Source organism: Hypomesus transpacificus, chromosome 2, assembly GCF_021917145.1.
Source record: "Hypomesus transpacificus isolate Combined female chromosome 2, fHypTra1, whole genome shotgun sequence".
Lineage (NCBI taxonomy): Eukaryota > Metazoa > Chordata > Actinopteri > Osmeriformes > Osmeridae > Hypomesus > Hypomesus transpacificus.
Genome location: NC_061061.1, coordinates 9,757,822 through 9,899,435, shown reverse-complemented (window position 1 = coordinate 9,899,435; position 141,614 = coordinate 9,757,822). Strand labels below are relative to the sequence as shown.

Here is a 141,614-nt window from a genome sequence, read left to right as displayed (position 1 = left end):
CCAAATTTGCCATAACTAATAGTAGAATAATAATTCTACTTCATGAACTGTACAACCATTTTTTCCCTGTTCTCTTCATCGCTACCAGCAACTGGCCAGCCAATTGAGAATTGGGCCTTTTGACTTGGGTATTATTTTATTTAGTGAATCCAGGCAAATTTGTGTTCAATGTTTCAACAGTCATAGAAGTCATACAGAAATCAGATGACCAAGCTCCTATATTTCGGAGAGTTTTTAAAAATGAGTTTAAGAAATGTGGTCATTTTGTATATAGTTTTTTTCAATGGAAGATCATCTCTAGCCATCGTATGTAATGCTTCTGTCCTTTTGTTTACATACTTTAAAAGAAAAAGTCATCTTCATTGGACATTGACACCACATGATAGCCACGGATTCTCAAACCGACTCAATCTGGTAATTGACCAATCAAGAGTTGAGTAGATTTTTCAGAACCAGAACTCAAATGTTTTTTCTCTCAGCTCTGTTTTGCTGGCCTATCTGATCCATTGTCTTGCGTATACAGCTTGTTTCAACATGGCAGCTGTAGTTCCTTCGACGCCAGTTTTTCTCTCTGCCACCTGGTAATAAGTCTGGATATTGTTTGTAAGCTTTAGCTGTGTCTTTAACTTTTGCTATGTACCTTGTGTGCCTGCTATAGCGTCGGCACCCTTTTTAGAATATACACCTGCTCCGGATAATTTGTTAGAATAGAGTTCTCCTCCGTTCCTTCAGATTACATTAGAAATTATGAAAGATCAAATGGGTCTTGGGGTTGGTGTGGGAGATTACCAGAGGTTGGGGGGTAATGCATTTAAACGAGATGTTTCGTGTGATTTGAAGTAAGTTGAATACGCAAGGCTAACTAAGTTGGCGACCGCACAGCTGTATCGTGTCCTATGTATTGTAAACGCTGCAATCCCAAGGTTGTTGAGCTTGAGTGTCTGTTTTAGCCAGATAATCCTAGTCACTGTGATTGATGCCTCTTAACTCCTCCCACCTCCCCGCATCTGCTGCACCCGTCTTGCCACAGTAAGGGCCATAGCCAGAGTATAGCAACATATTTTTATGTAACAGTCGTTATTACTATGAAGAGGTTTTATTTTTTAATCAAAGGAGGTCTATATGTATATATTAATATAACTATGAGAGTATATTTAAGAAAACATGCCTTTTGAATTCAGCAACATCCCAAAACCAGCTGCATAATTTGAGAAGCAACAGGTTTTGAGCAGCAAAGTCAGTTTGCGTTTTCAAATGGTCTTGTGCATGTTATGTATGACCGTCCGGTTGCCGTCCAAAGCATAGGGTTAGGGTTAGAGTATATTTCAATGTTGCTAAAATTGTACTGTTGTTGTGCAATAATGCAATGATCCAAAACCTTTATTTGTTTTGTTTCCTGTCAAATGGCGATCCTCAATGCTTTGATGGCATGATATTTTTCCTTGATGAAATGGAAGCCCAGCTTGATATCAGTAACAACAGGAAGTGAGAATGCTTTAGATTAGATCATGTATCTAACAATCCTGACAAAGGTTGAAAATGAGGCTTAATTCCCTGTGATGATCCAACATGTATGGAAACTTGAGATTTTAAAGCTATAGACACCTGTTACATCATTCATAATTGGATGCCACACAGCCTAAACATTTAGTTTAAATTGATATTGCAATAATATCAAGTTTCAAGTGCTTGCAAAGCAGTGTTTGTGTGGACTAACTTGGAACTGGTTGTATTTAGTATGTAGAAAGTGGATGCCATTACACTGTAAACAATCATTTTAACCATGATACTTTTAAACATAATGGTAATATGCTTGAGTGTTGGTTGGAAAGTTTGAACCTTGACAAACCATACACCACTGACCCTATCCAACAGGTCTACTAAAGATTGCATTGTGTGCTGAAGTCACAGCTAGCATGATAGGTTTGAGCTGTCACTGTGTCCCCCTTGTGCCTGAACTCATAGCTTGCTGATTGCCATTATGTTGGTAAGGGAAGCTTGTTACTGATAATTATTATGCATTTTGAATATTGCTACGTGGGGGGGGGGGGGGGGGGGGGTTGGCAGGAGAAAATGAAATCCAATTACGGTAACTCAACTGGGAATTTGTTACAAGTTTATTTGCATTGCTTAGTCCTGTGTTTATTATTGTTATCTTTTATGTTCTGATTTACATGATACTGCACTGTGGATCATTCCCAAACAAAACAAAATATGTTTCTGTGAAGTGAGATTCAAATTGCAACAAAAAAAACTAGCAAGATTTGGTTTTGTCCTAGATGGTGTGTCTTGAGTCCCGCCTGTTTTTAAAAGTTATCCAGATGGGGGAAGTACTTTTCCGTTTTGGTCTGAAAGGTATTTTTATGAAGTTATGATTAGAGTTTCAGAGTCAGTGCCGGTAGCTGAATCTTAATGTGAGAAACCATTGATATCCACTGTCACCTGGTGTGAGAACAGACTTGAAAACGTAGAGAATTTTATAGTTTATTTTTCTGCACTTTGCCATTTGGAAACCCATGAGTATCTATATGGGAGGCTTACATTTGGTTGTCCTGTGTGAATTGTTTTGGGTTGAAATGTTTGCTCTCTAAGAATTTATTGTGAATATGTGACAATGTTACACCCTGCCTCATTGAAATGTAGCCGTCACTTTGCCAATTGTTGACGCTTTTTTCAGGTAATTGTCATGATGTGTATTCAAAAATACACTGCCAAGTTTCTGTTTAAACATCTTATTTGTTTCAATGCAATTTTAGTTACTGAGAGAGGGAACACTAGGCTTCCCGTTTCCCACTTCTACATCTGAGGTATTCGGAATATATCTTCATTACAGTTCTGGCATTTAATCAAAGCATTTTTCATTGCTTTTTTATTAGCTCTGCTTTTACATTTCAGCATCTGCCTGTTGGGCAAAAAACCTGGGATTTGGGGAACACTGCATGGCAAAAGCACTGTAGTGTTGAATTCTGCCTGTAGGGTGTGCTGTTGATCAGCGTTGAAGTGTGTGGAATTTGTAAGATGGCCATATTTTTATTGATGTTATTGTATTAATTACTCTCATAATAATGTTTGTTTTGTTACCTTGTAGTTGTATTTGCTCATGTTTAGGGTCAAGAAAATAAATGAACATATGCATTTTGCTTTTATTTCAGAGTAAGTAATTTACTTTTTCCAACTTGTAATAACCAGGGAACCCATGTGTGTTGTAAATAATATTCTTGAACCATAGGTGCTTCTTAAACCTAACAAGAAAAAGATTTTTAAAAGACTGTACCTTCACATTATTTTACAAAAAATAAAGAAATTGGAAAATAGTTTGGCTAAGGCTTCTTGTGGTGTTTCCGAATCATTATTTTCTACTCTCCTCTCACCAAAACTTGATGAATGAATCTACACAATAAGAAAGATGTTTAAATATCACTTGTCCAGAAGAGGACAGCTGTAAACAGAAGGCAACAGCTGCATGCATGCGAGAAGGCCATCTTACTGCAGCTGGCTAAGAAGGGCTTCATTGTGATAAGAAACAGGGAAATGCCTGAATGGAAGAAGAAATGACCTAGTCTCGCTCTACATTTGAAAATTACATGGCGTTCCTTTCTGTCTGAGCTAACACTGGTGCCGCACGAGTGTAGGAGCTCACAGATAGAACCCCTCCCTCTACTGCCTCACCAACACAGCAGCAGAAAGAAGCGGACTGATACTGAAACGGTATCTGCACTGGCTCAGAATTAGAAGTCGACCTCCATAGTGCACAACACGGCAAACATGGACATCAAATGTCTGAATGTGACTTAGCCATGACACTTAAAGTGTGCTATCGGAATTGTCAGCAAGGATTACAAGGTAAGAGAGCGAATTAAATGCGTTGTAATATTTTGTTGCCTGCGTGCTTTGTGACGCCAGTTATTCTAGCTACGCTAGCTAGCAAGCTAGCAGCATACTACTACTGTGCTATGAAGCATTGGGAAATAACGCCGGTGCATCAGCGATGAAATTTTTTGATCCCACCAGGCTTTTGATGAACAGAAATGACTGGACAAACTAGAAACTAACTACGCATAAAACCGTTATGAACGATACTGTTGTTGTCTCATGGCATAGGTTACGAGGTTGGTAATATACCAGCAAGCAACTACTGTTAGCTAGCTAACGTATGGTAAACTCTAGTCTTCAGCCAACCGTGCCTCTGGCATGCTCAACCACAGTCAGTTCGTTGCCTGCTAACTCCATTCGGAAACGGGGGTGTGTAAGCAGGGTATAATTATATAAAGAATTTGAAGTATATGCTGGCAAGAAAGGGCCATATGTTGTTTCATTTTCGATCCTATGCATATTTCTTTAATGCACGACTTACTGTCAAAAAGCGACGCCTTTTAAGATACTGTAATGGAATCTATAGCGACCAATGCCTAATTTGACATATTGACTTGTCACGGTCTGGGTTTATCAACAGCAACACCGAGGAAAGCACGATCACTTTCCCACCATGATGTCACAGGGAATTTCTTTCTTTGCCCCACTTGTGCCAGTTCTCAAAAAATGTGCATTATTGTTGTCTATGTTGGGGAAATACCTTTCACAGGACAGTGTATTTTTTTGAATTGTCAACTAATCAATGTTGTTGTTGTTGAATGCCTGAATTCTAAAACAGGTATTTTCATAAATGTTTAGCATTTCTAAGCCTTATGTGACAGTATCATTATACCAGTTAATTAAGTAGGCCTCTTAGCTTGCTTGCTGTTTTGTTTAACCACTGAACAATCATCTCTCGACTAGAGACAGTCTCTCTGTTTGACATGATGCGTTCACTCAGAGAGAAACAATCATTTTGAAAGTGTTCACCGTAGATGTGTTGGACAAAGGTTTACAGATTGGATGAAACTGTAGAGTCAAGGATAGATTAATACGATTTCACAGAGATAAGAGAAGCACCTGCGAGGAACAGATGACTAAACCTGTCATGAAACGAGCCGCTCAACTACATAAAACACATGGCCTACTTCTAAAGACACCAAATGTGTTGATCTCTGCTCTTGAAGACAGTAACTCGCATTGTTTTCAAACCTCTAGCCTGACACTACAGGAGTCGTGTAGCTGAGATTGAGATCACTCTTGCTGACATGCCACCTCTTGTTCCACCTTGGCAACTTTGCTATAAGTACTTGCAAACAAAGGGGAATGGAACGTCAAAGCGATTCCAGCAATTTAATTTTGTCGACTCGTGTCAGACGAGGTGCTATCGGTCATCATACCAATCTTTTAAATGTAAGTCAAAATGTAGTTTCCCCATAAAATGTTATTGACCTTCACAGTACTTGCCATAACTATACTTAAGATCTGTACAAGTTAAAGTGAGATGTAACGTCTATTAGTTAAGCTACATCAACTTCTATTTAATTATAGATGGTGTATTCTCCAGACCTGGCTTTTTCTGTCACTTCTTAGCTACAAACCAGCTTTTCAACATTCCACCTTTAGTGTTTACTTTGCTTCTCCTAACATGTACCACTATCTTTGCCAGTACATCTCATCTCAGCAGTAGGTTGTTTTCTGTGTGAGGGAAAACTATCAGTGAAGACTTAGTTTGGGATAACCATGACATATGTTAACACAGTTAACCTTGCTATGTTCTGAAATGAAAACTGATGTTGTTTTGAGAAGAATAACAAGGGTTTATTCAGAAGGCTTTTTTAAATTGGTCGACTCAAAGTCAAAGCTGTCTGACACCATCCAAGACTGTCCTGACTGCCCAGTCATCATCTTAGTTCTGCCCTATCGTAACCTTTGGCTTTATTTCCAACTCATTCTGCAGTTCTCAATACCCCTTAATAGCTTGGTCCTATTTCACTTCCCCCTTATGTATTTAATAGCATGTACTTACCACCCTATAGCTGCACACACAGGTGTGGGGAAGGTTAGGGTTGTGTGGGGGGGGGGGGGGGGGGGGGGGGGGGGGGAATAAACCTTTCGCAATCCAGGCTTTGCTATTGTGAAATTGGTCTTCATTTATTAAGCCATTCTTATATAAGATTTGTTGCCGTGGATCTTAGTTAGAATGATCACCATGGAACATTAGGGTCCTGCTTTATGTGGTGTTACAAGGCCCCAGGTAACAGAGTTTCCAGCAGAGGTACCTCCAGCTCATAAAGGTCTGACAAAGAAAGTGAACTTTGTTGTGGAGAGATGTGAATGACAGTTATAGGATTTGGTTGGTCTTGTCTTGGTTTGGAGATCATGCCTCCCTGAAACAATCGTGGCCCATAATATTTAAACTGTAGTCAAACTTATGTGTCTGAAGAGATTGGCAGTGGCCTTTCTGTCTGACTGTCACCTAACTATGCTCTTGGTTGCTCTTCTAGGCTTTTGTTGTGATTTGGACTAGATTCTCCTGACACCGTTGTGTTGTGTTGTTCAACATAAGCCAAATCTGTAAATCAAAGATCACAGATCATCTGTCATGGATCAGCCAAGCTCATGAAAATGTAAAAGGTTTCACCGCTCTTGAGTTGCTGTTCTACGAGTAGCTCAACAGCCGTACAGCCCTGGGCTCCATCGGAAAAAAGGGACAGCCTCAATAATCTATTGCCATCTGGGCTTGATGCTCCATATTTTCATATTAACTTTACACTGATGTACTATCTAATTGAGTCATAACTGTTGAAATGTTGCTCAGTATGAATACAGTTCCTTTCAAAGAGCAAAACGGTAGTCTTTAATTTGTATGTAAAATGTAGGCTGCATGGCATTTTCTGAGGAGCAAAAAAGCGAAGAGTTTCGGGCAGCAGTGCCATGCGTTGCAAGACAATGGATGACCTAGTGTTAGTTTGTAGGCATTGACCATGGAGAAACAGTCCAGTGTCATCGCATGCGGCCACTGCACCAGCGTCATTTATAGACCATGCTCGCATCTCTGCGTCAGTGAATAACTATATGTGTCCACTGAAGCTGTGTGATCGTCCAACGTCTGCCAGCTAAACCCAACCTGGCAGCCGCTGCAAATAAACCAACCTTTTTCTATCCTGCTCTTTGTCTTCTCTCCAACATCCATCCCTTTAATCCTCCTCTGCCTTCCCCTTTTTTCTTCCCACTTGATGAATTAGCAGCTTTCAGGGTATACCTCTATCTAGATACACACGTGCGCACAAACACACACATGCACAGATCCCGTTTCTCTGTGAGAGTCGAACTCCCATGGCAGCAGTGTGTGCTGTAGGGCACTCACTCCTCCCTGACTCCTCTTCTTTCAGTGATCTCTGCCAGCTATAGGCACACTTTCACCTGCATTCAGCATCGCGACAAGTCTCACTGCACCAGAAGAAGGTGCCAGGAAAAATGGCCATACCTCCTCATTATCATTATACAATTTAAAAGTAGGATTTTAACGTTCTGTTTTTGAGTGTTATCCAGATGAACACACTGAACACGTAACACTTTCTCATAGACCAGACCGTTTGACTTTCTGCTTTGTTTACCTTGACAAGTGTAATCCAAAGCGGCAACGAGGTTTAGTCGCGTCACAGACGGTGACATTTTCTTCAAGTTGATTGGAGTGAGCCCTTCTTTATCTGGACTTTGATTAGTTAAGCATACAGGCCTAGCATGCAGGGTGGGCCTATAGAGTCTTGCTCATAAGCTGACAACTGACAAACTGTCATCCTCACACAAAATGATGGGGGCTTTGTTTTCTACCTGGGCAGAATCCTTGTCGCTTGGGGAGTCTAAAATGAAGTTTTAAAAAACCACCTTACTTGGCGATAGCCAAGGAGTATTTATAGCCAACTTCAGATGTTCTAAACTCCCAAGTTTCTGCCGTCCTTTTATTACCTCAATTTTGTACAGTTAGGGCTGCCATATTCTTTGTCTTTTAGCACCATTTTTACAATAATTCCTTGAATTTCTAAGAATAGGAAAAGAAACCCCTAGAGGCAAATTCTCATAGTGGATCATTGTCGATTAAGTGAGATATTGAGGCAGGGATGGGTATCATGTCAAGTTTTCAAACAGAAGCAAAGAGAAAGGAGAGGTGCCGTAGCAGCAGTCGAAGGGTCTCTTTATTAGCGAGCGGTAGTGAGTGTATTTCTGAGTAGGTTTTAAATAGCCTTGCCTGTGTTTGAAATAAGTGCTGCTGACTGTCAGAGGCAATGGGACCCACGCGTGTCTACAAACCCCACTGCTGCTGAATGAACGGGGTTTCAACAGAAAAACACCCAACATTAAGAGGGTAAATGAGGCCAAAGTCTCCGCGAAGCCCGTTCAGTGTGGGCCTTCGGATGAACCCAGGAGAATTTCTAGAATGTTCATCAAACTCAGGAGGCTGCTGTCATCCTTAGTTGGTGAAGACAGCGGTGTTGAATTTCAACACAACAGTGTTGTGTTGCTTCCTGGTAAACCAGCTTGGTTGAGCATGTCCGAAAGCCTAGTCCTGTGTAGAAGGGATTCTTGACCTTGTTTGTTTGGTTGTGGCCTGGGAAAAAGAGAGGGAGCGAAGTGGCAAGCAGGGGACATCACCGTTCCTGATGGCCTAATGTTACTGTGCTCAGACCGTGAACACTAATGACTGGGCTAATGTATTTCCCTATTTGGTTATCAGTGCCAGTCTACCTGAGGAATTATGGCACACTTAATTGTGGGGGGTCTATATTCTAGATGGGCAAATAATGTTGTGTAATGCATGGTGGACAGGGATTTTGATCCTGCCATTTATGCTATCTGTCTATGCTATATATATAAAACATATGTTATTTTCCAATATGTAGAAACTCAAAACTGGCAAAACTATTCAAAGCGGACAAACGATATTCTTAAATCAAATGTAAATGTATTTCATGTTCTAAATGAAAGAATAGCCTGTATAGAGTAAGCCACTCTATACCCGTGTCTCAAAATATCTCTGGCTTTGCTGTGGGTGGAACTCTATGACACAGGCCTTGTTTATCTACCAGGGCAACAAGCTATTTATGAGTCTGCGCTTAGTCACGTTTTGTTTCAGACGTGGGTGTACAGTGTACCACCACTCACAGTCTGAATGGACTGTGTTGGAGCCACAATTCACTTTGCATTGATTAGCCACCTAGATGGGGTAGCAAACAGCCTTCTTGACCACAAACAAACAACCATAAACTCCTGTATTGTAGAATAAACAATTCAGGATCAATTTTGTTTGCACTGAAAAGCCACAGGGAAAATATCATTATTATTCTTCTGGAATTCGAACTCGCCGCGTTTGCTTTCTTAGATTGTGAGACATTAATCCCCTCCAGCTTGATCAGTGTCTATTTGAAAGGAGTACTTCTGTTATTTAGTTACTATCTTGAGAAAATGTAAGCCACTATAGACTGGCATTGGCTTATGGAAACGGGTGCCTGAGTTTGTATAGTTAGACAGTTGGCTGGATCCTCCATCCATAATTGAGGGTTTTTAGTCAAGGGAAAAGTGCTACCCCAGCCCTCTGCTGTGCACTTGTCTGGGTGGATTCTTTCAAAAACGTACAAACGGCCACATAATCATTTGATCTTGGACGTAACCAAAGAACCCTGCCTGCATGGAACTCCCTTCTAGTAAGTTATAGCTTTATGTTGAGAGAGCTATCATCTAAGGTGCTTTTCTGTACCATACAACCATAACCCCAAACATACAGTTTTAGGTCATGAAGTCGTTGTACAGTTGTGAAACAGCAACATGTTGACCTCTAATATTTCTCTTAAAAGTCTAATCTCTTGGCTCTACCGTACGCTAAACACATTGTTGCTGTTCTGGGTGGTTGTTTTAACACGGCTTTCCATAAGACAGGGTTTAGAGTAAGGATTATTTGACTCGACTACAACCCCATTTTCCGACGAGCTCTACAAACAGAAGACAGTCTGAAAGTGAAAGAAGTGACAACATACTCGCAAAACACCCATATTTTTCTGGGTGGCTCTCGTTTCAGGAGTTTTTGCGGCCAGCGTCTGACATCCCTACTGTTGAAACAGACTGGTAAGATAATGCAGTCTCTCACAGTCGTGACAAAGCTGAAGATGATGCCACTTTTTGTTTCACAACTCTTCTTTGTACCTCTGTGTGTGTGTGTATGCGTGTGCGTGCGTGCACGTTGTGTGATGTGTGCACCGTCTGACACTGTCACGTGCTGACCCTGGTCACAAAGAGGTCGTTGTAGGCCAGCCGGACCCCTGTTTGGAGTGACATCGTAGCGAAGCCCCTGTCTTAACGTGAGCATCAGCGTCCCACCCACCCACACACGCTAACACACACTCTTTATTTGGCTCCATTGTTCTCTCACTCTCCCTTTTCTCTCTGTCTATCACTTACAAATAATACCTTCTCTGTTTCTCCAGCTAGAGTTGAAGGTTAGGCTCAACAAAGGAGGTTAGCTTGTCAAGAGCAAAGGCATCGCCTAGCACTAGCAGTCACATCAAGGAGCCTTGGAGTGTTTTTGAGAGTTCTTTGAATTCTTTTCAGAAAAGTCTCATCAGTCTCATCAGTGTGGTTTCTCCGACAATTTTTGCTGGTTGGGAAAATAGTCTGTTATTATTGCCTAAACAATCATCATCTATTTATATACATAAATGACATGAACTTGGTGTTGCTATATATTTTAATATGTTGTATATAATCTCCTTATTCCTCTACTGTTACCATTATACAGTAATTATCTGAACCTTGGAGGTTGTGACTAACATCTCCATGGTGCTGGCATAATAATGTGTGAAATGACAGGCAAGAGACCCTGCCGTGTGTAGGAAGTGCCAGAGAGTGACTAGTGCCAGAAGGGGGAAGCAAGGGTGGCAGGGGGAGGATTGCTAGATGCTAAGCCCAAACAGAGACTCTTTGTCCAGGCTGTTGGTAGGCTGAGGAGTCCTTATCAGGTGCTCACACCTGGGAAGATGTGTGTGTGTGTGTGTGTGTGTGGGGGGGGGGGGGCGGGTTCACCAGTTGTAACACCCTTGCTTCTCTTAGTTCGGGGCCTGGGTGTGCTGCTTGCGCACACGCGTACAATACATCTCTATCTCTCAACTACCTCACAAGATGAAAAATAGTCTAACTTGCCCGCCTCTGAACACACACTTACACATACGCCCACTCACGCACATAAATTCCGTGCCACAAAGAGATGTGTGCACTCACAGCTTCCTTATCACTTATATGGGGTTCAAACTCCTCAGAGCTGTCTAAAACTCTACTTTCGTCAGTTGGTAGTGTATTGAGGACAATAGACGGAGGGAAAAGACTGGTAGGAACGAGGAAACCAACTTGTGATCTTTTTACAGTGACACTAGTGTATGTGGTCATGTCCTGTGTTACAGAAGCATCATCTGAATGTTTGAGGAAGATAATAAATATTGTGGTGGTCCAGGGGTATGGAGGCTCTTGTAGTTTCTCCCAAAGTTGTTAAGACTCTCGGAATCTCCTCAAAGGTTCTTGCTCAAGAAAATGTTCAAAAGTTTAAGATAATTCCATTCCAGAATTATATATAGCCTATATATAATGTATATGCTGTATATTTTTACATATGATCTTTAACGTAGGTCCCTGACTCCAGTGCATAGTTTGTTTAAATGTTATGTAATTACATGCCTCTGGATGTTTTTTGGATGACAATCACATGCAAACTGACACAAATGTAGTTTCAGGTGTGAATGCTGTAGGCAAGGACGGAGAGATAGCAAAGGACCCATAAAGCTGTACAGAATGGTTTTGGAACGTAAAGCTGGAAGCACAGTTTTTTTGATGACCAAGCTTCAAGCCGCAAATGCACTCAAACCCACCATGGTCCAAGCTTCTGGCTCCAATGTCCTGCGCAGCAGGCAGTGGACATGTTCTACTGCCCCTCATGTCTGCTCTTTCCAGGGTGCTGTTCAGCTGCTGATGCCCTCTGAGGTATCCATCGCCCTGTCAGGGGGATACCCCCATTAGCTGGCACTCATCTCTCCCTCTCTCTGTCCCTCTCTCTGTCTCTCTCTTTATCTCTCGTCTCCTTCCCCCCTCTCATCTCTGATTGCAGTGAGCATCATTCAGGAAACTGGATGTGGTGTTTAGAGGAGGGTTCTCAATGGTGAAACTGACAGCTTTCTTCACACGGGTCTTACCCAGAAACACTTTTTGCTGCAAATATGTAAGACTGTGGTGTATTACCGCTGTGGTAACAATGCTAATCGTGACAGGATTGTGTCAAAGGTTCTTGTCGAGAAGGTCACAGAACCTTTGTCTAGCTTGTACTGTCTTTCGCTCTGTCTCTTTAGCTTTCTTTCTTTCTTTTTCTTTCTGTCTCCTATTTCTTTTTCTCGTTGTTTTTCTCATTCTTTCAAAAAAGAAATCATGATTTGGGCTTGTGTATGAGTCCCCATTTTCCTGCTAGAAGGTTACCACACACAAAAAAACATTAAAAAAAATAGATAAGGGAACTATCCGTGAATAGATCAGCAATTTCTTAACATGAAGTGTGACACCCAGTTTTTTGTTGTCTTGGCAAATCTCTATGCACCCTCCTCTCCCCGCACCACACTTACATTTAGCTTAACCCTCAGTGATTTATTGATCATTTTGATAAAAACATAGTCCTCATTCTGTACCAAGAATGATGCATTTCATAGTTTCCTGTGGGAGCCTATTACCACAAGAAGTCACTGATGTTGCCTGGAGATTGAGCAGGAAACAGACTGCCAGTGTCTTATTTCCTGTTTGCCGGTTAACCTATGAAGCCGGAACTTCCAATTTCCTCTACTTTCGCTCTTTTTCAAGGCCTTTTCAAACTTGTCACACGTTCAAAAACTAATACGGCACAAGACTCATTCAGTTGTTGACTCTTTCTAACAAGACCTGATACTCAGGGAACGCAAACAAAGATGTATTTTTTTCCTCAGATTTTTCTCAGTGTTCATTGATTTGAGGCCTAGTCTATTGTCCGCCTCACATACTCCTCCCACTTTTGGCAGGTTGACCTAGTAATGGTTGAAGGCCCTTATTCAATGCCATACTTTGCTTACTAATCATTTCCTCTTAGGGGCTGTACATCCATTGGATACATCCACTAAAAGCAGCAGGGGGATTACTGAGAATCAGTACACATGCTCTTAATTCATGCTCAGTCAGTGCTCTCTTGTGTTCTGTTTCGTGGTCGCTCGCCCACTCTCTTGGTCTCCGCTCATGCTCAGTTGTCTCTCATCTCGTCCCCACCGTCTCGGTCTAGAAAACCTCCCTGGTGGGCTCTCTCACCCACTCTCTTTTTGATTTTTCTCCATCTCTCCCACTTGGGTCTTTCTTCACACACGTGCACACACACACACACACACACTGCCCAGTCAACACAAATGCTTTTTTAAAGCAGGACAAACTGCCATGGCTGCAAACACTTGGATACTGGTCAGTCACACCCTTCCACATGCCCACACACACAGAAAGTCAGACAGTCAGACAGTCAGACAGACAGACAGTCAGACAGACTCACTCACTCACTCACTCACTCACAGGACAGGAAGAAGCCAGCTGACGCACTAATAAAAAACCCTTACAATATGGTGGAGAGGTTAGCGAACAGGGAGGGGGAAAGGCCGGGTTACATAACAGGGTTTGTAGCAGTGAAAAGCCTGTGTCTGACACAATAGTGGAATCCTGTGTTTACGACCATCCTCGCCACAGCCTCGTCTCATCCTAACCCCACCCGCTTTGGTTGGTTTAATCACACATTGATTTTGTTAACATATTCTGTCCTCTCTGTCTCTCTCTCTCTGTCTGTCTGTCTGTTTCTCTCTGTGTCTCTCTGGGAAATAAGCAGGTGATTTATATGCTTCAACAAGACTATCTGTAAACAACCCTGCTCACCCTGATTAATATCAGTACACTTACATACAGCCTATTTACACATTACTATAGATAAGTTATCTCCCCGGGGGGGGGTTGTTTCATGTCAGACCGGGAGGGGGGGTGGGGGGGTCGAAATAATTCAACAACAACAAACAAATAATTTCTGCATGCAGGTAGCGCTAGTGATAAATAACTATTTAACTGGGCAGCTCCATGACGCCGGGTAGCGTTAAGTAGCTAGCTCCTGAGACTTTTCACCAAAAGAACATAGGGGAACCTTTGATTAAGACATGTCCGTAGGTACCTAGCAAAAAGTAGCCTCAAGTTTCCTAGAGTAGACCTTTAGCTACGGCACTTATGCTGAAGGCTCGCTATAGTTGTCGGTTTTACTAGAACGGCCTATGTATGCATCGTTGCTAACGTGTGCTGATGTGGTGACTGTGTGTAAAAAATTTAACCCCACCGCTCCTTATTTCCCCCCTCTTCTCCCCTCCTCTCTCTCTGCCCCCCAGCTGCGGGCAACCAGGCGGCATGACGGAGGAGAAATGCCCCCAGCTGGTGGACTACTTTGTGGTGGCGGGGCTGACGCCCGGGGTGTCGTCGGCGCCCCTGGACGAGGAGGGCCAGCAGCGGGGCGGCCGGGCGGTGGAGCCCGTGACTGACCTGGCAGTGATCGCCCGCGGCCTGGGCGAGGAGGTGCCCGAGGGCTTCACCTGCATCGAGAAGACCCAGGCCGGCCACCCGGCCGAGCTGAGCGCGGGCCTCATCAACAACCCGCACATGTACCTGTGCTACCGCCGCGGCCACGACAAGCCCCCTGTCCTCGACCTCGGGTGAGCAACGCGCCTCGGGGTTTTTTCGAGGGGTCGAAATTTATTTTCTCGTGGCGTTTTGGGGTGACAAAGCCTCTTTTTAAAGGTCCCATGACATGCTGTTTTTGGATGCTTTTATATAGGCCTTAGTGGTCCCCTAATACAGTATCTGAAGTCTCTTTCCCGAAATTCAGCCTTGGTGCAGAATAACAGCCACTATGAGCAGTCCCACAATGAGACAGTCCCACAACTGTAGCTTGAGGAGGAGAGAGGCAGGGCAAGGTGGAGGGTGGGGGTGTGCTGGCCTGTGTAGAGACAACAAGGTCAAATGTATTACTTTGTATATATTCCAGCTAAGAATGTTTAGGCTCGTCTGATCACCCTGGTTTGCAGAGGTGCACACTCATAGTCATTTCAATGAGGGGAAAGGCGGATATCGCGCGCGCCATTACACCAACAACAGCAGAACGGTTATCCAAATAACAAAGAAGTGTACAACTTTCGCATTAGTGTGTGTATTCACACACATACTTGATGCAATCTACCTTTACATTTGCAACAGTAACTGTTAGCTGCAGAGCTAATGTTATAGCCACATTCTAAGGTTAACAAGCTAGGTAACCATATAGAGTAAAGCAACAAAATGATATAGCGTTCGTTGACTTACTTGTCCGAGGTTTGTAGCTAGACCAAGGAGAGTTGGTACTGATCCAGACGGTCAGCAAGGCCAGCTTTGTATCGGCCCAAGTTGAGGAAACAGTCGTCGGTTGTGTATGTACATCCAAACACTGAGCAACTGTTATGCTTCGTTCGTTTGCAAGCCATGATGTCAGTCTTGAGGAAAAAACGATATTGCACTCGCAAGGTCGTAGCTCAGTTTCTCATGGGCGGGTCAGATTCTCTGGGCAGGCAAAGCAGAGAAAGGGGAGGTAACCTTCCCTCTTATGATGATATGGGAGGAACATTTTCAAAACTGAGCGTTTGAACTTTCATTTTCTCAAAGGCAGAGAAGAATACTCAGGGCTTGGTTTACACCTATCCAAATTTCTAGCCACTGGGGGACCAAAGGCAGGCTAGGGGAACTCACATTGGCCGGGTTTCCCAGATTTGTTAAGAAGCGCTTAACGCCAAGAGCTTTTTAGGAACGTTCTAAGAGCGTTCTACAGCGCTCTTAGAACGTTTCTAAGAAGATCTTAGCGTTAAGAGCTTCTTAACGAATCTGGAATACCCGGCCATTAATGTTAAATAACCTCCTAAAGTGAAATTTTCATGTCATGGGACCTTTAATTTGAGGGGGACACAACGAATTCTGGGACAGTCCAATGTCCACTTTTGTAAGCTTGTTTGGTTAAACAGAATGGAACCACTGAAAGCACCACCCACAGTCCCACAGGAGACAAATTGAGATGCACCCATTAACAAGAACCCCCTATCCCCCCAGGGTCCTCTACGAAGGCAAGGACATGGTGAAGCAGGGCTGGTTCGTGATCGAGACCACCCCCTACAGCCGCTCGGCCAACCTGAGTTCGGGGGGGCCAGCCGCCCACCGCACCTTCCTGACGTACAGGCGCGCCCCCGACTCCCAGGCCCTCCACACGCTGGGCGTGACGGACATCTCCCTCCTCCTGCCCAGCAAGGGAGAGGTGGCCCCGCACACGTTCTGCAGGGTGGACAAGAACCTCAACACTGGCATGGTGAGGGACGTCAGCAGCTTCCCACTTTAGTTGCCCCCCCCCCCCCCCCCCCCCCCGCTGTCTAAACTTGAATTGTCTTGTCTCTCGGCTTAGTAAGTCCACCGAGTGCCCTTATTTACTGTCCTCGTTCGTTTCTTTCGTTCTTTCTTACTTTCACTCTCACTCTCTTTGTGTCTCGCTCACATTCTCCCCTCTAATCTTGTGAGCAGCGGTGCCGTCAATTCTGGGCAGCAAAGCATTCGTTTCCTCTCCCTGATTCATCTGTCGCCGTTTCATCTCAAGTCCTTCCCCTTTCTCTCGCTCTGTCACCCTTCCTCTTTCACTGTTTCCTATTTGGGTCTTTATTCCCCTTTCGAATGATTCACATTTGAATTGGCAACCAGGTGGACTGTCGAGAGTATCTCACTGTTATTGTGTTGGCTTCACAGTGGGGTCCAGCCCTGTATCTGTGCTATAAGAGAGCGGTGGCCAAAGCCAATGCCCTGGTTTACGAAGCAGGTGAGTGTGTGTACACGTACAGATATAAAACCACTTGGTGAAATTGAATCACGGATGCCTATTAGTCACTCACTATAAATTTAAAGTGTAATTGACTAAGATGCCGTGTGTGTGTGTTTGTGTGTGTGTGTGTAGGTCTGATCAATCGGTACCCGGAGGCCGACCTGGAGTCGTTTCCTCTGCCTGAGTCGGTGCCCATGTTCTGTCTGCCCATGGGCGTGACAGTGGAGAGCTGGCCCCTCAACACCAAGTACCAGCTGCCCGTGTTCTCCACCTTCGTCCTCACCAGCGCCTGCGGGGACAAGGTCGGCACCCCCCGCCGCCATTCTCTCTCTTTCTCTCACTCGCTCTTTCCATTCATCTTTGTCTTTCCGCTATATCTCACTCGCAACACACACTGTAGTTGCATGTGTAGCATCGAGTTTTGTGAACGTCCAGTGGCATTAAAACACTTGAATATTTGAATATTCATCGTCCATCATTCAATAACAAAATAGCTTTTTTTTTTTTTTTTTTTTTTTTTTGCATGCCTGTAAGTAAAACCAACTTAGCATGATGCTAACGCCGGAAATGCTCTGCTTCTCAGCCCTCGCCTCACACTAAGTGTTCCTCTCCCGGCCCCAGGTGTACGGCGCCGCCATCCAGTTCTACGAGGCGTTCCCGCGCGAGGGCCTCTCGGAGCGGCAGAGTGTGCGCCTGGGCCTGGTGAGCGTGGTGGACCGGCGTCCCATCACCAACCGCATGCTGCAGGTGAAGAAGAGCGTGTGCGTGCTCTCCCACTGGCCCTTCTTCAGCGTCTTCCAGAAGTTTCTGACCTTCGTCTACCGCTACTCCATCTCCGGCCCCCACGTCCTGCCTCTGGAGAAGTCAGTGGCTGCCGTTTTGGCCGATGAGATTTTGACCTTGACATTTATTTACGGTGGTTTTTGTTTAAGGAAGTTGTTTTAGTGAAAGTTTTAAAGCCTGTGAGACACCCTCTGTGAGTGTTCTGGTTACGACTTCTGGGGAGAAAGCGTGTTCATGGTGATGAGCCTGAACTTGTTTAAACACAACATGACCACAAGTGTTGCTGGATTGGTCGACACATCAGCGTCAGTCTCTCATCTGGTTGTCGTGTTTCCTCAGGCACATCTCCAGCTTCATGCACAACGTCCCGTTCCCCTCCCCTCAGAGACCTCGCATCTTAGTGCAGGTATGTGGACACCCCAGGAATGCAGCCAGGCCCCGGCTGACGATTGGCCCCTTCTTCTTACTCTTGATGTGTTGTCAAGTTGGTTACTGTCTGGCATGACCCGATCAAAGGATGTTCTAAAAGTACCTGTGCTGTTTGTGTGTTTTGTGTTTGTGCGTGTGCTGTCGGCGTGTACGTGCTTGTTTGTGTTGCCGTGGCAACATCCCACTGAGCCGTACTTGATATGGACCCAAGCAGCGTTGTGGTATTTCTTACTTCCAATTCCACTTCCTCCCTTACAGGAAATGGGCATGAAGGTTGTGCAGACAGCTGGGTAACACCACCCAATCCAAATTCAGTCAATCTCTCCTCCACTCATTTCATAAAAGTGTGGGTACATTTTGTAGTGGAAGACACAGGTAATTGTGCTGTCTGGGTACTGTAGATTAATCAAATGATAAACTGGGTTTTGAGTGATTCAAGATGAACTTGTCTGTCCCACAAAGTGGACAATGGGCTTTCACCCATGAGCGGGGATTCATGAATGAACATCCAATCATTCGATATCAGTTAGGTGCATGGAAATCAAATCAATGAATTCTCGTACTCCGATTGAGGGAAAACTATGGAAATGAAATCAAAGCATGGGTGAATTCTCGTCCTCAGATTGAGGACAAACTATCTTCTGCCACTTCAGTTTGTCAATCCAAAATGTTAAAGTGCTCGTACTGCATCTCTTTCAGCTGTCCCCGTATGATAACCTCCTGCTGTGCCAGCCAGTCTCCTCCCCCTACCACTAAGGTCAGTTGATGAATAGTCTATTAGTCTCATGCAACTTTGTACGTTTGTAGCGGTAAGTGGCTTCAGTGACAGCACAAAGCACACGTGATTCAGTTGTTTATGTGCGAGAGGAGGAGTAAGTGATGGATGTGTGCGTCTGGGCAAAGCCCGACTTGCTCCCGTGAGATAGATTTGAGTGCTTTAAAAGGGCATCAAACCCATCAAACCAAAACCTGTTTCCCGAGCCGCCAACCTGGATGAATGGAACACAGCCGAAACGATTGAGCAAACAAACGACTGATGGAACCCAAATGATGTTGTGAGAATGTGACCAATGAAATGAAACTGGGACGTCCTGTTTTGGGGGGCGGGGTTCTGACGGCGTTGCTCCCCCTCCCCCAGTGGTGCCAGCTTCCTGAAGCTGCTGCAGAACCTGGGGCCGGAGAGCGCCTGCTCCCTGCTGCTGGCCGTGCTGACGGAGCACAAGCTGCTGCTGCACTCCCTCCGGCCCGACGTCCTCACCTCCGTCAGCGAGGCCCTGGTGTCTGTGAGTGTCCCCGCCTCACAGCCCTGCACACACACACACACACACATTTAGTCACTTAGCAGACGCTTTTATCCAGAGCGACTTACAGTAAGTACAGCGACATTCCCCCTGAGGCAAGTAGGGTGAAGTGCCTTGCCCAAGGACACAACATCATTTTGCACAGCCGGGAATCGATCTGGCAACCTTCAGATTACTAGCCCGATTCCCTAACAGCTCAGCCATCTGACTCCCACAAACACACTCGCATACAGTACCGTGCAGTCGTCTCAGGCGTCCAAGACTTCTTACGTGAATATCGTCTGAAATGTCATTATATGTAGTTTTGCTAGGGGGTGGGGTGTGCGTTAACGTCCCCCTGGTCTCTCTCTCTCCTCCAGATGACGTTCCCCCTGCGCTGGCAGTGCCCATACATCCCCCTGTGCCCGCTGCGGCTGGCGGACGTGCTCAACGCCCCCATGCCCTTCATCGTGGGCGTTCACTCCAGCTACTTCGACCTCTACGACCCCCCGGCCGACGTGGTGTGCGTCGACCTGGACACCAACACGATATTTCAGTGAGTATTCTCAAAGCGCGCCGCACTCGGTGAGGCCCTCGCATTCCTCAAATAGGGCGTGAAACCGCGCAGTGTTGCTGCGAGAACATGTTAAGCTTAATTACAGTTTCAGGATTATTTATAGCTTCTTTTTCTATCTCCTTTTACAGGACAGAGGACAAGAAGCCGCTGTCATGGCGATCGCTGCCTAGGAAGCATGGCAAAATTCTGTTCAACTCTCTCACCAACTTGCACAAGACCCTGGAGAAAAGTGAGCACAGACACAGCTTTTCACAGCTCTTCCCTTCTGTTGTCAATATTCTTTGTTGTTTCGATCTGGTGGGCTTCCAATTTTCCAATCTGGGGCTTCAGAACAAATGTGAGGGATAATTTCTCATGCATTATGGAACCATTCGTTTCAAATATTCCGTTGAATAATTCATAGTTTGAAACATGGTCTTCGTCTTCTGGCTTTCATCGCTCTCTCTTTCTCCCCCTCTGACTCTCCCCCTCTCTCTCTCTCCCTTTCCCTCCCCCCCCCAGTCTGCACCCCGGGCCAGGAGGAGGCCACTCTGGAGTACCTGCTGACGGACTACGACCTGATCTATGGCCGCCAGAAGCAGCTGGAGCTGGAGATCCAGGAGGCCTTCCTGCGCTTCATGAGCTCCCTGCTGAAGGGCTACCGCACCTACCTGCTGCCCATCACCCAGGCCCCCTCGGACAGGACCACCGACTGCAGCTCACTCTTCAACCTGCAGGGTCCGTGTCGGGGGATGGGGGAGGTTACGGGGGAAGGGGGCTACGGGGGTGTGTGTGTCTGTACTAGGCATGAGCACCCCATGTGTATGGTTGCGACTCCCATGGTCAAGTAGATACAGACCTCCGTCCCATTTTTAGGGAAGGAACACTGCTGTTCCTGCCTTTCCTCAGCAGGCGTCTAAATCGTAACCTTCTCCTGGTCTAGGGTTTCTGAAGTCTCGTGAACGCAACCACCAGAAGTTCTACATCCAGCTGACCAGGACCCAGATGTTCTCACAGTTCATCGAGGAGTGCTCCTTCGTCAGCGACCGGCACGCCTGTCTGGAGTTCTTCGACGAGTGTGTCCAGAAGGTCTGTCTGAAGGGGTTTTGCACGTGTCGCACAATTTGTCTTTGCTTTTTCTTGTTCTTTTTAGGTACTGAGAGTGTGTGCGTGAACGTATTAATTGTCATTGTCGCGTAATGTCGTGGTAGAATCGTGTTTTCCAAATGGATTCCCCTCAGAGGTCTATTTTGTATTTGAATTGATCACGGATATACATTCATCACAAATGTGTCATGGATGTCAATATCAGAATTTCATACTGTTTGTGTGTGTGTCAACTGTTTGTTTGTTTGTTGTGTATGCTACCGTTTGTGTGTGTGTGTCTGTGTGTAAGCAGGTAGATGTGGAGAAGCCCGAGGAGGTCCGACTCATAGACCTGGACGAGACGCACAGCGGAGAACACACAGTCTTCATCATGCCTCCAGAGGAGCCCCAAGAACCAGACGGCTCGGAACCTCCTGCTCTCTACAGGTACACACACACACACACACACACACACCGAATATCCGCTGGACACCTACGCGGCAAATTCCACCCAGCCGACACATGGGGGTGTCTGGTGACCGGGCCTCCGCTGTGTTGTTGCAGCTACGAGACCTTCCCTCCTCTGAGGCCGGAGCTGTTCGACCGGCCCCACGACCAGCTCCGCGTCCCAGCCAAGGGCAGCGCCCCCAGCAGCCCTGCCCCCCGGCGCACCAAACAGGTACCCCACCCACCACCCGACACCCACTGGCCAACAGCATCACGCCTACCAACGCGGAAATGTTGTGTATTATGAATATAGGGCCTTTAAAATATATATATTTTCAATCTATTGTTTTTCTTATTATAGGCTTTATTGATATGGACACAGAAAACAAGTCATGATTTAAGGTTTTTAAGACTTGGCTAAAGCCACTTTCCCTGAATTGAGAGTAGGGAAGAAATAATTTGTCTCACAATCTCTTTGTGCTCTTCTAATTTTTATGAATATACATATTTTATCATTCATGTAATATTCAAAGCCCGCAGGCATCGTGTCTCTGTGTATTTTGGGTGAGCACCCCCATGACTGCTCGGCTAGGAGACATTTTATTTGGGAAGTGCTGCAAGACTAAAGGACCAGTTCTCCTGACACAGATACATACTGTTTCAAACAACCCATTTTTATGAAGCTTCCGGAATGTTTCGATAACAACTCGCAAATGAGTAGCATTTGCCGGCGAGCTCGCCCCCTTCAGTAGTGACGAAAGCCCATCTCCCCTCCCCGTTCAGGAGATCAAGCTGGCCCAGAAGCGGGCTCAGAAGTACTCGGCCGTGCCAGACATGTGGTCTAAATGCCTGCTGGGCCACTGCTACGGCCTGTGGTTCATCTACCTGCCCACCTTCGTGCGGGCGGAGAGCGCCAAGGTGCGCGCCCTCCACACGGCCTACGAGGTGCTCAAACACATGGAGACCAGGAAGGTGGTGCTACCGGACGAGGTGAGACGCCCTCACGCTAGCCCACCAAAACCAGACCTCCACCCGCACTCTCACGCATGGTCATGTCGAGAAATTCTACTAAGGTCACACCAGTGGTAATGAATGTATTGGTCTTTGACAACAACCCTTTCCCTTGGTGTGTCTCCTCAGGTGTGTTACAGGATCCTGATGCAGCTGTGTGGTCAGTATGGCCAGCCCGTCCTGGCTGTGAGAGTGCTCCTGGAGATGAAGAAAGCTGGCATCACACCCAACACCATCACCTATGGCTACTACAACAAAGTGAGACTTGACTGTTCTCTGGGATCCAGTCTGAGAGATGCTGCTTGATGTTCATTGCATGTGCTGCCAGGTCATGGGCTTTTACTTTGCAGTGTAGCAAAAATGGTAAATACAGACTGTACAGTACAGTAAATAAGTACAGTTCCTTGAATACTGTACTTTCCTGAAGCTTCAGATCCTTTATCTTCTGCTGTACGTTTTGATATGCTCTCTTAGTACGTCAGTTTTTTTTATGGTCTGCTAACTAAATAAAATGTCAAATGTAATGTTAAGATTGTTAGTGTTAAGTTTGGTCAATGCTGACCGTCTCTCCTCTGGCTCCGCCTTCTCCCCCCAGGCCGTGCTGGAGAGCAAGTGGCCCTCCACCAATCAGGGCGGCCGTCTGCTCTGGGCAAAGTTACGCAACGTCTTAATGGCGGTGGCACAGTTCCGACGGCCAATCAAACAGCGGCAGAAGAGCGATTCGGTTGGCTCGCGCTCAGGTCACAACTTGGATAGGATAAAAAAAATGTGTTTTACAATTATTGTTAAAATGTATAGCTTTTATGGAAAAAATGTAGTTTAAAAAATGCTAGGTTTTTATGCATATACTTTTGCGTCTTTCTAATTAGACTTAGTGATGAACAGTCAACAGCAACCCCGCCCCCACTCCAGCCTGATTCGTCAGTCCAGCTGGAGTGGCCTGAGTGAGAGCTCCAGCCACGAATCCCTGAGCGGTTCTATGGTAAAGAGCAACAGCCTGAACAGCATGAGAGCCTCCACAGACAGTAAGTGACTGAAACATTTTGGAGAAAAACAAATTACTCAAGAAGCAGCAAGTTCCCCATTCTTTAATCATCACATCAAAAAACGACTTCTTCTCTTCCAGAAAAATCCACTCTGAAGCTATCGAAGAAGGCCGTGCTACGGAACACGGGGACCAACGGCTCGAGCAGCGCCTCGTCCCGAAAGCCCCCCGTGGGGCCCAGGGACTGCTCCACCCCTCCTCCCCTGCCCCCTGGTGGAGTCCTGGTGCGCCGCAGCCAGGTGTGCCTCTCCAACTTCTACAAGGAGTGTGACGAGACGGCCGACCCTGATCCTGACTGCAGGTGCCAGCCTGGAGAGAGAGACAGCCGGTAAGAGGAAGACCGATTAGTGGAGATGATAAATGACCATCAAAAATATATATATATAGCAGCAGGTTGAGGGGGTGTGGGGTTTCCACAGCATCAAGCTGAGTAATAAACCGGCACACGCAGTCCAATGTCAATGCAGTTGTATCTTTAATCCTTCTCATACAACCACGTTTCTGGTCATATACATTTTTATAAGCCACCACAAAATCAGTTAACTGCTCAACGAGACACAGCCTGTCTCGTTGCTGCAGGAAGTCCCTGCATGGCTCAAGGGTGGCCAGATACCTTCCCTCAACCACCACTCCCTTCACCTCTCCCTGCCGTGTGCCACAATATATATACATATATATATACATTTATACACACATATATAGATATATATATGAGTCATTATTCATCTACTATAATGATATATATATACCATTATAGTAGATGAATAATGACTCTAAGCAATACACCAAACATGAAATTCTAATATGATCATCAAATCAATCGTGAATACAAGTGTTCAGTAGTCTCTGTGCCAGCAGCCCTCTGAAACGCGGCCCCCTGCCATGTGTGTGTGCTCCCACAGGCCCCCGGGGCCCCGAGACACGGCCAGCAAGAAGACGCTCGACGAGAACTACAACCACGTGTCGTCACCCAGCCGAGGCGGCCTGGCCGGGAAGCTGCAGCAGCTGCTCACGCCCACGCGCCACCGGACGTCTGTCCGACGGGCCGCCAGCGTGGACGACCGGAAGCCCGGGGCCGGGGGGCCGGGGGTGCGCAGGATATCCGAGCAGAGGCAGTCCCGCAAGGCCCAGGTGGCCGAGACCCTGTTGAAGGCAAAGGAGAGGCTGTACAACGCTACCTCAGAGGTGTGTGTGTGTGGGGGGGGGGGGGGAGGGGGCTGTTTCATGGTTTTAGGTTATGCAAATGTCTTGAAAAGAACTTAGGACCCTAGGAAGTTGTGTGTAAAGGCTAGTGGTTGTTGTAGCGGACATCTCTTACCGTTTCTTGTCCCACCACCTCTCCGGTCCTGCAGAGCTCTCTGTCAGTGGGGAGTGACGTGGACTTGGCTGACACTGCCAGTTTGGCCTTTCCTCTACGCAAGTCCTGGGACGCCAACCAGGAGGGGGCAGGCCTGGAGGTAAAACCACCGACACTACAGCATGCCAAGTATCTCAGTATTTAATATTTTTGGCATTATATTGTATTGTCATAAAGAGTATTTATGGTGGTACTACTATTTAAATATAGATGTTTTTGTATTAAATGCATATAGGGCTAGTAGTAGTTCTATTTTGTATTCAAATAGTCTCTATCCAAATACACTGGTACTTTACCCCCGCTGAAATGGTGGTACACTCCAGTTGTCATGCCAACGTGGCGTTACATTCAGGTCATGACCCCCACCCCGTCCCTCCCTGCTCAGGTGTTAATGTCCAGCTGCTCCCTGTGTCGGAGCTGCGACTGCCTGGTGTACGACGAGGAGATCATGGCCGGCTGGACGTCCGACGACTCCAACCTGAACTCCAGCTGTCCCTTCTGCCTGTCCACCTTCGTCCCTCTGCTCAACGCCGAGATCTGCGACCTGGGGCCCATCAACAGGTGTGGCCCTACGTCTCCTCCCACCCCCACCTTGCCCTCTCTCCCTCTCTTCGCCCAATCTTCTAACGAATCCAAACCCCCCTTACGCCTACCCACTCCCCTTCACCTTGGCTGTGCTGTCACTGTTCCAGCCTGGAGCGCGGTAACTTGAACACCGAGGACGAGGTGGGCGGAGCCATGAGGCCCCCTAGCGACCCGGAGGCCTCCCTGCGCCACCTCCACAACGGCGTGACGGACGACTCTAGCTCGGAGACCAGCAGCTACTCAGAAAGCAGCAGCACCACCATGGTAACTGTCTGCCCATCCTGGTGTTCTGGGATCACTGTGGACACAGGGTTATACTGGACAGGGTTATACTGGACAGGGTTATACTGGACCGGGTTATACTGGACCGGCTTGGACTGGACAGGGTTATACTGGACCGGGTTATACTGGACAGGGTTGTACTGGACAGGGTTATACTGGACAGGGTTATACTGGACCGGGTTATACTGGACAGGCTTGGACTGGACAGGGTTATACTGGACAGGGTTATACTGGACAAGGTTGGACTGGACAGGGTTATACTGGACAGGGTTATACTGGACAGGGTTGTACTGGACCGGGTTGTACTGGACAGAGTTGTACTGGACAGGGTTGGACTGGACAGGGTTATACTGGACAGGGTTATACTGGACAGGGTTGGACTGGACAGGGTTGGACTGGACCAGGTTGGACTAGACAGGGTTGGACTGGACAGGGTTATACTAGACAGGGTTATACTGGACAGGGTTATACTGGACAGGGTTGTACTGGACAGAGTTGTACTGGACAGTGTGTGGAGCACAGTTCGGTTTTTATATAGGTTTCATTTGTGTTACAAGTAGATTTTATATTTCCACATGCTTTGCTTCGCTGAAGCTTTTGGGCATCTGTCAGATGAGCAGGATCTGAATTCATTTGAGAAGCAACATCTCACTGGGTTCCTTCATGGTTTCTTCAGGGTTCTTCGATAGGGGGCGCCCCCCAGGTGACGGTGGCCTACCTGAGCCCCCTGGTGCTGAGGAAGGAGCTGGAGAGCCTGCTGGAGAACGAGGGCGAGTCGGTTCTGGCCCAGGCCCTGCTCCTGGACAGCCACTCCATCATCTTCTGGAACCTGGTCTGGTACTTCCAGCGCCTGGGTCTGCCCAGCAACCTCCTCCAGCTGGTCAGAACCTCACCACCATTGGCCAACCAGCTCACGCAGGTAGGACTAGTGGAAAAAATATATATGTTCTGATGAGATCTTTGATCTTTCTAGCTCTTACATGTAGGCTAGTACTTGCATATTTTTGATTGATTCACTTATTTTTAATACATAAGATACCAGATACTTTGTGACAGACTGTAAAGTTAAAAAAAGGTTTTCCTTCGACAAGTCTCAACAATAAAGCATTCTTGCACATTTAAGAAGAAGAATTTAGAAATGCACACACACACACACCCCCCCCCACACACACACACACACCCCCACACACGCACAAACACCCACACACACACACACCCACACACACACACACCCCCCCCACACACACACACACACACACACACCCCCACACACCCACACACACACACAAAATAAAGAGCCACGTCGGAAGTTGCATTGACAGAGTAGCGCCCCACTCAGATATCACGTACTACAGTGTATCATGTACTATTTAGATCCTGTTTCATTTTTGCCTCATTTCTCTTCTCGTTTCTGCGTAATTCAGTCGGAGAACTCTTCTGTGAGGGTGCGGCTCCTCTGGGACACCCTGGTCCCAGACACGGACCACTGGCCCCCCCTCTACATCCTCTGGAGGATACACAGTAAGACCATGCAGCCCTCCTGTCAGACACGGCATCTGTCGAAAGACTCTCGGGGTTGGGTCATTCTTGTGATGTTCCCCGTCTCTCTCCTCTTCTGTCATTCTTGTGATGTTCCCTGTCTCTCTCTCTCCTCTTCTGTCATTCTTGTGATGTTCCCTGTCTCTCTCTCTCCTCTTCTGTCATTCTTGTGATGTTCCCTGTCTCTCTCTCTCCTCTTCTGTCATTCTTGTGATGTTCCCTCTCTCTCTCTCTCCTCTTCTGTCATTCTTGTGATGTTCCCTATCTCTCTCTCTCCTCTTCTGTCATTCTTGTGATGTTCCCTGTCTCTCTCTCCTCTTCTATCACCCCACGCTCCCCTCCCCCCGTCCTATCCTATCCCTAATCACTGTATGTATTCATCCCTCCCCTTCCTCTTCTCCTCCCGTCATCCACCTCCACCCCCAGGTGGCGTGCCAATGCGGAGCCATGCTTGGAGGAAGCACAACCACCCCTTCACCCTGAGCTTCCTGGAGGAAGTGCTGCGCTGGGTCGGCATGAACGAGGTGCACAAGGCTGTCACCCTCTTCCTGGACACCATCAGCAAGCAACCGGGCACGCCCAGGATACAGAGGTGAGCGGTGGATATGGCCCCTGAGTCATTTTCTGCATTTCGTCCCTTCTCTCTATCTCCCCTACATTTCCTGTCACTCTTCACCACTCTCCGTCCAAATAAAGCAAAATGCCCTTTTTTTAATTTTTTTATAATAATTTAACTACACTTGGAGGATGAACAAATGGTTGAGTCTGTATGTAATCTGTCTGTTTTAGGAGTCTCTACAGGGAGATGCTTTTTCTCACACTAGCTGCTATGGGCAAAGACCACGTGGGTAGGTGACACCCCGAGATGGAAGTTTTCTTTACGTTTACAAAGTCCTTGTTTTTTTCCTCATGTCTCCTGTCTTCTCTCCATCTCTCCTCTGCGCCCGCCAGCTGCGTTCGATAAGAAGTACAAGTCGGCGTACTCGCGGCTCAGCGGCACCCTGGGCCGTGACGAGCTCCGGCGGAAGCGGGCCCAGCCGCCGAGCCCCAAGGCCGTGGACTGCCGACGGAGCTTCCTCCTCCCCCTCGAGTGTTGATGTGCCCCCCCCCTCGCCTCCTTCCAGCCTGGAGACCTCCACACAGACTTGCACCTGCCCACTCCCTCCAGCCTGCAGCCTGCAGACCTCCACCCACACCTGCATCCCCCACCCATCCGATGCTGCTGACTCCAACTCACTGGAGCACCGCTGCCCGGCCCTCAGGAGGAGATGGGTAGAGGAGGACGGAGAGGCGCTTGCTAGCTGCAGAATTCAAATCCAACTGCCTTCGTTCGTTCCTTCCATCTGTGACCTCTCCGCTGTCCCCTGTGCAGCCTGGCTACCAGTCTTCACTCACACATCTCACTGGGTCTTGTTTGTGTGAACCCCTGGGAGTTCAGAAGTCTATGAATATCTATGCTAGCAACGCATTAACAGTCTCTTGAAGCCTGGCTTTCCCAGCTACAAAGGTCATATACTGCAGGTCAAACTAAACACATTTCATATCGCCCAACCCTAATCCTAACAAGGCCCTGATGCTTAACTGCCGTCTATGCATATTACTGACCATGTTCTAGAATCTGCGCCGCCTTGCTTTTAAGCAGGATGTTTCCTACTGGTGGGAGCCAATATCAAGTGGACACTTAGGAGATCTAAAGTGCAATTGGGCTGTGGTTGAAGTTTGGTTGGGAACTGCACACTGAAAAAGATCCATAGCGTCGTAAATAGACTTCTAGCACTTTTAGTTCACAACAGTGAAAACCTGGGAATTCGAGGACAAAAACACCTATGTTACTCCATGTTTTAGTTGCCCTCGACTGTAATTCATTATATCAACTGGGCCTTGGTGAAGTTGGTCTCAGATGAGACTTGAGCAGCGCGACTTCGATTGGAAGCTTCTTTCGGGGTAAATATGTTGACTTTGAGTGGGGAAACTCCAAAGTGAAGGAGCATAACGGAGGTCAATGTCTTAAAAAATACAAATAAAAAATTACAGATGACATCAACAGGAAGGACACAACCAGGCATGACCTGAACTGTGGTATGACAGGTGACAGACACAAGTCTGTCTGACGGGTATGAGGACTTTCGACCACAGATGGTGCTCCTGTTGTGGGGCAGTCAGAACCTCTACCTGGTCTGTGCTGGGTGGAAAAGAGGAATGCAGTCCCTTTTTTGGAGGGAATTTATAACAAAAAAGATCCTAAACACAGTGACTCGTCAACTTTTGACAAGCAATGATGTGCTGGACAGACGTTGGTTGAGTCAGCGGCGCGCAGGGAAGGAACCAGACAGAGGCAAAGGCATTTTTCCCGACATCCATGCATCACAAAAGTCATCACAATGACTTTTGACACGCGAAGGATTTATTGTTTTGTTTTTAAAACTCCTTGTTAAAGATTGGTGGCGTGGTTGACTCAACTTTGTGTCAGGCTTGCTCAGTCAGAGGCTGATGAACTTTTGAAAATCGACTGATGTAATAATAAATATAAAAACTAGGAGCGAAAAGGTGGTATGTATGACGTGACAATGACATGTATGATGTTGTGTGTTTCTTCCCTGATTTTGCTCATATTTACCTCATTTCGCATATTTTTGAGTGATTTCTTTTTTCCTTGACTCGTTTGTTCACAGGGTCAGATTTGATGTTTAGGGCCCAGCATAACTGTGAAGGACTTTTAAATTGCTTGCCATCCCCGTCTCTCACAAAACCACACAAGTTAATAAATCCACAAATCACGATCAGTTAAATATTAAAAGATATACTTTTTAGAGGTGTTTTGTTCCCCATGGATTCTCCACCTGCCAGGTTGCTGTCTTCATGTACCCGTGAGGCCTTTCTCCTGAAATGTTGACCCTTTATTTGTGGTTCAGCCTTGTGTAGAAGTTTTGCACTTGAAGTTCTCTCAAGTGCAAAATAAAAGAATATAGGATTTTCATATTATTTTTATCTTCTACAACGCTACACTGTAATGCCAGCTTTCTCATCAAACCTGCAACTTGTTTTATTAGCAGAGTTGTTTTAGCGGAGCATTAAGAGAGAATGCCTTGTGTTCCAGTTTTTCTCCCTTCCTGTATAGACTTGCTAGTTTCCCTGGCTTCCAGCAACATTGTGAAGTAACTAGTTGGGAAATTGCAACGGCGCTCATATTGCTTAGTCTTAAACTGAGGTTGAACATTGAAAATGGCACTGATTCTAACGTTTACTCATACACACTTCTACTTGTTCAGCTGTACATTTGGGATGATTTTTACAAGATTTGTACGAGGGCAGTTTGTACTGACACAACACGGGTTATCTTGTGTACTTTGTACTGACTGACGCTCGCTGTAAGCAGTCTTGACCAGCAGAGGGCAGTAATGACTACTGCAATCAAGTCGGAACAGCAGGCAACTAATTCTTAGGGATTATTATGGATCCAGTCATGGACGGGTGAAAATAAAGTGTGGTCATATTCAGAGCAATATGCTGAGATTTATATTTGGAAAACTAGAAATAAGACATCTGCTAACATCCTGGGAATATGGTGTTAATTAATCTAGTTATGTTACTTTACTCAAAAAGAGAATAAGGAAGTTAGGCTGAAGAAAGGAGGATGAGTTTCCACTCTTAGGCATTTTCACTTGTAAGGCCACTGTATTCAATGCACCGGACTGCAAATATAAGGGAAATTACCATTTATACTGTTGTTTACTTGTCCTGGCTGAATGAACAAAGGAATGATGAGAAGTCTATTTAAGATTTGTGTTTGCTGTTGTAATTTAAATGGCTGTGAATTGTAAATGTTTTTTTTATGAAAATCAAAAAAATACAGACTACGCAGAAACCAGTTTGTTTTATGTGACTTGCTTGTCTTCACACATCCCAAAAGCTTTTAAACTGAATTTTAAGTCTGTCTTCAGGCAATTTGTAGTGTCACTGACTTGGTTAACTGAAGTTTGTCGGTGTGTGAAAATCAATTTGGCTTATCATTCCAATACACACAACATTTTAATACCAGAGGAGACGGTGTGTTCAAGATGTCAGAATGCAGAATGTGTTCATCCGCAGTAGTTGAACAACTACTGCTCCAAGCAAGCTGCTGTATCAAGCTGGGCTGGTGATCCTGTTACCGGTTCTGAAGCACAGGATCTGACATGATCTGTTTGTCAGGGGTGGGTGGTAGTCCATTTTACATGTATTTATTTAGCAGACGCTTTTATCCAAAGCGACTTCCAAGAGAGAGCTATACAAAAGTACATAGTTCACTGACTGTAACAACGAGATAGCCCCAAAACATTGCGGGTAGCCAAAACATGAAGCATACATTGTGAAAATCAAATAAGTGCCAATGGGAAGAACCATAAGAGCATGCAGTTACAATTAAAGAACATCCTCAAAAAAGTGTAAGAGTGTACCTGTAGAAAAAGCAAGCAACAATAATATAATTGACAGCGAGTACAAGAAGTTAAATCAATTACAACTAACCAACAAGAGCAACAAGTCCCTCAATAAGTTTCCCTGGAGGAAACTAACATCAGGTCCAGCAAATCATTCCTAAGTACCGTTGTACTCCCAGAACAAGTGTGTCTTAAACCTTTTCTTGAAGGTGGGGAGACAGTCAGTGTCTCTGATGGAGGTGGGTAAGTGATTCCACCATTGGGGGGCCAGACAGGAGAAGAGATTGGGTTGGAAGCGGGTGCTCTTGAGAGTCGGGACCACTAGATGGTTGTCAGAAGAAGGCCGTGGCGGGTGGGGGTGTAAGACTGGAGGAGAGACTTGATGTAGACGGCTGCAGTCCCGTTCACTGCTCGTGAAGATCAATACCAGGGTCTTGAATCTGATACGGGCCATGATGGGAAGCCAGTGGAATGAGATGAGGAGCAGGGTAACATGGGAGTGTCTGGGTAGATTGAAGACCAGGCGGGATGCTGCGTTCTGAATCCTATGGAGAGGGCGGGTTGCGCATGCTGGAACACCGGCGAGCAGCGAGTTGCAGTAGTCCAACTTGGAGAGGACAAGTGCTTGGACTAGCAGCTGGGTGGAATGCTCAGACAGGTATCTACTGATCTTCCGGATGTTGTAGAGGGTGAATTTACACGACCGGGAGACTGCAGCAATGTGGGCAGTAAAGGACAGCTTGTCATCCATGGTAACCCCAAGGTTACATTTACATTTATTCATTTAGCAGACACTTTTATCCAAAGCGAATTCCAAGAGAAAGCTGTACAAAGTGCATAGGTCACTTAAAATAACGAGAAGAGCTTGTGTTGGGACCAGGCTTGTGTTTTGAGCGGTGGGACCACCAGGCGGTTGTCTGAAAAAGGCCGTAGGTGGCGGGTGGTGGTGTAAGGCTGCAGGAGAGACTTGTAGTCGGCTGCAGTCCCGTTCACAGCTCGGAAGGTCAGTACCAGGGTCTTGAATCTGATGCGGGCCGTGATGGGTAGCCAGTGTAGGGAGATGAGGAGCGGGGTAACATGGGAGCGTCTGGGTAGATTGTAGATCAGGTTCCTGGCAGAAGATGAAGGGATCACCGTCGCAGATCCCAGGGTGATTGAGAGATCGTGGGAGATGGAGGGTTTGGCCGGGATGACGAGAAGTTCTGTTTTGGCGAGGTTCAGCTGGAGGTGGTGCTTGGTCATCCAGGCGGGGATGTCTGTGAGGCAGGCCTCAATCCTAGCTGAGATCCCCGGATCAGTCGGGGGTAACGACAGGTACAGCTGTTGTCAGCGTAGCAGTGGTAGGAGAAGCTATGGGAGGTGATGATTGGTCCAAGTAGGGTGGTGTACAGGGAGAAGAGTAGGGGTCCAAGGACAGAGCTCTGTGGGACACCAGTAGAGAGCTGGCGAGGGCCTGACAATTTGCCTCCCCAGGAGACCTGGTAGGATCTTCCCGACAGGTAGGATGAGATCCACTGAAGTGCAGTGCCAGTGATGCCCATCTCAGAAAGTGTGGCGAGCAGGATCTGATGGTTAACCTTATCAAACGCTGCAGAAAGTTCCAGCAGAATAATGATGGATGACGTGATACTGGTCTGTAGTTCTGGAGGCAGGGTTTGAGTAGAGGGGTAACTCTGGCCTGTTTGAAGGCAGAGGGGAAGGTGCCAGAAGTAAGAGAAGAGTTAAGGACATGGAGAAGAAAAGTTATGATGGAGGGAGAGATGGTTTGGAAGAGAGGAGAAGGGACGGGATGAAGGGGACACGAGGTGGGGTGAAGAGAGGGAATGAGGTCAGAGATCTCTGCCTCGGACAGGGGAGAGAAAGAGTTTAGACATTTAGTTGGGTCAGTCATAGAGGGTGAGTGGGTAGGAAAGGACCAATAGCGGTGGTGAGTACTTCCACTCTGAGTACCAGAGCTGGTGCCTCAGAGCCATCAAATGCTCTGACAACAGCAGAACTACTTAGCTGAGTTTGGAGACATTGTTTATTGATAAAAAATATCTCTTGATCTTTCCTCTAGTCTTTTATTCCGACATTAAAATCTCCCAGCCTTCCTCCATGACTGCCTTAAACAGGCCCCCGTTTCCTGCCCTCTCTCTCAGTCCATCTTCCGGCCCTTTCAAATCCCAAATCCGGCCGTAATACTATTAAGCTCAACAAGCCTGAACTGAGGACGGTGTGAAAAGCTGCACCAAGTGAGGTAGAGGAGGAGGAGGAGGGTACAGCCAGCTCAGATCTGGCCACTGTGGTCGTCGCAATGTGAAACCCCAAAGCCTGTTAAGTGTTTAATGGGATTATGCTCTGCTTGACTGGCAACAAGCTGCCAAGTGTTGGTCGATCTTCCAGGCTCATGTGGTTCCCACTGTTGAACTGAACAGTAGTGGACAACTCTATTAAACTTTGTTATTTCTAATGATGGTGGGAGGGTTTCAACCGTACACCAGGCATTGATTTCCTTGGTTAGTTATATCCAGTTTGTGATGCTAGTGGTGGGTGGCCTGCTACTATAATGTATTGTCTGCTATAGTCTTTGCCATATCGGTCTCTGGGGCCAAGGGATTGAAGTACCGGGACCACTGAAACTTTATTATTGTCTTTTATTGACCCACATGCTGTGTCTTCATCTTTCAAAGTCAATAGGATCACAGTTCCAAAGGATCATGGTTAATAAAGCAGAATCTGGACCTTCTGAGGGCAGGGCAGTAGAACTGAGAAACACATTTTATTGGATCTTGTACGTTATAAACCACGGTAAAGTCAGCAAGAAAGCAATGAGTTATAAGAAGTATATAGAAGAAATAAAAGGGTATATGAGTATCATGTATGTGTGTTGGGTCGGTTGCCTCTTTCAAAGATTGTGTACAGTATGTTGATAAGGCTCTCCCATGCCTTGCTGGTCCTTTGTTCAGCGTGGTTTGATGCATCTCTAGCTATAAGGGCCGTCCCTCATGGATTCCAGCTCTCAATATATTTATTCCTCTTGTCCTTTGGCCCTTTCGCTCTGGGAATGGAACAAAAGACTTTACGGGCTAGATTAAGGAGAAATGGGCTTAGACGCTTCATTCCCAATCTATCTTTTAAGAATGGAGCCTGCGTTGTTTGCGAGGGACACAAGGGCAATGCTATGTACTATAACTAGCCAAGATTAATGTAACTCCCACACATGGAACATTGTTATGGATGCTGTACAGTATTTTCAAGCGTTATGCAGAGCTGTTGACATAATAGGAAAGATGGAAATGGAATGTGGAATAAACGGAAACCTACCAGAGATTCTGGAGAAATGTGTTTATCTTTGTAGGCCAACTAATTAGGGTGAAAGAACCTCTCTTCTGTGGGATTCAGTTTGCCCCTTCACATGGCACGAAGCTCTAGGGGGTTTAATATTGGCCAAACAACCTAAACTAATTCCCCTACGGTTTAGAGGAAGATGGGAAACTGAACAGTGTATTGATATGAACATAATGCCAATACAAATAGAATGATAGCTATTTGACTCTATGGGTTAAATCAGAGTAAGAAAGGTCACAGTCAGGTTAAAATGAAATAAGCATTTAATAACATTGCAAATTAATGAAATCAATTACAAGGCAGACATGTTACAAAATGAAGGTTAATTCTTACCTAAACCACCATGATTATTGTAAACCAGAGATACAGAAGGTGTAGTAAGATGTGAGGAAGAACACAACAACAACCAATCAGATCAAATCTTGACCCTTACTTCTCAACATGTGACGAGCAATGCTACAGTTAGTTACACAATGGGGTGTGAGTAGGGGTGTCACGATGCCAACAATTCAGTAGTAGTGATGGGAAGTTCGGTTCTTTTTACTGATTCGGTTCTTTGAATCTCGTTCAGTAAAATGAACGAATCTTTTTTCGAGTCATTTGTTCATTTCAGGGGGGGGGGGGGGGGGGGGGGGGGGGGTTGGGGGCTATACGTCCACTGCAAAGGACGTATAGCCCCTATACGTCCACTGTAGGTTAGTGCATGACATGTGCACCAGCAAATACTATTTCAAAATAAATTCCTGCATTAAAATAATGTATCATGAGTTTGTATGATTTGGTCATGTATTATCACACTAGCATTTAATTATCACGTCAAACAATTACACTGCACTAAACTGTAAGTGTAAATGTAAAGTGAAAATAACAAAACCAGTCAGTATGATGACTTGAGCGAATATCATTCATTCACGTCTTACTAAAACAGCGGCCACGCGAAAGGGAATAAGGAAACTGTTTCCTCTACTAAAAAATACAATGCGGGTCACGTGAAAAAAGGATCCAAAGACTCGTAGAAAGACCGAGTCGGGGAAGGAACTAATCATTCGTTTCCTCTAGCTACAGAGCCTATGCAGGTCACGTGAAAAATGATCCAAAGACTCGTAGAAAGACCGAGTCGGGAAAGGAACGAATCGTTCGTTTCCTCTTGCTACAGCCTATACAGGTCACGTGAAAAATGATCCAAAGACTCGTAGAAAGACCGAGTCGGGAAAGGAACGAATCGTTCGTTTCCTCTAGCTACAGAGCCTATGCAGGTCACGTGAAAAATGATCCAAAGACTCGTAGAAAGACCGAGTCGGGAAAGGAACGAATCGTTCGTTTCCTTTTGCTACAGCCTATACAGGTCACGTGAAAAATGATCCAAAGACTCGTAGAAAGACCGAGTCGGGAAAGGAACGAATCGTTCGTTTCCTCTAGCTACAGAGCCTATGCAGGTCACGTGAAAAATGATCCAAAGACTCGTAGAAAGACCGAGTCGGGAAATAAACGAATCACTCGTTGAGAGGACTCGTTACTCCCGAGTCCTTATAAGGATTCGTTCAAAATGAACGAATCGTTCACGAACGACACATCACTATTCAGTAGTCGGTGCCAATACCATTAAAATAACACGATTCTCGATGCCAATTTCGATACCATGGTAAAAAAAAGAGGATTTTCTAAGATACCATGTAGGGTACTTAAACCATGAACTTCTTTAAAATATTTGAAAAATAGCAAAATGTCCTACAAAGACATACAAAACATGTGCAATAGAGCATAGCACAACATAATAAAGTGCAATTAAGCCATTCAGCTAACAAGATGAACATGACATGAGTTTACCTTCTAAGCTATGGGCTAACGTTAAAACTACAGCTAACCTAAACTATGTACATAAGCCATTGTAACACACGTGCCCACCATCTCAAACATCATGTAACGTGTATTTTAGAATGACAGATTAAACAAACAGAAAAAGAGCATTCTTTGGATGTATTCAGAATTTCGCCGCGACTTCAACGAACATTGATTTATTTTGTATGATGCCAGATGTTAGCATCGGTGCTGCGCCTCTTATGGAACAGAATCAGAACTTGCCTTGAATTCTTTAAACAAATCCAGATGACGATCTTTCAGGTGCTTAGCTAAATTGGAAGTATTCCCCCTTGGTCTGAAGACTGCGGTAGCATTTTTTGCATAATGGCTTCTGCGGATTAATTATAACGCCACAGTCATCTGCCTCAAACGCAAACTACTTTTTTTGCCTTTCTTGTCAACAAGTCGAAGCGGGGCGATCACTAAAGCAGCAGTTGTTATCTTGTTTTTCTTAATGTAAACGTCGACTGGAACACTCCTGAAGGCGCAGCACCGATGCAAACATCTGGCATCGGCGCTCACGGTACTTACGGTGCTTCAAAAAAATGGGCATCGTCGGTGTTTTGTTATTTTAGCATCGGAAGGTACCGTAAGTATCGGTTCTCGTGACATCCCTAGGTGTGAGAGCCAACAAGTTGAGACCCTGTCGAGCAACTCCAGATTTTAGCATATGAGAGGTGGGGGCAGGTTGACACCCAGCCTTACAAAGCTCTCATCTTCGGCGGTTTCCAAGAAACAGCCAAAAGAGTGTTATTAATGGTATGCATTCCCCAAAATGGACGATGAGAGTTTCCATGAAACTGGAGAAGCATTGGTGAGAACCCAGATGATGGTAAGAATCACCCAAGACCTTGCTAATGAGCACGTTAGGTGTGTAGGCTGTGTACGCATGTGTGCACACGCAGTCCTTTTGTGTGTGTTGAGCAAGGAGACGACGTGCATCTTCACCCTCGGTCCACCAGCCTCGTCTGAGTGCCTCTCCATTTCACCCTCACTCTCCTTCCACACCCTTGTTGCTTTGCATGTTGATATCTTCCTCATTATACGTCCAAGCCAGACGCTACTGGACCTCAGCTCTAATTAGATCTCTTTTGAATGTCCTCATAGAGGCTCCCGAACACAGAGGACCAGCTAATGAAAACCACATGGCCCTCCACTCTGTTGTTCTCGGCCCAGAAGGAGGGGGTTATTGTGTGCCGGGGGCACCCTGCCGTGTACGCTGATGCCAGTTAATTGGCTGTTGGGTCACACCGTGTGCCGCGCTGCATTCCAACAGCCAGGCGATCAAGAAGCTTCCCTTTCTAAGCCCAAATAAGGAACATGAGGAGCCTAGTGACGGGGTGGTGATCGCTGAATATGTTTGTTTTCTTTCTAAACTGGGGGTTTATTGTGCGGGAGGGAATTGAGATGTCCTTTGAGTCGCGCTTGGCTGAGATGATGAGACGAGTTTGGATGTAGCCTATAGGGTGAAAAGGCTCTTTGAATGGACCAGGCCCTCAAGGTTCTACACAGAAACAATTCACGACTTTTTCTCATTCATCCACATATACATTTTGAGAGGCTGTTAATACCACGTATGTACATGTTTATAGATATGGTGCTAATGAGCCTTATGGTAGAAAAACTGCTCTTTTGCTCCAGAAATGGCAATTAATTCAATCTCATTAAAAAAGTTGTCATTATTGTGTGTGTGTGAGAAAGAGAGAGAACAAAAGAATGTGAACGTTAGAGAATTATCATTTTATTAAGCCTTGTAGTTTGGGCTTTGACCAGATTTTCCATTGACGGGTAGTCCAATCATAACTTTAGGATCTAATGAACATGAACTCTAATGCCAAGAATGGTCTGTGTAGGCATACACAGCGAGATCGGTGCTCATCTTTCCATGGTCAAGTCCATTCCATATGAAGGCTACCCTTTTTATGCAGCATCCCCAATAGGTCCTTTGAGGTGTAAGTAGGACCCCGCCTTTTGACTGGCCAACGTCCTGTCATTGGCTCCCTTACACTAACCAGCCTCAGTCGGCCAATTCTGTTTTATCAGTGTCCATTCATTGACGGGGGTGAAGACAACAATACCCTTATGCATAACTAAACGGCTCTGTACCCCGCGAGGGCCCTTTTACAATAGCAAAGAGGACATTCTCCCAGTAGCCTTGAACGAGTCCAGAAGCCAGGCCGTTCGCACTGGACAGGGAAACTGAGAAGCAAGAATGTTTTTTTAAATGTTAGAAATGTCGCTTCAAATTAGATCGTTTTAAAGACTGTGAAGCAGTGGATATATTAGACTTTATGAACGTGCCGAATTTTATTTAGCAATATCCTTAAAGATTGCAGTTATAGAGACCTCAAACTTAAAAAGGATTACTTCCAAACCATGAAGACTCGGAATTTCCAGGTTTTTCTACTAGCGGTCATCTCCACAGGTAATTATTCTTCTATATACTCTGAAATGGTTATTAAATATTGTAGCTTATAGTGAAGCGGATATATAGCCTATATGTAAACGCATGTAACCTGTCATGCTGCTGCGTGTGTCAAGAGTTGTCCGTAAATGACATTAACAATGACACAGTTAAGTGTGTTTTATATACTTTTTTTAAATACTATAATGTAATAATCCTAGCAATGAAAACAATGGACTGCAAAGGAATAGCCTAGTTGTTCAAAATTCAATAGAACGGTCAATTTAAATCCACATTGTTTAAGAACAAAATTGCTCTTCATGATTTCACCCGAAAGCATTGTCAGGTAACGAGAAACATCGGTAAATGTTTGTTTGTTTCACCTTTGAAAGTCAAGTTCACGGTCCTTGAAGACTTACGCCAAACAAGTAAGCTTCATCGAGGTGCGCAGGTAACTGTTCAGTAACAAACGAATGACAATGTGTTAGTGACTATTACCCTATTACGGCCATCCTATTACGGTGATACTATAACGGGAAGATTGAAACACAAAATATGTTTGGATATGTGCACTTTGTTTCATCCGAAGCATGCCCTGGGTGTACGGAGTGGCCATGTGTCCTTGTACACACTTGCAATTTCAGTGCGTAAAACGTGTGTTTTGTCGCTGTTTCCATCAACATATTTTAACGTTTGTTTCTCTTAAAAACAGTGGTCTAGTGACTGTCATTAGGAGTTGTAAATTGTTGACCCCGGGAAACGAATGGCATAATTAGTGATAATCAATGGCCCCATTAAGTCGCGCGTAAAGACGAATGGCTATGTTTTCAACCATTAGGATATTTACAACTATTTCATTTAAAGCGTTTGACCTTCAGAGACCTTGGGAGAGTGGATTTACCTTTAATATTTGTAAAACATGGGCAGCTTAGTCCAGATAAAAAATCAAAATGTTGGTGCTAGGTCTGCATATTATAGCCTAAAGGTGGCAAAGGTACGAATAAAAGGCGTGGATAACGACGCAAGGACTCTATCCAGTTTACACAAAAATGTCAAATAAACTGTTGCCCTTTTTAGATTTCTAGTCTCTTCTGGTCCAAGATGTTCAAGACTACAGTTTCGTTTTCAATGATTCTCTGACTTACTTCTGGCCAGGTATTAACTTTTACCTAATGGACCATTAGACTAATTACTAGCTTCCCCCTTACAAGGAATTGTAATTGCATCATTTATTACATGGACCTCTAGTTAAACACAATGTTTAAATGCTAATTAGATAGTGGCTGCAACTTTCAACAGTGAAACTCTTCATTTACACACCAGCCTGTCCAATACCAAAGTATAGCAGTCAAAGACTGCTGAGTAAATGCAATGCAACATTTGAACTTGTAAGTTGATATTCTCAGACAATCAACCAAGCTTTGTTCCCCAAACTTTTATCTCAAATTTGTCATTTCCCACCATTCTAAAAAGCCCAACTGCATCAAAAGTTAAATAATTGAAAGATAAATTCAAACTTTTTTTTACCTAAACTTGGACATAACCTTGGCCATAATGGTCATTTTGATTTTCAAGGCTGCTTTGAATTCGAGTTGCATTGTCTTCAAGCTCAGACAGCTCTCATGGTCACGGTCAAACAGCCATGCATGATAACCCTAAGGGCCAGACGATGGCTGACCCCCACCCTGACCCTCCACACACCCTCATTTACATACACCAGACAGACCCTCTCTGTCTGTGCAACACCCCCTGATTAAGACCTCATTGTGGATGGTGCTGGGGATAATGATGATGGTGTGTGTGTGTGTGTTTTTGTGTGTTTGGAGTGTCGTCTGTAATCCCCCCACAGCTGCCTGGACACCACCAGACCTCAGCACAATTATCTCTCCCTCACAGACACACACACACACACACACACACCCTCTCCTTTTGCCCTTGCTCAGACTGTGTTCTCTTAATCCTAACAGCATCTCTCAGACCCAGGGTGTTAATCCCAAAGACCTACAATGAGAAAGAATCAGAGCTAAGGCCCCATGCAGCCATCAGAGGTGAAAGCTTGGCCCAGTTCCCTTAGCCTTTTTTGTTACAGGCCATAGTCTCCCATAGCCACCTACTGATATCCTCCCTGATATAGCTGGTCTCACCCTGGGTTCTTGTTTACCAAGTATAGGACCAAATTTGGCTCATGATGGGTGTTGGCTGCCATTCCAAAAGGGATGACAAAGATTCCCACAGATCATTGCTGGCTATGGCTTCAGATGCCTCAGTTGCCGCTTAAGACATGAAATGTAAGGCTTCAGTGATCCTATTCATCAGTAGTTATGAATGGCTATGACACGAGACAGCCTTCTTGTGTACAAGGTTTAACTTCACCACAATGGACTTCAAAGGAAAGACTAAAGTGGAAACTCATATTATCTAGAGAGTAAGATCCATGTCTGTATTTTTATGAAACGTAAGAAAACATATAATGAAGGTTGTCTCCTGCTGTATGTGTCGAGTAAATCAATATAAAGTGCAAAGCGTGTTGACCTAGGAGACCTTCGTTTCACTGTGTATCAGACTGCTCGTCACGGTGCAGACATTGTGTGAATAGGATTACAGTTGGGATGTACTGTGCCTGGTTTCATAACTTGCACCAGGACAACGTGATCTATTGTAAAGAAAAAGAAAAGTTCCTAACTGAACTAAACCTCATATAAAACTAAATGTTCATGGTAAATGAAAAGGGAATAGCTTGCTCAACTCAACCACGTACCCATAAGAGAGTGGGCCTTAACATGATTTAAATGTTCATAATCTGCTACCCATCGGCCACATTGACTTTGATGTGTTACTGCAACATTGCAACCAAAATGCAGACCCAATTCAAAAATACCACCAGCCATTTTCCATTTTATTAACAGAAAATACACCAGTGTGCCCTCAAAACCGAGGTTTGTAATTGCTGCAGAGCCAGTAACATGATGAATGAAGACTCTTCCTGCATTATGCTAATGTACTTTCAATCTAAGTATATATTTGGTTTGTTGCCAATGTTGCCTACTCTGCCCCAATGCCATCCCATGCCATTAATTCCAATGACATGCCCCCTTGCCCCTCCCAAAACACACCCAGGGGTGTGTAAGGAGGTGTTTGTAGGCGTGAGAGTTAATTAGCCTAATTGGAAATGGGCTCTTGGGCACACACCAGTCCCCCAAATTGGCAGAGACCAATTAATAATGAACACTCATTAGACATTACACAACAGCGCTGGGAACTATGTGGTGTAAGATCCACTGGCAGCCATCGCAGGGCCGTAAGAGAGAGAGAGAGCGTGCCACAGAGCCGGTGGAGGCAGAGGGGAGGGAGGAAGGAGGACGGGGGAGTTTAACTCCTATTAGCGGGACAATGGGCTCAGCCCTGCGCCACTGGGTTTCAAGTCCACAACTCCCCCCTCAACTATCAGAGTTGAGCGGAGCACTCTGACTGAAACCCCCATATAGTTGTCAATACAACCCTTGTTTCCCATCCATTCTTCGCTTTAGTCAGTAGGCCCTGTCCAAGTAGATTCTGACAACAAACGCAAACAAAAAAAGAGTTTACACATTTGTTTAGTAGACCAGTGATCTAAGTGAGATTACATTTGATGTTGTTTCATCTTTTTTGAATTACTTGGAGAGCTTGTAACTCAAGCCTGTTCTGATGATTCTGAGATGTTTCGAATGTCCCCTGGAGCATCACGCCCCTTGTCACACAGGTCTGTTAAAGCTAGTGTCAGGTAACATGTATCCAGGGTTTTTGGATTTTTCTGAACAACCTATTTCCCTTTGCATTTTTCATAGTATCAGGCTCCATGAACCCTGTCTGTTTAACTAGTGCGTTTGACATAAATATAACTTCACTGTAAAAGTGCCTTTATGTGAAGTGTAACTTATACCAACATGCTGGAGTTTGCCAAAGTCGGCGTCTCCCCTTCACGGTTGTCACGGTTCCCAGAGTTGGGGGATGACATTGGACGGGACGAGTCAGTTAAGGATTCTGAGACACATTCGCCAATGAGGTCTTTACTCACTAATGACCGAATCCAACCCCCCCCTTGCCCCCCCCCCACACATGCAAACTTGCACCCTCCCATAAAGGTTATATGGAGAACGCAGGACGCAACCAATGAAGGGATTTGCTAGTGTTTGCCTTTTCAGTCTCACCCCTCAAACCCTCTTTTCACTCTTCTGGGGGGCTTAGTCTCCGCTGCGCCACCGGCCTCAATGGAAACCATGAAGTTCATGGCCAAGGGGGGTGAAGACAAAAAGGCAAGTCTGGGGGTTCAGGGGTGTTGGTTGGTTTTGGGGGTGGGGGTGGGGGTGGGGGTGGGGGGGGGTTGGCTTGCACCGGTGGCGGACCGCAAGCTGTCCTCCGCCCTGGTCCCTCCTTCACCCAACTCTCTCATGACCTTTTAGGGGCTGGGGGTCAAAGTCAGGGGACGGGGTGGGGTGGAGATTTGGGATTTCAGGATGTAAAGGGTGTGGGGGATGATAGAATAGGGTGGGGGTGATGTCTGTCTCCAGTGTTCTTGCCATCCCCCCGGCCAGACTCCCTCTTCATAGTACTGGGACACAGATGGGTGGCGAATTTATCCCTAAACTTGAACGCTCAATCACACACCCAGGGTCATAGGGGGCTGGAGGAGGTCGGCGGTATAGATTGGCTTTGAAGCAGGTGCCGGGTGGAATACAACTGGGAACGTGAAGCACAGAGAAAATTTTATAGGGGATACATCTACCTTTTTGTCCTTTACTTAATAACTGTTTGTTATTAAGCAACACCCATGTCTTCATGCTAACACTGACACCTAAAATTATATTTAAGTCAGTGATATTTATCAATGTCATTCCCTATTAAAGTGCCCTTTTTATATGTATAAAAATCTATTTAATGTGTGCCCCCCCTAAAGTGCAGCATTTCACTATAATGCTCTTGTTGAAACATTGTGCTAAATAAACCAAGCCAACGGGGAGTTCTTTTGTAGCTCCCTTTACAGGTCTAAATCCTCAGATATCTGCCAGCACTGTTTGACATCTGACTGCTCACTCACTGTTCAGCCTTAACTCACTCCCCTGCTCTCCACTTACATCACACACTCTCTCACAGCCCCAGTATGGAAGTCCCCAGGTAGCTCTAATCCCATGCTTCGACCCACCAGTTCCGACATTAATCTAATCCTTAGTCCCTGTGACTGATATCTCACTCTCTGTGCGCCCCACGGCCTCACTAGTCCCAGGTATCCCTTAATCCACTCCTTCCTTCTTTAGATCCCACACAAAGCACGGCACCATGTCCAACCGTGGAGAGTTAACACTTTCAAGAGGAAGCCGATTGAACTGACAAAGGCCCAAGGTCTATTGTCCCAGTGGGTGCTGTGTTAGGCAGTGTGTCTTTGGTCCTGGAAGTACGGTTATGCTTTTGATTTGAGGCCCTGGGTCTCGGTGCCTGTGATCTACCCTTGAGGAGGCTGCGGTCCTGGGGTGTAGCTGGGAGAGCAAGGCCTGTCTCTCATCCTCTGGTCCACACAGGGGTATTCAGCTTGTAGTTAGCAGAATAGAAGGGAGGTTGGTTGGCTTTCTGTCGGCTCCAGTCACACGGCTAATATTGAGTGTTTGTGTAGAAGTCCATAGGTCCTCACTTGGCTTCATGGCATGAAAGGGTGTGAAAATCGACCATGTTGACCATCGACCATTGTGCAATCAACCTCATCTGATGCATCTCAGCCCAGGATAGTACACTGACTTAAGTCATGATGTACATGGACAGTATGTATACATGTCTGGAAAACACTTGTCATTGCATTAGCCTCCAAATAAATTTGATCATTTGGGGGAATGAAAGTATAGCTAGACGAGGGAGAACTTAGTCATGCCCCTAAATCCTAACTTTCATGGTTGCTGCTGGCGACATAATATGGTCTGATTAGTAATGGAATAGTTCCCGGTTTGGAACAGATCAAATACTTCACGAGGAACGCCTGGCAAAGTGTCAGGCAGGAAAGTGAATAGTGAATGGCCTGTAATTGGCCCCTCAGATTGAGTTTGTAAGAGAGATAGTGTAGATGGAAGGATTCAAGGGGGAAGGCTCAGCGAGTAAGAAGGGGGAGGCTAATTAGACAAACAAAACCACAACTGGAACTGGTTGCTGTCGCACAGCATGTGCTGGAGCATAGCCAAGATTGGGGCTTTTCACTTAGTGGGTCTGAATGGACTGATGTGTGTAGAAGAGGAGTATGGCTTGGGTTCGGGTGGTAGAAGGGCGGATGGAGGGGTGAAGGAAGAAGGAGTTTGAGAATGGAGGGAGGGAGGAGAGAGAGAGAGCAGCTGCGGGGCGCTGTGGGTGATGGCGGGATGTTTTGCAGCTTACAGGGGTTGTTGTGGTGTTGTGTCTGGGCCTGTGTTCATTGTAGGTGTTTCGTGAGGTTAAAGGAGCCCAGTCCAGACGTCAGGGGTTTGAGGCCCGTCTCCCTTTCACATGTCGCTGCATAAACTCAAGAGATTGAAATGGTGCGAAACCTTTTCTTCCGTCTCGTGACTTTCTGTTCTCTTTATCTGGAACAGCTGGGAACGAGGGATTGGGACATCAGAAAGGGGTCGGGGGAGGGGGGGGGGGAATTGGGGGATAGAAAATATCAGGTATTCCCCCCTCCCTTCAAATGGTGCGTAAAATAGGAGACGGGCGTGTCGGCGACGTCAACGAGGGGTCCAGAGGCGACTGAGCGATGGGGGTGGCATGGGAAAGTCACCTCCAAGTTCAAGTTAAAAAGCAGGAGGGGCAGAAGGGACTGTAAGGAACCGGGGGTGGGTGGGAGTGAAGGGGAGTGGGGGCAGATGTTCAGTCTCCCTGAGTGGGTGATGACTAACAGGGGCAGAGGGTGTCGGGGAGCGGTGCTATTACCAGACAAGTCCTCCACCCAGACTCAATTGAAGTCATCCTAACTTGACCCCCCCTCTCCTCCACTTCTGCCATTGTTTGAGCTCTCTCTTGCCTCAATGGCTCCCCGGCATTCACTTCTGTTGTGGGAAGCAGTTTTGGGGGGATGAATTGTGTGTGTTCTGGGGGGGGGTGAGGTTTGTGGGGGGGGGGGGTAGGGCATTGTGAAAAGAAGAATGGTGGTGGGGTGGGTATAGGGGTGCTGGTGTGGGAGGGGTAGCTAACTAACAGAGCTATCAATCAAGCCAGAGCAAAGTCAAGTGCATGTTCACCCCTCGGAAAACTCTACCCCAGGCAGACTTCTCCACAGCCTGGCTTTGGCCCGTCCCCTCCCTCTGCGCCCTTGTTTCTCACTGTTTCACACTGATGACTCTCCCTACACACACACACACACACACACACACACACACACACAGAGTTCCTGCTGGAGAATGAAGCTGTCACCAGTGCTCACAGTGTGGCCTGCTCTCCGCTGAGGGAACGACTCCCACTTTTCATCCAGCGTCATTGTAGGGGAAGAGTTAGGGCTTCACGCTGTACGCGCTCCCTCAATGAAACTCCCCATTTATCAGTGTGTGATTTCTCCCCTGCAGCCTGTAAAAAGCCAGCCAAGGATGAATCCCACACACACCCTTACTCCCCTGTTAATCCTTCATTAACAACTCCGCTATTCAGCTGTAATTAAGGTGTTATGAAGGGAACGAGGGCCTGGAGTTTGTCCAACACACCAGAGGTGAGTGGGTTGTGATCCAAGCCCTTTGTTGGTCACCAAAGTATAGGAATCTCAACGAATTACTTCGCATAAGGTGTTGGCTTCTTGCCATTTTGGCATCATGCCAGGTGTTTTACTTGATGCAGTTCAGTTGGCCAACTGATTCAATGCATAAAAAAGGAGATAATGAATATATTAACAATGAAAATCTTATGAATGTCTTGGTTTTGGGACCCCCCTTATTCCTGGTGTAAGATTTTTTTACTAAACATTCACCTCACCTCTGAGGTAAAATACTAAAGGCTTTGTTGTTTCAACAGTATTTCTTATAAATGTATTTAAAAGACTGTAGGGGGTTACATTTTGGCCAAACAATCTAAACTGATCCCCTTATGATTTAAAAGAAGATGGGAAACAGTGTATAACATGAACCAAATAATGCCAATACTAATGTTACGGTTAAATCTGAGCAAGAATGGTCAAAGTAAGGTTAAATAAAATAAACCTTTAATAACATTGAAAATGACTGAAATAAATTACAAGAAGACACAAAAAGCAAGATGTGAGGAAGGACAAGGAGTACAAGGACAAGCCAGAGCTGAGGAGAAGGTCTCAGGAGATAAAGAATCCACAGAACAATACTTTGCAATTCCTTTTATACACAAGAACAACTAATCACACCAAATCTTGATTCTTACTTATCAACATATGACTAGCAATGCTACAGTAAGTTACACAAAGGGGTGTGAGATTCATCAATCTGAGACCCTGTCAAGCAACTCCAGATTTTAGCATATGAGAGGTGGGGGCAGGTTGACACCCAGCCTTACAAGACCATATATACTTAAAATGAATGTTTCCTGTATGTCAAGCTACTAAACCTGCTAACCATCCAGGTAATCTATTGCCACACAGGTGATGTAAGACATTGCAGGAAAGGAAACTCATCTTGTTAACTGTCATTGATGGTGGAAAAGGACCATTTACGTCAGTGACATCAGCGTTCTTCCGTGTCCCCATTGGCCATCTTTGAACATGATCCCTTTCACCTCCTACCTCACCTTAACGAGGAGTGATTGTCATGAAATGGAGTCCTCTCAGCATTTATGAGTCAGGACCATCACCTCAGCCTTGTTCTAATATATTTGAGGTTAGTGCTGTGTAGCTGCAGCAGCACTGTTACTTAGCACCAGTTCATATCGTAAAGCCAGCCCATAGATGTGGAAAACACATCCCTCTGGCCCCCTCCATGGAGTGTTCTGGAATCACTCTTTGATTTGTAGTTTGGTGGGAGGTCATAACGTTGATTTGAGTGAGGTTTTTATTTTAAGAGTCTTCGTTTCTGGGATCGTTAAAGCATCGGCGAAAATTTATGTCTGATTGACTGTGAGTTGATTCACAACAGTCTTTGACCACACTGTTTTAGAGTGTGTTTTTTTCTCCCGCAATAACTCTTCTGTGCTTTGGTCACTGTTTCAGTAGCAGTGAATGTGCTGTTATTCCTGGGGGTATCTCATTTTTGTATCAAAGTCTGAAAAACATCACCTCTGTCTCCTGTGAATGATTGCTCCTCCAAGACATTTGTCTCCTCCATCAACACTTTATCATCATCATCACCATCCTCATCATCATCGTCATCATCGTTGACTTCAGTCCGAGGATCACCGGCTCCTAAAATCTTTGTGAGTATGCATCTCCCCCTCTCTCACTCTTCTTCCTCATCATCATCCCCATCACCATCACCATGTGTAATCTGAGGATTTACCAAAGTGACCACACCTCTCAATTTTACTTCTCTCTCTCTCTCTCTCTCTCTCTCTCTCTCTCTCTCTCTCTCTCTCTCTCTCTCTCTCTCTCTCTCTCTTTTCCAGTTCTGGGTGGAGCTTCCGAGCTGGCCTTCCTGCAGGAGCCGAATGACGTGATCGCCGTGCGAGACCGTCCCTTGATGCTGGACTGCCAGGTGGAAGGCGAGGGGCCGATCTCGGTGACCTGGCGCCGTAACGGCCGGCCCGTGGCCACAGGCCTGAAGGCGAGCGTGCTGGCCAATGGGACGCTTCTGATCAAGAACTTCTCCAAGAGGAGGGAGAGCAATGAGACGGACGCCGGCGAGTACGACTGCGCCGCCCAGAACCGCTACGGCATGCTGATCAGCCGCAAGGCACGGGTGCAGCTGGCATGTAAGTGGTATACACAGGCACGCACGCACGCACACACACACCAATTTGTATACACGAATGGAATAACGAATGCATCCACGGTGAGGATGTAAAAAAAGGTTGAGTATTTGCGTGTTTTCAATCAAATGTAAATCTTGGCAAATGTGTCCTTTACCCAAAGCCCTAAAGTTGTCCTTTATCAGACTGAACTCTTGAAAGATTCATTTCAATACTACCCTTACAAACCACTCTACATACAAAACACACTAAATCAGAAAAGTCTGGTCGTAATGTCTCCTGTCCTTTTTTATGTCATCAGCTCCATACTGAGGTGGGCAATTCATCTCCCCTGTAAAACTAGCTCCCATGCTGGTCAATCCCTTTTTATGTGTTGGTGTACAGTATGTGTTTTATTCAACACTGTCCAAGGTGCATTTAAATCATACCTGACGGTTTTACCCCACCACCGGCCCCCTTTATCTAGTGTCTCCAGCCCCCGAGTTTGGATTGGACATTAATAGCCTCAGCCCCCGCCTCTCTTTTCCCCAAACCCCCCTCTGAGTGAACGACCTTTCCCTCACTCATGCCCCTGACCCCTCCCTCTGGCCAAATAAAACCAGAAGTGGCCAACGAGCATGTGTTGTTAGGGGGCGGGGTGCAGGGCAGGGGGTTATGGGTAAAGCGTTGGAATTATAGCCCTAGTGAGGATTGGTGGTGCTGCCTTTGAGCCAAATGGGTTACCATGGTGATACAATTTCATTTAAGAAGAATGCCCCCACTTTCGTAATGATCGGTATTGATTGTGAAATTGGCCTGGTTGTTTGGCTATTCCTCAAAGCCAATCAGAGAGGTCTCAAGGGAGATCTATTTTTCAGTGTTTGGACATTGAGAATGAAAAAAAAAAAACAATTGTCACATATGGTGTGAAAGAATCATTTTAGAATTCTCATTCTCCAATGCTCTCCTCCCTTCTGTTTACCCTATCTCTCTGTGTCTCTTCTTCCTTTTCTCTCTCTTTCTAACACAAACAGCTCTCCCTAAATTCCACACACACCCAGAGTCGATGATAGTGGATGAGGGCGGAGTCGCCAGGTTGGCCTGCGTGGTGAATGGCATCCCAGAGGCTAACATCACTTGGGAGAGAAACCGAACTACCCTGAACACTGACGACGAGAGGTAACACACACACACACACTCATACACCTACACACACACACACACACACACACACACACACTGTCCTTATCTACACGTTTCTATTCCACATTCATACAAGAGCAACCCTTTCTGTTGGACCTAGGTACACCCTCCTCCCTTATGGAATCCTGCAGATCACTGGAGTGAGGCGACAAGACAGTGGCGTGTACCGCTGTGTTGCCATCAACATCGCTAACACACGCTACAGTCACGAGGCTCAGTTGACTGTCACTGGTAAGAAAGTGTTTCTGTGTGGCTGAAATCGTCCTCGAAATCCTTTCACGTCGCAGAATCTGATCTTTGTCATTATCGCGCTCTCTCTCTTCCTTTGACTCTCTCTTTTGCTGTCGCTCTCTCTCTCTCTCTCTCTTGCTTTCTTCCCCCCCGTCAGTGGCAGCCCCTAGGATCTACAAGGAGCCTGTGATCCTGTCGGGTCCACAGAACCTGACCATTACCATTCACCAGACCGCCATCTTGGAGTGCATTGCCACCGGCAACCCAAGACCCATCGTATCCTGGAGTCGCCTGGGTAAACACTTAACATTCTTGTTATCCGACGCATCCGATGAGTCCCTTTCTGTCCTGACGGATGCGTTCCTCTCACTCTCTCCTCAATGACATGTCGCTCTCCCTCCTCCTTCGTTCCTGATCGTAGATGGACGCTCCATCGGGGTGGAGGGCATCCAGGTGCTCGGAACGGGCAACCTGATGATCTCCGATGCCACCCTGCAGCACTCAGGCGTGTACGTGTGCTCTGCCAACCGCCCCGGCACCAGGATGAGGCGTACCGCGCTGGGCAGACTGGTGGTGCAAGGTGAGGCTTCGACCACTTCAAATGAGCTAGAGATACACGAGGACTACTCGTAAGAAGTGCTGCTGTGCTCGATCACATTTTAGATGCATTTAGCATGGATACCACTTGACACTTCATATGGATCACTAGGCCAGATTAAGAGGACTAGATTACTAGTCCTTCCTTGTTTGTCGTTGTTTTTGTTGCTGTTAATTGGGAAATTGTCTTTTGAAAATACATCTAGTGGTCTACACTTACACTACACACACACACACCCACACACACATACATACACACACATACACAACACACAATTCAGGGCTGCTTTGACAAAGCTTTGTCCAGCATATTCCATGTAACACTTATTCCCAGCCCCCCCTGAAGCAAAGCAGTCAACCACACACCTCCATAGACCATCTCCCTGACCCAGGGTCCCTCAAGGGAACACCTAATACTCACCCAGTGTGTGTGAGAGGATAGAGATGGGGGATGGGAGGGAGGAGAGATGTAAGTAATGAAGAGGAGGATCCAGCTTGTGTGTGCGTGTGTGCGTGTGTGGCAGGTGGCTAGAGGTTTTTTTTTTGTGTGGGAGGAGGTCGGACTGTGTTAACCTTTACTGGATTTGACCATGACCTCCAGAGTGAGCTGGACCCATCCCCCTGCTCTAGTCACCTCTGACCTCAGTTCAGATTGGGCCTTTGGGCTTTCTAACCTGATACTGGCCATTTTCTAATGTGATCTGGATATCATATTGAGGGCCCCACTGGATATGGATAATGGACTTGGCGGCGTTTGTAGTTTCAAAACCCCAGCCTCCTTCCATTCAAAGATATTCGACAATGGATCTGCCTTTTCGCTTCATGACAAAGGAGACCATTCTTTGGCTTTGTTTGTTTGACCAATGTTTCAAATCCGATACACTCACTGCAAAGGTGCAAAAACATAACCCTACATACATAATGTTCTAATTCTGTTATAGTGCTCAAAGCAATGTATTTACATATACAGAATAATCATTTTTATTGATAACATCTGTGCCCTATTTCTCTGAACACACATTGAGTGAACATGCTTAAGTGTGTTTGCTCCAGGACTTAACGGCTTCAGGCTCTCAACATCTGGTTGATTACAGTTCCCTCCACCCTGCTCAATCAATACCTGCCTATCCATCCACTCTATCTCCATCACAATCTGGCTTGGTGCTCTAATATATTCATTCATTTATTGATTGACTTTGGAAACAGGACAAAGGTGCTCACTTGACCACTCCTTCCCCTCCCCTTTTGATATAAACAAAAAGTCCAACACAAATTACTATTTGTTTACAGCCTCGGTTTATGGGATTCTGATAATTTATAGAAACTACGGACTATGGTTTATGTCTGGAAGATTGAAGTTGATTACAATGCAGATTTGAAAAGTAAATATTTTATCTTACAAAAATTGCCATTAACCTATTATACTTATATTTAACATGGGAATCTGAAGTGTGCAGTAAATATGTGTGTGACCCTGCCTCCATATCCTTCTGTCCTCCATACACCATCTGTGTCAGTCCATCCCAGGATCTCAGAAGTTCACTAACTCTACTTGATCTTGACCAGTCACTGCTTCTCTGCACCCTTTGTCATTATGTTGGCAGTCAAATCTAGGGTCAATCTGGGCTTGCTAGTGCATATCGCAGGATGGCCTCATCTCCATGGTCGCGTCTGGCCACCCCCTAACCCTTATCTGTCCCCTCTCCCCAACCTCATTTGTGGCCTTGGGGTGGGGGTTAGGGGGTGGGGGTTAGGGGGTGGGGAGGATGGAGTACAAAGTGACTTGGACGGATGTAGACAAGGCTCAAGACAACGGTTAGCCACCATCTGTAAGGGAAATATCCAAAGAGAGAGAATAATTTTGTACATTATAATCAATTGTCTCATATACACATACTATAAGAGTTATCGCATACATGTACGTTGATGTAGATGTGGTGTACTTTACATTGCAAGGGAAAGAAGTGAGATTTAATAAAAATCGAGTGAAGTAAAAGATGTAGTAACATAGGCTGGATAAAACCAAGGAAACACATGGGGGGGAAAAAGAATGAAAAAGAAAATGTGGTTATTTTTTATTTATAAAAATGTGTTAAAATTCAAAGGCATCCTAGTAGCCAAGTAAAACAGACAACACGAGCTGAGAAGGAGAGACGGGTTGGGGAGAAACAGAATAATTGTGTCAGAGTGAAGGATCACCCTTGACCTCCCACCCCTGACCCCTCTCCCAGCAGACCCCCCCCTGGAAATGATGCGTGAGAGAGGTTGGGGGGTGGGGCGTTGACTTACGGAGGCAGCGAGCAGAAGAGGCTGTGATGCAGCCGTGGCAAACTAGTACTGCTCTGCTTTGAAGCTGGAGGCTGTAGGCTTTGATTGACAAACCTTGATTGAAACGTGAGACACACACACATACATGTGAATGCTGCCCTGTGGGGACACTTGTCTCTGTCCCAGCTGCTAGTGACAGACAGAGGCAAGGCCAGGTTCAGGGGACACTGAGTGGCAGGGGGGGACAAGGAGGAGGCTGAGGAACGACAATGGGACACGGCGGGCATTGTGTGTACACAACAGCTTAGTTCTAAGGGAGGTCTTTAAGAACGGGCCCATTCCCATGGCTTTTGGTCGTCATCCTCATGCATAGGGAGTGCAGGGAGTCATTGCTCATTCACACATTTGAATATTATGTGCATATATTGTGCATATGGTTTTGTGAGGTCAGGGCAATTCATGTGGAATTGGATTCCAACCTGGGTGTGGGGTGGTTCTCACGACAGAGCTTGGATGACCACATGTTTTAGAGTGAAGGGGATGGCTGTTGTGCTATTATACAATAGGATGTGCAGTGCTACAGTCCATTTGACAGGAAGATAAATTCTCTATAGCTCGATGAACACATATTATTAGAGAACCTGCCTTTGACAAGTCCAAACAATCACTGATGATTGTAAACCACTGCAATTAGAACATTTATAAAAGTTCTGCACGATAGAAAAAATTGCATTCACATCTGTGTTTTTCGCTTTTTTAGTAGTATGTAGTCTCAGTACATCCCAGATACACCTGATGAACTTGGTATAAAAATCTAGATTTTTCTGCGTCAGATATGTTCGGTTCGGGTTTCAAACAGAAGCTAAGGAGCATTGGGACCTTTCAGAGCCAGTGGGGAAGAACTGTTGTCAAAGAAACCAGGGCCACAGAGAAGAAGCTAAAGAGAATGATAAACTCAGAACAGCATTTTACCTCAGCTCTCTCCTGCTGCTTTATTGAGCAAAATGAGAAACACCAACCCGTTTGGAAAAACAACTTGGGTTTGTGTTTGTCTGAATAGCCTTCTACTCTTGATAAATTGGCTCTCCCAAGTTCAAGTGTGAAGTGTTTTCCAGCTCATGGGGAGTACAGAAAGGGGGTTGTTAGGGGTAGATTGATTGCCGGGCCTACCTACCAACCACACAAACACACACACCCTAGACCTATTCACTCCCACGAGAGGGTGAACCTGCACCCTACCCTTATCTACCCCACCCCTCCTCGGTGGGCTAGTCCGGGGACAGCTGGGGGGCTCCATCTGCAAACACAGTGACAATGACAATGACCCTGTCACCAAGGCTCTCACACACACACACAACCGCCATTAAGTGGTTTACTCGACTCAATTTGAGCTCTCCAAACTGCTCGAGGTTGAAGTGAAATGTACACACTGTTTCACTCTTTCACTGTCACTTTAGGTATAAGGGCTGGCTGGTGTATGTTACTGTGGAGAGTGGCAGTTGTCAGACTGTCCATATTGACTGCTTCAATTTTCCAAGGCCCTGTATTTAAGATCCAGTTTAGTTCTCAGTAACTGTTTTGATGGCCTGAAAATACTGACAAGGTGTGGTTATTGCAAAGATATAGTACCCCTGACACATTTACGGCCATATCAGTCTCCCTAAACTAGCCTGTGAAGCATTCGAAACCACAGCAGTGACTAGGCATAAGTCTGTGAGGAACCAAAGCTGTATTTCAGGGCGGAGGGCTACTCTCTTTAAATCTTTTACAGAGCTTTTATTTTTCCTCTCCTGTTAATGAAAGAGATTGAGGCCCCCACGGGCCCATCGAGAAATCAAATCCATGCCTGCGATTGATTAATGGCTCCCCTTTTCACACGGGCTCCTCCTCGGACACCCCTCCTCTTCTGCCCCCCCCACTCCCTCCCTCCCGTGCCCCCTGCCCTTTGGCCCCTGGAACCTCCCCCCCTCAATCTCTCCTTGGACTCCTCTCAGAGACATCACAATGGGTTTGTGAGCAAGCTCATTTTTACGAGAGTGAGAGAGGAGGGTGGTGGCGGGTGACGTTATATTAATGAGATGCTGAGAGGAGCGGATGGGTGCGGGGGGAGGGGGGGGAGGGGGGCGGGCGCAGGTTTTTCGCGACGCAGACGTACTATTGTGTCCCATATGAGGGCAGGGTGGTGGCGAGACCGCATCTGTCCCCCTTCTCCGTCCCCTTACACTGTCACTGCAGAGAGGGCCTGAAGAGGGGTGTCGCTTTAATTTGGGGACGAGACGCGGCTGTCACGGGTCATGAACCTGTTTTTTAGGCATATGCCTCGTTCTGGTCTACGTCGGACCCCAGTACACAGCTGTGTGGTGTTGTTCCTATGCTGGGACTCAGTGCTTGTGGTTTGGCTATTGTTCTTGGTTTAACTGAACAAAACATGAACGTACTCCACAAACATACTCACTGAACCCACTCCATAGAACCAACTAAATGGAGTGGCGCAGCCCTACTCACAATACCTGAAGTCCATTTTATGCGCGTATGTGCCATTTACACTATGGATGTATTGTAGAGAAGGTTTAAATAATAACAATAATTTAAATTAATATGTTTTGTGTTACACTTTTTCATTTCCACGGGAAAAATATAATCTGAGCAGACAGTTGTACATCTTACAAAGTAAAATTCATTTTCACCTCTCAGTCACTCAGCATGGTCATGTTGTCAAGTTCAATGCTAGCACACCAGTGCTGCCCTCCACTGGACACTCCTAGTAACTACAGGAGACAGGAGACTGCAGAGGACAAGGAACTTGGAGGCAGCCCCATGTGGAAAGCAATCACTGCTCCTTAGGCTCCTAATTTGGGTTACAAGTTAGAACTATATTGCCACTCTGTCAGCCTCCGCATGTGTACATAAACATGTGTGTCTTCACATTCACCTTCTGTGCCCTTGGTGTAACATTTCTTTGTAAGTCACGTTCGAACAATACTATGGTTTCATTAGATGATCCTTCAAATACTAATCAATGAAAAGCCAGGTTGGTTAAAAGCCAAGGAAACGGGCGGAACTCACTCTCCCTCTTCCTCACCAGCTCCTCCTGAGTTCCTGCAGTGGCCGCAGTCTGTCTCCAGGCCAGCAGGGGCCAGCGCTGTGTTCACCTGCACCGCCCAGGGCGTCCCTGAGCCGCACCTCATCTGGCTGAAGAACGGCAAGATCCTGACGCCCGGTGTTAACGTCAAGCTCACCAACAACAACAGGTCCTTACACCCCAGCTGCTTCCTTGTGCATGAGCTGCAGTACAGGATTATAGAACCGGGACTTCACGTAGAACGTTTGTTGGATTGTAAAGACGGAACGATTCCTGATAGAACACCGCACAATTGCTCATTTACTCAAAGACCTTTCCTCTTCAACTCTCTCTACCTCCCCCTGCAGCACTCTGGCGGTGACACGCATCACCTCAGAGGACGAGGCCATTTACCAGTGCATCGCCGAGAACAGCGCCGGCACCAACCAGGCCAGCGCCCGCCTGGCCATCACGCAGTCGACCGAGCTGCCCGAGGCACCTGAGGACCTGAAGGCCACGCCCCTGTCCTCCACCAGCCTGCAGCTGAGCTGGGCTCAGCCCTCCCCCGAGGTCACCGACGGCATCATCGGCTACGTGCTGCACATCCGCATGCTGGGAGGTGAGGAGACGCTTGCTCGCGTTATCTCGTTTGCTGTGACTTACTGAATCACCGCGTCATCAATAGTGATGGCAGACCATGGTGGTGGATTGATATGGAAGCAAATCGTGACCAAAATTCAAATGAAAATGCATTTCCAGAAATGCATTTTCATTTTAAGAATGTGGCTGCATTATTTGACTCATAAATCAAATTAGTATTCAATCATCCTATTTGCATTTTTATTTTCTTCTTTAAGACTGCTCATTCTTTCCCTTAATTAAAATGAAAACGAAAAAGACATTTGAAATTTAATTTTCAAAATATGCCCCAGCAAATAGATACCAAAATTCAATTTGAAATGTAAAATTTGAAAATGAAAATGCATTTCCAGAAATGCATTTTCATTTTAAGAACGTGGCTGCAAAATCGTGACCACAATTCAAATTCAAATGCATTTCCAGAAATGCATTTTCATTTTCAAGAACGTGGCTGCAAAATCGTGACCACAATTCAAATGCAAATGCATTTTCAGAAATGCATTTTCATTTTAAGAACGTGGCTGCAAAATCGTGACCACAATTCAAATTCAAATGTATTTCCAGAAATGCATTTTCATTTTAAGAATGTGGCTGCATTATTTGACTCATAAATCAAATTAGTACTGATTAGTACTGAGCGGACATTGCATTTTAATTTTCATGTTCTGCCCGCAAAGAACTGCCCATAATTCGAAAACGAAAATGCATTCTGAGCGGCGCAGTAGAGTGACGTCAGTAGCCGCTCTTCTTCAGCTCCCTGCTGACCGAGCTACCCATCTTGTTCGGTAGGGGGCGGTGTGCACATACGCATTGCATTACATGGCAAATGTGCCGGGAAATTGATTGAATTGCCGGGTCTTTAGAGGACGCATCACAGATCATGGCGCTCCCTCAAATTGTGCAGACACTGATAGAATTAGCTGAGCTGGTAGAAACTAATAATATATCTGAGTCTGATGCCCGTGACCGAGTAGAACAAGTCACAGAGAGCTTGGCTGCATACTCTGCCGTCACAGACGTACACATTAATGAGGTTGCCATAGTACACCTCTCTTCAGTCCTGGAACGGCTGGATGCTGTGGAACCTCAAATGGGACGGGGACGACAAACCATCCACATCCCGTTCGAGTCCATCGAGAACTATTTATTAAATGGTCTACTTTTTCCTGTGAAAGCAAGCTGTTTCACCTTTGGCCTGGTTCAGACAAAATCTGAATTTCCGCAATCTGAATTTGAATTTCCGCAATCTGAATTTCAAGAATCTGAATTCCTGCAATCTGAATTTTAGAATGTTTTATTTTTGGATCAAAATAATTCAGTTGTATTAAATTTGGCATACAAATAATTCAGATATTATATATTCAACAGCAATATATTTCAGTTTTATGAAATTCGACACACAAATATTTCAGATCTTTCATATTCAAATTCAGATACTTTTGTCAGCTTTCTAGCTCCGTAAATCCGTTGCTTTGCATCCTCCGACGGATGGTCTGGTGGCCGACAACAGCTCCGCTATGTCCTTTATTTTTAAACCATTTAATAAATAGTTTTCGATGGACTCGAACGGGATGTGGATGGTTGGTCGTCCCCGTCCCATTTGAGGCTCCACAGCATCCAGCCGTTCCAGGACTGAAGAGAGGTTTACTATGGCAACCTCATTAATGTGTACGTCTGTGACGGCAGAGTATGCAGCCAAGCTCTCTGTGACTTGTTCTACTCGGTCACGGGCATCAGACTCAGATATATTATTAGTTTCTACCAGCTCAGCTAATTCTATCAGTGTCTGCACAATTTGAGGGAGCGCCATGATCTGTGATGCGTCCTCTAAAGACCCGGCAATTCAATCAATTTCCCGGCACATTTGCCATGTAATGCAATGCGTATGTGCACACCGCCCCCTACCGAACAAGATGGGTAGCTCGGTCAGCAGGGAGCTGAAGAAGAGCGGCTACTGACGTCACTCTACTGCGCCGCTCAGAATGCATTTTCGTTTTCGAATTATGGGCAGTTCTTTGCGGGCAGAACATGAAAATTAAAATGCAATGTCCGCTCAGTACTAATCAGTACTAATTTGATTTATGAGTCAAATAATGCAGCCACATTTTTAAAATTAAAATGCATTTCTGGAAATACATTTGAATTTGAATTGTGGTCACGATTTTGCAGCCACGTTCTTAAAATGAAAATGCATTTCTGAAAATGCATTTGCATTTGAATTGTGGTCACGATTTTGCAGCCACGTTCTTGAAAATGAAAATGCATTTCTGGAAATGCATTTGAATTTGAATTGTGGTCACGATTTTGCAGCCACGTTCTTAAAATGAAAATGCATTTCTGGAAATGCATTTTCATTTTCAAATTTTACATTTCAAATTGAATTTTGGTATCTATTTGCTGGGGCATATTTTGAAAATTAAATTTCAAATGTCTTTTTCGTTTTCATTTTAATTAAGGGAAAGAATGAGCAGTCTTAAAGAAGAAAATAAAAATGCAAATAGGATGATTGAATACTAATTTGATTTATGAGTCAAATAATGCAGCCACATTCTTAAAATGAAAATGCATTTCTGGAAATGCATTTTCATTTGAATTTTGGTCACGATTTGCTTCCATAGATTGAGGCTTCTTAGAATTGTTGTGAACAGGTATAAAGCTTATGATGTTACAAGATAATATATCACTGCAATTTGCGTGCTCCAATTTCTAAACAGTGCAATTGTTATGAACATGAACCGTCTAAGATCATCAGAATATTTTAAACGTTGTCATACATAATTACTAACTTAACTTTTTTGTTTTATCTCTGTTGTTGTGAACTCTACCACTGACACCATTTCTTCCTCACTTTCAGAGCCAGACAGCCGAGAGCTGCAGGAGGCTGTCAGTAAGACCACCTTCCAACATGAGTTTGCTACCCTGGAGCCTGCCACCACCTACTCCATCTACCTCAAGGCTTACTCCCCCTTGGGGGCCAGTCAGCAGTCCAGCACTGTCATTTCCACAACACTAGGGGGCGGTAAGTCACTTTTCATGTGACTGAGAATGTGATTAAATGTGGACAGGAGAAATAATGCAATTTTTCAAACAAAATGTTATTTGCCATCTCTATTTTCAAATCGAAGTCACCTTTATCTGTCTTTTTTTCTCTCTTTTCTCCTCCTTAAATATGTTTTATGCTTATGCACTTGGCAACAAACAGCTTTTTCACAGTTTTCTGTCTCCCAGAAGTATCAAAGCATTTAGATGTTAATTCACTTATCCTCACTCTCTATTTCTACCTCCCTTTATCTCTTTCTGGCTCCCTCTTTCTCCTCACAGTCCCCAGTTCTCCTAGTTTTTTCACCAAGGTTCTGAACAAGACAGCCATGCAGGTGTTCTGGGAGCTGCCCAGTAAGCCTGGCAAGGTGGAAGGCTTCAAGCTGGCTTATCGCGAGGTCCCTCAGCCCGACTTCCAGGGGCAGGAAGTCTTTCCCGGCCACATCAACACCCACACCATCTCCCACCTAGGTTTGTCACAGCAGCTCTTTTGCATGCTCTTCATTTTTTTCAGAAATCAAAGCATTGAAAGCAAGTCTTTATAAATAACGTTCTCCTAACCGTAACTGTAACCCTTCATTGTGCTGTTATTTAGTCACCAGAATTCTTTTTTTTACTCACTTTTAATGATCGATTTCCTGGTTCAGAACCTGCTGCTGTGTACGAGATCCAGTTGGTGGCCTTCAACGGGAACGGGGATGGTTCAGCCAACAAGCGTTTGGTCTCACTGGCTGAGAGTGGTACCAGCGCCAAGAACGGCGGCGGTAAGACCCTGAAAACTACAGTCGTTCACTAGAATCCTGACCACACAGCATGGTGGTTCCTCATTGACTTGCAATGCATCATTTTCTCACTAGGGGGCAATACAGAGCAGCGCAGCACACAGATGGTGTGATGCTCTGGCCAGTGTGTGGCAGTCAGGGAGTACACACATTCCCTCTCCAGCCCGTTATTCTCCTGCTTGTCTCAGCGTGTGTCTGCACAGCTGTGGTGTGTGTCTGAGACAGGACCTCAAGGACATGCTTCACAGAGAGAGAACGTGCTTTTATGTCCGCTTATTCCAAACACACCTCATTACAATAAGTGTTTGTCTGCTGAGCGCCAGTTGTAGTTTGGAACCACCGTAGCACAGGAGGGTAGGCAGAGGTGGGGGTGTGTTATGCGGTACAATTGGAAGGTTGATAGTTGAAATGGGAAACTACTTCAGTGCCATTATGCACAGAGCCAGTGTCTGGAGAGAATGATTGGCTTTATACTCTGCGCTTACTGGATTATCTACAAATGCAAATGCATTATTGGTCTCGTCGGAGGACATATGTTTGCAATGTTTGTGTGCTTGGGTTTGCGGGTGTGTTCTACCAGCATCTACACTGGAGATCAATTGTGTTGCATTGCACTGTGTTCTCAAAGTACCCTTGAAAAAGCTTAACCAGTATCCCTGTGTGTGCGTGCGTGCCTGTGTGCGTGCGTGTGTGTGTGTGTGTGTGTGTGTGAACAGGTGGTCAGGTGCCCTGTAACTGCGGGCAGAGCACGGATGCTTCCATGACGGGTATTGTGGTGGGCATCCACATCAGCATGGCCTGCATCATCTTCTGTGTTCTCTTCCTCATGTTTGGTTACAGACGCAGGTAAACATTGGTCACATACAGCACCTTCTGGCAGTTACAATCTCCTAGCCTTTTATAGTGACATTTCCCCCCAGTAAGAAACCCATATACAAAATATACTGGATTATATTCAGAAAAGTCCTAGCAACGTATAGTTGTCCCAGTATGTAAATATGTGTTCATTGCTTTATTTACAACTCCTGTATATTTGCATTGGCTGGGAAATCTTGCCTGCATTGGGCAGTGGTATACTGCCATAGTATACTGTAGGATGTTTTTTCTTTTCGAGATTTCGAGCTACAGTTTGATGTGTGAACGTTTCTCGGTCCCCAGCTTCTTCTGCAGGAAGGGGACCCAGGACAGCTGGGGGGCTTCACAGGGACGGGACCGGGGTGACGTGGGACAGAGGGCTGCTGTCCCCAAAGAGGGGGTGATCCGCATCCCCGAGGCTATAGAGTTAAGGCCTCAGGTGAGCTCTTCTGACAGGCTAATGCATGAAGAGAATCAAAGACACACACACTTAAACACTCTGTTTCCATCAGACGTGTTACCATCACCCTTAAAAATAACGACCCCCCTTCTCTCTCTCTCTCTCTCTCTCTCTCTCTCTCTTTTTCTCCCCCCTGCAGAGATGTAACTCCGCTGCACCAGTGATGGTGGTGGGGGCCGAACACGCCCCTCCAGCTCAGTGTCACATCTTCGTAGAGCAGGCTCCCCCCTGCCAGCCTGGCACAGGCTAAAGCAAACACAACCACACCTCCACTTACTTCCCCTTGCCCCCCTCTGCCCTTCCCCCTGAAACAAATGGCTGACGGTTCAATGGTTCCTACTCCCAGCCTGCCTGCCTAAGCCTTAGCCATAGTCTGCCTAATAGCAGCTACAAGCCCCTAGTCCTTTTTATGAATGCGAGTGGTTCAAATTCAGTTTGAGATTGAGAGAGCGTGAGCATGTCCAAGTACATCTGTTGAATGCATTTTACCACACAGGAAAAGTCTTAACATACTGTGGCTTCAGTATTGCATTTGCTGATTTGTTTCTGTTAAATGCCCAAATTACTTATTGTTGCCTTCCTTAAAAATGTTCTTATCAAACCAAAGCTTAGCAATACGTATAGTTTACTTTCGTATATATACAAATAGTCAGAAGGGAATGTTCTCATATCTGAGGGTCTCATATCTTGATCTCTACTAATTACTTGTTTTTTTTTGTACAAATTACTTTAAAGTACAGAAAAGTTCAAATTTTCTAGTATAAAGTAGTATTCCCTGTGTGGTATTAGACATTAGTTGGGTTGCTTGTTATTGTTGTTACCCAACTGCCAAGGATGGTTCCTCCTAAACCAAAACCTTACTAGTTCAGCTTAATTTAATTTTTTTAGTTAATTGCCAACGGTGCCATGTTTCAGGTTCAGCCAAACTACAGATACACTAAGGCCTTTGACCAATGTGAACAGTGAACATGGCCTTTCGATTATTAGGTGTTGAGAGCTATTGCAGAGAAGTCCATGTTGGCTCAATCTAATGATATTGAGCCCAGAGCCAAAGTGAGTTCACTGTTCACCAAGCGAATACGAGGAGGTGTTTTCGTTATGTATCTATTCGCTGTGGTCAGCTAGTACCTTAGGGCAACTTAGCGTGTTCTGATTCAGCCTTACTGAACCTGACTGAGTTGATTGTTTGTCTCACCGAGTTAGCCTCAAGGCAGATGAGTAGGAACCAGAGAATAAGTCATTTTTTAACCCTCTCCTTCCCCCCTTTCCTCCATCCCCCCCTACTGCATCCCCACCAAAATTCTCTACCTCCAAAGATAGCTACCTCAGCCTGGCAAGAAATGCCGGAGCTATCAAGGTAACCATTTTGCCTGTTGTGCTGCTGGTCAAGCGTACCTACCTCAAAACCAAAAGGGTACTTTTGTGCCCACTTTCCCCTTTTGCTATTTGGGTGTCAGTGCCAGTGTCCTGTGCCAGTCCCCACCACTCCCTGTTGTCAAGTTTGTTACACTGCCTCCAACCTCCAACCATCCTTGCTGTCAAAAAAAGCAGGAATCCTCAAAAAGAGATTTTATGTCATGATGCCCCCCCCCAACCTTCTGCGGAACGTACTTGGTTCGCCCCACGCTGTCACAAAGAAGTGGAAGTTCATGGAACAAACCAAGTTCTGTACTGTTGTTTTTTTTTTTTTTTACTGACAACTGTAAAACCTGTAATGGTCAACTACTGCGCTTCAACCTGATGAATGTTTCCATGATGTGGACAGTGTCAAGCCTTTACATCTCCACACCCCAATGGTGATTTGGGGATACCCTCACTCTACCTCCCACCCACAGGTTCCCAACCAGTTTATGGAGCATGCTCTGATGTCAGACAGCTTTTCAAGCCGAGCTGTGGAGCACTGTCAGAGTGATGGAATAACATGTGTCCTCCGTGAATGAGAGCAGAATCGGTCAATGTTTAGACACCACTTGTGGCCCCAAGACCTCTGGGAGCTTCGTACCGTCTCGCTTCTCACCAGGGGAGAAAAGACACGGAAAAGTTCATCAGGAGGCAAGCACTGAATGCCTGAGACATGGTAAACAAATAAACAATAACACGCTGGTTATTTTGAGCCTTGAGGAAAAGTATGGACACTATTGAACCTGCCCAAGTTTAGTTTGTGCTCAACGGAAGGAACTTGACAGGTTTTTGCCCTTTTCTACATACTTTTTATGTGTTTTGTTGCAGAGATGGCCATTTACAGAAAGCTTTCCATTACCAAACAAGTGATTGGCTTGCAGTGCCTGTGAGGCCTTTTTCATCATCAAAACCTGCTATTACTTTGAAGGTTGTTAAACCTACAGTTTTCTATTTTGCTTTCCCTCAACATGTGTTCTAAAACTTACATGGCACGATATTAGCTTTCTCCTGTAGATTTCTGTTTCAACCAAACTTTCCAAATATTCAATGAAAACCAAGTGGAACGATATCCAAAGATTTAAAATTGTTACGGTTTTCAGTCTTTATCTTCATTACCGGTCTGTTATTGGTGAAATAATGTTACCAACAGGATTCCTGTTTAAATGGACTGCCATTAAAACAAGACAAACCAATTGTCCCTAAAGCAACAAAATAGTGGAATGTGAGCCAAAATGTAAACACTAAACAACAAGAATAGTATACTTCCTATCACACTAAAGTACCAAGGTTGGTTTTCTTGTGTTTAACTGGCAGACTTAAATGGGAATGCCACATTTATTTTCCTTTCATTGGAACATTTTGCTTTGAAAATGGGATATATATTTTCATATATTATTACAAGAAGATCTCTCTTTATAACTAAATGGAGTTGAAATTGCCAAATAACTGTCTTTCGAATTTTAGAAATACTATTATAACCAAATACCTCTTGCCTATTTTAGCATACACTGTATATTCAGATAAATTCAAGTTACATATTCATGACTTAAGCACATACATTTTAAATATCTTCATAGAGTATGTGTGTCTTCGCTGACTGACTGACAGTTGGTAAACCATGAACATGTGCAGCCACTTATTCTCAATGTTTTTGTGAATGTTATATTCAAATTTTAAATTGTATTGGCTGTAAATGACTAGACTGCACTTCTAGCGTATGTTTGTGATTGTTTATTTGTTGTGCAACTTTTGTTACACTGCTTGTATAAGACGAAGTATTGAACAAGATGAGCAAACACATCCGCCTCACAGTGTTCAAGGTTACAGCACAACTGTCAGTTGCCCAGGATTCACCACTGCCTTCACTATTACTGTGAATACCTCATTTAATACACAAACACATTTGTTTGTGATAATTTTTTCTAATTGAAACAAATGTGATACCAAAAGGCAATTAATAAATACTTTGCCATTATACTATAATTTGACTTTAGAGACATAATTTCAGATCCAATATTTCTTTGAGCTAAACAAAAACATGAGGATACATGTGGCTGTTCTTTTTGTAGAATTTTTTTTCATTAATGGATTTTCCTATTACTGCTGTCTTGCTGTGTATTGGAAATGTTGCCAAAATTAAGACCTATTAATAATAATATTTTTCAAAAGCTGTCACTATTATTGTTATTAATATTATAAGTATTGCCCTTTTTTATTCCCTTCCTCTGATTTTCATTTGTATTTACTTTTTAATTGTTATCTAGTTGAATGATGTGAAAATGTTGGCTAAGATTTTTTGAAAAGGATGGTGTGTTGTCTGCAAAGGGTAGGGTCACAAGCAGTATTAGGATGGAAGAATATTTCAGACTCTTACTTTACAAACGTTTAGCTTAATTTGTCAGAACTCGAATTTTAATTACCTATTATGTTATTTTCCGAGTATGTAGCATGTTATTTAAGTTAACTTTTCAAGATGGACACTAGCCATACCATAGTAAGCCATATAGGAGAATTCCTAAGCCATATTCTACACAGCTGTTGTGTACTCTAGTCCATACCTTGATCTGATGCAACTTTACTTTGCATTTCTATGCTTTTGTACAGTACATCGAATACTTGTATTTCAAATAATACATTTGAATTCGGTCTTTTTGTAAAACCAATACTGCATTGAACTTATCGATTATTTCACAAAGCCAGACACACAGCCTACCTCTTGCTAAACTATTGCCCTTGTAGTAAAACATAAATGTAGAGAAATAGTGAATGGATGCTAGAACCAATGAGAAAAGGGATGCTTTAAGGTTCACAATTTTCTTTTCTCTTTAAACCATACATTTTTGTGTGTCATACTTAAAAACCCCAAAGCTTTAAATTGCTTTTAGAAAGTGGTTCCACACCAGAGGAGAGAATTGGAGACTTCATGTAAAAACTATTCAAGGCATAACCAGAGACCTCGATTGGACTCCATGTTGTTGTTGTTTCCACTGTACCAATAGGCCAATGCTTATTGAACAGAAACTACCAGGATTGAGATGACCTAGTTTATGGTTGTAGTCTTTGATTCCATACTGTTGGTCTCTGGGTAATATGAGTGTTGAAATACGCCATCTGAAACAACATGCCTGTTTTTATTTCTGTTTCTCTTTCTTTCACATGAAATGACACCTGAAAACCAAATAAAACTAAGACCATTAAAGTAGACCACAGTGTTTTATGAGTTCTCATTTACAATGCCAACTATAACACAGACTTTTTAGATGGTTTAAAGGTCAAATCCAGCTTCTAGTTTCTCAACAGCTCTGAAGAGTTTGAATGAAAGGTGTAACGGTATTTAATCTAACTTGCACCGCAGTTACAAATAGCAGTGTCCCAAAAGTGATGGTATGATTAAAATGTTAAATATGAACACAGATTAAAATCTACTTGGGGTTCACATGACACTTTTGTTTTTTAGCAAACTACTTAACAAAAGTGTGCCTTTTGTGAACAAGTAGGCTTTATTGGCCTAATGCAAGATTAGCCCCAGGTGCTCATTTCATTAAATTCGGCTAACAGTGACACAAATATCGAACCTACAAGAACATTCCAAATTCCAACAATTGAACAGTAATGTTGTGTCAATCCAGTTTAGGGCACAAATTGACTGTTTATCACAGATGCTGTCTGCAATGCAGTTGTTTGCCAGTCTGCCCCAGAGCTGGCATGAATGCATCGTTCCTGGCATCAACTGGTCTGCCCACACATTCACACACACAGTCCCTCTCTGCCTGGGGAGCCCAAGCCATAGCGCCAGCACCTGATAACACCTGCTGGCAAGCCTGATTAATGCTGTCTAGAATAGCAAGCAGAAAAGCTTTTGCCAAGGTGCAAGATACTAACACAGCACTTTTTACTAGTTAGAGACCACGTGACTGATGAGCGGACATGCTGTTTTGGTCCCATCCCTAAAATCAAGCAATAAAAAAGAAATTACTTTCTTTTTGTGTTAAGTTTGATGACGTGCTAATTTAACAAGTTTAGGATTAGGTTTTTGTTTAATGTTAACAAAACTGTGCTTTGTTTTACTTGGGTTTAAACAATGTTCTTGAAACATGTTATTTAGTTAAAACTTAAATTGAATACATAGTTTGGATTGGTCATCCTATACCCTGGGGAAAACAAAAAAAAAAATTCAATCTTGAAACCAAATCTATTTCTCCATGATATTGATAACTGGTTGAAAGTCACGGTAAATACATTGGTCCTGTCATAAAGTCTAGGCCAATGCTCAGGGGCACTTGCAAATCAATACTTTTTTTTGTAGAGGGATAAGATTCAGGCATAGGGTTCGTCACAGTCACATCTGACGAACACTCCCGAGGGAACAAGAGAAAGAGTTGTGTGTGTCTGTCTTTGTGTGTGTGTGTGTGTGTGTGTGTATGTGACAGAAACAGAGAGAAATTCAGCTGGACATTAAAGGCATGTTTGATGTCTATTCCATGTCTCTCTGGTGTCTTGTTAGCCCTGAGGTAAACTGCTGCCTCATTACCCTGTATCTCCACTCCCTTCCTTCTCCTTTCTACACATTCAGAGATCCTATTAATTATTCATTAAGCTATAAATACACTTGAGGGATCCACACAATGTGAAAGTCATTACAATCTATTTGGTGCAAAGTAATCTAGACGAGACTATATCAACTGAGATCACACTCCGCTAACTCGGTCTTCGTCTGAAGGTCTGGTCAAGTACCATATAACCAGTAAAACTAGCAACTGGTAACTGGTAAACAAATGAAAATTCAGCATTTTGTAAAATTAATTAATTGTATTATATAAATATGTATTTCATGTGTTTCTTACGTTAAAATGTTTTATCTGTGGTAAGGAAAATCCTTCCATGTTCATTCACGTTTACATTTACTGTTGGTTGTTACCAAGGGTCGCACTCTAAGACAGAATGCCAATCATTTGCATTTGTGATGAAAAAGTGCGCAGTAGTTTTTCCTTAGGGACCCCACCCTGGACTGAGATAATGAAGCATATTGGAGGCTTTTGGGTTTACTGTCACAGCAATGCACCACCATATACACACGCTACAGAAGGGATGCTATCTTTGGGAGATGACTGAAAAATCACAGCATGCACTTGCAGATGAGATGGGGATCTTTGAAGATAATATTATTCTTACATTTAAATGAAAAAAAAACATCTAAGTGGAGCACCACAAAGGGGAAGTTAAGATCTCATATCTCACATTCTAAATCCTAATAGTTTCGAATGGATGCCTCTTCTTCATGTTGAAGCTCTTTCCCTTATCGTTAAGCCTCTCTGGGCTGATTTGTTTATAGTAGATGTCAGCTGTTGGAATGATACCTTTACATAATGAATCATAGTCATATGCCTTCATACAGATGCAGTTCTGCTTCATGCAGTCAGGAACCTTTGATCAAATTAGTGCTGGAGGCAGGTAAGAAGTCGTTAAGAAATGTAGGGTGTCATTAGAAGGACGAGGAATAACACAAAAGGTTGTTCACCTTCAGTAATTTTGGTTCTACTGCAAATTAAATCCTTTCTGGTGATAAAACCGTAGAGTCTAATCTTGGCTTGCAGGTCATTTACCGATTCAATTACCTATGGATGAACCTAATTGCTTTCAGCTCTGCACCAAGGTGTGATATTATCTGAACCGTCAGCATGAGCATGGCACACAATACTTTCCTATCTCCCAGGGACAGAGCAGAATGTTAACCAAAACAATGCTGGGCATTTTTTGGATCATTTAATGGAGGCCTTGTTTAATAGGTTGTTACTTCCTGCCACATACATTCACATTCTCCAAAATACACAAATTAATGTATGCAATTTTGTCTGAAGGAGGAAATTACTCTGGCTGAGAAATGTGTCAGCTTTTGGTATCAATTGTCAAAAGTGTGTATCCTACATCACCCTATTGTTTATGAGTGAAAACTGTGCTGTGCTGGCAAAATTACATTATGGGGCAGCCATCTTTTATTCATGACTGAATACAGTCATGAGATACAGTAGCTGTATGTGCAGTAGACCCACCACAACACCTGTATGTAACTTGAAATGTGTCAACTCAAATTTTCTTCACCTGGCAGATAATTGACAAAAACTGCAAAGTCAGATAACAAAAAAAAAATGCATTCAATCATGTATCCTCTCGACCAAACCAAGCTTGTGTTCATGTCTCTTAGGTAAAGATTTCCACCACCGCATGGAGGCCAATTTAAGTGTGGGCTCTTATTTTCCCCTTCCAGCCCTTTGCTTCTTCCCATGGGGCAGCCCTGTCATTGTAGCTTCATTCTGGCATTCATTTGATCCGCTGTTGCCAGTGTGATTACTTCTGACAGCATCCAGTGCAGCTCATGGCTCGGTGAAATATCATGGGACTGCAGCAGTAAAGCCACAACACTCCCCCCCCCCCCCCCAAGTCCAATGCTGCCGTATAAAGCTGGATGTTTCATCCCTGCGACAGGGCCTTGGATGGGAATGAGAATAATAAGACATTGCAGAGACTGATTCCGAATTGGAAATGTTCATCCTCCAAGATCGTTGAACACCCCCCAAATCCTAGACCAAACCATCCCTTTAGATGGCTTCTGTCATCCAGACAGTTTATATATATATATGTATATATATACGTACAGTATACCTCCAATACCAGAGTGTGTTGACACAATGTACCATGTTGCCATTTTACAGATGACAAAAAAAGGAAACTAAAGAGGTGTTCTTTGTTTACAGATAAGCCAGGATTCAGAGGGGTTTCATTTTTGTCTGGTGTGGGTCATTGTTGTGAGTGTTTGTGGCTTGTAACCTCTGAACAGAGAGCAAGGGTGTGTGGAGGTAACAGGATCCTCTGCCTTGTCTGCTGTTGTAATGTTGACCTTTTGTTCACCGGACCTGGGTGTGCAGTACAGAAGTATTTGTGACGTTATTGATTTTCACTTTGATGTCAGCCCTCATGTCTTTGCCTATCATGCATTTGTGAATAGAGGCAGTGAGTGCAGAGAATACTATAGGATTAACAGACATATATACGCACGCAAACACACCCACATCCACCCAGCCTGGACATCCCCACCGTCAATAGAAAATAAATTCTTCTGATTCTGCTCTGTGTGTTAGTGCCTCTGAACACGTCATGTGGAAGACAATCTCTAGCTGCTCCCCTCTTTCAGACCCCCTGTCAGCTGTTCACTGTTTTCCATCTCCAGGTTCTTGTAAAGGACAGGGTCCTCTGTTTATCTCTGGTTGAGTTCCAAGAATAACCCTCCTAAGCCAACACAGATCCATATCTCCGACCTCCCTCTCACCAAGAGAGATGGGCTACCTCTCTGACACAATCTTACAGGGGGCCCATGGGTGCAAGGTCATTACTTTTGACACCTACAGTACCTTTGCAATTATCGGGAATGTAGAAAGTGCAATCGCAACAAAACAGAGGTGAACTTTACCCATGCTTTACTGTTACTGTATGAAAAGATTATATTTTGAGGTTTTGTGGTCTCAGTGGCACCGAACAGGGATAATATTTCCCTAGATCATTAAAAAGCAGAGAAAATAATAATAAAAAACGAAATCAAATAATGTTCACAAATCTTTTTACTGTAAATAACTCATTTTCTGAGCATCGAAAACACTTCTTTGAAATCGTATTTGCATATTCTAATTGTGTCATTTAATGGATTCTATTTCCTCCTTATCTCACAGAAATCACCATCGTCAGATTAAAAAACCTGTTCAGTCATCTGGTCTGATATCTTGTCCAGGCTGCCTTTTACTTCATTGGCAAACAAGGAGAATTGCCCTCATGGGATTCAGTTCTTTCTGATTATGACTTTGGCATTTCCCACATCCCCATCTCTTCAGTTACACAGGGCGCTGCACCTGCAATCAGCCTCCTCACTTACTTTCTGAATCTCCACCTTTGTTATCGTCCTATCAAGTATCAACCAGGAAGCTTGTGAAATACACATAAAAAGATCCAAGTTTTTGTCATTTTAAAATATTTAAAAAATATTTTAATACTTAGCTTTGAAGAAGTCTGGTTATATGATTATTCAGACCTGTCAGAGATTTTACCGTAAAAATGCCCAGTGTATTTCAGTTAGCTTGACTAGCATGCTACTTATTCTATTGAAGGGAGAAGGATGTATAGGCACCATGCTGAGTTATTACTAAGACAAGGTTCCACGTTCTCCGTTTGATGACGACTGTATAATGATGGAACCCATGCCATGCTCTCTCTGCAGGTGGTTGATAAGGAAGAATAAGCAAATGGCTCGAGTCGTTCCTAAAACACGTAATATCAGCATCCATTACCATTAGCTCTTAGAAGACACTGATATGGTCCAACATGTTATCATTAATATGTATGAGCACACATTATGGATATCGTCCATTTTTCTGCTGATAACAGACTGTAGGCGATACATCTCTTAAGTAAGCATATTACAAGTCAGGATATAAACAAATTCAAATTTGGTTTCAACAGCAGATGTATTCAACTCTGTTAGATATTGTATACCGTATGTAGAGGCTGTGCACATGTCACAGCACACAGCTAATTCTGGAATCAATGGATTAGACGTCAACTATGGAACAGGTTACCATGGAATCCACTAAATCAAGAATAGCATACTGAGGTGAACTCTGGCATACTAATGGTCTGTGTGTTTGCATGTATGTGTGAGTGTGTTTGTTCGTGTGTGTTTGTGTGAGAGAGAGACATAAAATTGGATATGATTGTTTGCTTTTCACCCTGTCTGCAGAGAGAGAGAGTCAGAGTGATAACGAAAGATATAAGAACATTTTCTATGGATTTATATTATTTTTCTTGTGAATTATTGCGTCTTGTCAGAGTGAGAAAGCAGGTTTCTTCCCAACAGCACAGCTTGCTGTTCTGCTCCATGCCTCCTCTAGATGTCAACCTGAAAAACAACACAGCAATAACACGTTAGTGAAACTTATTTTATTTTTGATTAAACACAACTTCAATTTAAGTTTCTGTAACCAACCATTTCCTTCTTGAATAGCACTCCTCCAAAATAATAATATGTACATTTCTGTTTCTTGACGTCAAGCAGATCTTATTCGAAATGAGTGGCATAGTGTTAGTAAAACATTTTTGTCAGACAGTAATGATTCCTTTTATCTCAGGTTTCACTATTCCATGTGTCCTTGTTTGTTCTTTTCTGGCAGGAGGTAGAACGTCCTGGGATTGCATTTCAATTTTCTGTAAAAAGATCTACCAGATAATTTAGGAGCATGAGGCATCCCATTGTCTTTCTCAGAAATGAAGATTATTTACATACTAAAGCGAGAATAAAGAGAGGCGTTCACTCTCTCACACACACCAGCTGTAGATACATGTATGTGCCCATGTGCAGCATAGTCTCACAGATGTATGTGTGAGAGAGTGTTCGAAAGAGAGCGAGACAGAGAGTGCAAGAGAGAGAGAGAGAGCGAGAGAGAGAGAGAGAGAGAGAGAGAGAGAGAGCGAGCGAGAGAGAGAGAGCGAGCGAAAGAGAGACAGAGAGAGCGAGAGAGAGAGAGAGAGAGAGAGAGAGAGAGAGAGAGAGAGAGAGAGAGAAATTGGGTAAATTGGGTAGCTAGACATGGCTGACCGTGAGGCCCCCTGCTACACGGAGTTGATGTGGACAGCGCCCGCTAGATAAGAAGCCTGTGAGAATCCTCTGTCGTCTCTGTCTCTGGTTGATTAGACACTGATGGCCCTGCGCTCTCTGTCTGTTGCTGCTGCCTTCACAAATCCGAAGATCGATGATCGTTTCCTCCCGAGTCCCTCTGCCACTAAAGTTTTATTTCTGGTATGCCTGTATGCCACCCTGCCTGTATCTCTCTCTCTCTCTCACTGTTTTTCGCTCTCTTTCTATATTCTTTTCACTTGCCTCACATAAAACATTTTTTAAAGAAGCAGACATGCTCATGCAGGCGTAGTGTAGAGTTGTAGGAGCACACATTTTATAGTTATTCTTCTGTTATTTTGGCCTTTTATTTTTTATTATTGTTGGGAATCCTATACAACAGCAAAACATATGACAGCCACTTACATGATATACAGACTGATAGACAGACAACACATTACACAATTCAAATAACATTTTTGTTTGATGGAAATATTTTACTAGAATACCAGATTATTTCAAATATAGGTCAGTCAAAAACATTGTGAGATGAAATGTATCTTCTTAGATAAGTTCCAAATGTAATATGTTGTGCTTGTCTTGCTTACAGGAGAAAGTAGATGTTCAATTTAAATACACTTAAATCTTTAAAAAGAGAAACAAAGAAAATATTTTTGATATTTATTTAAATTTGGCAAGTGTAAATAATAAAATATTACACTTGCGGGTCTGATGATGAATACAGATATCACTCTATCATGTTACAACAGCTTTTTAGCTGAAATATGCAAAGCTATTGAGGGAATGCAATAATTCTAAATGAAATTCATAGCTCTGAGCAAATGATGACATTGTCCTGTATCAGAAGGTGAAAGTATACACCCCGAAGATATACACTAATACCTAACGCCTGGTAGTTTCCTTCATGTGCTGAATCTTTGTGACTCCCTTGCTTATATAAGTATTGAACTGATTTACAAATGTAATATAATTGCTGCATAACAATTCAAGTTTAATTCAGCTTCAGTTAAACCTTTATGTCATATTCGATCCACCATTGACAAGTTGTTGACTTACAAACACACTTGGAATGTGATACCAAACATGCACTTACCAAACATAAGATATACAGTACAGCAGCTGGATCTTAGCAGTAAAGGTTTTTTACATTTCAATACAGGTTGAAAATAAAGTGTAAAATAAAGTCCGGCTATCTATTCAATAGTTCTGCACTTTGGTTATCAGTCATGAACGTCCTGATTGAACGGACAGTTCTGTATGAATCCTCACTACAGAGTGCAATTGACATTTTAGAAATGTATAAATGCGTTTACACAATGCCCATAGCTGCATGGAAAAGCAATCTGTGGGGAGATGGTGTGTAAAGTCACACAGCCAGGAGAGTTGTACTGTAATTGGTTTGCTAGAGGTAGAGGCGGATCTGCTGGTAAAAAAGAAACTTTATTTTAGGATAATTGGACCAGAATGAATGTTAGATTCTGCAACTAATTACAGTAATGTAATGTTCAAAGACAGTGAAATTAAATTGTGTCCGATGTACAGTATCCCCTCAATGCAGCTGTGAAGATATACTGGCGTCTAAAAGTCACCTTTGTTTGTAGGGCACAGTCTTATTGACCTGACAGATGTTCTCAAACACTCCAATTGGCTGTTTCTGCGATTTAACTTATCAGATTCCACCTAAATACTGAAAGGTGAGTCAAATGGCTCTGGAGTTCCAATGATAAATTCCAGCACCTTCTCAGTTCAGTGATTTATTTTGGAAGTGGTGATGGCCACCATGAGACTCAAAGCTCTCACCTACTGCCTATTGAACTAGACCCTACAGTATGGAGAAATAGGAGTTTCACTCTCCATTGTGTAGTTTGTCTACCTCCACAATGGTGGTACCCAGGAATTTCAGTTGTTTCATTCAATTCTCCAACACTTTCCACAAATTGCCAAACGTATTATATTGATGCTCTGTCCACATATCACACGATGGGTTTAGTTACATTGCCCTGAAAACGCAAAAGTATTTTCACTTTACTTCAAGGCTTAAACACAAACTCATTGGGTGCGAGAGGATGAAACTATCCTGCAGTGCCTCGGGTCTGGTCCCCACTGGGGCCGTCAGAGTCGTGCTCCCCACTGTGAGGTCCCTGCCGGGCGGACAGGCGGTCCAAAGACCTGGGAGAAGCAGCCGAGTCCCTGGTCCTCTTGGAGCACCAGCACGTAGCCAGGTCAGCTCTGAAAGAAGGCGTGTAGAAACCATAGATGACTGGGTCGCAGCATGTGTTCAGGTTGCCGAAGACAAACAAGGCGTGGTGCACGTATTCCGGCGTGACCTGCAGCATCATGGGTTGGAACCAGTACCAGATGCCCAGCAAGTAGTAGGGTGTCCAGCAGACGGTGAAGGATACCACGATGATGATGGTCATCTTGAGTGTCTTCATACGGGCCTTGGGGATCATGTCTGTGCCACTGCGTCTAAGGCACGATTCCCCAGCTGTAAAGGTAAGACATTGTTCAATGGACATGAAAGAGACTGTGGTTAGATTATAAAAGACCTCGGCAAAAGATGGTCACATTGAACTCAAGTGAGGGATTCGCTTTTCTGTACTGGGGTACCTTTGTTCTTGTGGTGTTGACGGTTGATCTCGATGAGGATCCGGGTGTAGCAGCAACTCATTACCAGCAGAGGGAACACATAGAGGGTGACGAAGTGAAACATGTTGTAGACTGTCTCCTGCCATCGCTCTTGGAAACTGCCATGGGTCACACACTGGGTGAAGTCCACGCCTTCTGCCTTGATGGCGCGGAAGATAAACAGCTGTGGAACAGAAGGTGGAGAAATATCGTTGTTAACAAAGACATCACTACACTGCCTGTGGTGTTCTTAGACCCTGACAATTCTTTGTCTGTCAGGGTGGTCCTAGTGTTTTTACATTATGGATTTAGTTTGTGTTGATTCCAGTCCAATTTACATGACATACTTTGGCACTATATCTAGTGCAAACAGTCATTTTGTACTGCAGCAGTTTTTCAGAATTTGTGTTCTAATAAAAACTGGAAAGGCTGACTCATGTCTACTGTGGCCATTTCTGTTTAATTAAAGAAGTTGGCTTGCAGCAACCACCTGACACAACTTCACTGACGAGCCTTCTCTTATTGAATGACTGTCACAATTAGAATGAAGGTGGATAAGTCATTTTGATTTATTGTCACAGGAGCAGATACTAAAATAGCTTTCAATCTACAGTAGTTTGGGAACATTACTCATGTCATTTTTGTCAACAATTTAATCTGTTAAGCTAGCTTTGGAATGAAGGACAAGGCATGGTTTCCAAAAACTAGCAAACATAAATCATATGGTTAACATAAAAGTTATAATAGTTTTACAAAAAGCAAGTTCTTAATTTCTTTAACTGATTTGACAGCAGAAGATTTAAACATGCAGTTCTACAGCAGCGTACAGCTTTAGCAAACAGCCTTTTGAAGTCACTGTCAAGTTATCTTGTGAGAACATTGTGAGGTTGTGTCACCTCTCTAAAGAGTACTTACATTTGCTCAGTGTTTTAAATCCAAACCGACTGTCCCCATACACATAATACAATACAAGGCAAGCACACACACAAACACACATACAGAATGTCCCTCCCACCCCTCCAACACACACTCTTCTCCACCTGCTGCACTCACTGATTCAATAATCTACCAACATATTCTCTCTGTTCATTCCATCATTCAATTAACAGATTTCTGGATCATGAGAATCTATCAATAAAATTAAGATAATATAGTAAGATGCCTCACACACTATATTTAGAAATCCTCCCCCTGATCCACCCCTCTTATTTAACCCATCTATTCCTGGAACAGGGGAGGGGCTATGGTCACGTCTAGGTGGGGGTAGGGGCTGTGGTCACATGGGTGCTCTTGCAATGCGGCATGGCTGCGTACATCTTTGGTTGCTACTCTCTCTCTCTCCTTTCCTCTCCGCTCTCTCTTTCTCTCTCTCTCCCTGGATCAAAACTGAATATACAATTATGGGAGAGGTGCCAGAGGCAAGACGACAGGGCTCTGTGAATCAACCGCTTCTGTCAGGTGCAAAGATAAAGCTCCCAGGAGCCCCGGAGTCACCCCTGACAGCAAATGAGCCTTATTTGTTGCCTTGGTCATAAATCTGTCCTCATTAGGGACAGCTATTTTGAAAAATATGCTTTGATACTATGTTTACCTGTGTTGAGCCCATGACCCTCTTTAAGCCCCAAATTGAATTACAAGTCATTTCTTGGTAAATGTGCAAACACATCTACAGTATGTGATGGAGAAGGGTTGCCAGAAATGGCACATTAAAAGCATTTTATCTACGTAACATATGTAGATCCTAGTAATGTACTTTTACTCGTTAGTATGTAAAAATAAATAAAAATAATGACCAATATTCACATTGTAGATGACGTACTTGCAAGCAAATGTGTGCTGTTTTTACGCATTCAACTAAAAAGGGGCTTCTTGTTTACGTAAACCCCTCTGTGTCCCGAGATGCTCGAACCACACCACACAGATCAATGCCTCATTTCCACTTCCTTTAACATCAACTTTTTAAGGATTCATTAATACATTTTCAATCGTTTACTCAAGACCTTTGAATGACGAAAATTACGCATGTGTGTGTGTGCGTGTGTGTGTGTGTGGGCACATGTGTATGTGACCTTCACATGATAACTTCAACACCAGCTTACAAATAATGGCCTCCGCCATCCTTCCTTTCTGTCGTGTCATCAGTCACTGGAGAATGAATGCGTAACGGTACATAAAACATGGGTTGTGCACACTGATTGATTATCTGTTCAGCACAGTGGCTTCACTAGGTTATTGAGTAGCACTGCATGACACTCATTTTGTTTAGAGGTCCTAAAAGCTTTGGCCAATTGAGACATCACAACAAATGATTAGGATTAATCACGTTGCCAAGACCATATGAAATATTTTAGGTGAATCCATGTGTCAGAATCAAACAAACACCCCCTTTTTCGGCTGCCTTTGTTTTTCTTTATGTCCCACACAGTTCTTCTTCCCTCTCTCAATCTAATTATCTTCCCCTTTTTCTCTATTCTCTAAGACTCCCCTCCACACATCCACACATCTACACATCCACACATCCACACATGCACACATATACACATGCACACATACACACATACACACATACAGAAATCCACACATCCACACATCCACACATGCACACATACACACATACACACATACACACATACACACATACACACATACACACATACACACACACTTGACCCACTCACCTGTGGGGAGGCCAGCAGCAGACTCAGACTCCAAGCCAATCCCAGCATCCTCTTGTTCCTGTGGTGGGAGTTGAGTGAGTCTAAGGGGTGCAGGATGGCGTGATGCCTATCCAGACTGATAACCACCAGTATGAACGCAGAAGAGTGCATGGCAAACAGCTTGAGGAAGCAGAGCAGTTTACACAAGACGTCCCCGCCGTACCACTGCACTGTTATGTTCCAGATGGCATCCAACGGCATCACCACAAACGTCATCATCAGGTCTGCTGTGGCCAGGCTAACGATTAGCGGTCGCAGGTGGGAGGCCAGCCTCCGGCCACGCCCTCGGCACACACTGACCAATAGCGCGAGGTTACTGCAGGCGGCAAACAGGAAGAGGACAAAGGTGGCGCTGACACGGAATTGGGCCGCACGGGTAAAGGTGGGTGCCTCCCATTCCGTCAGTGATGGGAACTGGGAGGAGTTGGCGACGGGGAGCCCCGGCGACACTGTTGACGGCAGGAAGGACAGGTTCCAAGACATCCTGGAGGAGTGGAGATAGTTCATTTTAATGTTGGCTCATACACAATGACTACTTTCCAGTTTCTCCCATATACACAAGAATGAGGATGTTTTACTCAGACTGACTGTTCTTATACTGTGTGGTTGCTCATTCAAATCTGAATGTGGGTCGCTCTTCTGCTGAATGCTATTACCGTAAGTGTGACTTGGGGTTTTCCATTTTCCTTACATAGGTCTATCAACCAACTCAGCAGAATATCTGACTGCCATTAGGATATTAAAACAATTATCACACAAATCTAAGTGTGACAGATTGCAATCCCACAGCACTAAAAAGAAAATGTGTGTGCGATAATTGCTCTGTGTTATGTAACTGGGTGAGTAAGTGTGTTTTCAGAACTTCACAACAGACAGCTCTTTTCTAATAAGCCGTCAGGGCCGCCCCTTTATTGTTAATAACAAATACAAAGTCTCTGCAGCATAACCAATACAATTAATAAACCAGTTGTCCACTTGTAAACTTGTAAATCTTGTAAAACTTGTTAAAATGAACTTGTGTTCATTGACCTTGCTTGGTCTACTAAATATCCTTAACTTGAGCTAAACATATTTACTCTGCCTGTCTGATCTCACTCGTGTGAGTGCTTCAAATGTTGTTGATGTAAAGGGGTGTCAAATGTACAGTAGATTTTTGATTAAACTTACTTTGTATATATTAATGTAAATAAATATATACAGTATATAGGAATGAAAAATTGTCAACAGATTTCCCAAGCATTTCATTTTTTGCATGTCTATGCATATTACCTATTACACGTGTACTGTACAAATACAGCACATATATATGCTGAGATGCATTTGTAATAACCAGACAGCATTTCCCTAAATCACATCCATGCAATGCATCATTTGTTAAACACTGAAAGGTCACATAAAGCAAGATAAATTCTCCAGTTTTCTACACAACATAAAAGTCCAACATCAAACATATCACTACAATCAATGTCTCAACTCCAATAAACCAGCTGTTACCAAGATATTGGAAGCACTTTGTCATCAGAGGCCGAAAAAATTACTTTTGACTGAAAATATACCACACCAGCACCCACACAAAAGTGGGTTCAAGGAAAGGCCAGAAAGGAACTACAACACAGCCTAGTTGACTTTGGGAACATGATTAATCTGTTTCTTTACTACATTATGGCCTGTAGAAATCACCTTCCACATACAAGGCAGTTTCACCCTGCTTGTGTGTGGCCTAGGCAACAGTCATTATTGCCTTCAAGCTGCATTGTGTGGCCGGTTGTGATGAGTGAATCATTGTGGCACAATGACGTACACAGGTGGAAGAAGGGAGATATAGGCTTCATCACACCTCTGGAGTGTGAACAATCTAATCAAAGCTTAGTTTAGGCTCAGATACTAGGTTCTACACAGCCCATAACTATATTGTCATGGTGACATGGTTGGGTAAAATAATTGCCTGCATCTGCCTTGGCAGCACACATAATTCTTCAAAAGAAATTAAAGATTTCCAGAGGTTCTTCAGTTCTCTTTGGGAGAATCATTCCTAATTCCCGCTGGAACAGTTCATAGGTCGAAGGATTCTAATTGGCAAGGTTTTGTGATGACTACCAAGGTATTTCACACCAAGACATCCTCAAAACAGTATAAGCAGTGTCTTGAAGACATTCGTTGTTTGGTTGTAATAAAATTGAGTCGCTTCATGACAAGAAAAGACACTGGTCTGTATGCCACATGTAGCGTCTTCCCTCCTGACAATATTGACTTAAGGCTCGATGTAGAGGACCAGTAGGTCTGACTTAGAGCTGTCAACGCTTCACACTCCTCCCTGCCATGTGAATACTAACAAACAAAGTGATGTTGCTTTGGCATGGAGGGACATGTTTTTTCTGCTCCACGTTCCTGCCATAGAGAAATGTCCTTGTGCAACGTGCCACAAAAACCATTGCAACGCAATCTTCATTTTCTTGTCATCGAACCAACCCTGTAGGGACTAATAGTGTTTATAAATCTTCTACAAAGGGCATGTCATTCGTTAGAAATAAAGTGCAGAGGCTGTTCAGACTTCGTCCATGGGCTAATGTGAGGGGTGGAGTCAACAGCCAATCAATCCTGTAGGCCCTTTTGGCATGAAATGTTGTGCATCTTTCATTAACAAGTGATTTCATCCCTTTAAAAAAAAAAGTATAGAAATGTCTTCTTGTCATGGTTTTTGACATCTTAAGTGGATGTGCCCTCAATTAAATTAATCTGCTCAGTGTCTGCATGTGTGTTCCATTAAATAATTTATGTATGACTTTATAGCCCAGTGCTCGACAAAAAACTATTCCCCAATTGAAAGGGTCAAGAGGAAGTCAAAGACCTGTTTGGTCTTTGTTTAATTAGAATTGGCTACTTCCTGTTTCTGAAGGTATCGTGGATTATAATAGGATGACATCATTCCTCGATTGAGAGTTGAAGTCTTCGCTTCAACATCAACCCTTGCGTCAATTGCATTAAAGTTCACTCTTTATTTCAGTGTTTGAGGGTTGTTCCTTCAGTTTTCAAGGAGCGTGGAGACTACATCTGAACAACAGAGACTGAATTAAACCCTATCATTCATCTCTCCAAAATGAATTTCGTACCATCACATTTCTCATAATGTTATTTACTTTGGACCAAGATCTCTATGTACTATTATCAATGAATGTGCTTGTCTGTTTGTAGAATTGAGGCTCACTGGGCTCCTACAATCCAAATGAGCGACATCTCATTGCAACATTTGGGACATCATGTCCACAACAATTTCCCAACATGATGACCTCCCTGGCAGGCTGCCGGTCATTCTCTATTGACCATGATTCTCCACTGTCAGGTTATTCTCCTGAAAGCACCCAGTTGATTCACTGTGAAGCATCTCTTGTAAAGGTCGCTACTGTTAACACCGACACTGCAGTCAGAACAGCACAAACCCAGCCTTGATGGCCCATGCACCATTCCCCACTCCTGCTTGGTTCAACAACCTTGGATGTGTGTGTGTGTGTGTTTATGATTAGGTCTGTATATGGACCAGCAATGAAAAAAATATTTTGTAGGAGTGATTTTCATAATTGAGACTCATTCTGGATGTTTCCTTTGAGTTAACCCGTTAGAGCAGTGGTTCTCAATCCTGGTCTTCGGGACCCCCTGCCCTGCATGTTTTAGATATTTCCCTGCTCCAACACACCTGATTCAAATGAATGGGTCGTTGTCTAAAACATGCAGGGCAGGGGGTCCCGAGGACCAGGATTGAGAACCACTGCATTAGAAGACCCCTGCGAACGCTTGAGGAACAGGTTTGGTGAAACCTGTTAAACCCCAACACTGAGCTGACCAACAGCCAGAATTGATGGCACTGGCACACCTTAAGATATACACATAAATGTAAATTCCGGGGCAGAAACCTAAATTACTGCGCACATGCATCATGGTTAAGATTGGGTCAAGGTTTTCCCTGTGGTTTTGCGCTACGAAGGAACATGTGAAACTGTGAGACAAATCGTCATAACACCGGGTTTAACATCTTTACATCATGTCCCGTCTCTCCGCTCTCTGAGTTAACCCTTTAAGTTCGAGCGCGGTTAGCATGTGAAGAAGCATCCTTGAGATCCATTGAAAGATGAACGTGCATGGTTTCACATTTCAGCACTTCCGTTTCACTGTAGATTCTGACGCATGCATTCACACGCGTTCTTCTCATTTTCACACACACACGAACGCAAGCACACCTAATGATCTTCCCGGCTACTCTACATCAATTTCTACATCAATTAATTAAACTCTTCCAACACCATATCTCCAGGTCCAATGCTGCTCATATCCCTACACTTCAAATTCGAAGACTTATTAGCTGCGAATGGCTTTGCTGCACTTTTGAAAGTGAACTTGGATGTATTTTTAGGAGCAGTTATTGTTCTTCCGCCCACTGAGGCATCCCTGGCTCGAGAAGGTGATCCTCATTCGGATCTGAAGGAGGATCAAGTTTCGCAGTACATCTTTCATTGCTACAGCCTATACCTACATAAGACGAGGACTGTAGCTACGCTGTAGCCCCAAAGGCACTTCACTGTTATTTTAATGTCGACTGATTTGGGGAAATGCTTTAGACTAGCAACCTGAGTAAGCAAATTGTTTAAGAAACTTTAAGTAGTAGAAACTGTTTGGCCAACCAGTAGAGTAGATTGTAAACTAAAATAATGTGAGGAAGCATATGCATTTGGTTTTAAAGTCTCATTTTGCTGACTAAATGTCAGTTAGCTAAAGCCTATAGGCTGATTAAGTTCAGTTCAACCTTCCTGATATAGGCTATAACGCATCAACATTTGTCATAACCTACCTTGAAATGCTCAGGTCACTTGGATCAACATTCTTTACTGGATGTAACCTTAGTGTTGATTTGTAATTCCAATTTAAAAGTTCTGCAATGACATAAAAAATTATGTTTCATTTTCCATGAAACGTGGAATAAGTCTTCAAAGTAGGTAGGCTATTCTTTTCCAGGGATCCAATTTCTTTGACGTTTTTTCAATGTTTTAATTTAGCTTAGTAAACTATTCATTGATGAAAGTATTTTGTCTATAAAAAAAGCTCCCTACTGCATCAATCTTTCTGAAAGATCTGTCCGTTTGGTCCACGGAAGGCAAATCAGGCTACGCATCTGACTGCAGTGGCAACCGCTTGGTTCTGTCCCACTAGCGCTGTATTTCAGAGAACTAAGCGGGTGCTGTTCGCATGTGTGCTGAAAGGCGACGAGTGCTGGTCGTAGTAGATGGATGGTCTTGAACAAATCGTTTATAAATTGACAACATTGACAACATTATCCGTCATACTGGTTTCCCTAAAATAAAAAATGAAAATAGAGAAGGTAACCGTTGTATTAGTTTGGATCTTCAGCAGTCAGTTTCCGCTATAGCCTACTAGTTTGAATATAAGAAAACCAGAATGTAGTCAGTATGCAGACACATGGTTTTATCTATCTGCTGAGACGGCTACATAAAGATTGACGCTGTTTGCCCTGTACCTCTAGCATTTTTACCGGCTCAAGCACTATCGCCAGTGAACGACTGGATTAGTCACAGTTTACTCCCCCCAACCCCCTTTGTGTCAATCTGTAAAGCCATTCAAAAAGTGTGGGTGAGTCTTCTTACATCAAGGAAACTCACATTTGAGGTTTCATTTGAGGGCCATCTGCAAAGCTCAGACTGAATTCCACAAGATACGCCCTAAAGAACCAAATAATGAAAGCAGATTGAGTGGTCGATTGTGAAGTATTCTTTCCAGTGGTAGAAAAGTAGTTGCTCATTTGATTTAAAACATGATGAATATTATTTTAATGAAAAGCAGAACATATTTTAATATTTGCAAACAATAGAATGCATTGACAGCCAAAGCCATTGTAAAATTATAATTTATTTCATAATTCATAACCCACAGTCATTTGTACATGTGAATAAGTGCACATCAGTACAGATACATCTGTGAAGTGTTCCCAGAGCCCTTTTCCATTTGATTCTATTGCTTGCTAAGCCATTAGTAAAAAAGCCTACATAGAAATATAATTAAAAGTATGAGGCCCTTAGACAAATATCAACAAATATCAATCATCAATAATCAACAAAACCCTCCAAGAACAATATTTACATGCACATACCAGTACAAATTTGACAAATTGAGGCTGTAAAACATTCTTTGTGAATGGCTAGTTAGTACTTAATTACACCATTCACATGACTGTACATATTCGAGACTTCCACTTTTTAATCAGGGCTGTGGCGTCTTCATTAACCGATCCACTAGTAGGTGGAGCCTCTTGGTCTTCGACCAGTGGGGTCTCACTTCAACAGGAAAATAACTTGAGTATTGCAGGATAGCCCTCCTCAATCTCCTTTCTGCACATTTCATTAGAAACTACACATCCATCATTTTCCTTACCTGTTCATTTGCATTTTCCTAGTTTTTATACTTTCGTACAAATGTTCACCTGCAGAGAAATACAACAGCATTTCATATAGCTGTCAAATCCGGTTCTAATGGAGGATCTGAGAGTGAGGATCCGCTAGTCTGTCCTTTCTTATAATCCATTCAGAATGGTGACACTCCAGCACCTCTTTTAATGTCAGCACAAGATGTTCATCAATGACACTGTCTCACATGAAGATCGTTACAATAATATCAATTATTTATACATGCCGTGTTAGCAAGTCTCTCACAAAAACCTGCAGTCCCAACACAATATTTTTACATCCCAGATTTGATAGGAGTTGCCCTTGTACGGTCATGCGACTGAATGCATTTTATACATCCTGGATATTACAGGAGGATTTACCCCTAAGGATTTTTTTTAAAGAGCTGACTGTCGTCAAGTTGCATTGATGTTATGATACCTACTTTGCTGAGTGTTCCCAATGCTGCCAGAGATGCTCTGGTTCTGGTAGTGTGAGTCTGGGTGCTCATATGTATTGTTTAGGTTTCTGGACAAATGAAGAGCGGAGGAAACATTGGAGCAAAATAATCTTCTCCTGACAACATCTTCCAGAGTAATTAAAATGACTTTTGGCTCTGTGCCGAAAGGTGAGAGGAGAAACTGGATTCATGGAGTGAGTAAAACAGGAGGATTTAACACACGCGCACAGACAGTACATGTCTGTACACGCTCACAGACACTAAGCCCTGTCGACACTCTGACTGTACAAGAGTCAAAGCAAAGCAGTTATAGTGGAAAAAGAAGGAATTACTGGGTAGCTGGTGCGTATGTTTGCATGTGAAAGACTGAGAGACTGAGCAAAGGAGTCTGTGTGCGTGTGCGTGTGGGTGGTTTGGTGTATCATCATCATCAGTCAAGGTCAGAGCTCCTCCTGTGTGTTTATTGTCTTTGCGTGCATGTGTTTGAGCCTTCCCTGCTTGGACTATATTGATAAATGCACAGCCTGCTAATGATTCTCTATTCTCCTCATTATAATACTTTGCCGCAGAGACGGATGCTCCCCAAGCCCTCCATGTCTGTTGTAGGTGAATTACACCAGGATACTGCCACATTGCAAAAATACACAACATAAGATGACGGTCTTGATTGGTAGGTTATGAAAAGCCTTTGACTTAACCGTATGTGATATGCAGTTGTAAGCACTTAACAAAGCTATCATTCACAAAACAAAGTGTATTCATGGGGGGGGGGGGTTTCCCTGTTCAATTCTAGATGTGCATGTGTACATTTGTAAGAAACAGAGGGTGGTGAACACAGACAACACAAACACAGTTTGTTCAGGTGTGTATATACAGTATGTGTTACACTATATCATGTGTGTGTTGAGGGGTGGGGGTACCTTACCTATTGGCCCCAGGAAGCACAGTCACATGGCCTGACTGCTCTGGTGTCACTCCTCTGAGAGTTGACACGTGCCCAGCTTCCTCTCCTGTGGTCTGTCTCTGCGTCTGGTCTCCATCCTGGCCCAGGGCTCCCGCTCCCCCCACCTGCTCCTGGGAAGACCCTGCTACGGAGCCAGCTCCACTCACTGAGGACCAACAGTAGTCATATGTTTCATAAAGGCACACATGCCAAATAAAGCAAAAAATAAGCTTAGTTAGCAACCACTTTTAGTCACCTGCTCAGAAAAGATCTCACATTGCAAACACACTTGTGTACTTGCTTTCGAACAGGCAGGCAAACACACACACGTGGAATGTCAATGTTGGGAGCTTACTCTGGGGGCCACCCTCCACCCTGTGCCCATTTGAAAGGCCACCCCTGTGGTGTTGGGTGGATTCCGGGTCCAGAGTTTGGAGGCCCGGCCCTGGCTTGGTGCCTTTGATGTCAGGCAGCCTACAGTATTCAGGGTGAATTAAGAACACACTGAAATCCCACTGCCTATTGGGCAGCCTTAGGAAATGTCAGCAGCACTCCTCTTTCTACCGCACAACCATCTGCAGTGGTATGAAATATAAATGACTTGTGTCTAAACGTCAATAATCAACAATAGTGGCCTGTCGATTTGTGCTTAGTCTCACCTTGCAGCTTGTCCAGGAAGAATCCCATTGTGGGAGTGTCGATGAGGACCAGGACCTCTCTGTAAAAGAAAAACAAGGTGATGTTGACAAGCCTTGGAAACATCCTTGAATCGCTCTGCCCATCCATACTACTGCTCTCCTACCAGAAGCACTTGTAAAGGAGTCGCACACATATTTCAATGGGAGTCTTCGATCAATGGGGTCTCACAAACATGATAATAACTTATCTCAGCTCAGAGCCCTCCTCAACTCACTAAATGCACATTTCATTAGATCCACAACCTAGAAATCTCCAGTCACTTTTTGCACAGGATGACCAGACCAGTACTGCTAACCACAAACTACACAGATTATTGTACAACATCACTGGTCAATTCAAATGTGCAAAGGGGTACATGTTGCGTGTACCTGTAATCTGCCAGGGGTGGTCAGAGAGAGGGTTAGTTGCAGAGTGTCACTCAGCTTGTTGACCAGACGCTCCTGGACACTACTGGAGGAGTCCTGGAAGATCAGAGGGACGTACACAGACTGACAGTTAGACTGCTGTTATGGCTTGGATTCACGTCACTCAAACGAGTGGATGAAACGGTCAAAGGTAAAACCTGGTTGCTAAAATGTAACAAATCGGATATTAATGACCTCAAATCCAAGCAAAAATTCAACATTTTAGTACAGAGCCAAAACAGCTCAACTATTGTCCAAATACTTGTGGAGTGCACCGATCTGCAAATGGTCCTTTTTCCTACGTGCGATTGATCTTACAGTGACTGCATTGGTGTGTTAACAATGGACTGAATTGATCCCCAGCTCACCTTACACTGTGAAAGAGCTCCCAAAGCTTGCTTGTAATACTGCGTAGCTTTCTTCAGGTCTCTCAGCTTCAAGCGAGCCTCACCCAACCCCTCATACGCTTGACATTGCCCCTTATAGTCGTCTGGGGAGGAAAGAGGGAGGGCGGGGGGAAAAGAATGAAGCCCCATTATATTGTTTGATAGATTTTGAGAGAGAGAGAGAGGGAGGGAGGGAGGGAGGGAGGGAGGGAGGGAGGGAGGGAGGGAGGGAGGGAGGGAGGGAGGGAGGGAGGGAGGGAGGGAGGGAGGGAGGGAGGGAGGGAGAGAGAGATACAGAGAGAGAATCAGGAAAGTTAATTAGGAAAAAATATAATAAAGGAAGACAGAAAAGAGCAGGTGGTGAGAGACAGAGAAGGAGGGAGGCAGGGATGAGAGAAAAGGTGAGAGGAAGATCATTGCGTAGGCAACCGGGAGCGCTATGAGGTACTTGGTGACAGTGACAGATCATTAGAGGATGTGGATAACAGCGGTGGGGGGCGGGGGAATGGGGGGGGGCATCACACAGGTTGCTGTTGGCCCATTTGGAGTCCAGAGATATGTTGACATTTGATAGATATAAATCAAAGTTCGACAGATATATCTAGAATCATTCATGTGGTCTGATGCAATCCAGCTATTCCAGGATACAATACAAGCTACTAAAGGAGAGGATATGATTTGCCAACTGAAAAGGTCAGCAGTTTACCCAAATGTGATTTTGGAATCTGAAAACAGTAACAGCCTTCCACATATAGACTTTTTAAAGCTTGCCTGTAGCTCCCCTGGCTAACGCAAACCCATGTCCAAATGAATTACGCATGGGTCAGTAGCAGAAGAAAGCTGACGAAAATATAACTGGGTCCACCAGGACTACCTGTGTCTTTGAAGGCCTGCAGGGCGTGGAGGTAGTTCTCAGCAGCTTCCTCATGCTGGCCCAGCTGACTGAGGGCAAAGCCCAGGTTACTGAAGCACCTGCCCTGGGAACGGCGACTCCCCTGGGAGCCTGGAGAGATGGAGTGGAGCACCTATGAGGGAAATGCACCGCGGCTAATGGCGGAGGGCCTTTAAAACACTCAGCTTCCCACTTGAGACACGTTTTCTTGAGAGCTAATGGATCTTTTCGTGCCGCGGTATTTTCTGGACATTCCTTCGATCGGAGCTGACGCACATGCTGCTCAAAGGTACACACGCTACGTCAGCATGAGTCATTCAGCAGTGCTGTCGTAAGCACTCTGGTGACTGTTGCAGGAGTAGCCCTGAGTGAGTTTGGTCCCAAACACACACACACACACAGACAGACAAGCAGACACATAATTTACTTGTCCTAATGAGAGCTGTCCAGAGACAAATTAAAGCCATTATTAAAGCCATGTACTGCATGCCACACATACATAAACATAAAACACACACGCACACACACATATAATTAAATGGCTGAAATTACATGTCTTTATACCCACTTAAACAGACGTGCACCACCATCATGAAGGGTACTGTCTAATGCACCTCCAATTATTAATAGGTAGGAGAGTATGTGAGCGGACCTCTCTCATGCAACCACTCCCTCAGCTTTCTGATCATTTACCATCTTTCTGTCTTCCTTTTGGGCTTTTTTAGTCATCCTCTTCCTCGTTTCCCTTACCCTCTCTGTTATCTTTCCCCTCAACCTCTTTATTCAGCCTTTCACCTCTCACTATCTTTCCCTTACTGTTCACTCTCTTTCAATATGAACTGTGTCCACGTCCGTCTCACTCTTCAGCACCTCCCCCCCCCCACCCCCCCCCCCCCACCCCCATGCTCACCGTGCAAGCTGGCTGCCTGAGTGTGGTATTCCAGGGCCTGCCTGTACTTGCCCAGGGAGTTGTGTGCAGCACCCAGGTTCTGCAGGACCACTGCCAGCCTGCTGGGCTTGGCCCCAATGCCAGCTAGGGGCAGTGCCCGCTCATAGCAGCTGGCAGCCTCCTGAAACAGCTTCAGCTGGGAGAAACTCAAGCCCAGGTCATTGTACAGGTCACCTGGCAGAGGCACGGGAGAAGTAGAAGAGAGACATAGGGTGCACAGAAGGAAAGAGGGAGGGTAAAGAGGGAGAGGGGGATGATATGTGCGGGTGGCAGCCTTTTTTATTAGAAATAAATATGACAGATGATTCTAAAATGAGTCTCTCTTTACTTGGCTTCTACTGCACAGCACCATCTGACCTACATTGCAGGTGGTAATCTACCTACCCAGTGACTCGGGGTCTTTGACGTTCTCGCTAAGTTCCAGGCACTCTGTCAGCACGTTGATGATGTCATCCATGGTGAAGTCGTCGGACCGGAGCATGTGACTTCCTGCCTCTTTGAGGGCCATGGCTGCGGTGTCCAGTTTGCCTGCCACCCTGTAGCTCTCCCCCGCCCTCTGGCAGCTGCTGGCGGCCAAGCTCCACTCCTGTTTGCACCAATCATAGGTCTGATCCATAACCAAGTCTTCAGACAAAATGACCGTACACTTCCTGTTTTGTTTTACTGGAATACAAATAATATGAAATCCCGCGTTCTTTCAGCAAGACTTGAACATATGACTTGAAAATATGGAGATACTATAGAGGGCAGAAGCATGCGCACAGTTATGCCAAGTCCCCATCGTGAGAAAAATCAATGTTCTGCGATGGGGGTGAAACCCTGATTACTGCTCTTCAGTTAGAATTTGGATGAATGCTCCGCAGGTAATGACCCATTTACTACACAAGGAAAAAAGACTGTCTCACGTAATCAAATGAGTGATGGGATCGTCCAATCACCTGATTGTCTCCTTGCAAAAAAATTATTGGGATCTTTAATCATGGTTGTTGGTGAATAAATGCTTTGTCCGTTAGTGTATTCCAGACCACATCCATGAGCTTAAAGTATTCTTAAAGAGTTCTGCATGTGCAGAAGTTATGAGGGTGGTTAAATGCTGCCTCAGCAACTTACTAATGGGCCACAGAATGCAAAGCTCCATATACAGTAATCCTTCCCTATTAAGCAAGGCATGCATTTATTAGATGGAAGGGAAATTGATTTGTGGGCAATATCCTACTTCAGAAGCGCACATCTTAGTTTTCTCATGATAAAAAGTAGGATGAAATACATGCTTAAGTTAAGATAACATATAAGATAAACTGTATGAAAGGTAAGCTCAGATGATATTTCATTGTGGAGCAAAAAATGTTACATATCATCAAGTTTTGGATGCAGGAACTCTATTCTTCAGTGTCAGAGGCTCTGACAAGTGCGTTATTTTTGTGATGCATCACAATGCTAGCATGCAAGCAACATTGCAGCACGATTACACAGAGAGATTCAGAAGATGACACGGCAAGGTTTCACTTTGGGCACATCCAAATAACTGTATCTTGAGTGACAATGCAATCCCCATGACACACTGTAAAAAGGTGTGTATGCACACCTGCAAGAGGAGATGACAGCGAGCCATCTTCATGCATGTGTCCCCCTCACTGGCACCATCCCCCTGGGAGCGATACAGCTGGGCGGCCTGGAGGTAGTGTCCTGTCGCCTGGCCAAGCTCACCGAGCACATCGCGGGCCACGCCCAGGTTGAACTGGAGATCTGCGACCCGCTCCCCTCGCTCTCCAGGTTGGGCACGTGTCAGGAATTCTAGACCCTTCTGGGGCTTGCCCGCCTCCACGTACGCGGCACCCAGATTAAAGGCGCATACCCGCTGGACCCGGGTCTCTTTTAGCTGTGTGTGTGGGGAGGGTGGGGGTTAGAGAAATGGTACACTGGGTAATAATACACTGGCTTACACTAAATAGGATGTTAACAGCTTGATATGCTTGCTAAAATACAGGGATCTGGGGTTGGATCTCACTCAAACTCAATCCAGTACGTCTGTATAATGCACGAGTAGTATGTGTGTATAGTGCATGGGCCTGTCGGGCTAATTAATAACAATTCTATGGAAGCTTTGAAGCATTTTGAAGCAGCTGAGAGTTAGACTGAACATGGGTATTATGCAGGAAATGTACTAGCTGATATGGTTAATTAATATCACCTCTACAGAAGCTTTGAAGGCCTTTTTGAAGCAGCTGAGGGCTTCCTCACAGTTGCCCCCCTGTAGGGCACTGTGCCCAGAGGCAGTGAGCTCGTCGATGTCCACATGGACTGCTGCAACCCCAGTGCCATTATCCTTGCACTTAACAGCCCTGTCACTTTTCTTTTTCCTCTTCTTGCCCTCTTGTGACGGAGAGCTATCAGACGCCATGTTGGGCTTGGCGGGGGGTTCTACAGGGGAGCATTATGATGACACTGCAGGAGAGAGAAAGACAGAGAGAGAGAGATTAGAAAGGCCTAAAACTATCACCATGCAACCACTCTGTAGGTGAACACAAAGGCAACTAGATAGACAGGCGGCATACTGCCCCCCTTTGGTAGCTGAGAGATTTGACATGTGTGGCGTTAATGTTGACATGTGGTGACTCACTGCCTGTCCCCTTTGAATAAATGTTTAATCATCTGTCTAATGTAACACCAGGTTTACTGACAAACGCAGTCAAATTATATAGCTATAGTTAGCTAGCTATCAACTTTGACATATTTTACAGTAGGCTAACTGGGTCGCAATGAAGTTACAGTTTTTCTTGCCATCCTCAATTAATCGTACCTAGGGCACGACTACAGTACTGTTGCTAGTAGCTCGTCATATATACACTTACATTTTCAAGATAATGGGCCATCCAAAGAGTTATTGATTCAATGTATTAAGATTCTACTGGATTGCTGATATTCTTCGGTGATAGTGGAGCATGTTAATTATGCCAGTGAGCAATAGTCTATTGTTAGCTTTAGGTTTTGACAATGCTTAGCTAGCTACTAGCTAAACGTTCTCAAGTCTGGTTTGACTCCGTTGCCATAGTAATCTTAATTAGGAGGTGTGGACAAGGACAACTAAAAAAGCCACACCTTTTGTTACGACTGTTTATTTCATCAGAGCGAAAATCTATGATTTTTTTTATTTCAAGTTTAATATATCTACATTATGTACGTGGTTCAATAAGTAATAACACGATTTGGTGGGTTACTATCGATTTTCTGTCAGTCTGTGCGCACATGAGTGTCTAAAATAAACTTCATGTACCATGATGCCACGTCTTCATCATATGATTACTATAACTGGGTGTGTTCGACTTAATGCATCGCCGGCAGCGCCGAAAGTCGGCTACAGCCGGCTGCCTTGAAGCGGAGAATGCCATTGGCTGCTTCAAGTCAGTCGGGCTGTAGGCGACGCCGGCGCTGCATAAAGTCGAACACACCTACTGTTTGATTAGCCAGCCAATGAGTGACCGGCGGGATATTTCAAACTTGACAGAAAGTAAACAGCTCGCTTTGAGACCTCAGACAGAACTCAGTCGTTGAATGTCTAAGTCAGTTTAGTGGTGTCTTTCATTTGAGAAAGTTTTCAAGTTATAAGATGTATTGGATTTGAATACATGTGCGCGCGAAAGAAATCAAGATAATATAGGCATGCGAATACGATCGTGAAAGTGGAACAAGAAAAAGCACTTTTAAGAGAAAAGTCGATAGCAAGGTAGGGAAAGCCAGAGCTATTACTAGCACTACAGTAGCTAGATTAGGTGATAAGAAGAAACACAGGAGATCCTGTGTGTAACCGACTGCCCTTCCTTCAACAAATACAAATTGGGAAAGTCAGAAAATGGGAGATTCCGGTGGACAACCACGTTCAGGATGTAAGTAAAGCGACATTTTCTTAAATACAATTATTGTCGCCAGCTAAAAGAACACAATTTCACTTGAAGGACACTACACCATATTTGTTAATGTAGCAGCGTTTCATGTGTACGTGGACTAGGCAAAAAACTTTTGTCGACTAGACTGGTGTCTAGTCACAGATGATAATCAATCTGCAATATTTTTGAAATCTTATTGGTGATGGTAATGTCAATTTTACTATTGTGTTCACAGATGAACGTTTGACAGCCGAGGAGATGGATGAACAACGAATCCAAAATGTGGCTTACCAATACCTTTGCCGTTTGGAGGAGGCCAAGAGGTTAGTTAGCTTGATAGGAATATAAAAGTTTTCCCAATCATGCCCCAAGTAAAAGATGGCTCATTTCAAATGTCAGTGAGTTTATCAAAGCTTGACTGCTAGCTAGCCCTTGGCTCATTCATTTTGCTCCTCAGTGACAGTCTCATTGTCTACTGTACTCATGACTGTAGAGGCATCATAAGTAAATCTCAAGTGGCCTTTATTTTGAAATATATACTCACACAAACAACTACACCGATTCTCACATTTGTACAGTTTCCACAGGTGTCAACATCTGGATAAGCACATGTTGTGAATTACTAGCATATGATTCAGGGTGATTGAAGTCTGGGAAGGCCTGAAAAACACCCTTTCCTTTTTGCATTTTAGGTGGATGGAAGCTTGTCTGCATGAGGACCTGCCGTCCCCAACAGAGTTGGAGGAGGGCCTGAGAAACGGGGTTCTGCTGGCCAAGCTGGGCCACTGCTTTGCTCCTAAGATAGTCCCTCTCAAGAAAATCTACGATCTGGACCAGGAACGCTACAAGGTACAGCTTACGTTTCACTTGTTGTGTCTGCCATTTTTTTCTTCCCTGTTCTTCAACTGTGTTATTTCACAGTATTCTTCTGACTGCTTAATGTTTAGTGAATTTACATGTGTTCAGTCATGTTCATATATTCCAAGTTTACAAATGCTTTTGTTCCACAATGTGATTTGGTTGTTTTAAGTAACTCACACTGAACTTACTTTATGTACATGTCATGCATTTTTCCATGTTTGGGGTAAAAAGTGGTACTTGCAGAGTTAATATTTTGTGCTGAAGTAGATCATGGATTAGCATAGCTTCACTGAATTTATGTGAACTTTAAAGAAGTGTCGTAATGCTGATTTCTAACTGTTCATACCCCCTCACCACCACCCCAGGGCTTGGGACTGCAGTTCCGCCACACGGACAACATCAACCACTGGCGCAGTGCGATGGTGGATGTCGGACTGCCAACGGTAAATGATGCATGAGCTTCACTTGGCAGCCACTTCATGGAAATCTGAAAAGAGCTGGAGGAAATTCAAATATACATTTCTACCAGTTACAGCATGGTGAAATTGCTTCCATAAAAACTCACCCATCTGCTTATTTGAAATCAAAATGTTGTTCTTATTTTGAAACCTAACCAAGCAATTGTCCATTTTAAGATTTGATTTATCTCTGTATGTATCAGATGTTCCACCCCGAGACAACGGACATCTACGACAAGAAGAACATGCCCAGGACTGTGTACTGCATCCACGCTCTCAGGTCAGCTATGAGTCTGTATCATTCACGCTCTCAGGTCAGCTATGAGGCTGATCCATGCTCTCAAGTCAGCTATCAGTCTATATCATAAAACGCTCTCAGGTCAGCTATGAGGCTGTATCATCCACGCTCTCAGGTCAGCTATCAGTTATCATCCACGCTCTCAGGTCAGCTTTAGTTTGCTTTCTGTATCAGTCATTTTGTATGACTATGGAGAGGATTTTCTAAACAATGTATCTTGTGCCCAGTGTATTACTAACAAGGAGGTGTTTGCTCATGGGTTTGTCTTTCCCTTTAGCCTCTATCTGTTCCGTCTTGGGTTGGCCCCACAGATCCATGACCTCTGTGGCAAGGTCAAATTTACAGGTAATGTTTTGTTTGTGATTTCGAGTTACGGCTAACTTTGAAGCTGGATTGACTGTGTTGCACGTAACAGGTTTTTGTGGGGTCTCATCTCTTTTGTAGAGGAGGAGATAAACAACATGAAGCGGGAGTTGGATAAATATGGCATCCAGATGCCTGCCTTCAGCAAGATTGGGGGAATTTTGGCCAATGAGCTGTCGGTGGACGAGGCTGCTGGTATGTGGAGTCACGTGCTTGGCCTCAGTACTGTGAAGTGGAGGGGTCTGTATTTCAAGATATTCCTGTATTTCTCCATGGAGAAAAACACAGGTTTATCTTTCTGGGTAATAGACCTTTCTTTAAACAAACTATTGTGTTTTACCCATGCTGAAAGACAAATGAATGCCTACTTGTATTTAAAACACTCGATAACACATTTGACTGTGTGGCGATTATAACGGCTCATGTCTTTATCATATTAGCCTCCTCAGTGCCCTTGAAATGTTCACCCCCCTCCGTTCTCCTCTTTGCTTCCAGTCCATGCCGCAGTCATAGCGATCAACGAGGCTGTGGAGAGGGGACACGTGGAGGACACTGCCCAGGCCTTGCGTAATCCCAATGCCATGCTGGCAGACCTACAGGAGCACATGATGCCCATCTACCAGGAGATGCTACGCCAGGCGCGGGCACAGAAGGCTGCTCTCTCCTACACCAAGGTGGGCAAATGATGTCGTCCTCCCCATGGTGATGTTTCTATGAGTTGTATTCAGATCATCTCGGGTGATTACTGAAACTGGATCCATATCTGGTTAGTGGCAAATATGTGAATTCTCTCTCTCACTCACTCTCTCAGCGCAATGGTTCCCAGGAGAAGGATATTTATGAAGAGTATCTTACTCAGAATGAGATCCAAGATAACATCAACAAAGTAAATGGTGGGTCAGACTAAATGATTGTTCAAGTTTGTATTTACTTTTCCTCCTTACAGTTTGGAAAGCAGTTAATTAAGCTTTAGAAAAAAATTCAAATAATGCCATCTACTGGCTTCTGTCAAAGTTGACATATACAAATGTTTTTCACTAGATGGCAGTATATTTAATTAGAAAATGTCCCGAAATGTTCAGCTACTGTATTGTCCAACCATTGCTGTCAGTTACAAGGTGAATTATCATGGTAACATTGTACAGAAGCAAGATAAACATATCACAAGAATAAATTAAATTAATTAATCTGTCTAACCTGAGATGTGTTCAGCTTGTCCTTAAATGCTGCCTTGTTGTGCCATGTTGTTGTGTAGTGCGTGCAGCCATAGAGCAGGTGGATGAGGCACTGGAATGCGGGGAAGTGCTGTCCCTCCTCTCTGCCCTCCAGAAGCCCTGTCTGGCCCTCAGGGGCCTCCGCAGAGACCAGGGGCCCTGGTACCTGGACCAACTGGTTTCCGACCGCGAACAGAAAGCCTTGGTGAGAGAACACCACAGTTTCTGCACACACACACACACACACACACACACACACCCGCTCCACGCAGTGTTAAGTAACTTTTCCGTGTGACTTGTGACAGAACCTAGGCTGTGTGGACCCTCTTGAGCGGGAAGAGCTTCAGGAGGGTGTGTGTGTCGCCAACGAGGAAGCTCAGCGCGCCCAGACAAGTAAACACACACACTCTCACTCCCTCAGAACTGTTACTCACCATGTCAATCGATACGTTCCTATTTCAATAAAAGACATACAATAAAAAAACATTTAACTTGAAAGTGACAGTATACTCATGTAAATAAATGGGCCGACAGTGCAGGGGGCTGTGAGCTGCATCAACGAGGCGCTACGTCGCGGTGATCCCAGGCAGACGCTCCGCGCCCTCATGAACCCCGACGCCCACCTTCCTGACGTGTTCCCCTTCGCCTCGGTGCTCTACCAGAGTGAGCTGGTCCCTCTGCAGCGGCAGAGCCCTGAGGTGTGTGTGTGTGAGAGACCTCTGACCTCTGACTGCAAATACGTGCAAAGTAGCTAGTTTGATCATCTCAACTAAGCTTTAAGTTTCTCAGATCAAGACGCCTCACATCCTTCAAATACCAAATACATTTTTCGATGAGTTTAGTACGTTTTTTCAAATGTATTGTCGTCATCATGCCATTTTCCATATTTGTTCCTCCCAACCTACAGGGGAAGCTGCAGCAGGAGGAGCTGTACGTGGCTGTGGAGATGCTGTCTGCGGTTGCCCTCATCAACCAGGCCGTGGAGGCTAAAGACGTAGGGGCCTTCTGTGCCACGCTGATAAGCCCGGCTGCTGGGCTGGCAGACATCGACGACAGCTTGGTTCAAAGGTAAGAGTGTGTATAGTCAGCCTGGGCACATTTGCATGCAGGTACATTTTTTTCCATATTTGACCATTTATGAACTGGATGGTCCGTGTTCCGTGTATACGCACAACAAGAACGCGCTGGCCTCCATGTGTCCGTTTAGAACACGCCCGAATGTTTGACGCCGTCCGTTCCATTCCGGTTCCTGTCTCAGGTACTTTGACGAGCTGTGTGAGCAGAAGAGGCAGGCGGGCAGAGCCCTGCTCACCTGGAACCAGCTGCAGGGAGGACTCAACGCCGTCAACGCCGCAGCGCAGGACGAACACGACCGTACGGCCTTCGTAACACTCCGGGGGTTCACTGCCTTTTTTTCCAGAGCGCCGTGTTCACCCCAGATCATTTAGAATAGCTAGAAGAAAGAAAGAAAAAAATATTTTTCTGAAGAAATTCTGACTCGTCGTCCTCGTGTTTTTGTCTTGCAGAGATCCTCACCATCAGCCTGATCAACCAGGCTCTGTGTCGGGGAGACCCCCAGAAGACCCTGGCTGCCTTGCTGCTGCCCTCCAGTGGCCTGCAAGAGGTGGAGCCGGCCAACGCTCACCACTACCACGATGTGCTGACCAGGGCCAGGCAGCACAAGGCCAAGGTACACCAGAGGCTCTGACTAGGCACAAGATATCAGGGTTATGGTTACTGACTGACATTGGTTGGTTTGGGACCATTTCATTGTGAGGATGTATTGTCTTAAGGCCTGCTGAAGTATTAAGGACATTAAGATCTACCATATCAGTCACCAAAACATTCTCAATCATGAACTGAAATGCCGAAACAAATGCTGCTCGACCATTTCATGACTTCATAAAAGAATGTCAGTTTCCGCTGATTCAGATTGCATCGCTGAGTCAACGTGACATTCCCCTATTATCACAGGTTCACCGCGATCCCGGAGCCGAGCTGTGGTTGGCTGACATTCAGGAAGGAGTAAGGCTAGCCAATCAACACAGTCAGAAAGCTCTAAAGAGTAAGTATTTCTCCTCATCGCAGCTTTAGCTATCTGCTTGTTATTCGAGGAATGAATATGTATTATATACACACACACGTATAACATATATACAAATACACAACATTTGTGAATAGTTGGCTTATGTATTTTGTGTTTGGCTTGGCTGCCAGTGTCCCTGGGCTTGGCGGCGGTGAACCAGGCTGTGAAGGAGGGCAAGGCGGCGCAGACCCTGCGAGTCCTGCGTCTGCCAGAGGTGGCGCTGCGCAGCGTGGTGGATGTGTGTGCTGCAGGCTACCAGGCTGAACTCTCTGCCCTGCTCAGGGCGAAGGCAGCGGGAGGTAGACACTCTCATTCACCTCCCACCGTGCCCTCATCCATGTCTCCTTTTGTCTTTCACGTCAACTTGTATCAGCCTATAACGAAAGACTTGGATCAAGTTGGCAGAGATTGATTTGAAGGCTGTCTTGTGTGTACTGCATCTCTCAGATCGGTCAACTTGATCAGCATCTTTTTCGGTATACTCACGCAACGGTTTGGCATGGCATCAAGTTGACACTGTTACTATTGACGACATCGCAACTATGCTACTCAGGTGACAACCGCAGCCCGTGGCTGAGGACCAAGACTGGGGATGGCAGCTCCTACTACTTCCACCTGAAGAAGCTGGAGGGCACCTGGGAGAGACCCCAGGGCTTCGAGCAGAGCAACATCTTCCTGGCCCATGACGAGATCCAGGTCTGTAACACTTCATACTCCTACAGAAGGCACATAGATCATTGAGGTCATTTTTTTCCTCCACGAGAACCTGCCTAGTACTGACAGGGACGGATTCCACCTTGCAGGTAGCCAACAGTCTTGTGTTTGTCTCCCCCTGCAGGCAGTGCTGAGCAGTGTCACGGCAGCCCACAGCAAAGAGGTCCAGTGGAGGGCCAGCGAGGGGCTGGTGGTGCAGCTGCAAGCCAGGGCCCGGGGCTTCCTCCTCAGGCAGACCCTGGGGGCTCGCCTGCACTTCCTCAACACCCAGCTACCAGCCGTCATCACCATCCAGGTCAGCACTCACACACACACACGAGTCAACACTGACTGGGGATTACTGCATTAGTGTCGTGTGGTTTTGTTTAGCGAAATCTATGTAGACTTTTGGAAGAACGGCATGAGACGTTGGATTGATGCTCTGACAAAGTGGATCAATCGATGATCGAAGATGATGCTCTGATATCTATTGTGCTCAATAGTGTGTGTGTGTGTTCAGTCCCACTGGAGGAGGTTTGTGCAGCAGAGGGCCTACCGAAACCGACTGCAGCACCTCTATCTCAACTGGAGGGCCGTCGTCAAGGTAGGCTCCATCCCGACGGTCGCGCGCGTCGTGCACGTCTGAGTTTGGCGCAGCGGTTGACCCAGTTGAACTGTTTCACCCCATAGATCCAGGCCACTGCGAAGATGTGGCTCGCACGGAGCAGATACCGCGCTCGCCTTCGCTTCTTCCGGCGCCATGTACGTTCATTTTGTATTTTTTTCATCGTACCTACTCTCTTTCCTCGCCTCTTCCTTGGCATAAATGCTCAGGTCCTTTTGTCTTGTGTAGACCACCCCAAAAGAGTAATGGAGGAGATTGTTGTTGTTGGTGCAGGTGGGCGCCATTGTAAAGATCCAGGCCTTCTTCCGGGCGAACAAGGCCCGTGAGGAGTACAGGATGCTGGGTAAGTCGCTGGGCAGGATGTGATCAGCTCCCTACATACAGTACATCCAATGTACCTTCTGAGAATGGTACAGTATGTTGGGAACACACACCTTTTTTCAGTTCTTTTCTCTCCCTTCAGCCACTGTACGATAGCGAGGGGCCTCTCAATTACTCTCTCAAAACATCTGTTCCTCGCCCCCTCCCTCTTCGTCCCCCAGTCCACTCCGCTACCCCTCCCCTCTCCGTGGTGCGGAAGTTCGCCCACCTGCTGGAGATGGGCGACGGCGACATCCGCCAGGAGGGGGAGCTGCTGCGCCTGAGGGAGGAGGTGGTGAGGACCATCCGCTCCAACCGCCAGCTGGAGGCCGACCTCGACCTCATGGACCTCAAGATCGGCCTGCTGGTCCGCAACCGTGTCACGTTGCAGGTAGACGGAAGCGCTGTGGAGCGTGTGTGAACGTGGCCATGTGTTGCACAAGTATGTTGGGAAGGCTGCCATGTTATATTTAACTGGATTTCTAACTGGACTTCTATTTTTATAAACGAGGTGCACGCTTTTACCTTTACACCGGGAGACACAAAATACGCTCCATTTAAACCTCTCAACTGTGTCCAGAATGCCACTTCCTCTCACTGTTTCTCCATGATGAACCTTGAACACAGGAAGTGGTGTCCCACTGTAAGAAGCTGACCAAGAAGAACAAGGAGCAGCTGTCTGACATGATGGCCCTGGAGAAGAGCAAGGGTCTCAAGGCCCTGAGCAAGGACAAGAGGGACAAACTGGAGGCCTACCAGCACCTGTTTTACCTGCTTCAGGTGAGCAAAGGAAAACTGAGAGGGTGGAGTACCCCTCATATTTGCTTCTGTGGTTTGTGCGTTTCCTATAGAACACAATCCACCAACATAAGACTGTGTGTACACACAGAATCCCCCAACATAAGACTGTGTGTACATACAGAATCCCCCAACATAAGACTGTGTGTGCTCCGTCCCAGACCCAGCCCCTCTACCTGGCCCAGCTCATCTTCCTGATGCCCCAGAACAAGACCACAAATTTCATGGAGACCGTCATCTTCACGCTCTTCAACTACGGCTCCGACTGCAGGGAGGCCTACCTGCTGCTACAGCTCTTCACCGCAGCCCTGCGCCATGAGATCAAGTCAGTCGTGCACACACACACTCGTACTGATCGCACGCACACACAGTCACATGTTACACATTTCCTCGGTGCTTCACGGTGAGATCCAGTTCTTTAGCATAGTGGTCTTTAACCCTGGAGTTCAGGACCCGCTGTCCTGTGGGGTTTTAGATGTTTCCTGCTCCAACACACTTGTTTCATGTCAATCGTCTGTTATCAGGCTTCTGCTGAGCTTTAACACACACACACACACACAAACACCTTAAAATCATATATACTGCACTGCGTCATCAGAACACGTTTTACTTCCATCAAACTGTTCTCTCATGCTGTCCGCTTTCTCTGTCTCTCTCTGTCTCTCTCTGTCTCTCTCTCTCACCCAGACTGAAAGTGGACCAGCCCCAGGAGGTTGTGAGGGGGAACCCCACGGTCATCAAGATGCTGGTGAGTTTCTACCGCCACGCACGCGGTCACAATGCGCTCAAGGAGATCCTAGGCCCGGCCATCCTGGAGGTGCTGCAAGATCGCTCCATCAGCATCCGCACAGACCCAGTGGAGATCTACAAGAGCTGGGTCAACCAGACGGAAACCCAGACTGGCCACAGGAGGTCAGTATAGGTCACAAAGACTCAATACGTACCTTCTAAAAAAGACTCTCTCAGTCACACGACAGAGCTGTTTTATACACTTTTGAACCACTCTGTGAAAGAGCAAACCACGCTCGCGTGTAAACAGCAATGACTAAATGAATCACATTGGTAGGCGATAGTCCTGCGAGTCAATGAATTTTCCGGTGTCCCTTCCAGCTCCTTGCCGTACGAGGTGAGCGCCGATCAGGCCCTGGCCCACCCCGAGGTGCAGCGTCGCCTTGACATCTCCATTGTCAACCTCAAGAACTTGACGGACCGTGTTCTCAATGCCATCACCAGCAACCTGCACAAGCTGCCGTGAGTCAAGCAAACTGGCTCAAGGGCAAATGATCATCACCCAGTTGAAACTCCAGTTCCAGAAAATTCGAATGCTTGTGTGGGATATTCTTTGTGAGAGATTCCACTGGTGATCTGAACAGAACTTAATTTAAGTATTCTTTGTCTGGTCCAGGTATGGAATGCGCTACACTGCCAAGGTCTTGAGAGATGCTCTGCATGAAAAGTTTCCACAGGCCAGTGATGAAGAGCTTTATAAGGTAATAGTTTTGGTTCATCTCCAATTGGTATTATTTGTCCACGTCAAATAATAATTATCAACTGATCTGCTACAGTGTAGTAGAAGTTACTGCAAATGTGTTAGTTATCATCGAAAGATAACTGGGTGACCAGGTTTGTTACTGCCTCTCGTTTTATTGGTCAGATTGTGGGGAACCTGGTGTACTACCGCTACATGAACCCGGCGGTGGTGGCGCCAGACGGCTTCGACGTGGTGGAGTTCTCGGCGGGCTCCGCCCTCCTGCCCGAGCAACGGCGGATCCTTGGCTCCATCGCTCGGGTCCTGCAGCACGCCGCCGCACACAAGCACTTTCACGGGGACAGCGCCCACCTGCGCTCCCTCAATGAATACATCACCCTGACCCACGCCAAGTTCAGGTGAGGTGTCCCTCCGGGGGGCATTTCACGACCCGTGTTCTTTAAAGAATACAAAATACAAGCTCACAAACAACCCTTTACCTTGTTGACTATGCTTTTGGGTCTGTATTGTTTAGTAACCTGAACAGAGGAACTGGTCAAAACTAAGCTATCGTTGTCGCTCGCCTTTTCCAGAAAGTTCCTGCGCTCTGCGTGTGACGTGCCAGAGCCGGGGGAGCGCTTCAACATCGATGAGTACTCAGAGATGGTCATCCTCAACAAGCCTGTCATCTACATCTCCATCAGCGAGCTGCTCAACACACACAAGGTCTAGATGGAACCTGGGTTGATAGAATTGTGGGGATAAATGACGTTATTATGTTGATTTAGTATTTCGAATCCCACCTTCTGTTCTTAAATTTTCCAGGTTTTACCTCATTTAATTTGGGATTCAGTTTTCTGTGTCGTTGTGAGATAGAACTAAAGTGTGTGTGTGTCTGTGTGTAGCTTCTTCTGGAGCATCAGGATTCCTTGTGCCCAGATCCGTCTGATCCCCTGCTGGCCTTGCTGAGCGACCTGGGCAAGGTCCCCACCATCCAGGCCCTAGTTGGTAAGCCCGCCCTATGCCCCCCACCAATCACAACCCAGCATCAACACCGCCTTTGTTTTCACCTTCACTGTTTTACAAAGAAATATACATTCCAACCACTGAAAATGTTAACTGTCAGCACAACTGTGTTATTGTAGATGTGGTTTGAGAGACGGTTTGTAAACAGTTTGGTCACGGCCCCTGTCTTTGGTTCCGTTTCCAGGGGAGGGTGTTGTCAGCCCAGGAGACCCCCTGACTGATCAGACCTTGACCCAGTACAGCAAGATGGAGGTGTCTCTCACCCTCACCAGCAAGTTTGACATCTTCAGGGGCTCTGACGACCGGCAGGACTCAAGAGCGATCCTCCTCAGGTAGGGGGAAAACCCTGCACGGTTCAGCAGGTCTGTAGAGTTGAAAGAGATGAAAGTCGTCCAATGTTTTAAGCAAACAAATATCAGAAGAAAATCTCACTGTATTCCCAATTTCATTTTTAGGAATAAATTATGCAATGCACAGGATTGCATGTATTAAGGTTTAAGCATCTTTTAAAAAATTCCAAAAAGCTAATGATCAAATGGTTAGTGGACACAACATCATGTGGAATTGTGTAAAAAGTCAATTTGTGTTCCAGCACCAAGCAGCTGATCATAGATGTGATCCGGGCCCAGTCTGGAGATACCCTCAGTGAGGTGCTGCGTGCCTCCACCTCCCAAGACCAGGTGCAGCGTACATCTCGAACCGTTGTTCATCCACAGACAAAATGTTCCTCCCTATTTATATTATTGCAGCCTGGTTAACTAGTGATCGGTCCGGCTCTATAGCCGTCCATCTTTTTGTGTACTGATGCTGAACCCGATCTCATCCCAAACGGACAAATCTAACCCCCCCCCCCCCCCCCCCCCCCCCCCCCCCCCCCCCCCCCGGCTCGCGTGCTGCAGGAGGCGCAGCACGGCTGGATGATGCAGCGCCGGGCCCAGCGCGACGCCCGCACCCCGGAGAAGATGAAGCGGAACCAGTCGCTGGTTGCCGACGGCAACCTGTCGCTGGAGGAGAAGAAGAGGAAGATCCAGAGGAGCCTCCGCCGATTGGAGAGCCTGGGGGTCCTGACCCCGCCCGACTCCGAGACCCAGATACTGCAGCTCATATCCAAGGTGTGTTCACCCTCCCTCTCTCACACACACACACATTTACCTGAACTGTCTCCCCCACATTGGGCTCCTGGACACATACCTTGAGGAGCAGTAGGGACCTGTCCAGTCTCAACCAATCTGATCTACAATCCTCCAACATGTCAATGCTTCAGTGCCTTCCACCTGGACTGAGCGTGGAACAGGGAACTGTGTTTAACCCTGGCCCTGGCCCCATCCCTCAGGACATTCGCCACCAGCGGCTCTACAGGCAGCGTCGACAGGCAGAGCTGGTGAAACTGAGACAGACCCTCGGCAGTCTTCACAGCAAGAGCTCCTTCCACAGTGAACAGGTGGACTACTACAGCCAGTACATCACCACCTGCCTGGACAACCTGACAGCCAAGCACAGGTATTAACACTCTACACCCACTGTTGGAGAACCGTCTTCCAAGCAACTTATCCACGAGCAACACACACACGCATGCGTACACAACATGTTGCTTCTTGAAGAAAAGAAAAACCACCGAGTACCAAACAACAAGTGCAATACTAGAACGTGACGCCCGTCCTCTGAGGCTGATGTGTGCCGTTCGACTCTCTCAGTAAGGCCAATGGGAAGAAGGCGCCGGAGGGAAAGGGCAAGAAGAGCAAGCAGGCCACTCTGACCTACACTGCTGCCCGTCTACATGAGAAAGGAGTCCTGCTGGAGATCGAAGACCTGCCGGTCACACAGTGAGTGGGCACACGCTCCACACTCAAGACACCCATATGTAATGCCAAACATGGCAGGCGTAGATCAAAAAATAAGAATAATAATAACATGTTTTTATCTCTTTGTGGGTGGAACTCAGCGGGACGTACTGACGCCGTCCCTGGACGGATTTAAGTTCACTCTCGTCGAGTTTTAATCTTCCATTCCTCCTCCGCCCTCAGGTTTAAAAATGTGATCTTCGACATTGTGCCCAGCGAGGAAGGGGGCACGTTCCAGGTGAAAGCTCGGTTCATGGGGGTGGACATGGAGAAGTTCCCTCTGAAATATCAGGTAAGGCTATATAAGGCTAGCTCTCGGGGAAAGTCATTTGTGTTTATGGGTCAAACAACAATCAAAAGATCTGTATTTAGATATCACTTCAGTTGCGTGCAAGTGGAGCAAACACTATGAAAGTGTGTTCAATTAACTGACAATACAAATATGAATCTATGTAGAAATGTAAGAAAGCTGTTCAAGATGGTATGGAAAATGGTGCGGTAGAGCTGCAACAACAACTGGATGTATTGCTCTCCCTGTAATGAACATGGAAGGAGATGAAGAAGGTCTATACCGTATGACTGTTATTTGTGTGTATCCCAGTACAAAGACGACTAGCTTTCATGCCTTTTTGACCCAATTTCTTGCTGCATTGAACAAGGCCAAGATGACATGTTGAATAATTGATGTCCTTTGGCTTTTTCTCCAACAATATGGAAATCCAGTCTATTGATACATTCATTCAAATACATCTTCTCCAAGGAATATTCTCCATACAGTCATCTTGAAAAACCTGTTCAGTAGACATTAGGAATGCAAATTTGATTTATTTAAGTAAATATAGATGGATGTGTTAGTTTCAGGCTGTATTCTATTGTATGGAAAATGGGAAGAAAAGCTGGCATTGACAATATCAAAGTGATTGTTTTGTAAGATACTGGCGACAGTTGATCCACATACTGGAACCACAAGTTGTACCAAACTTTTTCAACAATGTCACCGTCACCTGTGTGTTGGTAGGACTTGCTGCAGCTGCAGTACGAGGGTGTGGCCGTGATGAAGATGTTTGGCAAGGCCAAGGTCAATGTCAACCTCCTCATCTTCCTCCTCAACAAGAAGTTCTTTAAGAAGTGAGGAGTCATCTCAGGAGAGGCCTTCTTGAGAGGTTCCTCTCCTACTGACCTTGCAAAGCGCCATCACCTTCTCACACGGCATATTGCTTTCAGGTTTTTCACAGAACAAATGCCTCATTTTGTTTTGGATCTAAGCCTACAGTATGATTTTTTTTATGCACATCAACACTTATGAAACTGTTCTTCACTTGGGATTTTAAATGGCAGCATGCAGTCTTTTAGCTATATCTGAAACCAAATGTTCAGAATGTGGTCAGTCAGGATGATGAGGGTTTATATTTTGAAGCAGTGGTGCTCTAGTTTTTTGCAAAAGCACGAAATGTGCACCAAAGGCGTTGAGAATGAGTTTCGTTTGACTCTTTGATATGTCTTTTGCATTTAAGTTCACACTCCTCCAGTACAATTGATTTGTTTGTTTTTTACAATGTGCAGCTGTTTTATAAATCTTGCAATATATAAGAGAAGCTTTTCTTAAATAAGGGATTTTTAATCAAAAGGTGTGTGCAACAGTTTTTACATGCAGTATTCAATCTCTGTGTATTCCTTTATCTGTTACATAAAAAATAGTTTAATCCCCCATTGATGTTACACAACAACGGTCTCCTAATCGTATTTCCAGCCGGCTGGTTGTGCCTGCCTGCACCCCTTCAACAACTCCCTGAGCGTCTTCTCATGCATTATGTAGAGATGGTGTTTAAATAGAAACACTCCAGCCTGTACTGTACAGGGCAGGCTACTGTTGCACACAGGTTTTGTGTATTGGTGCAACGCTTTAAAACTGTCTTGATGCAACAACTTGATACCATTACACTCTAAAGGCATTTTCTGCAGAACGTAACATTGCAGAGCATAACATTTAGTTTCAGACTGCTTTTTAAATGGGATTCAGGATATTGCAACAGAATTATGTTGTGTTTTGGGGGTCCCTGAAGTGTGTCGTGCATGTCCTCTGATTGAGAAGTGTATACATACATTTGTTAATGGGGTGACTCCCTGTTTGTTCTTACTGGAAGTAAACCTTTGACCCCGGTAACCTTTGACCTAATCTCTTGCTCAGTTAATGTAAATATTTTCTGTCCTTTTGTGTTTCTATGTACCTCTGTTGTGTACCTTATTTTTCACCCTTTAACTGATTGCTATAGCAATGTGTGTGTGTGTGTGTATATATGAATAATCTGTATCTCTCTACACTAAAATATTGTTATTAAAGGTTATTTCGCATTGAAACCCTTTTTTATACCAGCAATGTAGGCTATAGGAAAAATCCTTTAATTTTACTGTATTGCCTACCTAAAATACTACCAGAGAGAAATGTAAGAAATATTCCATATTATGCTATGACAACTGTTAATGCTGCTTTTTCGTAGTGTATTAATAAACTTCGAATTATAGACAATCACTATAACTTTTGTCTGTTTTTCTTTTTTTTGACTATAATGGTTGTCAAGAGTAGATAAGTTGCTGAAAAGACTATCAGCTGCCTGATCATTTTACCATTTATTTCACCCGTTATGTCGACGCAAGAGTTAAGTTGGCCATCGGACATTTTAGATGCAAACCGTTTTAGCACATGCCCATTTACCCAGTGAGTTCCACAAACTGGTGTCTAACAAAACCCGCCATGGATCTCCACTTAAAAGTGTTTCTGGATTGGCAGTGGTTAACGCTAGCATGGTGGGTGATGCGTCCACTGATACTGTAATTTGTACCCGCGGACTGCCATGTCCCCGCCAGAGGGCGCAGTTAGAAGTGAGGTCAACTGATGCCATCGAACCCTACGAGACTACAGTAGACTGATTTTAGAGAGGACAATAGATTTGCAACCAATCAAATTATTTATAAATGCGCAAATTATATCAATACTATTTAAAAGACAAAAAGACCAGTCTGTTTGACATTGACATCTAATTTGGTCTAGGTGGACACATCATTAAAACTGATAAGGCACATTTTTGTTTTAAATCAAATATGTTATGTTTGTCCAATACTTTTCTTACGCACCAATAGGGTGTTTGAATAAAAGGTAAATTAATGAATGGTGCTCTATTAGATATGTCTATAAATGGAACATAATTAACAAAATAAACTAAATAAATATATTATTAAAAAAGTTTGTCGCAAGTACAAACATAAACGCTTATGAGTTTTAAGTTATTGTAAGATAGGAGGATGCTTTTATGGGCCCATTCAAATGGCATTAGAATTACATTGTCGACAACGATGGGCATCTCTTTCTGGTTCATATACTCGCCGCTTTTTCTCCCCTCCCTCCTAGACAACAACTCACACCTTCAGTGGAGGCGCGTCAACGACACAACCACGGACCAATAATTTGTCTGTCTGCTTACGGACTGGGAGCATGAGAGCTTGTCGAGACCCAATCAGCGCTTTTGTATTGCTTGCCGGTGCTGGGGACTGACTGGCTGTAAGGAGTTATTGCTGCGCCCCAGGATCCCAAAGCCAAACCCGAAGCCAGTGGAACCTGCGGGGTGAAGGCGAGTCAGGTGAGACCGAGGATTGAGCCGCGGCCTATCTGAACTGAAGTTGAACTAAAAACCTCAATGCCCGATTTAGATTGTGTATGTAATATAGTATCAAAATACTGAGCCCTTGCGATGTGGCAATGCAGGATGAGATTATACTGAAATAACGGTACACTACTGAGTATACCTATTTGATACAGTAGCTGTTCCTTGCCACCGTTATATTTTTAGTTCCAAAATTAGACAATAAACATGTGTTAATTCTACAGAATATACAAATAAGCAGTTTATGTTGCCACGTTCAAAGTTGTTTACAATATAGCAATAAATTATATTGCGCGCGGTGATCATATTGATACAGAAAGGAATCCGCTTTATTGTTTAATCTCGAGTCCCTTGGGGTTAACCCTGGAGATTGGTTGGAAAATAGCTACGTCTTCGTGGTGTCGGTGTTCATACCATAATGCGGTCATACATTTAATGGTTAAAAAATGTGTCTGCACAATTTTTACGTTTACAATCGAGTTTCTGAAACTCGGTGTTATTTCGGGGTGAGCGGTGGAAGGAGGCGACACGGAGTGTTGTGTGTGCAGATGTCATACAATAAAATGAATTCAAAATGCATCAGCCATTTACGTAAGTGAAGACGTGTTCACCCTCTCAACTTGTTTCGTATGCATGCAAATGGCCACCCTGGTTTTCGATGACAACTGGTGTTGCATATATTAGTGAATGCATGACTTTAATGACTCTTAAGGGTCACTTACATACCTTTCAGTTGAAAATGTTTTGGGGTTTATTATGTTATTTTATGATTTTTGTAAAATTATATATTTATGTTGTTTCAAGTTAGCATTTTACATAGTTTCCTATTGCTGCTATTTTCAGGAGCATTACAATTACCATTCACATTTTGTCACTTGGAAGCATACAATAAAGTAATACAATTAAAATATATGATGTTTTCAACCCATAATTGTCAAGACATAGCCCAATACATGTGGGTCTATGAACTTGACCTGTGTCACGTTTTCACAGAGGACTATCTTTCACAGTGGTGGATTTCACTTTGTTGATGAACAATTACATGTCATGTAGGAACTAGCATGGAACCATCAGTTCCATCTATTTTTTATTATCATAATTGTTTGATAAAGCTTCCACTGCATTTTAAAGTCGAATAAGCAGTTCCCTTACCCTAAACATGTACATACAAGCAACTTCCCACTGCTTCTTATTGTCAGTGATATCAGTGTATCACAGTGTCACAAGATTGGTAGTTGTTTCACTTACAAGCATCAGGGTCTGTGCATTTGTACCTCACCCTTTGCTCTTCAATGGCTCACTGACAACAACTCTCATGTGTTGTCTAAAACGATGTTCATTGTATTTGGTGCATGTGCAACCCAAAATAGCATCTTTGCCTTTGTTTGAGCTCCCCTCCCTGCTTACTTTTCCCCTTTTAAGGCCACTGTGTTATTGACCTTGCCAGGTGAAAGTGAGTATGTCCTCTACAGCTCAGAGCTTTTGTGACTGTCGCTAGAAGTAGAGATGCCACTGTATAAGGTGCACTCAGTAAAGGTGGTTGTGGCTTGTTGATCCTGACAACTGACTCTTTCTGTCTGTCAGTATAGCCCATCAGCCATTGTTACAGTCTTCTACCTCTTCGTCCTTTCAGGTTACGAGACAGCGAGCCGAGCTTGATAAAGAAAGATGATTCACCTTTCAAAGAAGCCTCGTGTCAGATCGTCCTCCTTCGTCTGTGTATTGTATTACACAGACATGTTAAGCACACTGTGCATTTCTAAAGGTATTTCCTAGAGAAGGGTCACTGGTTTCACCAAGTTAGTTCCATCACAGTCCCTTCAAAGGGCCAAATGCTTTCACTCAAAACACACACGTTTTGTGAGATACGAAAAATGTACAGTCCACCTGAACCTGCTGGTCAGTGGAGTTCAACACTGTGCCACACTGACATGAGCGCTCACATGCACACATGCAGGCATGTGGTCGTACATCATGAACTGAGTAACTGGTAGAATGCGTAACGTGTGACCTGAGGGTCACGGAACCTTGCTGGTACCTCTGTGGGTGACATTGGGAACACACGTAGGTCTTAAGCTTCCAAGCTTTTCATGAGCTTAAGGTACCACCAACTGTAACCCAGTTGTGAGAGTTCTGCGATGCTGCTTACACCAGACCTTTCCTTCACTATAGGTAAATGAGAGCAGGTGAGAAATGTGGAGAAAAAAAGAAACATAGATACATTAGAGTATTGATCTGACTTGGCCTTGGGCATATGTTCTGTTGACGAGGCTTGTTGTTGCACAGGCGACAGACCTCTAGGTTATGAAAGGGGCGTTTGGTTGTGCACAGGTGTATTTGCAAAGATGGTGATGTCTTTTTTTTGTCTAGTTCAGAGGATGAATAAAGGTCACATGGTACACATGTTTGTTTCTCCACCATTTTGGTACCAAGCAAGTAGCGGTTACACTTTACAGTGTACCTCCTCCAACTTTGTTAGTGACCGACCACCCCACATCCATCTCTCTCTCACTCACTCACACTCTGTGATGTCATGAAGGGCTACACATTAAGAGATAATTCCATATCCTGAGGTTACAAACCGGCTCAGACTGGCTGGCGCTTTAGGACTCTGCTTGGCACCATGGGGGGAGAGACGGAGACAGAGAGAGAGAGAGAGAGAGAATGGGGGACTCTCCTGCTCTTAAAGGGACAGGTGGGGGCAAGTCTGAGACACTGCCCCTTTTCTGTAGTGGTGAATGTCACAATGTTGTGTTTGACATTCCCATTTTTTTGTCTGTGGAAGTGTTTGGTTGTCTTCGAAAGGCAACGGTTTTACAACCCCAGAACATCTCTGGGACATGTTTTTCTTTTTTTTGGGGGGGGGGGGGGGTTGATTTACTGATCGATGGCCGTTTTGGGCTTGTTAATATATGGGCATCGATCAAAACTCGATGCTGTGAATGGAATAGAAATGGGCAAAGTGGCCCGGTCGGACACAGCCCCCCCTGCTCATTCCTCAGTGTCCATTCACACTCCAGCTGAGCGATGGCTGACGTCTGTCAGTCCTCACCGCAGTCTGCCGTCTTTGTTGCGTCGTGTACAGTAGCACCTGAACCCCCACGGTCCAAGACGAAACCCTTTCTCTCCTGTACGCAGCGTGACCCTGTGCCTCCCTCCCTCTGACATGTTTCCATTTCCTCCTTTTGCTCCCTTTGTCCCCTGCACCTTCTCCCTCCCTCCCTTAGGCAACCGCAGAAATTAAATTGATTAGTGGTGCGGTCTATAAATAGACAGGGCACGGTTGCCTTGGCAACCGGGTGATAAGTGTTGTGTGATGAAGACCTGCGCGTCTAACTATTGTTACGTGGGGTGGGGCTCAGGAGGATGGGTGGGTGTGTGTGTTCGTGTTTGCATGGAGTATAGGCTGTGTGTATGGAATGTGGAGATCACATTATTTGATACCTCCTAAATGTGTGTGTGTGTGTCCTGTATGTCTGTGGGCCTGGCGCCAGACTTATGGCTGTAGTGTTTTACTGCAGGTCGGTGTAAACGCTGGTTTAATAAGAACTTGGACTGCAACTTCCCAGATTTGGATCTTTTAAAAGGTTTTCACATGTTTAAGACGACCAGCGCTTACCACTTGGTTACCATGGCCACTGTTTCCTGATCATTCTCATTAATGTCAGGAACTCTCTGTACCCACTCAGTAGTGTGTGTGTGTGTGTGTCCATGCATGCGCTCGTGTGGGTTGATGGTGATGAAAGGCTATTGGTTGGAGACTGCAGCTCCTGGTGCCATCAACACGATGTCCTCGTGTTTTTCGCTTTCCTCCAAATCAATACGGTCTTCCTCGGGCTACGGCTAATGAGATATGGAGAGACTTGAGGCCGTGCTAATGATTCTGTTGTGTCCTAACATCCACACTGTGTGCTTCCTCCGTTTATTGGGTTGAATTAGGAAGAGGATTCTCTTTGTTGAATTTTTGGTGTACAGATAATGCCTACACTGGAGGAACCATCTTGACGATGAAAGCGAATGTGTTGATTGGAGGGTAGGTTTTTATGTAAATAAAAAAAACAATACCCTTGGTTATGTTCAAAGCTAATTTTGTGTGAACCTTTTGTGGTGTGGTGTGGTGCTGTTGAAACAAAAAACGTTGGGTTCCAGAACCTTGGATCACACCTTTGGGAACACACATGGTCAGTGCACCCTTTAGAACAAGCCATCAGTCCTAATTCTTTCAACATTGGTCATCATTGTGTCTTGAATGATTTCATTCAAGTGCATATGTCAGTGCCTGTATCACATGCTACTTGAGTATTCACAGCTGGCAACGAGTGTGAAACTGAGCTGGAGGCTATCTGAGCTGCATGTCTTAGCTTTGTCCAGAATAGCTGTGAACGTGTCCAACTCGCCACCTCCTTCGGCAAGGTAGGAGCGAAGGATGCTCCTGTATGTTGAGAAATGACCGGGCCTGGGTGTCACCTCCTAACCCGCTCTGGGTGCAAGCTATAAGCCTCCTTCCGGATTCATCTTCCTGCCATCGCACCATCTCGGCTAGCTGCTAATTTAATTTAGCATGCTGCTCCTTCTAGGGGAGAACTCATTTCGTCATAGTCTTACGCAGTACCTAAAAGCTTGGGAAGTCTGACTCACAGCTAATCTCCCCAACCTTAAGCTGCATGTTACGGCCCTGTCAGGCAGCGTGATGTGGAGATCTTCCAGCTGGTTACTGCATCCCCTAAGGGAATCTGGAGACAATGGTGGATAGTCGGCACCTCCTTTTGATGTCACTGCACACAACCATGGTTTTCCCTATTCACATTTACATTTAGCAGACGCTCTTACCCAGAGCGACTTACAGTAAATACAGGGACATTTCCCCCGAGGCAAGTAGGGTGAAGTGCCTTGCCCAAGGACACAATGTCATTTGGCACGGCGGGGAATCGATCCGGCAACCTTCGGATTACTAGTCCGACTTCCTCACCGCTCAGCCATCTGACTCCCTTTGACAGGGTGAGATGTGTTTAGAAGATGGCGTATTCCAGTGGCTCAGTAACGCGGCGGTGCGTTTTGCAGGGTGGTCCCATGGACAGACAGGGAACGCTGACAATCGCATTGGCTTTGGTTCAGTCTCACAAGCTGTTCTGGATTTTGCTCCATATAACGGGCGATCCGGTAAGCCTACAGCCGTACAAGTGACATGCCTAAATGTAATATTTCCTCATTACCGCAGTCCCACACCCACACCGCGACAAACGCAGACTCACAACCCAAGCACGTACAGTATTCCCATACTGTTATCCCCTTTAGAAATCAAAGCCCCAGAGACAGACTTGTATTGCTAACAATTCAGCAACAAAAGCCCATATTCGTCACTTTGTCCCTCAGGGGTCCTGAAAATGCAACTACGCAGCATACTTTTACTACCCCCCCGCCCCCCCTCCACAAAAAAGTTTCTCTTTTTGCTCCCCTCCTGTGTTTTTGGAGGGATGGGTGGAGGGAAGTGGAGTCAGGAGGGGGAGGGGGAGTGAGTGTTTATACGGGGGCTTTGTTGGCATCGCACAACTGTAGTAAAATGGAGGAGGAGGAGTGGGGGTTGAGGGAAAAGGAACAAAGGAGCCTTATGTTGGCATGGTCTCTAGTGTGTGTGTGTGTGTGTGTGTGTGTGTGTGTGTGTGTGTGTGTGTGTGTGTGTGTGTGTGTGTGTGTGTGCTTAGGCGTTTTGCACGCTTGTACGCATGGACAAATGTACGGATGTGCTGTGGTGTGCTCGCGTGCACACGCATGTGTCTTTTGTGCAGGGCTGTGCATGGCTGAAGATTGTACGGTACAAATCTTTACCTTCCCTAGAACTGTACCCGCCTGCAATGTTTTGTCTTCATATCCAAGACTGCCCCAAGGATATTCCATCTCACGGCTGCCTTTTACCTTGATGTCATATAAATCTACACCTTTTTTCTTTTTTGGTGTTGAGTGTGTGTGTGTGGGTGTTTTATCCAAGGAGCTGGTCATAGGAAGAGCACAAAAAAAAAAACTAAAACTAAAAAAAAAGAATTCCTTTGTGATTTATTTGTTTAACGGGTGGTAAAATCACACTAGAGGTAGCTGAACTCCGTGTTGAAAAGAATAGGTGTGTGTAGCTCGGGGGAATCTTTATGTATCGGTGTGTGTGTGCGCGCGCTATCGTGTGTGTGTGTGTGTCGTTGCTTATGCTGATCAGCTCTCTCGTTTACCATCCCCTCCATCTTAGCACCTCTTTCTTCTCCCTCCTCCTCTTCTCGCGGTATGGAGGCGTCTGACTCTTGTGTTGTCTGGCTGCAGGCCCAGAGGTGTGTGCGTGCGTGCGTGTGTGCGTGAGTATAAAAGTACTGCCGACGTGTGCACACTGCACATACACGTGTGAGTGGATGCATGTGGCCGCAGCACACGTATAAGAGTTGGGTATAGATTGGGTCGGGACACAGAGAGAGAGGCTGGTGTGTGTTGCAGGGCTACAGTCATCATATTATGTAAGAAGGAATGAGGATGGGTAGGGGGGGGTTGGTCAAGAGGTGCTGGGCTGGAGCTAAAGACACACACACACGCACACACAGATACACTCAACTGATTGGCTTGGTAGTCTTTCTTGCTCGCTCTCTCTCTCTCTCCCCACCCCCCCCACCCCCCCCCCTAGGTGGGTGGTTCGAGTCAAAGCTTTGGCATATATAGGCCTTTTCTGTTTTACTGTATGCCCCTACAAAGTAAATGTAACTTCCATGACTCATGACTACTACGGATAGTGTACTGTAAATCACAGAGCTGTACTAAAAAGCATGCAGTTCGCGTGTGTGGCTGTGTGTGTATGAACAGGCACACAGTACAGTATTGTGTGTGTGTGTGTGTGTGGGGGGGGGGGGGGTTGTGTGGCTGCGTGTGTATGAACAGGCACACAGTTTAGTATTGTGTGTAAGGTTGTCCTCATTAGCATGTGTGTGAATGTGCTGCATGTCGTTGTCGTGAGTGTCTCCTGGATATACCTCTTTTGTGTGTGTGCGTGCGCATGTATGTGCACACAGCGCGAGCGTACAAGAGTGCTACTATCTCCACCTAACGAGGCATTGTGCTCTAATTATAACCAGTCCACCATCCTAGTCCCTTGCCACCCCAGCCCTGCCACCTCCCCCTACTCCCTCCTAGCCAATCCCCATCACTCTTCCTAGTCTTAATGCGTATCATTGGCCCAAGTTGCAGGGCAAACTAGCTCCCTGCGGTGCAACCTATGCTGCTTCTCCCGCTGCATCCTCAACCAACCCTCTCAACCCGATGATTCAACCAAGTGTGTCTAATGCAGTCGGATTGAAACACACACACATATATACACACACACTGTGATACAGGCACTTAACCAATGCAGGGTTTAAAACTGTCGCTGTATAGAACACATGAACCCGCTCACCCTACGGTTGCACATGTGTGTGCCTGTTTAAGTCGTCATGTGTCTGAGCCTGTAGCACACTGCAGTAAGCTGTTCACACACACACACACACACACTAGCGATACAGTATATATCCATAAGCATACATGCATCAAGCCCTCAAGCATGTTCTGTCCTAGGTGCATATCACATTACCCTCTCATTCAACTTGTATAGGGGGAAGAGGTCAGGGAACTGTGTGTTGTTCATTCCATACTTTGCCAGCCATTTTCAAGGACTCTTCAGATCCTGTTCTGTGGGTTTGATGGACATTTGAGAATATCCAATAAGACTGTTGACTGATGACATCACATCTCTATACTATACAGAATATGAACACAGTTTGGTTTTAATGGTTGCTAATTGCACTCCCCACACACACACACACACACATACACATACACACACGTAAAGGCACACATACACACAAATGCATTCTTCCTCCCCAGCCCTTATCTGCTTCAGTTTCGCTCTGCTTTACATGTGCCAGGCGCGCCAATGTCCTGTTTCCTGTCTTTATTGTTGTCATGGCAGGGTAATGCATCCCTCTGGCGGGGAGTGGCACTTTGAGCAGAGTCTTCATTTTTTGTTGTCGGGGAAAAAAAACGATGACAGTTTGCCGTATACGCTTTCCTGACCGAAACGATATGAATCCTACAAATATTAACGACTTAAGCCATCCTAAAACCATCGCACCTCTGTGTCTCAACCTCCTTAGTTGGATGTGAGACCGGAGGGCGGCTCGTTGGCACGATTCTCCCTCTTTGAAACCTAAGACAAGTGGTCGAGGGAATGAATAAGGTGCCGGCGACGAGCCTTGGTGTCGTGTCAGACTCCTGTGAGAGTGAGGATACCGGACAGGGGCGATGACAGCTAACTGTTAGCGCTGTCTGAGGTGGCAAAGCAAACAATATGGTGGGGGTGTGAGCGCGGAGCAGTAGACTTGTCATCCCGTTCGCCTCACCGCTGGAGAAAAGCACGACAGGCTCTTCTTCGCTGTCGCTCTGCCGTAGGAAAGGTGAACCGTGAGGGGATTGAGTGGGTGTTTGACATCTCTGTGTGTGTGTGTGTGTGTGTGGGGGGGGTGATGCCAAAAGGGACGGTTTGATATTTTTTGAACAAAGAAGAGGGGAAAACTTGGAACGGTCTGTTATTTCAACTAAGTGTTTACCCGTCTTTCTCTTCCCTCGACCTCTCCTCCATCAACCAAAATCCAACCTCCCCATCTCTATCTGTGTCTCTCTCTCGCACGCATCTCATTCCTCCCTTTCCACTCTCCTTTGTCCCCCCCCCTGTTCTCCCCACCACTTCCCCCCTCCCTCCAGTCCAGTCCAGTCATGGAGAGGCTGAACGAGGAGGCTGTGCGCCTGAGCCTGCTGAAGCGCGGCCTGGACTCGTCCTCCTCGTCTTCGTCCCACGGCCCGGGGCCCGCCGCAGAGCGCGACGAGCTGCTGTCCAAGCGCATCAAGATGGAGGGCCACCAGGCCATGGAGCGCCTCAAGATGCTGGCCTACCTGAAACGCAAGGACCTGGCCGGCTTCGAGGCCGCCGGATTGGTGGGGCTCAACACCGCCGCCGCTGCCGCGGCCGGCATGGCCGAGGTCAAGGGTCACCACCACAGCTCGTCGGGGCTGGGGGGCGGGGCCTACGACGAGAGGACTAACGGGACCCTGAGGGGCCCGGCGGCGGGCGTGTCCCACCACGCCATGTTGGGAAAGAGTGGGAAGGAGAACATGGGGGAGGAGCCGGTGGATATGAGCGCCAAGAGAGGGTGAGTGGAGGGGGAAGGAGAAGGGAGAGGGGTCTGGGTCTGAGAGTTTGTGCTCGGGTAAAAGACAAAAGGCCCAGGTATTTTGAGGTACAAAAAATGTAATTGACTGTGCTATACAGAGTTATAATTGTATACATTTCCTACTGTGCGTGTAACCCCTAGTGACACGGATAGAGAACGCCTCACCCCGTCCCCTGACGTCATCGTCCTGTCGGACAACGAGGCGTCCAGCCCCAGAGGGCCCAGCAGAGGGGAGGAGCGACTGAGGACGGCCAACCTAGAGATGTTCAAGGTGTGTGTGTGACTTGAATTATGAAGATATGGTCAACATTGTATGGAGATGGATAACACCCAAGCCCCCACTGAACGCGGGTTGCCTGGCGACCAATATGGACATGAGAAATTTGCCGCGCAAAGCATGCTGGGATTGCTTGCGGCACGGAGGGAAAAAGTTGAGGAAACTCAACTTTCTTCAAATGAGCGCAGCGCGAAGCCACGCAGACACCAATAAACATACAGGACATCTGTGGGGATTGTGACGTTGACTGTGCTTTGACTGTGACTTTGACTGTGCTTTGACTGCGACGTTGACTGTGCTTTGACTGTGACGTTGACTGTGCTTTGACTGCGACGTTGACCCTTCGGCTTCCTTACCACTCGCTTCTACTACCCAGAGCAATTTGGATGAAAGAAAAGCTTGTAATGGTAGTTTCGGGATTTCCTGAATGATATGACCCCACTCGCCCTACATTTCACTTGATGGTAATAATTGAGTTTAGCCTTTACGTGTGGCATAACCAGTAGGTCTGGCTGCACTTAAGCGGTTTGAAACGTTTCATCATCATAAGCAAGGCTACTTGCTAGCTTATTTTGGTGAAGTAGCTTCACCTGAGCAACTCAAACATTGACATATGAGTACTGTAACTCGGGTTACAGTACTCATATACAGCAGAGTTACAGTACTGTAACTCGTGGCAACACGCCCACAAGCAAAAAACTTTCGAAACGACGCAACGTCATCCGGATTTTTCACGAATAGTGGGGCTTGGGCGTAAGTGTGTCCTCATACTGCAGACACTGTATGCGCGCGCTGTACACTTGTGTGGTTTGTGGGAAATGCACAGGTGTCTGTGCATGCAGGTCAAGGATATTAATGTGTGTGTGTGGGGGGGGTAGGGTAAGAGCGGCGAGGAGAGGCAGAAGATGATCCGGTCTCTGAGAGAGGAGCTGAGGTTGGAGGAAGCCAGACTGGTGCTGCTGAAGAAGCTGAGGCAGAGCCAGTTGCAGAAGGAGAACCTGGTCCAGAAGGTCTGTTCATCCATACATACATACAGACACCAAGCTATATATCCATCCATCCATACACCAAGCTATATATCCATCCATCCATACACCAAGCTATATATCCATCCATCCATACACCAAGCTATATATCTATCCATCCATCCATACACCAAGCTATATATCCATCCATCCATCCATGTTTATACTATCCGAAAGGCTTCATCCATCTCAACGCACTAATTCTAATTTCCATACACTCATCCTATTGTCGCACTTCATGCCCTTTTGAGGTTTCTTTCTGTAATCTAAACTCAACCATTTATTTAGGACATATATTCATCCATCATGTCTCATCCACTCACTCATTCACTACTCACCCTTGCATTGGGGTCACTGTACCAATTCACCATACTCTAACCAAATTGAAACAAACCAATTCCAGTCACTTTCATAAAGGACTCAAAATTCCCCAGGCAACATCAGTTATTCTCTCCATGGATAGGCTGGTATCCACTACACATTAAACTGATTGAAGTTTCTAAAAAAATAATTATCTTTTTTACCATTACAAACCCAATGATTGTAATATTGGAATTATTCTGTAACCCTAACCCCCCCCGCTTAAACCTTTGCACCTTGACCTCTAACCTTTGACCGACCCCCAGGTCCCTGTGGTCCAGAACACAGCCTCGACCATTCAGAGCGGAGCTTCTGTCCACGGTGCTCAGAGCATGAACAAGATGTCTGCCCGACCCGGTCTCCACACCCCGGAGCCACAGAACCTCCGCTTGGCACAGGTGGGTCTGCCACAAGGACAGCTCTGGGCCCAGTTGGCTCTCTAGCTACTGTGTGTGCTCGCTAGCCACATGATTACGCGTGGCAGGGCTCCACCTATTTTGTTTCTGTTTTGCCAGTTAAGAAGGACCAGATCACTCAAGAAGATAACCAAACTTAGAAGTGTAACCGATTCTAGATGTGGTCATTTTACACCTCGGATTGTCATTCACACGTGCTGTTAATTCACTATCAGTTACTGGGTATATTCATGTTGTCACATGCCTGGGTCAGAGGAACACAATGCATTACAAATAGCTCCTGGATTCTGCAAGTCTTGTTGCTAGTGTTACGGTGGCATCTAGTGGCTGGGAGAGGAACTACGACCCCCTAAAATAATTTGATGGGTGTGCATATTTTATGTAGATCAAATTATTTATTTACGTAGCCTGTAGGTTTGTTTGGGGGTGGATAAAACTGCATCTTTTCAAGGCCTATATGGCAAAAACTCAACTGATGAGTCCCATAAAAAAAGAATCTCCTCCTCACCCTTTTCTCGTCCTGCTCAGGGTCACTCTGTCATCAGGTCCGCCTCCAACAGCTCCATGTCCCAGATGATGATGTCACAGAGGGTCATAGCACCCAACCCTGGCCAGCTGCAGGGCCAGAGACTGATGCAGAAGCAGGGCGGCATGCGTACCCCGACGGGCAACGCCAACAGCGCCGTGAGCTACCAGCAGGCAAGTTCAGTTGCTTTGCCGAGGCATCTTTAGGAGGTTTTCGCATGTTGATACAGTGTTTTCTCCTCGTTGATAGTAGCAAACTCGTTTTCTCGGTTTGATGCTATCTATGCTTTGTTGTATTTGAAAAACGAAATCAGTTGGAACAATATGAACTTATTTGTGCACTAAGTGAATTAAATATTGACATTTTTATACACTTAAGGCTTACATGGACCATCTAAATCAGGGGTGTTCAATTCTGGTCCTCAGGGTCCGCTGTCCTCTATGTTTTAGATGTTTCCCTGCTCCAACACGCCTGATTCCAATGAATGTGTCGTTATCAGGCTTCCACAGAGCTTCATAATGACACATTCATTTGAATCAGGTGTGTTGGAGCAGGGAAACATCTAAAACATACAGCTCACCCCGAGGACCAGGGTTGAACACCACAGCTCTAAATCAAGTGTCTGGTTTTCTGTATGTAATTCCAGTCCTCCAACCAGCAGGTGGGGGCCTCCCAGCGTTCCTCCTCCTCGTCCTCCTCCTCCGCCATGTACATGAACCTGGCCCACATGCAGGCGGCAGGCGGCGCCACGGGGGTAACGGGGGTGGGGGCGGTCAGCCCCTCCTCCCTGCACAGCCCCGGGGGGGCGGCGGCGTCCATGGCCGACACGGCCAGCAGTCAGGCGGCCGCCAAGCTGGCCCTGCGCAAGCAGCTGGAGAAGACCCTGCTGGAGATCCCCCCGCCCAAACCGCCAGCACCCCTCCTCCACTTCCTGCCGTCGGCGGCCAACAGCGAGTTCATCTACATGGTGGGGCTGGAGGAGGTGGTGCAGAGTGTCATCGACAGCCAGGGTAAGAGGAACAATCCATTGTTTTGATAATTCTTCTCTGGGGGAGTTTGCATATCGTCTGTGCTGTTATGCTGACAATGCTGGTTCCATGATGGTTGGCGGTCCTCTTTCTACCTGATATTCCAGTTGTCACCTCATTTACTCAAATTGTTCCTCTTTTCCTCATATTCTGAAGGTTCATGAGCCCCTATGTGTCTCTGTCTGTAGGGAAACTCCGCTTGCCCTTCTCTTCTATGGAGCCCTTTATGTGCGCCCAGTGTAAGACCGACTTCACACCCCACTGGAAGCAGGAGAAGGGCGGGCGCATTCTGTGCGAACTCTGCATGACATCCAATCAGAAGAAGGCCTTGAAGGCCGAGCACACCAATAGACTGAAGAATGCCTTTGTCAAAGCCCTGCAGCAGGAGCAGGTCAGTTTTTGGGGTTGTTGCTGTGATGATGAGTGATGCTTTGGGGTTGATTGACATAACTGTAACAAGTGTCTTACACAGGCAGTCAGTGCTTAGCAATCGTTTACCAGTTAGTCTACAATTGTTTGTTTGTTATACCATTTATAATAGCAGTCCAGTAAATGAATTGGCTGGAAAAATGTTTATTTTCGCTCTCTGTTGAATTGAAACTGCTTGCTCTATATAAGATGGGTCACTACTGTATGAAAAAATGAATACCTCACTGACTCGACCCAACGCTTTCTGATGCAGGAAATCGAGCAAAGAATCCAGCTCCAGGCTGCTCTCGCCACCAGCTCTGCCCAGACATCCCCCAGTGTGAGTAAGGCTGAGACCATGAGCCGACACCACACACACAGACAGGTGAGCCATCGCAAGGAGCCACCGCCTTCTGTTGGCCTCCATCCAGACGCTGAATCTCACAATTTCCCATAATGTTCCCACACTCACACGTGTCATTACGACTGGAGGAGATCTAAATGTAGAGATGTTTAATGTGTGTGTCCATACGCTCGCTTGCCAGACCCCTCAGCCCCAGGTGACCCAGTCCCAGGCCTCCCTCCAGCGCAGCCTGAGTGGATCCGCCCGAGGCGTCCTGTCCAACTTCGCCCAGGCCTCCCAGCTCTCCGTGGCCAGCAGCCTCATGGGCATGACAGGCAAGCGCTGTGGCCAGGCGGGCACCAGTGGGCACAGCCGGGCACAGCAGCAGCAGCAACATGACAACAGGCGCCAGCTCTACAGCATCCCTGGTAAGTGGCTGGGTGGGGAGGGGTCACAGGGTTGGGTTTGGGAAGTGCGAATGGTAATCGCACCCTGAACCCATTATATACCTTTATTTTTGACCCATAACAGCTTGACTGCTTTTGGGAAGCTGCAATTGACCCTGTTGAAACACATTGACGGGATGAGCTGTGACATAAAGTTCAATTTTACAACTGTGTGTCAGGCGATTCAAACCGTGACTGGCTAGCTAGCTCATAAGTAAGTAATTCATAGGGAATGTTTTTTGCCCATAGGGAGAGCCTCCATCTTGAGAGAAACTCACCTTTACTCAGTGGCTATATGCTCAGATAAAAATAAATAAATAAGACTGTAGAAGCCATGACACTATAGTTTAGTTTTATTGTTTTGGAGCAATAGGGGCACACCTCACTCGGGTAGTAGATATGAGGCCATAAATCAAGGTAGTTTCAGGTTTGTTTGTTTTCTTACCAAAGCAACAGAAAGCCAGCACAGATTAAACAGTTTTTTGTTAGTTAAAATAACAGATTTTATGCTGCATTAGTGGCGTTGATCAAAGTGGAAATTGAATGTAAGACAAAAAACACTTTGTACTTTGAGTCCACCAACCTCTGTCAGTGTATGACTCCATTAACTCCCATCTCTCAATACTCCTTCTCTCCAGGGGTGAACATCGCCTACCTGAACCCAGGCAACGTTGGGGGCCACAAGGGGTCCAGTCTGGCTGACCGCCAGAGGGAGTACCTGCTGGACATGATTCCCCCTCGCTCCATATCCCAGTCCCTCACTGGACAGAAATGAAACCACACCACATCCCCCCCCCACAACCCATCCTGCTGGACATGATTCCCAACGCCCCATATCCCAGTCCCTCCCCGGACAGATATGAACCACACCACTCCTTCCTCTACCCCTTCCTTCCCACAACCCATCCTGGTGCAGTACTGCAACACGCACCCGCCCCCATAACCATTCGACCCTCCATCGCATGCAGTGCCTGTTAGTGTGCCTACCAAACTAACCTGTATGAAAAACACAATCAATCAATGACTCAAAAATACAAAGAAAAAAAAAAATACTATAAATGAAAGATAACGCTCTTAATTAAAACGACCAGTCGTTTTAACACGTGATACAAAGTCCCCATGTTAATGCAATCGTCTTTAGTGCAATGGATGTCCTTCTCGTTTCACCGCTACTGACTCGTCGCTGTCCTCAAGTCACCATGTTTCTATATAAAGGGGGTGACAGAAGTGGGCTGTTAATTTTTGTTTAGTATTTGTGTGCTTGTTTATTTTTTTTCAAAGCAATATTTTGTCTGGCACCAGCCTTCTTAAAATAAGAAATCAGTTCTTTGTAATTTCTGGGAATGGCTTAATTTTTTCTCTGAGAATTACACTGTCTTCTCGGATTGGCGAATCTCTCCTTATCTGGCTTCACTCAACTGGGCCCCCAACATTACGAGGTGGAATCCTGGTGTTGCAGACCTCGTCTTCAAGATGGTGGAATCTCCCTGACTGGCAGACATAGCCCAACCTTTGTTTTAAAAAGGTGATTCTTGTGGTTGCTTAATTGGCACAAATTCTCTCAAACCTCTTACAAGCTTGGGAGTTTAGGTGCAGAAGGAAGAGGAAATAAAACTCCAATGATTTGTTGAAAGATACAATGTTTTAGATCTTGGGAGCTTGTTCATAGCAATACTTCATGAAGTGACTGTTGAAACGTGGATACACCTCAAACAGAGAATGGCCAATGAACCCAGATGAGTTTAGAGACTGGTCCCTGTTTTAATTTGAGATTAAAGTCTTAGATACCACATTGCAATCCCACCTCGTTTTTTTTTTTACTTGAGTCAGGACAGGTGCTTTAGTCCAGAGTGTTCTTTGTGGAAAGATAAATGACAAAATAAATGGATGAATATGATTGATAGTGACATCATTATGTAATAAGTCGTTGGATTGTTAAGGAAGTCAGTTAGCAGAGTTTTTTAATTGGACGAGACATCGGATGGTGATTTTGGTTGGCTGGGAAACCTTGTTGAGGAATTGGATAGGAAAGATATACGCAAGTTCAGAAGAAAATCTATTATATGACATTTTGGGATAAAATTGGGACATAGCTGTTGAACCCCTTGTTCTTTTTATTTATCTTTTGTTTCTAAGTCTAGAGTTTCCTAGTAAGAGTTACCTTTTCTTTGACATATAAACTTGTGGATTAAGTTTTATATGAATATTACATTGTCTGATTTTTTTTACCTGCTAGTGTACAAGTCCACTATGCAGTGTAAGACTTAAGGAAAGTGGCTGGCTCTTAGCTTCAACCTATTCATATTTGCAGCGTCTATTCGAGGAAGTGGTGTATCTGAAAGGTACTTGGCCTCAATGACGATAAATACTGTGTGACAAACTAGCAGCTGTCAAACTTAAATCAAACTGTTTATATAGAAATACATTTACAGAGTATACTTCATGGGCCATGGCAATGAATAGGATTGTACTTTTAAGGAGCACTTGAGGTTCCAATTAAACAATTCTAGGCAAGAAAGTGTGTCTGTCCACAAAATAAAAGTCTGACTTGATTCTTGATGGGTTCCGAATATGAATGTTCTATTCATTATTAACAGGTTGCACTCAGTCTGTGTTGTCTGCACAATATTCCTAAGTGAAGGAAGTGAAGGCCACCAGAAACTGTATGTACAATACAGGAGATGTGCTTTCCCTCAGAGCAAGAAGCTTCATAAATGAAGAGCAACAGTGTTAAAATGAATTATTCCGTTTTCTTTATCATTTTGCCAACTCAGTTTTCTCTTAATGAAATTGTCTTCGGCGTAGTCATACTTTTTGCTTCACACTAAGGTCAAGATCTCCTTTTCCTTTGTTTCATTTAACCTTGTTAAACTTCAGAAGCAGGTGCAATATTTGGATACACAGGAAAAATAGCCTCTTAGGAGTTTTTATTCTGAATTTAACTACATAATAACTAAAATAAATCCCTGTCTGGTATACACTAGTTGCCGTTAAATTATTTTATCCCTTGTAAGGGATGTGGCACTTAGGTAAAATAGCCCAATTAAATTAATCTATTCTAAGGACATGATGAAACACAATAATCACTGTTTTAGCACAGTGACGGTTTGGTGGTTTTTACCCCCACAGATTTTTGATATGTATCATTGTCTTCTATGCTATGTGTTTGATATTAATAATTGTCCTTTGTCGTGTGTATGCTATCTCTTCTATCTACCTTACCATCAACTTTTCTCTCTGTTCTATTTCCCGAACTATGCCAGATGATGCATCCACAAATGTTATGGAAAAAAGTTATAACACTTGGAAAAGATCATTTTCAGATGTCATTTTTGTAAGGTTTTAAATATATATAAAAAAACTACCTTTTGCTGAACTGTCAATCCAATTTCATTTCTGAAGATTTTTGTTAAAAAAAATAAAAGAACAAAAAAAGAACAAAAAAATGAATACAAAACAGTATAACCTGAATAAACTGAATTTGTCTAAGTTACAAAACAAAATGATACAATACTTGCTTGAACAGGTGTATTAATAATGACTTGATGTATATAAGCTTTTACTCCTTTGTGGAGCACAACACATGAATTGAAGATGGGTGTACATTGTGTAGAAAAGCAAGCAAAAAGCCATGGATATTGTGAAGCTTGTCATTTTGTTTTGTGATCACTGTGTATTCCTGTGCCACAAAATGTGCAAAAACGTGTGGGGGTTAATATTCTACCTTTTCTATTTACTATCAAATGCATTCACACCTTTCGGTATATTGTTTTGTAGTACTTATTTTGGATGGTTGTTTGATCTATCCCAGGGCCACCTGTCAGTGTGTAAAGTTACCTGCTTTTTGTCCAGTTTTCTTTTGGCAAATCTGTTGTTCACTTAACAGTTATTACTATTTTGACATTATTTCATGCTTTATATTTTGATTAGTATATAGGTATAATAATTGAGCAAGGCTTGGTTTAGATCAAACAACTGGAATGGGATTTTTCTTTTTTCCCCTATTTATCTGTTTCCAGGTACAGGCAGCGCATGGTCCAAGTAAGACAGAGACTCATGAGATGAGCTATCTCCACTGTGCATTTTGAATGCACAGTAGTATAAATGCTAAGCTACATGGTAATTTTGCCATTGTCATTAAGTTTGTGGAGGCATCCATAGTGTGCAATGTGTTGGGTCAAGCAAACCATTGGAAGCATTCAGCAGTCTTAACACAATGCTGTCATGGTATGATCCCAAAAATGGCTCCGTATGACTTGTATCAGATTCTGTCAAAAAAAAAATTAAAGCGATGTTTTCAAAAATTTCATGACAAATGTTTTGCTTTTGTAGACCAAATCAGCTAAAAGTGTGATAGATCTGTCTTTACTAGCTAGCTCAGACTTAGTATTGTTTTTTTTTTTTTACTGTTGCTCAAAAAGGAGACAAATGTGTTGAACTGCCAGGGTCCAAACCAGTTTTTTTGTTCAAAAGGTACAGGTCTGTAATAAAGCCAACCAACCAGTTGCAGTGAAAGCAAGTGATTGCTTTAACCCAATATGACTAATGAACAGCACTTTGCTTTTCAGACATTTTTATTGATTGTAAGAACTAACATGAAAAGAGGAACCGATCTGAGTACTGCTCATATTGTATCTTGTTCTATAATTAAACAATACAGTCCAATAATGTACATCTCTGGAAAAAAACACTGCTCCTTTTTAAAAAGGTTGAAAAATAACCATTTTGAGTGAGGAACAGAAGGGTAACCCAATTGTCCTTTTCAACTTTTTTTTAAAAGGAAAGAAAAAGGTACAATGGTCTTAACTTTTTCCAAAGCTCTAGTTTTATTTGACAACTTTTATTCACAAAGTCAGTAGTCATTTTTTCCACAATTCCACTAAATTAAATGTCACACTATTCCTATAGGCAAAAGCAAATGTTGGTAATTGCCAGAACAGACTATTTGAACTACAAGGAGAGAAAAAAATGACAGGGTAAAGAATCACACAGTCAGTATGATTTCCCTCTAACCAGTGTAAAGATTTTAAAAAGCGATTATTGGGGGTAATAAAGTGACCATAAAAAAATAAAGCCAAGCAAGCAGTCACAGTTAACATTTTCGGGGAATAATAGCTATACTATACTGGGGGGGGGTCAGTTGTTGTTGTAGGGAGGCAATCCCTCTTCTGGTCCTTTTAGGGTCCTCAAAGGCTGTAGCAATAAAAGAGGATATGAGAAGACAATTTGTCAAGGATAGCCTACTGATTCTTATTGAGATGAACATTAATTTTTATTTCTGAGAGGATGCATGTTTGGGTTTCGGTTACTGTTGTCTGCATCCTCTTTGTGACTTAGGTTTTGATGCAAAAAAACCCTGGTGCAGGGGTGGAGCCAGACATTGTAAACATTTCTGGCTTAGCCCCAACCTAGGACCTAGCCAAAGTTTAATGTGACCTTAGATAGGAAGTTCCACAGGTAATGCGAGTGCGCTAACCCTATCTCTAAGGGTGAGGCCCGCCAGTGGCCGCCACCCTCCTGAGGAAACCCATTTTGTCCGCTTGTACTCACAACCTAAACCTTTCGGCCATGACAAAAATTACAACTTAAATTCTTTTTTGGGGGCTTTTGCAAAAACATTTGGGGCTGAAGTCCCAGAAGCTTACCCCTCTGCTCCTCCCACCTCATAGCTGTTCGGTGGGATCCTAATGTTGTCTGTGAAGGCACAGGGTGGCCTTGAGTAGCCTTGAGGTAAGTGATTGCCAACGATGAACATCTGCTACAAGACAAATTAAGACATGTAATTATTAAGGTGCATCTTGTTTCACCGTCCCCTGCAGTGGCCTATACCAGCACTGGACGGCATTTTGACCAATCCCACGTTGTTTTTAATGCTTCCACTTACTTCAGGGGGGAATGACAGACAGCTTTGCAGGCAAATGCTGAGACACTGATGGTGACCATCATCTCCAGCAAGGAGAAAAGCGCCATGACACCAGAAATTCCCTGATGTTTGGCCTGTGAAGACACAAAATTAAGAAATTGCTGTACACATGACAAACATTTTGTGAAGATTTTCACTCCAGATACTCTTTATCTAGTAGCTATCTACTGTTGTCTATTAATAGCCTACAGCAATTAGGCAGACTTTTATGATGGCATATTCATTTACATATACAATAAAATTGCTAATCATAATACTGTTTCTGCTAAAATAGTCATATCCCACACCTTCGACCCTGGGTAAAGCAAGACCCTGGGTCAGCTACACTTGTTTGACTGAGAAGTCTTACTACTCAACACCTGTATTGACCATTTAATTGTTATCAGTATACATACTATAACTTCAATTCCATTAACATCTCAAATGTGTATACTTATAAAAAGAATAAATATATATGGTCATACCCTGTATTGCTGACATAGTAGCCCATAGTTATTGTAATTGTAATCGTAACAATGGTACAATAGGGTTACACCAGCAGCATCTAAAGAGTATAGAACGGTGCCTATACAGGCAGTCACTGTGGCAACAACGTTCATTCCCAATGAAGCCTTCACCTGAGGGAGAGAGAAAAAGCAGGGATAAAGGATTTCTAACTTTAAATCTATAAAATATATACATGTTAAGAATATAAGATACTCCTAAACACATGACTGGACATTGAGGAAGTTCAACAGTACTGACCAGGCACTTGTTCAACGATTTTTCAGCTGCAATGGTGAGAGAGCCTGCAATTATGTACTGAGAGAGAAAAATAGATTTTAGCTTAGTAGTAGGTTTCCTACAGGTACACACAGTTGATATACTTTTAAATCAATTAGCTTTTTTTATGCAACACTATGCAGTATATACTCAAGTACCCCATGGTACACTATAAAACATAGATATTTAAAGATCCCATGACATGCTGTTTTTGGATGCTTTTATATAGGTCTTAATGGTCCCCTTATACAGTATCTGAAGTCTCTTTCCCGAAATTCAGCCTCGGTGCAGAATTACAGCCACTACGAGCAGTCCCACAATGAGCTTTCCTCAGGATGTGCCGTTTCTGTGTCTGTAGCTTTAAATGCTATGAGGAAGAAAGAGGCGGGGTTAACTGCCATGCTTTGGTCGTTTGCAAGCCATGATGTCTCGAGGAAAAACCAATATCGCGCTCGCACGGTCGTAGCTTATTTTCTAAATGGTGGGCCAAATTCTCTGTGCGGGCAAAGCAGAGAAAGGGGAAGTAACCTTCCCTATTGTGACATCACAATAGGGACATTTTCAAAACCGAGCGTTTCAGCTTTCATTTTCTCAAAGGCGGAGAAGAATACCCAGGGCGTGGTTTACACCTATCGAAAGTTGTAGCCACTGGGGGACCAAAGGCAGGCTTAGGGAACTGATTAATGTTAAATAACCTCCTAAAGTGAACATTTCATGTCATGGGACCTTTAAGTCTAAAGCTGGAGAAGCTGAGCTAGAGCGTACTCATACCAAACTAAACTGCTTTAGCAGAGTAGAAGCTTCGAAAATGAGAAAACAGTAATAAGGAAACAGTTCAATGAAACTACTACATAACTGTACTTCTGTAATTGGAGGTACTTAGCTAGTAAAGTGTGGTCAAGTTTAACTTCGAATGAAAGCATTCATTAATGATTACATGTAGAGTTGCCTCAACTGTGACAATAACCAAATGAAACCACAGAAGGGTTGTGAGTTCAACTCATTTTGGTCAAACTTATCCACATACTTTGAGAAAGGGAACAGGTCTTATCGATTAGTTCAATTCATTGTTTCAATAATGACACAACAGAACTTTAAAAGTGAACTGAAATCCACACCAGTACTATAGAATGACGACCAACAACAAAGGTAACAAAGGGAACATGTGCACTTACAATAATGCTGCCCCAGACGAATATACCACTTAGTACTCCAAGACTAAATTCACCAACAGTCATCACGATTCCAAACAAAAATGCCATGGCTCCAAACACGATTTGTACTGTCTGATGGCAAAACAGACAGAGGAAAAACAGTCAGACAGTGACTATTTAACAGAACACGGTCACAAGAGAAATGTGTAAACAATGATGTAGCCATACACCCCCCACTGTGCAATGAAACATTATTGGTCCGTTTTTATATTCATCTTACATACACTTTGTACAATAAAGTCCTACCCCAAGAGCCTTTGGATGTCCCTCACGGAACCTCTCCATCACAGACGACACCACAGGTCCTACCCGACCCATACAGGTGGGGGGAGAGGCCCCCATCCCCAAGCCGTTCCCAGCAGGGTGAACATGGGTGATGACCACCACCCCATGAGTGGTTGTTGATACAGAGCTGGACATCTTCACAGTAAAGAGTAGGATGTTGTAAGGACGTGCTGGTCTTTCTAGTGTGGTCTGAGTTGGGTTGTTGGACCTTTTTCTTAAAAGCTGAAAAGTCACAACACATGCTCATATATTCTGTGAAATGTGTCCTCCGAGAGACATTCACAATTAGAATGAATCTGTTAACTTCTGGGGTTACAGATTAATAGTTATATAGGCCTATGTTTTGTTTGTTTTTCATAGTATTTGAGTAAAAGAGACGCGTGTAACTTACTAGTTTACTGGGAAATATTTATTTACCAGTAGCCTACAATTCTACACTTTGGACTGACTTCTAGGCTATTGCTGTTGTCATTTAACCTACATTGCATTTCCTTCCTCGGCCTATCCATAGTTAACCTTCAACTTTAAACAATAGTTCTTTATTCTGCCCCTAGAGCGTGTTACCATGCAAAGCCAGAAAGTTAGTTTACCACTTGAAATCTTCCAAAAACACAACGCTTGACTTTTCTTGACGATGTTTCCTGAAACTATTTTTTGTTGTACCACTGAAAGTAGGCTAGGCCTGCATAAAATCATAGTAGGTACACAAACACATAACTTGAACAGAAAATTTAACAAACTCAACTTTGGCAAAATATGAACATCTACACTAATTGTCTATAATATGTATGTAAGTCTACTTACAGATAAATGTCATCCAACAGAAACAAGAAATTAACTGTGTCGCTATAATTCAGCTGCGTGTCTTAATGTCAACTGGGGAATACCCCGATTTCCTGTTCTGAAGGTGGAGGTGGGGGATGTATGCTGCCACAGCTTGATCCGCCTGCAAGGCATAGACCTATTTAAGTGTAATTTTATCTAGACAGCAATAACGTTTTGTTACGATAAAAGGAAATACAGTAGCTTAACATAAAATAGTAGAATCAGGTGTCCAGGTCACGGTCAGGGTGATTGCAACATAGGGTTGCCAACTATGTGCATGAAATAGACTAGGCCTAGAGAAAAATACAGTGTATTGTAACTAACTTAACTAGTGCACAGTGCCCGTGATGAAGTTGGTGATTAAGATGTCAGTGAAACACATGAATATAGATTCCTTGAACTATAGATAGTGCATAGTGTCTGTGATAAAATTGGTGGCACACACATAGATTCCTGGAATTATAGATAGGGCACAGTGCCTGTGATGATGTCGGTGACACACACAGATTTATGGAATTATAGTGCAGTACAGGCTGGTGATGATAGTTCTTCTTAGTGGTTTTGGTGCCTACATTTCTCGGATCACAATTGAAATTCTCTTTCAATTGTGAGAACAAGTACTTGTTCAACCGCCACCTATATTCCAGTCAAATTGCCAATGCTCTGTTAGCCCACATTTTGCAAATGATTATGTAGCTTTCATTTGTCTACTGTCCCCTACATATTGCTTATGTTATGTTAATCAGTGGCGATTTAAACTCTTTTTAGGGGTGCTCAAGCACATGTAAATTTCATCTCAGCACCCCTAAAAATAATAATTATAAAAAAAAGAATTATTATGATCTTCAATAAGTTTTAGTGCTCTAACGTGTTAAAACAATGTTTATTTATTGTTGATCTACCCCCTCAACCATCCCCCATCCCCCACCCCCTGAGACGCAATCAGGATGCACGATATGCACCTTTATCTACCAAAAATGACCATTGGACAGTCTCTCACTCGCTCTAAATACAAAATCCCCGATTTCCGGGAGATTGTATAGCATTTGCGGGCGTCAGGAAGCCGCTATTAAAATGCGAGACACTCCCGGAACTTCCAGGAGACTTGGGATGTCTGCACTAAGCAACGCAGAGTGCAGTAATATCCTGTTTAAATAGCCTGCCGGTTAAGAAGGTTTGCCCCAACTGCGTGATATGACGAGATGCTAGGGACGTGCTAAGGTCTCGGAGTCTCCTGCATGAACTAGCTCCGCCCGATTTTGCTGTGTTTCATGGTGAAAATGACCATGTCTGGGGAGTGCATAAGTGAGCAGAGGGGTCAAAGGTGGAGGAGGTGGAAGTGATATCTGAGCACCTTAAGAAGCCGAAGATGGCCAGGAGGAACATGGCTTCTAGGGTGGCATTGGTGGAAAGGGAGTAGTAGCCAGTGCAAAGTGTGTGGATACAGGCGGCTAGCAGGTCAGCAGTGAGGGATTGCCGTGCGGAAGGAGAGCGGGGATCTAGGCACTCAAGGCCTTTCATAAGGAGGGAGGTCCGACTGTGGGAGATGACTGTGCAGGGGGAACCGGAGAGCAACTTACAAAATAAGTTTATGCCACTGATGTACACAGTGATAGTGGAAGTGCGGATGGAGAAGTGCGTGTGGGCGTAGGAAATGAAGCTGGTGATGGAAAGGAGGTCGAATGAGGGGAAGGTGAGTTGGTGAGCAGTGTGGAAGGACTTGAAGCACTTCCAGGCTGTCCAGTAGGTGGTGAGTGTATGCGGGGACAGACCTTGGAAGATGGCATCTTGGGTGGGGAGGTGAAGGTCGTGGAGGGGAGCTGTCATGGGAAGGTGGTCAGCCTCTGGTGCCAAGAGTCTGAATTTCTGGAGGGAGGGACGGGAGAGGGAGTCAGCAATGGTGTTGTGGTGACCGGGATGTGAGTGGCTCTGAAAATGAACTGATGTATGACTGAAAGCCAAGTGAGGTGGCGGATGAAGGTCATGGTGCCAGTGATGGAATCTGATTGGCCTTTATTAATCCAGGAGACAAAGGTAGTGTTGTCAGAGTGGATGAGGATGGATTGGCTTGACCATTCATGGCCCCAGAGGAGGGCGGCGATGATGATGGGGTAGACTTTGTGAAGTGCAGATGAGGAGGTTAGTGAGGGAAAGGGGCAGGAAGGGAACTCTGAAGGCCATGGGGAAGAGGACCATTAGTTGTTATAGTAGCAGCCGAAACCAGAGGAGGAGGCGGCGTCTGTGAATAGTTGCATGTCGTGGGCATTGGATGCCATTTGGTGGTAGAAATGGGTGACGCCACTCCAGTGTGGCAGGAGGTGATGTCAGAGCTTCATCTCCATGAGGCAGGAGGTGTTCAGAGTGGTGGAGAGACTGTGCAGAAGAATCCAGGAGGAGGAGGTGGGAGATAAAGTAGCAGCCTTGGGAGATGATGCGAAGGGTGTAGTTCAGGTGGCCGAGGAGGGAGAGGAGTTGGCGCTTGGTGCTGGTGGGAGTGAGCAGGTAGTTGGAGAGGAGGAGAGTGATGTGCCTTGTGCCGGTGGAGATGAAAGGGGGCCGATAGTGAGGAAGTCGTTCAGGGGATAAACGAGGAAGGGGACCTTGGACTCGTTGAGGAGGATCCAGTGGAGTGCTTCAGAGAGACAGTCCAATTCAGGCTGCTTTTGCATCCGAATGCCAGGTGGACGGCAACGTAGTGCGATTGTGACACCCTCAAGGAATGAGTTAAATTGGTCTCCACATATATTTATTCACTCTGTAAAATATACAGAAACACATTGGTTAATCAACAGCGCAAACGGACGGTTTTTCCTCCTGCTGAGAACTGACTCTACATAGTGCTGTATTCATACATTTCCGAGGATGTACATTGCACGTCGGGCTGTAAAACAATCAATCTGTGATCACGTGACCGAACACAGGGAAATAGAACCTAAGCTAAACGCACTCGAACACATGCTGGTTTGCTAGCTAACCTACAGATACTCGTTATTTACATCAACCGTTGCATCAAAGTTCACATTCTACCACACATTACATGTTATTTTAACTTAGTACACACTTCTCATTACACTTGACACCAGCTCACCTGTAAAACATACAGAAACACATTGGTTAATCAACAGCACAAACGGACGGTTTTTCCTCCTGCTGAGAACTGACTCTACATCGTGCAGGAGCTATACCGTAACCACCGTTTCTAGCGCGCTGCTGCCACTAGTGGTAGAACTGATGTACTCATTTATGCATTCAACCCTGAACACTTCTCAAAACGTGCTGCATTTCTCCTTTCAGCCAATAATCTTGCGCTGAGGGCACAACACTCTCCCCCTCAAATTAAAATGTTCACAACATTTTGTTACTTTCTAAATCATACCTCAAACACATTTTCCCTTTAATGGAGGTGAGTTCATCACCGTTAGACTCTTATTCTACACTCAAGGGCATCAAGTCCCCAATTATCATCACACACAAATCATCTATTGTTCTCCAGTTTCTGACACTTCAAAATGCACCCAGTGGACGACACATTGAACAACACATTGGACATCTACACATTGAAAAACATTTGTTTTCCCTATTCTTGTGTTTTCTCTTTTAGTCCCTTTTTTGTGTGTGTGTGTGTGTGCGCATCTTAATTCACCCTTGTACTTCAACGTCCATCCCAGTCCAGGGGCGCCACAAGGTGTGAACTGACGGAAGGCCATAGTTCATCTGCAAATTGTTCATGCCTGCCCCCACCACCGATGGATTACCCAGTTGCTCATATGTCAGCATCCTTGGCGGACGCCGCTCTCTCTGTGGCCGGGTATTCACAGGTTGCATGTCAGGTTCATCATCTGAGGCTTGGGCCGAGTCTGGTTGGTCATCCCCCTCCAGAGTAAGAGCATCACCTTCTTGTATGTCCAAATCCCCTGTCTCCAGTGCTGCATCATTAGTCTCCTGTGCGAGTAGATACAACTCTGCCCATGTGTCAGGAATTGGAGCCGCTTCTTCCTGCACGTCCAGGTGTGCTGTCTCTTGTGGCAGTGACGCGGGTTCCATTTCAGGATCGGGGACAAAGGGCTGCGCCTCTGGATTAAGCCTACTGTTATCCACCGGCTCACGTCTGGCACGTCTGGTAAACGTCCAGACATAGTCACATTCGTTCTCACTTTCACTGTCCGTTCGTTCAATGAATTTTGTGTGACTTCTGCGTTCTTTTCTCACAGGTGTCCTGCGGGTGTTGCTGGAGTCAGTCTGCTGTGGCCGGCCCCTGTTCGGCCCACCAGGCTCCAGTTCATCCAACGGCAAGCTGTCGCATGGAAGTAGCAGATTTCGGTGGAGAACTCTTGTCTTCCCACCGCCTTCGGGCATGACTTCGTAAACCGGGCTGCCATCACTTCTCCTTTGCACCACCACATGAACTCTATCCTCCCAGTAGGACCTCAGCTTACCCGGGCCTCCTCTTTGAGACAGGTTCCGCACTAAAACTCTTCCCCCTGGCTGCAGATCAGTTCCATGAACTTTCTTGTCATGGAATAGTTTTCCTCTTGAAGCTCCCTTAGCCGCTGTTCTCGAAGCGATCTCATATGCTTGATGCATTCTGGCCCGCCAGTTCTGCACATACTCTGAGTAACTCTCTTGTTTCTCAGGGGGTGTTAAATTGAACATTATGTCGATGGGCAGGCGTGGAGAATTACCAAATCGCAGAGAGTAAGGGGAAAACCCTGTTGCCTCACTGCGTTTGCAATTGTATGCGTGCACCATCTTCTCCAGGGAATTCTTCCAGTCAGCTTTCTTTGTGTCAGTCAAGGTACGCAACATGGACAGGATGGTTTTATTAAAACGTTCCGTCTTCCCATTTCCAGCGGGGTGGTAACACGTATGAGTGCCCCGCACCCCAGAACACTTTTTGAGGAGAGCCATTAAACAATTCTCAAATTCTCCCCCCAAGTTGGGGTGAATCTTCTCTGGGAAGCCAAAGCGGAGGGCAAAGTCATTAAAGACCTTTTGGGCCACAGTCTTTGCAGATTTATCTTTAGTTGCGTAAGCCGGTGCAAACCGCGTGTAATGGTCTATCAACACTAGGATGTATTCGTAGCCCCCTTTACATGTTTCCAGATGCAGAAAGTCCATTGACACTAGTTCAAATGGATGTGCCATAACTATGGAAACAAGGGGTGCTCTTGTTGGTTTTTGTGGCCTGCGTCTCTTCAGGCACTCACAGACATGTGCAATGAAGTGCTCTACCTCCTCCTGCATCCTAGGCCAATAAAACCTCTCCCGAATTAGGTCTAATGTCCTGTCCACCCCTGGATGTCCCATTTCTCTGAGGAGCTCTGTAAAACAGTCTCACAAAACTCTCGAGGGAGGACCTGCTGATGCCGATTTCCTGATCGTCTGCAAAGCACACCCTCTGGGTTGAGATACAACTTAGTCCACTGACGGAGGAGCACCTTAACATCCGGATGCTCTGAGGTAAACAGTCTGGATGATGGGGGCTGATTTGTTCTCTTCAGTCTCAAGGCTGGTCCTATGATAGGGTCTTTTTCCTGACTCTCTAGAATTTGTTGCGATGTTAAAGGCTGACTCAGAGGACCCCAAGATGCATCACTTAACAGGCATCACTTAACTTATCAAAGTATCCAGGTTGATCATACTGACCCCAGTGGAGGGTATCTGCTGCATTGACACACCCTCAACAGACGCACTGATGGCTTCTTGGCTGATGTCTTCTGTGCACTGCTGCATGAAAGTGTCTATTTCTAATGGCATTCTTGAAAGGCCATCAGCATCAGCATTGCATCTGCCTGGGCGGTACTTAATTGAGAAATCAAAGTCTGCGAGCTGAGCAACCCAGCGATGCCCTGTAGCATTTAGTTTGGCTGTTGACAGTACATAGGTCAAGGGATTATTGTCTGTATAGACAGTGAAATGCGGTGCATGGTATAAGTAATCCCTTAAGCGCTCACAGACAGCCCATTTGAGTGCTAAAAATTCAAATTTGCCAGAATGCATGTGATAATTCTTTTCAGGTGGGGTCAGTGTCCGTGAGCCGTATCCTTTGACAACCATTTTCCCCTTCTGCCTCTGGTAAAGAATGGCACCCAGCCCCTCTTGTGACGCATCACAGTGGAATACAAAGGGCTCGGTTATGTCTGGGTAGCCTAATATAGGTGGGACAGTCAATTTATCAATGAGAGAGTTCAGTCTCTCTTGATGGTTTTGTGTCCATTCAATGGGACTGTTCGGTGACAAGTTACCTTTGTTTCTGGTGCTCGCTCCCCTCGTCTTTTCCCCGTGCTGCAGGTGGCTGTTTGACTTGAGAGGATGACAGCAGCTGGTACAGTGGTGTTGCCAACTTGGAGAAGTTTGGCATGTATGCTCTGTAATAGGAGAGGAATCCAAGTAGTCTTCTCAGGTCTCCCACTGTTGCAGGGGTCTTCTCTTTCAAAGCCAGGACAGGGGCTAATTCTGCAGGGTCCATGGTATATCCATCACTGGAGACCATACATCCAAGGAAGCGCACTTCTCTTTTGAATATTTCACACTTGCGTGGACTCAGCTTGACACCATGCTTCTGGTATCGCTGTAGCACTGTTCTCATGCACTGGAGATGCCCGTCGAAACTGGCACTGTGTACCAGATTATCGTACAGGTACGGCTGACACATGACATATCTTAGGCCACTTAAACACTCCTCCATATTTCTTTGGAATTCTGCGGGAGCTGAGTTTAGCCCAAATGGGATCCTAATCCAGTGGTATAAACCCCAAGGTGTTATAAAAGCTGTTAAGGGTTGACTTTGGTCATCTAAGGAGCCTTGGTGGTAGGCCTTACCTTGGTCCAGGACTGAAAACCAAGAGCTACCACCAAGAGAGTCCAGCATGTCTTGAATTCTGGGGATCGGGTGGCGGTCTGGGACTGATTTCTTATTTAACTCCCGGTAGTCACAACACAGTCTCAGTGCGCCATCCCATTTTCTGACGCACACAATGGGCGAAGCATACGGCGACTAGGGATGGGCATAATTAATCGACGATCGATTATCGATCATTAAGAATTTAGTCGATGACATTATTTGTTCATCGATAAAACTAATGCGTGTTCTGTTGCGTAGTGTGAGTCTTGAAGGAATGCAATGGATTTCGCTATGTGGCAGCAATTAAACATTTTACCAAATTAAGCCAATGTTTGGAAAAAAACGCCACATGCCTAGTTACCGGCGAGTTTCCATGTATTTCAAAAGTCAACATGAAGAAGTCACGGCGAAGTGTAGCGTGAGACCATATTGACAAAAAAAAAATACTTTGTTCACTGCCAACACAGCAAAGCTGAGTATAAATACAACTCCTCCACGACTCAAATGATGTACCACTTGAAAAACGTAGCCTACATCCGACCCTGGTTAGTGGCGGTGCATCCTGCTCTCGGTGCTAGCACGGAGGAGCTGCGATGCACAACGAGCAGAGAAAATTACCCAACGGATCTGCAAGTCCATCGAGATGGATATGCTGCCCTTAAGTATTGTTGAGGGCGAAGGTTTTTATGAAGCTTTGTTAATTAGCCGGAAAAATAACGAGGGTCGTGTTTGAGCACAGGCTTAGATGTCGGCTCCTCTTCTAGGAGTTACAGAAATAGTTGTTTTTCTTGTAACAGCTACAGATCTCAATGCGGAAACACGCTGTGTTTTTTCTATTTTCACTGCATTTTAATATAGCCTATAAATAGTGAATTTTTATATAAAAATATTAATGATTAATCGAAAATCGATCGTTAATTCTCCCGACGATCGATTAAGACGATTCAGTCGAATGCCCATCCCTAACGGCGACCTTGACTGAGTAATCCAGTCACGATTTAGCAGATCTTGAATGTATTCCCTGACCTCTTGGTGTAAAGGTTTGGGCACAGACATGTAGGATTTCTTTACAGGAGTGGTGTCGTGAAGTGTGATGTGTAACTTTAGGGATGGGATAAACCCAATGTCGTCATCGTTGTAAGAAAAGGCGTGACACTCCTCTCGCAGTATCTGCCTTACCCTCTCTTGTTGTGCAGGCTCTAAGTGGTCTAGTTTTACCGGTGGATCCCAGCAGCTTGGCTTCTCTTCCTTTTCCTTGTTTGGCATAACATCTCTCTGATTGACTAGAGAGTTGTCCTTGCTTTGCTTTTCAGTTGAAGTCAGCTGTTCGGACTGAACAGCGTATGCTGTTTTCACCCCTTGAAGGTAACCCAGGACGGTGCGTGCATTTACTGTGATATCATACTTGTTTGTGTTCATGAGAGGGACTGGAACACACATCGACTTCCCTCTTGTCACTGTCACCAACCCTTCCTCAACAGACACACCCTCAGGTAGGTTTGGCTGGTCACAGGGGACAAACAGCAGGCTTTGGCCCTTGAACTGTGTTCCCGCACATGCCCTCACATTCACAGTGGTCACCGTTTCCGCAGCCAAACGAATTGTCCTTTTGCCAGTGCAAACAGTTCCAACGTCACACTCTGAATCTTCTCTCATGAGTTGTATCACTAACTTTGCCGTTTTGCAGGTCACAGAAAAAGCTTGACTTAATTTCTGAATCATCTGTGATGCTGTCTGCTTCTCATCCCCTTGGCTTATTATTGCTTGAATTACATTATACCCGATTATAGGCTGCTCGGCCACATTTGAGTCACATGAGACTAACAAAGGGGCTAACAGTGGCTCTGATGAGCCTTGGTCTTGAGGTAGTCTGAATTCTACTTCTACCCAGCCTTAGAAGGGTTTTTGAGTCTGATTTGCAGCAAGGCCAACTAAAGTACCTGGACCTAACAGTTCTTCAATGGGGCGTATTGGACAATGGGGCAGATGAGTCTTTCTCCATTCTTCATTAATAATACTGGCTTGTGCGCCGGTGTCCCAGAGTGCCTCCACTGGCACGTCATCAAAAGAACATTGTATTAGGCATCGCTCACCGATAAGGTTAATCAGCCTGGTCTTGCGTTGAGGGGGGAGGTAACACACAGGATTGCCTGGTGCGGTAGCAGACGACTTCAGAGGGGTGGCAGGGGATGGGCGATCGGGGTATGTGCTACTTGTCGGTGTCCAAGTCATTTTGCTATCTGGGGACCTCTTCAGTGGGGCTACTGGTGCCCCTGACTTGGCAGCCCCCT

At 44.9% G+C, this 141,614-nt stretch overlaps 8 protein-coding genes across 15 annotated transcripts in view; 5 read left to right on the top strand and 3 right to left on the bottom strand.

The window, feature by feature from the left end:
* LOC124475543 (CREB-regulated transcription coactivator 2) overlaps window positions 1-940 on the top strand; it is a 19,613-nt gene extending 18,673 nt beyond the window's left edge. Inside the window, exon 15 of the mRNA XM_047032247.1 lies at window positions 1-940. This exon is cut by the window's left edge and continues 789 nt beyond it. The gene's annotated coding sequence lies outside the window, so the exon portion shown is untranslated.
* A 2,605-nt stretch (window positions 941-3,545) lies between these two features.
* LOC124473278 (DENN domain-containing protein 4B-like) lies at window positions 3,546-31,075 on the top strand. Its single transcript, XM_047028584.1, has 29 exons — window positions 3,546-3,843; window positions 14,313-14,633; window positions 16,054-16,306; window positions 16,735-16,804; window positions 16,940-17,109; window positions 17,429-17,670; window positions 17,930-17,996; window positions 18,719-18,770; window positions 19,151-19,302; window positions 19,680-19,855; window positions 20,005-20,105; window positions 20,378-20,593; window positions 20,799-20,944; window positions 21,255-21,388; window positions 21,506-21,620; window positions 22,172-22,378; window positions 22,529-22,657; window positions 22,995-23,139; window positions 23,269-23,424; window positions 23,526-23,772; window positions 24,347-24,629; window positions 24,797-24,901; window positions 25,187-25,362; window positions 25,494-25,650; window positions 26,345-26,587; window positions 27,093-27,189; window positions 27,634-27,799; window positions 27,997-28,055; window positions 28,159-31,075. The coding sequence occupies exons 2-29, from the start codon at window positions 14,332-14,334 to the stop codon at window positions 28,302-28,304; spliced, it is 4,512 nt and encodes a 1,503-aa protein (XP_046884540.1). The 5' UTR covers window positions 3,546-3,843; window positions 14,313-14,331; the 3' UTR covers window positions 28,305-31,075.
* Window positions 31,076-48,632: 17,557 nt separating this feature from the next.
* Window positions 48,633-62,438, top strand: LOC124476286 (immunoglobulin superfamily DCC subclass member 3-like). The gene is made up of 14 exons (XM_047033321.1): window positions 48,633-48,657; window positions 48,760-49,065; window positions 50,076-50,220; window positions 50,345-50,475; window positions 50,633-50,770; window positions 50,897-51,055; window positions 56,426-56,591; window positions 56,770-57,020; window positions 59,895-60,059; window positions 60,362-60,550; window positions 60,727-60,843; window positions 61,578-61,707; window positions 62,020-62,155; window positions 62,316-62,438. Exons 1-14 carry the CDS (start codon window positions 48,633-48,635, stop codon window positions 62,424-62,426), a joined length of 2,169 nt encoding a protein of 722 aa, XP_046889277.1. The 3' UTR covers window positions 62,427-62,438.
* Window positions 62,439-73,627: 11,189 nt separating this feature from the next.
* On the bottom strand, window positions 73,628-84,110 carry LOC124483276 (gonadotropin-releasing hormone II receptor-like). Its single transcript, XM_047043635.1, has 4 exons — window positions 83,439-84,110; window positions 78,560-79,082; window positions 75,864-76,065; window positions 73,628-75,741 (listed from the first exon to the last, which is right to left on the bottom strand). Exons 2-4 carry the CDS (start codon window positions 79,079-79,081, stop codon window positions 75,326-75,328), a joined length of 1,140 nt encoding a protein of 379 aa, XP_046899591.1. The 5' UTR covers window position 79,082; window positions 83,439-84,110; the 3' UTR covers window positions 73,628-75,325.
* A 383-nt stretch (window positions 84,111-84,493) lies between these two features.
* On the bottom strand, window positions 84,494-92,794 carry LOC124477638 (tetratricopeptide repeat protein 24). The gene is made up of 14 exons (XM_047035572.1): window positions 92,630-92,794; window positions 91,969-92,222; window positions 91,363-91,656; window positions 90,162-90,363; window positions 89,739-89,951; window positions 88,811-88,939; window positions 87,919-88,040; window positions 87,515-87,607; window positions 87,107-87,165; window positions 86,803-86,921; window positions 86,430-86,613; window positions 85,490-85,572; window positions 85,034-85,082; window positions 84,494-84,936 (listed from the first exon to the last, which is right to left on the bottom strand). Exons 2-14 carry the CDS (start codon window positions 92,176-92,178, stop codon window positions 84,825-84,827), a joined length of 1,869 nt encoding a protein of 622 aa, XP_046891528.1. The 5' UTR covers window positions 92,179-92,222; window positions 92,630-92,794; the 3' UTR covers window positions 84,494-84,824.
* A 497-nt stretch (window positions 92,795-93,291) lies between these two features.
* Window positions 93,292-108,277, top strand: iqgap3 (IQ motif containing GTPase activating protein 3). Its single transcript, XM_047035559.1, has 38 exons — window positions 93,292-93,661; window positions 93,897-93,984; window positions 94,354-94,510; window positions 94,888-94,965; window positions 95,184-95,260; window positions 95,556-95,623; window positions 95,723-95,836; window positions 96,137-96,315; window positions 96,453-96,534; window positions 96,897-97,060; window positions 97,161-97,248; window positions 97,390-97,553; window positions 97,763-97,923; window positions 98,114-98,229; window positions 98,382-98,545; window positions 98,830-98,920; window positions 99,073-99,240; window positions 99,495-99,637; window positions 99,780-99,950; window positions 100,155-100,238; window positions 100,325-100,396; window positions 100,533-100,602; window positions 100,802-101,010; window positions 101,247-101,399; window positions 101,579-101,742; window positions 102,105-102,329; window positions 102,528-102,668; window positions 102,823-102,907; window positions 103,072-103,304; window positions 103,479-103,611; window positions 103,791-103,893; window positions 104,096-104,243; window positions 104,504-104,591; window positions 104,811-105,023; window positions 105,245-105,411; window positions 105,606-105,734; window positions 105,936-106,044; window positions 106,771-108,277. Exons 1-38 carry the CDS (start codon window positions 93,628-93,630, stop codon window positions 106,882-106,884), a joined length of 4,947 nt encoding a protein of 1,648 aa, XP_046891515.1. The 5' UTR covers window positions 93,292-93,627; the 3' UTR covers window positions 106,885-108,277.
* Window positions 108,278-109,189: 912 nt separating this feature from the next.
* LOC124472620 (transcriptional repressor p66-beta-like) lies at window positions 109,190-127,774 on the top strand. 3 transcript variants are annotated; one of them, XM_047027590.1, is made up of 11 exons: window positions 109,190-109,387; window positions 118,175-118,620; window positions 118,783-118,912; window positions 119,797-119,928; window positions 120,570-120,701; window positions 121,248-121,418; window positions 121,907-122,255; window positions 122,462-122,664; window positions 122,956-123,066; window positions 123,227-123,452; window positions 124,109-127,774. In XM_047027590.1, exons 2-11 carry the CDS (start codon window positions 118,187-118,189, stop codon window positions 124,243-124,245), a joined length of 2,025 nt encoding a protein of 674 aa, XP_046883546.1. In that variant the 5' UTR covers window positions 109,190-109,387; window positions 118,175-118,186; the 3' UTR covers window positions 124,246-127,774. The 3 variants fall into 3 exon arrangements, with proteins under 3 accessions (XP_046883546.1, XP_046883537.1, XP_046883527.1); XM_047027581.1 differs by having other exon boundaries at window positions 121,904-122,255; XM_047027571.1 differs by having other exon boundaries at window positions 121,892-122,255.
* A 498-nt stretch (window positions 127,775-128,272) lies between these two features.
* Window positions 128,273-140,581, bottom strand: LOC124472633 (membrane-spanning 4-domains subfamily A member 4A-like). Of its 6 annotated transcripts, none has more exons than XM_047027641.1 (10): window positions 136,123-139,523; window positions 134,252-135,234; window positions 132,459-132,600; window positions 131,616-131,789; window positions 131,331-131,441; window positions 130,138-130,194; window positions 129,858-130,010; window positions 129,355-129,467; window positions 129,116-129,228; window positions 128,273-128,663 (listed from the first exon to the last, which is right to left on the bottom strand). In XM_047027641.1, exons 4-10 carry the CDS (start codon window positions 131,787-131,789, stop codon window positions 128,563-128,565), a joined length of 822 nt encoding a protein of 273 aa, XP_046883597.1. In that variant the 5' UTR covers window positions 132,459-132,600; window positions 134,252-135,234; window positions 136,123-139,523; the 3' UTR covers window positions 128,273-128,562. The 6 variants fall into 6 exon arrangements, 5 of the variants coding, with proteins under 5 accessions (XP_046883597.1, XP_046883589.1, XP_046883571.1 ...); XM_047027633.1 differs by having other exon boundaries at window positions 131,616-131,876; window positions 136,123-139,522; XM_047027615.1 differs by lacking the exons at window positions 132,459-132,600; window positions 136,123-139,523 and adding an exon at window positions 140,503-140,581 and having other exon boundaries at window positions 131,616-131,876.
* Between the last annotated feature and the right edge of the window lie 1,033 nt (window positions 140,582-141,614).

What these genes read in the sequence shown, in the direction of transcription:
- LOC124477638 (XM_047035572.1), bottom strand. Translation starts at nt 92,178, where the DNA reads ATGGCGTCTGATAGCTCTCCGTCACAAGAGGGCAAGAAGAGGAAAAAG. An exon ending in TCAGGCAGCCAGCTTGCACG is followed by an intron (nt 88,940 to 89,738) that starts GTGAGCATGGGG and finishes CCATCTCTCCAG; the next exon opens with GCTCCCAGGGGAGTCGCCGT. An exon ending in CCACCCCTGGCAGATTACAG is followed by an intron (nt 87,166 to 87,514) that starts GTACACGCAACA and finishes TTTCTTTTACAG; the next exon opens with AGAGGTCCTGGTCCTCATCG.
- LOC124476286 (XM_047033321.1), top strand. Translation starts at nt 48,633, where the DNA reads ATGTGTAATCTGAGGATTTACCAAA. An exon ending in GGCACGGGTGCAGCTGGCAT is followed by an intron (nt 49,066 to 50,075) that starts GTAAGTGGTATA and finishes TAACACAAACAG; the next exon opens with CTCTCCCTAAATTCCACACA. An exon ending in CTATAGAGTTAAGGCCTCAG is followed by an intron (nt 62,156 to 62,315) that starts GTGAGCTCTTCT and finishes TCCCCCCTGCAG; the next exon opens with AGATGTAACTCCGCTGCACC.
- LOC124472633 (XM_047027615.1), bottom strand. An exon ending in AATCGTTGAACAAGTGCCTG is followed by an intron (nt 130,011 to 130,137) that starts GTCAGTACTGTT and finishes TCTCTCCCTCAG; the next exon opens with GTGAAGGCTTCATTGGGAAT. An exon ending in TACTATGTCAGCAATACAGG is followed by an intron (nt 129,468 to 129,857) that starts GTATGACCATAT and finishes GTGTCTTCACAG; the next exon opens with GCCAAACATCAGGGAATTTC.
- LOC124472620 (XM_047027571.1), top strand. Translation starts at nt 118,187, where the DNA reads ATGGAGAGGCTGAACGAGGAGGCTGTGCGCCTGAGCCTGCTGAAGCGC. An exon ending in GCGCCGTGAGCTACCAGCAG is followed by an intron (nt 121,419 to 121,891) that starts GCAAGTTCAGTT and finishes ATGTAATTCCAG; the next exon opens with TCCTCCAACCAGCAGGTGGG. An exon ending in AAGCCCTGCAGCAGGAGCAG is followed by an intron (nt 122,665 to 122,955) that starts GTCAGTTTTTGG and finishes TTTCTGATGCAG; the next exon opens with GAAATCGAGCAAAGAATCCA.
- iqgap3 (XM_047035559.1), top strand. Translation starts at nt 93,628, where the DNA reads ATGGGAGATTCCGGTGGACAACCACGTTCAGGAT. An exon ending in TGGCAAGGTCAAATTTACAG is followed by an intron (nt 95,624 to 95,722) that starts GTAATGTTTTGT and finishes TCTCTTTTGTAG; the next exon opens with AGGAGGAGATAAACAACATG. An exon ending in CCAGGCAGCACAAGGCCAAG is followed by an intron (nt 98,546 to 98,829) that starts GTACACCAGAGG and finishes CTATTATCACAG; the next exon opens with GTTCACCGCGATCCCGGAGC.
- LOC124473278 (XM_047028584.1), top strand. Translation starts at nt 14,332, where the DNA reads ATGACGGAGGAGAAATGCCCCCAGCTGGTGGACTACTTTGTGGTGGCG. An exon ending in AGGAGGGGGCAGGCCTGGAG is followed by an intron (nt 24,902 to 25,186) that starts GTAAAACCACCG and finishes CTCCCTGCTCAG; the next exon opens with GTGTTAATGTCCAGCTGCTC. An exon ending in AAAGCAGCAGCACCACCATG is followed by an intron (nt 25,651 to 26,344) that starts GTAACTGTCTGC and finishes TGGTTTCTTCAG; the next exon opens with GGTTCTTCGATAGGGGGCGC.
- LOC124483276 (XM_047043635.1), bottom strand. Translation starts at nt 79,081, where the DNA reads ATGTCTTGGAACCTGTCCTTCCTGCCGTCAACAGTGTCGCCGGGGCTC. An exon ending in TGCTGCTGGCCTCCCCACAG is followed by an intron (nt 76,066 to 78,559) that starts GTGAGTGGGTCA and finishes TCTGTTCCACAG; the next exon opens with CTGTTTATCTTCCGCGCCAT. An exon ending in TCAACACCACAAGAACAAAG is followed by an intron (nt 75,742 to 75,863) that starts GTACCCCAGTAC and finishes TTACCTTTACAG; the next exon opens with CTGGGGAATCGTGCCTTAGA.